The following is a 140,827-nucleotide window of genomic DNA, read 5'->3' as shown; positions in this document are numbered from 1 at the left end:
TCTAATAAGGTGTAAAATCCATACTGCAGGCTTCTTGCTACATGAATAAATAAATAACATGGAACCTCTATTTTCATGTAAGTAACAAATAATCCATCTCTAGTGTTTCCCATTCTGTTCTTTTCCTCTATTTCTTTGCATTGATCACTGAGGAAGGCTTTCTTATCTCTCCTTGCTATTCTTTGGAACTCTGCATTCAAATGGGAATATCTTTCCTTTTCTCCTTTGCTTTTCACTTCTCTTCTTTTCACAGCTATTTGTAAGGCCTCCTCAAACAACCATTTTGCCCTTTTGCATTTCTTTTCCATAGGGATGGTCTTGATCCCTGTCTCCTGTACAATGTCAAGAACCTCCGTCCATAGTTCATCAGGCACTCTGTCTATCAGATCTAGTCCCTTAAATCTATTTCTCACTTCCACTGTATAGTCATAAGGGATTTGATTTAGGTCATATCTGAATGGTCTAGTGGTTTTCCCTACTTTCTTCAATTTAAGTCTGAATTTGGCAATAAGGAGTTCATGATCTGAGCCACAGTCAGCTCCCAGTCTTGTTTTTGCTGACTGTATAGAGCTTCTTCATCTTTGGCTGCAAAGAATATAATTAATATGATTTTGGGGTTGACCATCTGGTGAGGTCCATGTGTAGAGTCTTCTCCTGTGTTGTTGGAAGAGGGTGTTTGCTATGACCAGTGCGTTCTCTTGGCAAAACTCTATTAACCTTTGCCCTGCTTCATTCCATACTCCAAGGTCAAATTTGCCTGTTACTCCAGGTGTTTCTTGACTTCCTACTTTTGCATTCCAGTTCCCTATAATGAAAAGGACATCTTTATTGAGTGTTAGTTCTAAAAGGTCTTGTAGGTTTTCATAGAACCATTCAACGTCAGCTTCTTCAGCGTTACTGGTTGGGGGGCATAGGTTTGGATTACCGTGATATTGAATGGCTTGCCTTGGAAACGAACAGAGATCATTCTGTCTTTTTTTTTTTTTCATTCTGTCATTTTTGAGATTGCATTCAAGTACTGCATTTCAGACTCTTTTGTTGACCATGATGCCAGCAAATTTGGAAAACTCAGCAGTGGTCACAGGACTGCAAAAGGTCAGTTTTCATTCCAATCCCAAAGAAAGGCAATGCCAAGGAATGCTCAAATTACCACACAATTGCACTCATCTCACACGCTAGTAACTTAATGCTCAAAATTCTCCAAGCCCAGACTTCAGCAATACGTGAACCGTGAACTTCCAGATGTTCAAGCTGGATTTAGAAAAGGCAGAGGAACCAGAGATCGAATTGCCAACATCCACTGGATCAAGGAAAAAGCAAGAGAGTTCCAGAAAAACATCTATTTCTGCTTTATTGACTATGCCAAAGCCTTTGACTGTGTGGATCACAATAGACTGTGGAAAATTTTGAAAGAGATCGGAATACCAGACCACCTGACCTGCCTCTTGAGAAACCTATATGCAGGTCAGGAAGCAACAGTTAGAACTGGACATGGAACAACAGACTGGTTTCAAATAGGAAAAGGAGTACATCAAGGCTGTATATTGTCACCCTGCTTGTTTAACTTATATGCAGAGTACATCATGAGAAACGCTGGGCTGAATGATAGAAGCACAAGCTGGAATCAAGGTTGCTGGGAGAAATATCAATAACCTCAGATATGCAGATGACACCACCCTTATGGAAGAAAGTGAAGAGGAACTATAAAGCCTCTTGATGAAAGTGAAAGAGGAGAGTGAAAAAGTTGGCTTAAAGCTCAACATTCAGAAAACTAAGATCATGGCATCTGGTCCCATCACTTCATGGGAAATAGATGGGGAAGCAGTAGAAACAGTGTCAGACTTTATTTGGGGGAGCTCCAAAATCACTGCAGATGGTGATTGCAGCCATGAAATTAAAAGATGCTTACTCCTTGGAAGGAAAGTTATGACCAACCTAGATAGCATATTTGAAAGCAGAGACATTACTTGGCCAACAAAGGTCCGTCTAGTCAAGGCTATTGTTTTTCCAATGGTCATGTATGGATGTGAGAGTTGGACTGTGAAGGAAGTTGAGCACCGAAAAATTGATGCTTTTTAACCGTGGTGTTGGAGAAGACTCTTGAGAGTCCCTTGGACTGCGAGGAGATCCAACCAGTCCATCCTAAAGGAGATCAGTCCTGGGTGTTCATTGGAAGGACTGATGCTGAAGCTGAAACTTCAATACTTTGGCCACCTCATGTGAAGAGTTGACTCATTGGAAAAGACCCTGATGCTGGGAGGGATTGGGGGCAAGAGGAGAAGGGGATGACAGAGGATGAGATGGCTGGATGGAATCAGCAACCCGATGGATGTGAGTTTGAGTGAACTCTGGGAGTTGCTGATGGACAGGGAGGCCTGGCGTGCTGTGATTCATGGGGTCGCAAAGAGCTGGACATGACTGAGCAACTGAACTGAACTGAACTGAACAAATAATCCATAGATTGGTTTACACATTGGTACATATGACTTGTACTTCATGTATAATGAATTGCTAGAAATAAATCTGTTGTGACTTCATTTGCAAAATATGAAACAAATAATGGGAATTTCATTATGATGAAATATTTGATGGGGATGGTAGATCAATAAATGCACTGTTGCCAATTATGATCAACATCTTTTTTTCTCAATTACGATCAGCATCTTGAATTTTCAAATGTTGGACATTACTGTTCTTACAGTCAAAACACAATGATGATCTTTCATTTCATTGCCATGTTTCCATTCCATGTATGAGTACTGATGGCATTCATTGTATTCTGTTGCTAGTTTTATAAGGTTTTTTCTTCAAAATCTTCATAAATTGTAGTGGGGTTGATTTATTAACATGGTAGAATTGGTTGTGTTATCCTAATGAATTTTTGATGAGTGATTTGGGGGATTAATTTTTTATTTTATTTTATTTTTTTTTAATTTTTTTTTTAATTTTTATTTTTCAGTGGGTTTTGTCATACATTGATATGAATCAGCCATAGAGTTACACGAATTCCCCATCCCAGTCTCCCATCCCACCTCCCTCTCCACCCGATTCCTCTGGATCTTCCCAGCCCAACAGGCCCGAGCACTTGACTCATGCCTCCCACCTGGGCTGGTGGTCTGTTTCACCACAGATAATATACATGCTGTTCTTTCAAAACATCCCACCCTCCCCTTCTCCCACAGAGTTCAAAAGTCTGTTCTGTACTTCTGCGTCTCTTCTTCTGCCCTGCATGTAGGGCCATCGTTACCATCTTTCTAAATTCCGTATATATGTGTTAGTATACTGTAATGTTCTTTATCTTTCTGGCTCACCTCACTCTGTATAATGGGCTCCAGTTTCATCCATCTCATTAGAACTGATTCAAATGAATTCTTTTTAACGGCTGAGTAATATTCCATGGTGTATATGTACCACAGCTTCCTTATCCATTCATCTGCTGATGGACATCTAGGTTGCTTCCATGTCCTGGCTATTATAAACAGTGCTGCGATGAACATTGGGGTGCACGTGTCTCTTTCAGATCTGGATTCCTCAGTGTGTATGCCCAGAAGTGGTATTGCTGGGTCATATGGCAGTTCTATTTCCAGTTTTTTAAGAAATCTCCACACTGTTTTCCATAATGGCTGTACTAGTTTGCATTCCCACCAACAGTGTAAGAGGGTTCCCTTTTCTCCACACCCTCTCCAGCATTTATTGCTTGTAGACTTTTGGATAGCAGCCATCCTGACTGGCGTGTAATGGTACCTCATTGTGGTTTTGATTTGCATTTCTCTGATAATGAGTGATGTGGAGCATCTTTTCATGTGTTTGTTAGCCATCTGTATGTCTTCTTTGGAGAAATGTCTGTTTAGTTCTTTGGCCCATTTTTTGATTGGGTCATTTATTTTTCTGGAGTTGAGCTGCAGAAGTTGCTTGTATATTTTTGAGATTAATCCTTTGTCTGTTTCTTCATTTGCTATTATTTTCTCCCAATCTGAGGGCTGTCTTTTCACCTTACTTATAGTTTCCTTTGTTGTGCAAAAGCTTTTAAGTTTCATTAGGTCCCATTTGTTTAGTTTTGCTTTTATTTCCAATATTCTGGGAGGTGGGTCATAGAAGATCTTGCTGTGATTTATGTCAGAGAGTGTGTTGCCTATGTTCTCCTCTAGGAGTTTTATAGTTTCTGGTCTTACATTTAGATCTTTAATCCATTTTGAGTTTATTTTTGTGTATGGTGTTAGAAAGTGTTCTAGTTTCATTCTTTTACAAGTGGTTGACCAGTTTTCCCAGCACCACTTGTTAAAGAGATTGTCTTTTTTCCATTGTATATCCTTGCCTCCTTTGTCAAAGATAAGGTGTCCATAGGTTCGTGGATTTATCTCTGGGCTTTCTACTCTGTTCCATTGATCTATATTTCTGTCTTTGTGCCAGTACCATACTGTCTTGATGACTATGGCTTTGTAGTAGAGTCTGAAGTCAGGCAGGTTGATTCCTCCAGTTCCATTCTTCTTTCTCAAGATTACTTTGGCTATTCGAGGTGTTTTGTATTTCCATACAAATTGTGAAATTATTTGTTCTAGTTCTGTGAAAAATACCGTTGGTAGCTTGATAGGGATTGCATTGAATCTATAGATTGCTTTGGGTAGAATAGCCATTTTGACAATATTGATTCTTCCAATCCATGAACACGGTATGTTTCTCCATCTGTTTGTGTCCTCTTTGATTTCTTTCATCAGTGTTTTATAGTTTTCTGTGTATAGGTCTTTTGTTTCTTTAGGTAGATATACTCCTAAGTATTTTATTCTTTTTGTTGCAATGGTGAATGGTATTGTTTCCTTAATTTCTCTTTCTGTTTTTTCATTGTTAGCATATAGGAATGCAAGGGATTTCTGTGTGTTAATTTTATATCCTGCAACTTTACTATATTCATTGATTAGCTCTAGTAATTTTCTGGAAGAGTCTTTAGGGTTTTCTATGTAGAGGATCATGTCATCTGCAAACAGCGAGAGTTTCACTTCTTTTCCTATCTGGATTCCTTTTACGTCTTTTTCTGCTCTGATTGCTGTGGCCAAAACTTCCAACACTATGTTGAATAGTAGTGGTGAGAGTGGGCATCCTTGTCTTGTTCCTGATTTCAGAGGAAATGCTTTCAATTTTTCACCATTGAGGGTGATGCTTGCTGTGGGTTTGTCATATATAGCTTTTATTATGTTGAGGTATGTTCCTTCTATTCCTGCTTTCTGGAGAGTTTTAATCATAAATGAGTGTTGAATTTTGTCAAAGGCTTTCTCTGCATCTATTGAGATAATCATATGGTTTTTATCTTCCAATTTGTTAATGTGGTGTATTACGTTGACCGATTTGCGGATATTAAAGAATCCTTGCATTCCTGGGATAAAGCCCACTTGGTCATGGTGTATGATTTTTTTAATATGTTGTTGGATTCTGTTTGCTAGAATTTTGTTAAGGATTTTTGCATCTATGTTCATCAGTGATATTGGCCTGTAGTTTTCTTTTTTTGTGGCATCTTTGTCTGGTTTTGGAATTAGGGTGATGGTGGCCTCATAGAATGAGCTTGGAAGTTTACCTTCATCTGCAATTTTCTGGAAGAGTTTGAGTAAGATGGATGTTAGCTCTTCTCTAAATTTTTGGTAGAATTCAGCTGTGAAGCCATCTGGTCCTGGGCTTTTGTTTGCTGGAAGATTTTTTATTACAGTTTCGATTTCCTTGCTTGTGATGGTTCTGTTAAGATCTTCTATTTCTTCCTGGTTCAGTTTTGGAAAGTTATACTTTTCTAAGAATTTGTCCATTTCATCCAAGTTGTCCATTTTATTGGCATAGAGCTGCTGGTAGTAGTCTCTTATGATCCTTTGGATTTCAGTGTTGTCTGTTGTGATCTCTCCATTTTCATTTCTAATTTTGTTAATTTGGTTCTTCTCTCTTTGTTTCTTAATGAGTCTTGCTAATGGTTTGTCAATTTTGTTTATTTTTTCAAAAAACCAGCTTTTAGCTTTGTTGATTTTTGCTATGGTCTCTTTAGTTTCTTTTGCATTTATTTCTGCCCTAATTTTTAAGATTTCTTTCCTTCTGCTAACCCTGGGGTTCTTCATTTCTTCCTTCTCTAATTGCTTTAGGTGTAGAGTTAGGTTATTTATTTGGCTTTTTTCTTGTTTCTTGATGTAAGCCTGTAATGCTATGAACCTGGGGGATTAATTTTTTAAATATATAGAGTAATTCTTAGTAGTTTTTGGTAATGCAACAGCTATGGCTACTAAACAGGATGCTATGGTTTGAGTTAAAAATTGTGTTAGGTATATTTCCTTTCTGTAATGATGGAAATACAGATTAAAATCACAATGCAATATTTGTTCATATTCACTAAATGATTATAATGAAGATCAAAATATTAACAGCAATGTACAAGATTGAAAACTTTACACTTTGCTTGTGGATATAGAAAATAATACAGACTATATATACAATAGTTTGGCATCTCCTCAGAAAGATAAAAATATACTTACTGTTTACTTCATCAACTCCACTCTTGGATATACATGTCAATGAACTGAAAACAGCTGTTCAAACAACAACTGGTACACAAACATTCATAGCAACATTATTCACAATAGCCCAAAGGTACAACTCATTCAACTGTCCATCGGTGGATGAATGAATATGGAAAATAGGGTATATGCAAAAGTTTCAACAATATTCTACCATACAAAAAATATAGTGAAAATGTACAGCCACTGTCCAAGGGTTTTTTTTGTTGTTGTTAAAATTCATAAACAAATTGACAATATGTCAATTCCAAATCAGGTTATGTATCCAAAAGGTTTGAAAAAACAGGCTGAAAAAATAAACATATTTCTACACTTATATTCACAACAGCATTAGTCACACTGGCCAACAAATGGAAGGAATTCCAGTGTCCATGAACAGACAATTTCATAAACAAACTGTAATATACATACAATGGAACATGATTCAGCCTTTAAAAGTAGGTAATTCTGACAATACTACAATATAGATGAACCTTACAGTCATTATGCTAAGTGAAACAGACCAGCCCAAAAAAGGACAAACATTCTGTGTGTGATTCTGCTAGTATGAGACAGTGGAATCATCTCAAAGCAAGTTAAATTCAAAGACAGAACAGGAGCTGAAAAGAGCTGATGTTTCATGGATGCAGTTTCACCTGGGGAAACTGACTTCCCAAGACATCTCCAAAACCTGTTGTATAAATAACTGGAATCCGTATGCAATCAAATGAAAGTAGAAAGAAATTTTATGATTTATACCAAATTCACTTAAACTTCTCAACAGACAAAATGCAAAGCTGTATCTACAGTACTTCAGTTTTGCTTATGAATTTTAACAACAACAAAAAAAAAACCTTAAGTCTATCCCAAAAAAGATACAAAATTTAAAACATGACCTTTATTTTTTTTTTAAAAACATGACCTTTAAAAAAGTGAAAATTTAAACTCATAAAAGACCTTATTCAGAAAACCTAAACACAAGCCACAAGCAGAGAAATACATCCACAAAATACATATCTGATAAAAGGTTGTATACTAAAATAATACCAAAAAATCTGGAACAAACAACCTCATTAAAATGTATAAATCTGAACACCTGGCCAAAGAAAACATACAGATAGTAAATAAACATATCAAAAATTCTCAAAAATCATATATCATTAGGAAATCACAAATTAAAACTACAGTGAAGTAGCACCGCACACCTATTAGAACCCGTAAACTCAAAAAAAAAAAAAAAAAACCCAGGGGCTTCCGTGGTGGCTCAGTGGTAAAGAGTCCACCTGACAACGCAAGAGACTCAAATATGATCCTTTATCTGGGAAGATCCCATGTGCCACAGAGCAACTTAGCTGTTTTTTTTTCCCAAAGCTAAACAAGGCTCACCTGAGGATCAAACATTGCACATCTAGTATTTAGAAAACAGCTTTGAAAAAGTGTCCAAATAAAAACTACCATGCAATAATGCATAGCAGCTCTACTTGTAATACCTACAAACTTTCAAATATCAGGATGTCTTCCATAGATGACTGTGTAAGCAAACTGGGATACATCCAAAGTGAGGGGGAGCAAACGCAACCCCAAAATACACCTCTTCAACATGAGAATTCAGTTCAGTTCAGTTGCTCAGTCGTGTCCAACTCTTTGTGGCCCTATGGACTGCAGCACGCCAGGCTTCCCTGTCCATCACCAACTCCCGGATCTTGCTCACACTTATATTCATCAAATCGGTGATGCCATCTCATCCTCTGTCGTCCCCTCCTCCTCCCACCTTCAGTCTTCCCCAGCATCAGGGTCTTTTCCAATGAGTCAGCTCTTCGCATCAGGTGGCCAAAGTATTGGAGTTTCAGCTTCAGCATCAGTCCTTCCAATGAATATTCAGGACTAATTTCCTTTAGGATGGACTGGTTTGATCTCCTTGCTGTCCAAGGGACTCTCAAGAGTCTTCTCCAACACCACAGTTCAAAAGCATCAGCTTTTTTGGCACTCAGCTTTCTTTATAGTCCAACTCTCACATCCATACATGACTATTGGAAAAACCATAGCTTTGATTAGACTGACCTTTGTCAGCAAAGTACTGTCTCCACTTTTTAATATGCTGTCTAGTTTAGTGATAGCTTTTCTTCCAAGGAGCAATCATCTTTTAATTTCATGGCTGCAGTCACCATCTGCAGTGATTTTTGGAGCCCAAGAAAATGAAGTCTGTCACTGTTTCCATTGTTTCTCCATCTACTTGACATGAAGTAATGGGACCAGATGTCATGATCTTATTTTTTTGAATGTTGAGTTTTAAGCTAGCTCTTTCACTCTCCTCTTTCACTTCCATCAAGAGACTCTTTAGTTCTTCTTTGCTTTCTGCCATAAGGGTGGTGTCATCAGGATATCTGAAATTATTGATATATCTCCCAGCAATCTTGATTCCAGCTTGTACTTCATCCAACCCAGCATTTTGCATGATGTACTCTGCATATAAGTTAAATAAGCAGGTGACAATATACGGCCTTGACGTACTCTTTTCCCAATTTGGAACCAGTCTTTTGTTTCATGTACAGGTCTAACTGGTACTTCCTGACCTGCATACAAATTTCTCAGGAGGCAGGTAAAGTGGTCTGGTATTCCCATCTCTTGAAGAATTTTCCACAGTTTGTTGTGATCCACACAGTCAAAGGCTTTGGCATAATCAATAAAGCAGAAGTAGATGTTTTTCTGAAATTCTCTTGCTTTTTCTATGATCCAATGGATGTTGGCAATTTGACCTCTGGTTCCTCTGCCTTTTCTAAATCCAGCTTGAACATCTGTAAGTTCACAGTTCACGTATTATTGAAGCCGGGGTTGGAGAACTTTGAGCATTACTTTGCTAGCCTGTGAAATGAGTGCAATTGTGCAATAGTTTGTGCATTCTTTGGCATTGCCTTTCTTTGGGATTGGAATGAAAACTGACCTTTTCCAGTCCTGTGGCCACTGCTGAGTTTTTCAAATTTGCTGGCATATTGACTGCAACTCTTTCTCAGCATCATCTTTTAAGATTTAAAATAGCTCAACTGGAATTGCATCACCTCCACTAGCTTTGTTTTTAATGATGTTTCCTAAGGCACACCTGACTTTGCATTCCAGGATGTCTGGCTCTAGGTGAGTGATCACACCATCATGATTATCTGGATCGGGAAGATCTTTTTTGTATAGTTCTTCTGTGTATTCTTGCCATCTCTTCTTAATATCTTCTGCTTCTGTTAGGTACATAGCATTTCTGTCCTTTATTGACCCATCTTTGCATGAAATGTTCCCTTGGTAGCTCTAATTTTCTTGAAGAGATCTCTAGTCTTTTCCATTCTATTGTTTTCCTCTGTTTCTTTGCACTGATCACTTCACTGATCACTTCACCTATATACTCCAATTCAAATTTTTTTAAAGTAGAAGAAGAAAAGACACAAGACATACTAACTCTATTCCTTTAGGCCATGGAGACCTGGGCTGGTATCACATCCCTGGAGACAGAGCAGGCTTCGGTACCAAGGCTGGAGTGTTGTGGAGCTGAGGGAGCTGGGAGGATGATGCAGGAAATGTGCCCCCACAATGGACCTGGAGTGCCTCTTGCTTTCAGATTGAGTCCCCAATCTCTGGATCCAGGAGGGCCCTCCAGCAGAGAAATCAAGCCTACTGCATCGAAAGAACGGTGGAACCTCTGGGCTGGAAGAGCTTTGAAAAGTTCCCTGGGCTCCAAGTGTCCTCTGGCCTGGGGTTCCCCTGCCCTCCTCCCCTCCCCCGCCGCCAGCCCCCTTCCTTATGGTCGTCCCACCTACGAGTGATAGCACCCTCCACAGAGTGGTGTTCCAGGAATTGGGATGTGCTTTGGGGGATAAAGGGGAAGGGAAAGAAGGAATGAGATGAGACACAAGCCTTGAGCGTTGCTTCTGGCGCACTGCACTCTTGACCATCTGCGAACAGGATCTTCCTTATGTCCCTGCCTGCGGAATGAGCCAGAGTTGGGCACGAAGAAATGCTGTCGCCTTGTGGTCACTTTTTGTAATAACTTTTAAATCTCTTGAAGGTGAAAGAGAAGAGTAAAAAAGCTGGCTTAAAACTCAACATTCAGAAAACTAAGATCATTACATCCAGTCCCATCACTTCATGGCAAATAGATGGGGAAACAATGGAAACAGTAACGGACTTTATTTTCTTATGCTCCATAATCACTGTGAACGGTGATTGTAGCCATGAAATTAAGAGACGTTTGCTCCTTGGGAGAAAAGCTATGACCAACCTCAACAGTATATTAAAAAGCAGAGACATTACTTTGTCGACAAATGTCTGTATAGTCAAAGCTATGGTTTTTTCCAGTAGTCATGTATGGATGTGAGAGTTGGACCATAAAGAAGGCTGAGCGCCGAAGAACTGATGCTTTTGAACTGTGGTGTTGGAGAAGACTCTTTAGAGTCCCTTGGACTCCAAGGAGATCAAACCAGTAAATGTTAAAAGAAATTAACCCTGAATATTCATTGGAAGGACTGATGCTGAAGCTGAAACTCCAATACTTTGGCCACCTGGTGCAAAGAACTGACTCATTGAAAAAGACCCTGATGCTGAGAAAGATTGAAGGCAGGAGGAGAAGGAGACGACAGAGGGTGAGATGGTGGGACGGCATCACCAACTCAATGGACATGAGTTTGAGCAAATTCAGGAGACAGTGAAGGACAGGGAAGCCTAGCATGCTGCAGTCCATGGGGTTGCAGAGAGTTGCACACAGCTGAGCAACTGAACAACAAGCCATGAAGTCAGTGGCATTTTGTCACAGCAGCCTCAACAGACTCTGATGCCCAAAAGAATTGAAAACTACTCATATAAGCACTGATGAGCATGTAAGCACATGTATAAGCATATTCACAGCAGCATTATACACAATAGCTGAAAGATGGACATCACAAATGTCCAACGGATGAATGGACAAACAACTTTTGTTATATAATACAGTGGAACATTATTCAACCATAAAAAGGAGTGAAAGAATAAGACAGATACAAAAGGTAACATCATGTTTTATTCCATTTATATAAAATATCCAGAATAGATAAAATCCATAGAGACAGAATGTAGATTATGTGCAAGGGCTGAAGGGAGGGAATATTGGAAAGAAACTACTTAATGAAGATGTTTTACTTCAGCGTGATGGAAATGTTTTAGATTCGAGAGAAGTGATAGTTGCACAACAATGTAACTTTAAATGGCACTGCTTTGTGTACTTTAACATGGATAACTTTGTTATGTAGTTTCACCTCAACAAGTATTAAGAGAGACTCCAAAGTGGTGTTCCTGTGTGTCATAATGAAATGACATTTAAGAAGCAGGTGGATCTGAGCAATGTAGGGCTATGTGGCCACAGATGTTGCTGGCATCCAACCTGAACACTTTTCCCCTACCTGCTTCGAGTGTTGAACTCATAGCTGCCTTTCCCCCAGAGACCTGCCCTTGCTAAAACAGGAGCCACTTTAACCTGGACACTACAAGTCATCCCTTGCACCTCTTCCTCTTCACACACTTCACTAACTGGCACAAAAATCCCCTGGTGGTGGGGAGTCAACCCTGCGGGACAGGCTGCCCTCCAGAGCTCCCTTAGGGAGAGGCAGGCGGAAGCTGAGACAGAGAACTGCCCCAATAATTCATCTGAGGAAGATTTGTGGTCTGAGGCTTTCTTTCTATGGGAACTGATGCAAAATGGTTATGTAAGCCCAATACTGATGGTGAATTTTATCGTATTTGAATCATATCTCAACGAAGCCATTATTTTTAAAAAATACATTATTCATTTATAATAAAGGTTTTTTGTTGCTGCTTTTCTTGTTTTTAAGAGCCCATCTCACCAGGGTAACACATTCCTGAATTCCCTAGTCAGATTGTTTCTTAAGTTGAAATTGTAAGCATCAAGAATTTAAAGGGTAAAAATGTTTGTTCTTGACTCCCAAACGCCCATTCTTTTAAAATCCTAAATTCCACTGAAATGATCTCTGCGACAATAAACGAAGTTAACCTCGTCACCCCTGCTTGACAAATACAGCTGTCTCCCCCCATTAACGCAGTTGCTGATATACTCGTTCTCTTGTGACTTCTTGCTTAAAAAAATCCATACCCACAAAGCAGGCACATCGATTCAATGTTTATGTAATTCAACCTTTATTAGAAATTTAAAAAAAATTTTTAATGGAAATGATGTACAAGATGGTCATAAAAGCATTCTAGTGAGCGACAAGTCCTGGAGATAAATGGAAAAGGCAGCGTGACAATTCTTAGCAGCCCTGCCACCCAAGGAGGTACAGTGTCCACACTAGTCCTCAGAAAAATGAAGAAAAGCCTCTTATGTTAAAATATGGGTTTTTAAAATAAGTTTTCCTAAAGTCAATTTCTTATCATGCAAATGCCTGTGATGTGCCTTTACTGACCCTTGATGTTCACAATGATGTTTGTATATTATTGTGTATGGCCAGACCAGAAACCTGCTTTCACTAGCAAACTTGGGCCTGTGATCTCGGCCTCGCTGTTCATCAATGTACTGGCCGTTTCCAGAAGAGTTCTACAAAAACTTATGGAACAAACAGCTCTCCGTTCAAAATCATTTTCTTTAAATGATTGGCTTAGTTGAGAGATTAAAAAGGAAAAAGTCAGGAATCAGAAACCAACCCCTTGGTGGAAATGCAATGAATAGGCCCTGACATCAGTTCTCAGAGGGGGAGAAATAAGACACCTAAATATCCTTTTAGGATATTCTCTGATTCTCTTTACTGTCCCACAGGCCTGGAGGGTCCATCCCTATCTTGGCTCCAGGGTCTGGTATGGGCCTTACATCTGTTAGTGGCATGTTCTGACCCCGACCCACAGGGGAGGGAACCATGTGGAAGGGTCAGGTTTCACGGGCCATGGAAGTGGGGGAGTGGGGGGAGGGCAGTGCAAATAGGACAGCTGGGTTTGTAGGAGGTATAGCAGGGGACAGCCTGGAGGTCTGTCTCAACTGAGAGCTGAAGGATTCTCAAGGGAGGGGTCTTCTGAACGGCCCCTCTCCACCAGGTGGGCCGTGGAGAGGCCTCCTGTGGCTCAGGAGGGAGAAGGGCTCTGGATGTGGCCATTCTGCTTTGTCTGGCACATTCTCCTCCTTCTGCTCCAAGTCAGTGTTCTGTGAACAAGGCAGCAGGTGAGGCCTGGCCTTGCATTTACCCAGTTGTAGCTCCGACACCTCTAGGGGCCATGCCCACAATGAGCATGTTCTGCCTGCAAAGTCAGTCTACTGGCTTCTGCACTGCACCCCTATGGAGAGAATCCATTTTCTCCATGCCACCTGACATTTGTGCTGGACCTACCTCAAGCTCCTGCAAAACCTTGTCCATGAGGTCCCGGGAGTTCTATTTGTAAGACATAGCTAGTCGAAGTGCATCATTGAAGAGCTGGGGTGATGGGGAGGAAAATAAGGCTATGGGCACCAGTGACTGGGACTCTGCCTGCCCTGTACCCACTGGCCCATCATCATCACTTATCCACACAATACTCCACCCTAAAATCATCACCTTTTCCCCATCCCCTGACTCCATGCTGGTTAATATGCGTTTTCTTCACCAGACCCAAACCATCACCTCCCCTACTGTCGACACTCACAAAGACCCCTTCCTGTCACCACGTGCTCACCAGGACCCCCCAACAATGCCTGTCCTCACCAACAGCCCTGCAGTCAGCCACTTCTCTACCACTTCCCCAGAAACGTCAGCACCAGGCCTTCCCCACCTTACTAGACCGTCTCTGCAGTCTCCTATTACCTTCACAACATTGGTATCATCAGCAGCTGAGACCAAGTACAGGAGCAGGGAGAACTTCCTGGCAAAACTGAAGTTTTGGGTCACCATGTCTGCTGTAGAGAGAAGGTAGGACATTGGCCTGTCTACCAAGGAAAAAGGAGAGTTTTGAAGGGTTGGTCACTGGAGGTCCCATTTGAGGAAGTGGGACAACCAGGGACAATTAGCAGACATGTCATAGAAGGAGCTCATTTAACTAGGATCTGTGTCTCAAGGAGGCAGGTTGCTCACGTGGATCTTACTGGATGGGAAGTTATGGCAAGCAACTAAGGGATCTATATTGGGAAGAACAGATCACTGATGGTTCGATGGCCCAGGAAAGGAGGAAGACATGTGTGATAGTGGGTTCCCCTATGAATTGCTGGCACCCAGATGTAAAAACCAAAGACACAGATGTAAAAGCAGACATTACTTTGCCAACAAAGGTCTGTCTAGCCAAAGCTATGGATTTTACAGTAGTCATGTATATGGATGTGAGTTGGGCAATAAAGAAAGCTGAGCGCCGAAGAAATGATGCTTTTGAACTGTGATGTTGGAAAAGACTCCTGAGTCCCTTGGACTCCAAGGAGATCAAACCAGTGTATCCTAAAGGAAATCAGTCTTGAATATTCATTGGAAGAACTGATGCTGAAGCTGAAGCTCCAATACTTTGGTCACCTGACATGAAGAAATGATTCATTGGAAAAGACCCTAATGCTGGGAAAGATTGTATGCAGAAGAGGACAGAGGATGAGATGGTTGGATGGCATCACCAACTCGATGGACGTGAGTTTGAGCAAGCTCCGGGAGTTGGCGATGGACAGGGAAGCCTGGCGAGCTGCAGTCCATGAGGTTCCAAAGAGTTGGACACGACTGAGAGACTGAACTGAACTGAGATGCAAGGGTAGCCTCACCGTTGATTTTACTGGCCACCACAACTCATGGAATCTCTGGCCTGTACCAGTGCTCAGGTTCTTTTGTGATTTCCCTCTACACATCAATACCTGCAATCAGCAGAGGAAAGAAGACAGCCCAAGTGCATCACTGTCTCTGCACACCACCCCCAGGTGACATACACACAAGGCTTGGGAAACACAGGCTTGGGAACTCGGACCACAGACCATTCTGGGCTGCAGCTCCTGTATCCACAAAGGCTATGCCATGCCCACCCTTCTCAGAGAATTACTCTAGAACTTTCATCTTGTCACCAAATTTACCAATTTTAACCAAACTGTATCATTTTACTTGTTGCACCATTTACTTACTGATAAGTCTAACAAACTGTAAGCTTTTCGGTTTTTTCTTAGTCCAATTATTGTCTAAACTTTGTTTAAAAGCTCCTTTATGATAATTTTAACTATTTCTAGAATTTCCTTTCAGTTATTTTGATTTACCTTTAATTATAGCTTTTTAAATTTATATTTTAAACTTTAAAAAGTAATTTTTGCCTTTTATTATTCTGCAGCTTATCATAATTTTATGAACTGTTTACAATTTATACTTTTTACCTGTTCTAAAAATATCAGCAAGAAGCATGAACACTGTGACTAACTAGCTCTAAGGGGCGCTTTCATCTTCACCAGTGACTGCTATGGACTTCAGGATCAACACTCTACTGCTTAATTTTTCCTGAGGTGATAATGCTCTCAACATCAAGGGGAAAAAAATTCTTAAAAACAATGAACAGGGGCTTTTGCTGGTCCAGTGGTTAAGACTCAGGGTTCCCAGTGCAAGGGACACAGCCTCGATCCATGGTCAAGGAACTAAGATCCCACATGCTGCATTGCTTGGCCAAAAAACAAAACTTATGAATGAACTAGATTTATCACAGTATATGACAACGGATACTAGACTCTTGGAACCAGAAGTAAAAAATGAAGAAAACCCTTCATCATAGGAATAGAAATATTAGAAATAGTAAACAAAAAGCTATTTGAGAATTTTGTTTTAGAAGTGTGTGCCAAAGACTTTTTAGTAACATTTCTGGGAAATACTATACTGTGTAAAAAAGAGGCACCCAGGTGGTACAGCAGCGGTGAGGTCTGGGCTGAGTACAAAGTCACCTCCTAAGCCCACATGGGCCCAGAAGCCTAAGACATCCTATGAATCTGCAAAGGTTTTGGGGAAAAGATCCATTTTTGAGTTGAATTTTCACTAATAAGTTAGGACATCCCTTCTGATCTTAAATAAAATTAAAGGACCAGATGAAGGGTTTTCTAAATTTATATCATTTCTCACTAATTAAGCTTTAGACCATTTTCATAGAAAAGAAGTAGTTCCACAGTTAGGATTTTCAGCCAATATTATATGATGACACTTGGTAACAATATTTTTTAATGTCATTTTATCTACACAGTACTTTAACAGAATACTGAAAATATAGTCCAATATCCCAGTTTTAAGTGCAATAATCAGAACCACCAATTGTATTTAGGAAGTGAGAGTGAAAGTGAAAAGTCACTCAGTCGCGTCTGACTCTTTGCAACCCCATGGACTGTAGCCCACCAGGCTCCTCCATCCATGGAATTTTCTAGGCAAGAGTACTGGAGTGGGTTGCCATTTCCTTCTCCAGGAAAGGCATATAATATTCTAAGAAAAAAAAACCTTTATTTGGAGTGTGAGGAAGTTTTGCTGGGACAGTGGTCCTTATGTTGAAACTTCCTTTAGTTTCTCATTTCTAACAAACTAACATTAATGAATCGTAGCTGTCTTTACCAAAACTCACTACCATTGTGAGAGTACTCTGCGACGTAACTTCAAGACGGTGAGAGAAGCAAATGAGGCGTCCTCTGAAGTTCTTCCAGAGACGCTTCAGTGCTGCCCGTGAGTTCCTGGGTGACACTGGGTGTCACTGGCAGGGGCTTCGCCCAGACTGGAGGCTTCCCAGGGCTGGCAGCCCGAGTTCCCAAGTGTGGCTTCACATGCAGGCAAGGTCACAGCTTCCTGTGCACCTTCTGGTGCTGGATGAGGTGGCCGTGCTGGTTGAAGGCGCGGCCGCACTCCCCACACTCGTAAGGCCTCTCGCCTGTGTGGATGCGCTGGTGCTGCACGAGCACCGAGTACTGGCTGAAGGCCTTGCCGCAACGGCTGCACTCGTAAGGCCTCTCGCCCGTGTGGGTCCTCAGGTGCACAATCAGCGTGGCCTTCAAGCTAAAGGCCTTGCCACACTGTGCACAGCGGAAGGGCCGCTCGCCAGTGTGGACCCGCTGGTGCTGGACCAGGGACCTGCGGGCACTGAAGGCGTGGCCGCACTCGCTGCACACGTAGGGCTTCTCCCCGGTGTGGACCCGCTGGTGCTGGGTCAGGTGGGAGTGCTGCACGAAGGCCTTGCCGCAGGCGTAGCAGCCGTAGGGCTTCTCCTCCGTGTGGATGCGCTCGTGGTTCAGGAGGGTGGAGCGGTGCCGGAAGGCTTTGCCGCACTCACCACACTCGTACGGCTTCTCGCCAGTGTGCACGCTGTGGTGCTGGATGAGGACGGAGCGGTCACTGAAGGCGCGGCCACACTCGCCGCAAGCATAGGGCTTCTCCCCGGTGTGCACCCGCTGGTGCTGGAGCAGGGTCCTCTTCACGCTGAAGGCGCGGCCACACTCTGCACACTCATGTGGCTTCTCCCCGGTGTGCACCCGCCGGTGGCTGCGCAGCACCGTGCTGTGGTTGAAGGCCTTGCCACACACACCGCACACGTAAGGCCGCTCGCCAGTGTGGATGCGCTGGTGCTGCAGGAGGTGCGAGAGCTGCGTGAAGGCCTTGCGGCACTCGAGACACTCGTGTGGTTTCTCCCCTGTGTGTATCTTGTGATGCTGAGCGAGATCCGAACTCACTCGAAAGGCCTTTCCACATTCATGGCACGCATAGGGCTTCTCGCCCGTGTGGATCCTCTTGTGCTTGCTGAGCACTGAGCTCTGGCTGAAGGCCTTGCCACACACACCGCACACATAGGGCCTCTCCCCAGTGTGTGTCCTCTGGTGCTGCAGCAGGTGGGAGCTCCGCCCAAAGCACTTCCCACACTCCACGCACCGGTAGGGCCTCTCCCCGCCAGGAACAGCCAGGCGCTGGGTGACCGGCACGCTGGGACTCACGGCCTGGCCTTCAGTGGGGCGGGCAGGGCTGGGATTCAGACAGAAACTCTGCTCAGGTTCGTAACTTCCTGGATCACTCCACTCGGCAGGCGTTTTCCTCAGAATCATTGATATCTCCTCTGAAGTGAGCGGCCTCAGGCTGGAGTCTGTGTTCTGGTCCTGATCCTTGTGCTCACATCCTGAAACAAAACCAAAACCAAAGGGAGTGTGTTCACCCACTCTGAGACAGAAGAGTACATTCCACCCTGCAGGTGCTTCACCGCTACAGGGCGGCCCTCAGTGCCCCAGGCCAGAAGTCACCAGCAGGCGACAAACAGGAAAGTGTCCACCTAACAGTGTGGCTGGAGAAGGGCCAGGTCCAATTCGAGAGCCTGTGAGGGGCACACGTGGTCACGGCCCCAACCCTGCCCTCCCTGGAGGGTCCAGAGGCCATGAGAGGTGGAACTGAGGCAGGACTACACCTATTACGGCGCGGGGCAGGGAGGGGGCTGCTGGAGCAAAGCGCGAGCTCCTGAGAGCCCGTCCTGCAGACTCCAACTGGGGAACAAGACGGGGCTTGCAGGTGGCAGTGAGGATGGCCAAGAAGGCGGGGGTGTTTCCACACTCAGGTCAGGGGCACTGCAGGTGGAGTGGGTGGAGCAGGGTATGCTGAGGATGACAGATTTTAAATCTTGAAGACAGAGCCACTAAATTGACAAGACGTCACCAGAAAACAGGACTGTCCCAGGACTGGCTACTCAGAACGATGCTCATCCAGGATACTCGACGGGCAGGCAGGGCCGTGACAGCAGGAGACGGGGACGGGACAGAGGCAGTCCTCCAGGCCCATCTCAGCAACGCCTCTGCTGCTTCCTCCAGTTCCCACAAGGCCTGGCTGGGGACAGTGTTAAAATGGTCCTTGAGGGATGTCCTAGAGCAAGAAGCCCAGCGGGGAGAGGAAGACCTGAGGGGGGCACACCTGGGGGGAGGCTTAGCCAGCGGGAGAGAGCTGGACCTTCTCAGTCCAGGGGACCCACGTTCTGCTTCATGGCCAAGACCCAGAAGCCCTCCCTACGTGATTCTGGGGGGTTAGGGTCTCTCTGGGGTTTCTTATTAGGAAGCATACTGAATGGCAACTGGCCACATTCACTGAATTTTGCTTTATCTGTAACACGGATATTTTCAAGCCCCACCAAATTTTCCCTTTTAATGGTGGTAACAGTATTACTGAGATGTAAGTTTCATTGTTGAATTTATTCAGAACTTAGGACAGGTGATGTGCAACAGACTTCCTCAAACCCCAATGAGAGCCCCTGAAAAATAGCAGGCTCCAAAACCAAGCAGTCCCTACACCAGGGAAGGCACTTCCAAGACAGACTCTGCCTGAAGCATCTGCAGGGGTCTGTGCCTAGGAGGTTAACATGTTCTTGTTTGCATTTTTTTTAATATAATTTTATTTATTTTATTTTTGGCTATGCTGGGTCTTCATTGCGGTGACAGCTTTTCTCTAGCTGCAGTGAGTTGTGATATGCAGGCTTCTTACTGTAGTGGCTTCCCTTGTTGCACAGCACGGGCTCTAGGCATGCAGGCTCTAGCACTTGTGGCTCGTGGGCTAAGTAGTTCTGGCTCCCGGGCTCTAAAGCGTAGACTTAGTGGCTGTGTCACATGGGCTTAGCTGTCCCACAGCACGTGGGGTCTTCTCGGACCAGGGATCAAACCTGTGACCCCTGCACTGGCAGGTGGATTCTCAGTCACTGGGCCACAAAGGAGGTCCTGATCAATCTTCTCACATATAGACAAACAATATCATCAACTACCAGCAAAGCTCTTCCTCTTTCTTTCCAATTCTTACAGCTTTACTTGTGCTATTGTGTCTGGTCTTGTCAAATTTCAGATGGAACCCCCAGGACAGCTGTGGACGGTGGGCTCCTTTGATTCACGGCAAACAGCTCTAGCCGCACTAAGAGTCAGTAGCCCATGTCCCTCAACCTCTGATGTCCATTCAGAGCAGGGACCTGTCAGGGGCCTGGAAGCCACATGTGCTCACCTTGCCTCAAGGCACCCAACCCACACCCGGCTGCACGTACCTCCTGGCCTATTCCCTGCCCTGGGCCTCTGCCTGCTGCCCACTCACCCGCAGGGGTCCCTGCCAGGTCAGACCCCAGGAGCACCTGCAGGCGCACCACCCTCAGTGCACAGAGGCCACCCCGAGCTCACCTGAGCGGCTGATGCCCCAGCCCCTGAGCTGCTCATTGCCCTGCTTGTCCAGGACCCACGGCTCCTCTCCTCGCTCCAGCTGGGAGATCACCTCGGGCTTGGATCCTGGAATTCCTGCTCATGGGGAGGGAAGTCCTTTCGTTTATACACTATCCACAAGCACCCTCACCTCGCCCCACCCAAGGCCTGCAGGGGGCCTTACCCACGGAGACCACATTCCCGTAGGTCTCCATCATCACGTGTCGGTAGAGGCCACGCTGGGCGGGGCCCAGGCGGTCCCACTCATCCTGGGAGAGGAACACGGCCACGTCCTCGAAGGTCACCTTGGCCTGGAACAACAGGGGGCGCTGCAGGTTGGACTCAGAGTCCATGTCCCAGACAAGGAAGGTGCAAGCAGTGTGGGGTGTGGGGACGTGCCCCTGGACAGGGGGCGACAGGAAGGGGCCACAGTGTTCAAAATGCAATGATGCTCAGGATGTCACCAGGCCCCTGGGAGTGGGAGAATGTGAGGATGGCAGGGGCGCTGCAAAGGCCTTGAGGCTACTCACCTGAGGCACCGCTGGTGGCGGCAGGAGGCGGGCCGCCGCCATCATCTGGTCCATGGAACGTCTGAGGGAGATGGTGTCGGAGGAGTGAGTGGGGCTGAGGAAGAGGAAGGAGCATATGAGGGGCCCAGGATGGTCCCACCCAAGATGCCTGGGGATGCCATCCGCCCCAAGGGCCGTTGGACTGCCCAGCTTACCAGGCATGGCCTGCAGTACACACACAGGGCTGGGCGAGTGCATCACAGGGAGTGGGGAACACCAGGCCTGACTGCCTCCAGAGACAACCCCCATGAGGAGAGGCTGCACTTGTGGTGTGGGGACCACAACCCTCCCCATGGGTCCACTGATGCCCTGGGCATGCCTGGTCCTGCCCAGCGGCTCAAGTGAGGGCCTGGTTCTGGTGGAGCATCCAGAGTGACCCAGAGACTCGGTCTGAGCACCTGGCAGGGGGCCTGGGGCTGGGCGGGCTCTGGGGACACTGGGACAAGCACTGCTAAGGCGTGTGCCACACCCACCCTGCCAGACAGCAGGACACAAGCCCAGCAGGCCCATCACCTGGGAAAAATGAAAGGAGTGAATAAAGTTAGCTCAGAATTCATCTCAAACACTGATGTTGGACAAACAGGCATGAGGGTGCCACCAGGCATGAAGAACTGGAAACAACAAGGCTGGTCCCACCTCGCCAGCTCTCAGAATCGACGGTGGGGAAGCCGCTGCCTCCTGTGGCTACTCCAGTGCCCACACCCACTAGAAGAGCAGTACCGCTCCCCCAACCCTTCATGGGCTGCCCATACTCACCATCTCTCATGGACGGTCATCCTCCCTATGGCCGTATCTGGCCACTCCCTCAGGTGGTCTCCGGCCCCTCCACCCCAAGTGGCCCCTGTCAGGGTCTCCTCTGACCTCCATATGACCAAATCCTTGTCTGCTGTCAGCGGTGCATAACCCCAGTCTCCATCAAGTCAGTCACCACGGGGCCCCTGTCCACCCTCACCAGCATGAGATACTGCCTCCCTGAACCATGCAGCTCTGGTCCTCTGGGAACCCAGAGGAGGTAGACAGTCATTTTCACGATGACCTGACCACACCTGGGCAGGATCTAACAATAAGCACCCATTTGCAGGCTCCCCGTGGGTGCTGGCAGCCAGCTCAGCTAATCTAGGAGCTGCTGGATCATTCAGCCTGAGACCTCCAGCCAGGCAGGCTCCTGCCTGAGCCCATGTCTGTGACCTGAGCTGCTTCGGCCCCACAGGCCTGAACGTCCAGTGAAGTGCAGGGCTCCTGTTGGTGCGCTAAGCTGGCAACCCCCATCCCCTCCAGCTGGCCATCTCCTCATGGGTGTCCTAGAGCACCTCAGACACTTAACATCCAGCCCCAACACCCACCCCCTACCCAGGCCTGGTCTGCCCCTGGTCTGGCACCTGCATTGATCCAGATCCGGAAGTCACCCTCCTGCTCACCCTCTCACGCCCACTGGACCCGCCCTCCAGTAGCAGCACAGTCCTGCCCCGCCCCCAAGGGACGCAGAGCCCCTCCTCGGCTCCAAGCCCCACCTCCACTCCTGAGGCTGCTGAGAGCCCTGCTCTGAGCGCCCCTCCCCGCAGCCGGGTGCCTCCTCCCCCTCAGCTGGCACTCAGCCGCCACCCTCTCACTGAGATCGGTCCCGACCCACCTTGGGGGCCTCTGCCTCATCGTTCTCACACCCCCTGCGAGTCCCAGCGGAACAGCCAGTGGCTCAAGGGTGGCTAAACAAGTGTATGAAGTCACAGGAGAAACGACTACACACTCCACCCTTCAGAACAGCAGCAAGTGCCGGAGAAGCACCTACTCCAGCAGCAGTGGGGAAGCAGAGTATCTGCTAGCTCTCTCTCAGGTGAGAAAGTCACCTGGCGTATTTAGGTGCAGTAGACATACCTCTGGGCAACGCACGCCTTCCTCCGGTGGACTTGAAACCAGAAGGGAAGGGGACTGAGCACAACCTTTAAAGATGAGACAAAAACTGGTTAGAACCAATTAGGCCGCTGAAGATGGCGGAAGGCTCGCCTTCCAGTGGAGGTTGAGCCTCATTATGTGCTCACTGCGATACACTGTTGCTAAATGATAACACACAAACAGACCCCACAGACCCCACAGCTCCCAGGCCAGACGACCAGAAAGGCTGAAAAGTGGGCAGTGGCCCAATTCCTGAATTCCTGGAAGCCCCTGGCCCTCCCTGAAATGGCTAGATTAATCCTTCTATTCAGCAGCCTATGAAACTACACAGTCCATAGAAACTAACCACCTTACATTTCAGGGCCTTTTGAGACAGACACCATTCTGTCTAAGGAATGTGTATCTCTCTAAATAAATCCACTTCTCACCTATCACTTTGTCACCTATCACTGTGAATTCCTTCTGCATTGAGACACACAGAACCTTCAGTAAGTCCTGAGCAAAGGTGTGTGGTTTCAGTTAAGAGACAGTGGGTTCGAGGCTCAGCTTGTGAGTTCGAACCCCACATGAATTGTGTGGTTTCGGAACAGCACCAGGATGGTGCCACCGCCAAATCCACCAGTCCTTCCACACACCAGTCCCACACCACGAAGACCAAGATTCAGGCTGCACCAGATGGCCAGACAGGTCAGCCAAAGCATAGGATATGCAGGAGGTGTTCATGATGCTCCTGTTGCACAAACAATGACCCCAGGACCACGAGGGGATGTGAGCCCCTGTCCACAGCAGTAGACACACCAGACTGAGATGACACAGTTCCTCTGAGGGCCTCAGGAGGACAGCGAGGTTAAAGAGAGCATCTGCTGAGATTAACTCAAACCCCCGGCCATGGAGAGGAACGGAGGGGCAGAGAAGGGGACAAGATTCCCACCCAGTGAATTCCAGAGAAGCACGAAAACAGAAAGCCTAAGAGCTCTGCCCAGGATGATCTCTAAGTACCAAAGGAAAACAGTATATCATAAAGTATGCCTGTTGCTCTGCTCTGAATGTCTATGCCTCCAAATGACCTAAGGCTCAATGTGGGGCAGGGGCGGGGAGGGGGTGCTCAGGTCCTGAGAGTGGAGTCCCCTTGATGAGAGACCCCTCCCTCCACGTGAGGACACAATGTCTGCAGGCAGGATGAGGGCTCCTGGATCCTGCTGATCCTAACCTCAGATGTCTGGCCTCCAACTGTGAGAAATGATGTTTGCTGTTTTACAGGCTGCCCAGTCTCTGGTGCTCTGTTATAGCAGCCCAAATGGAATAAGACTCTATATTCTGATAAAAGAGAAAGAAAACAAATGTAAAGGTGGAACTAACTAGTTTTTCATTTTTCTTTACTTGTACTTTGGTAGATAAGGTCTGGGTCTCCTAGAACAAGTGCGCGTGGAATGAAAAGACATGCAAAAAACACTGCGGGCTGCTAACTGACACCCCAGGGATGACAACAGAGCCACCCAGGCACTGAAGCAGGCTTTTACTCAGGGCCCATAGCTCAAGGCAACAGGAGTTCAGGGAGGAAGGGAGAACAGGTGAGCAGGTCAAGTCCTGTTTAGATGGTCCCTGAAGCCGGAATTAACACCATGGAGGGTCAAACTGGCTCTGAGGAGCTGCCCAGGGAAGCCATGCCACTCCCAACACAGAAACAAGTACAAAAAGCACCCGCCCAAGGCGTGCCCACAACAGCGGCCCATCCACCCACGCCCCAGAGAATAACCCAAACCAAAGCAGAGCAGGCCAACGCTCTCTGCAGCGGTGATTACACTGCAGTGAGACACTCTTCCAAGTGAGTTCTGGCTTGGGCGGTGACCAAGGGACAAGAACTGAAAACGGGGCTGCAGAGACAAGAGAGCTTAGGATTCAACGTTATTGTTATTTTGTTCTGTAAGCTAAGCTTTAGTAACTTCTAGCTCTTGCTGGAACTGCTGAAGATCTTCCTCCCAAAGACCCCGCCAACAGTGACAGGCATGACAGGCACCACCTCGCAGTCCCTGGTCTGGGCCGGACAGCTCCAGGGTCTCCCCCACTCTTCCTCACCATTTTCACCCCAAGGTTTTCCAGATGGAAGACCCACTTCTCTTTCTTCATCTGCTCGAAGCCTGGCCCTCCAGGCTGGAAGCACCTTCCAAAGAGGCAGTTCTGATCCACCTGTAAGCCCAAACCACAACCCTGCATGCTTCAGAGGAAAATGATCACAGACATGTATCCACACAGGTAGCTTTTCTACACAGCAGCAACACGGAGTCAGAAAATATTCAGGGAAAACAGTTCTAGTCACAAATAGCAAGAAACAAGGTTAAAGTAAACCTTAGAAATATGTTACTGTTGCCCCCTGTATCCACAAAGTTCTAATGTGGAGAGCCACGCAGGCCTGGACGAGAAAGGGCAGAGTAGGGCCATATCTATAAACAAACAAGACAGGCCAGGCATTTTTCCTGGGGAAGATGTTCCAGTAACCTCACCCAGACAACAGGTCTAAAACTAATCCTTTGCACAAAGCTCAACCAATCTCCCAGAAAGCTAACCAAAAGCAGAAATTAGCCTCTCCTCGGAGGAGGAGAAGCCTCCGTCATGCAGCCTGCCCTCAAGCCTCAAGGGTGTACTATCCTTTATTTGCTGAATAAAACTGAGCTGTAACTGAGCTTTAAAAAAAGCAGAAATTAAACGAGATCATTTCATATCATATACTGAAAGCACACAGCTAATGAATGAAAAAGAGCTAAATTTTAAAATTAATGATAAAAAGAACCTGAATAAACTCTGGGGAGCAGAGACCCACAGATCTGCATGAAAATCAAAACCTTCGCACATTAAAACAACACAAATGCCAGAAATGGGCCCAAGATTTGGGAGAATTTTAATACTGGACAAAGGTGGTTTTCCAAATCAACCGAGAAATGAGTTATTCAGTAGGTAGTGTCAGAAATACCAGGGTTTAGGGAAAACACTGAAGCTGGATTTCCAACTTTCGCCACACCAAAATGATTCCAGATGGAACCAACGTTTCACAAGTACCAGAGAAAACGAGTTTATTTCAGAACTAAACTTGGAGTAGGGAAAGCCCTTTAAGACACAGCACAAAGCCAAAAGCCTCTAGGGTAAATATTTAACCACTGAACACTCGAAATCTTCCATCTTAGAACAAAACATCACAACCGGAGTCAGATGATAGTCTGAGAAGAAAGTCTTCGATACACCCGTTTAAGAACCAATCTGATCAGAACGGAAACGCCAGGCAGCGCACACCGAGGGTCCGGCTTCCCAGTCCTGAAGCGTCGCGCTAGGCAGGCGCCCGCGGACCCCGGGAATGGCTGCTCGCGCTCACGAAAGGGGCTTTCACAAAAAACCGAGACGAGCCTTGATAAAAATGGAGGCGGAAGTGGACTCGGGACGAAGTACTCTCCCCGGAGAGATGCCTACGGCGATCCCAGTGGAATGAGTGTTCGCGCCCCCGGCCTGCACCCGGGCCCCGCGCGAGGCCGGAGCTCCGGGGGCCGCGAATACCGGCGACGTAGGGTTCGCCGTTCGCGGGAGCGGGGATGGGCCCGGGGGCGACGAGAGCGGGGTAGGCGCTCGGAGTGGGCAGGGAAAGGCAAGGGGCACTCGCAGGCAGCGCCCGATCGCGTGGAGGGTCCTGGCCCCCCACCCCAGCGCCCGGGTAGAGGGTGCGAGTGCCGCCCGCGCCCGGACTCACCGTCCCCGCAGCTGCCTCACCCGCAGGGGCGTCCGCCCGCACCTCACTCAGACAAAGAGGGCGCCCCGCCCCGTCTGCGTATCCGCCAATCGAAGGGCGCTACGCCCCCAAGGGTCACGCCCACGCCTCCCAGGCCGCCACTCCTAGGACGCGACACTTCCCAGTCCGCCTTGGGCCCCGCCCTCCCCGCCCTCCCCGCCCTCCCCGCCCTCCCCGCCCTGCGCCTTTCTCCTGACTGACGCACTCGCTAGAGCCACCGAGAGACACAGCCTCCACCGCGCCTAGATAGGCCACGCCGCGTCCGGGTCTCCTACAGGATGCACATCCGGCGGCCTCGCGGAAGCTTCTGCGGGTACCGCGTACCTCCGGCCCTGCGGGTACAGCCCGAGCCCTAGTCGGGCCGATCCTCGCCCGGTTGCCTCCAGATGTCACGCGTGCCGAGGCGAGGCCTGGCGCTGGCTGTTGGTGGTGGTCGTGTGTGGCGGCGACCTCCTCCCTGTCCCCCTACACGTGTTTGCGCACTTCGGCAGGGCTGGACCAGCGGGGGCAGGAGGAAGAGGTGGCTGTCTCTGCTGCTTGCCGCACCCGCTGACTACCCCAAGGAGTCCCTCCAGGTGGCTCGTTGGCTGGGAGGACCGGCCAGGCCGAGCTGGTGCCCCGACTTTTGGGCAGGAAAGGTGGTCTGGGGAGAGGCCCGAGGCTGGAAGTGGGGGGAGGATGTGGCAGTAATTCTGTGGATAGCGGGCCCCGACGTCAGGGGCAGGGTTTCCACTCGGGGAAGGTGAGGTCAGCTTCCCAAAGGAAACTCGTCTGCCACACACACCCCGGTGAGGCAGGGTCCTCTCTGCCAAGAGACTGACGCTCAGGACCCAGGTTGTCCGATTTGGCCCTACTTTTGGACCATCCTGGATGATTTGGGCCAGTTGCCGGTGTTAACATAATTAAACGAGGAGGCCATTAGGCTGGGGGTGGCTCTGCTGCCTTGGTAGCCCCCAGCTAGACTTTCCAGTTAAGTTGATGGCTTAAGTCGTGGCCTGTCGAAGCCCTTGCTTTGCTTTTCCGCCTATAAAAATTAATATAACTCCTGCTGGCAGAGCGCTCCTAACCACTATTCCATTCTCTGTCTGCTCACATAAGCTCTTCACAAATTCTGATATGCCTCAGTTTACCTTTTAACAATGAGGAGCTTGAGCCCAGCAACATTGGTCCCGGCAGAGAACTGATGCTTCTAGGATCTTTTCAGCACACCCTGCTTTCTTTTTCTCTTCCCAACTATTTCAAGGTTCATATAATCAAAGCTGTGGCTTTTCCACTGCTGAGTTATGTTAGCCTCCAAAATCACTGAACACCACAGCCATGAAATTAAAAGATGCTTGCTCCTTGGTGGGGGGGCGAGGGGAAGCTATGACAAACCTAGATCGTGTATTAAAAAGCAGGGACATCACTTTGCCGACAAAGGTTTGTATAGTCAAAGCTGTGACTTTTCCAGTAGTCGTGTACAGATGTGAGATTTGGACCATAAAGAAGGGCTGAGCGCTGGAAAATTGATCCTTTTGAGCTGTGGTACTGGGGACCTCTTGAGAGCCTCTTGGACAGCGAGGAAGTTAAACCTGTCATCCTACGGGAAATCAATCCTGAATATTCATTGGAAGGACGGATAAAGAAACGCCAGTACTTTGGCCACCTGATGCAAAGAGCCAACTCATTAGAAAAGACCCTGATGCTGGGAAAGACTGAGGGCAATGGGAGGAGGCAACAGGATGAGATGTTTCCATGACATCACTGAGTTGGTGGATATGACTTTGAGCAAACTCTGGGAGATAGTGAAGGACAGGGAAGCCTGGCTGCGGTCCATGGGGTTGCAAAGAGCTGGACACGACTTAGGGACTGAACAACAACTTATTTTAAAAACGTTCATTCATAAAGATTGAAAGTATATTACAATGAAATACCTGCATGTCTTTTGCTTAGTTTCAGCAACTCTTTGCTTTTTTTTTTTTTTTTTTAAGCAATTCAACAACTAGCTTTTGTGTGTGTGTCCAGCTCTGCCACTCTTCACAGGCATGGTATTTATTGAGTGCCTGTTACATGCTAGACAGTGTTCCAAGTGGTGGGGCTACATGAGTAGGTAAAATAAGCAACATTCCCCATAAGTCCCTTTCTCATAGGCTCTACATGTGAGCGGGGAAAGCAGGTGGTGCACAGAATCAATGTGTGAATCAGAGTGCCCAGAGGTGGTATGAGCCATTAAAGGTCCAGGTGGGCAACACTGCCACTTACAGTGTCCCCTGGCTCATCCCCAGGTCCAGATGGAGGCAGTTTTCTTCCTGTATTTAAAATCCTGGGTTGTAATTATATAAACACATTTATTAGTTATATGTAATGATGTCAGAATAACAATGTCAATATTATTAGCACTATGATTATTGAAAATAGTCTAGATTTGTTTTGCAGTTCTTGCTGTTAAGATATATCCCATATGGGATATGACCTTAACTCTACTATTTCACTTGTTTGCTTTTTAAAGTTACGTTTTTAACATTTTGATACAACTTTGTTTTATGATTATCTAAACTTAGGAGGAAAGTTAGGACCAACCTAGAGAGCATATTAAAAAGCAGAGGCATTACCTTGCCAACAAAGGTCCGTCTAGTCAAGGCTATGGTTTTTCCAGTGGTCATGTATGGACATGAGAGTCGGACTATAAAGAAAGCTGAACATGGAAGAATTGATGCTTTTGAACTGTGGTGTTGGAGAAGACTCTTGAGAGTCCCTTGGACTGCAAGGAGATCCAACCAGTCCATCCTAAAGATCAGTCCTGGGTGTTCATTGGTAGGACTGATGCTGAAGCTGAAACTCCAATACTTTGGCTACCTGATGCGAAGAGCTGACTCATTGGAAAAGACCCTGATGCTGGGAAAGATTGAGGGCAGGAGGAGAAGGGGACGACAGAGGATGAGATGGTTGGATGGCATCACTGACTCGATGAACATGGGTTTGGGGGAACTCCGGGAGTTGGTGATGGACAGGAAGGCCTGGTGTGCTGTGGTTCATGGGGTCGCAAAGAGTCGGATACGACTGAGCAACTGAACTGAACTGAAACCCTATATGGTTTCAAAGTCCAGTATACAAAAGAAAGTACATTCAGAAGGTTGCTTCCCTCCCTGTTCCCACCAGTCTCTTACCGTGCTACCCTGTCGGTAGCCATTTATCAACGCTATGGTTTCTGGCTTCATTTCAAAAAATCTGAGTGAACGTCAGAGAACAGTAGTTTTTTCCCACTGGCCCCACATTTTGGCATTTTCCTGTCAGTGTCCAGCCACCTCTCCTTGGCAGTGTCTGGGCACACCCCTTTTCTCCTTTATGCAGCTGCCTTCACCTCCCTTGCGAATGTGCTGTCAGTGTATTCAAGTCAGTCTGCTATTACTGGGCGTCTGTTGCCATTAAAATTAGCGCTGTAATAAGTAGTTTTAGATAGGTCTTTTCAGTTTTGCCAGTTTAATTTTAGGATAGATTCCTAGAAATGGGCATTTGTATTTTTTTTTCTGTGTGTTGCCCAGCTCCCTTCCACAGGGTTATAGGATCTTGCATTTCTGCTGGTGAGGTTTCCTTGTGAACAAACAATGTTGTCAAATATTTGGTGTTTTGGCAATCTGACAAGCAAGAAATAGCATCTTGGTGTAATTTCCTTTTGCATCTCCCTTGGGGGTGAGGTTGAACATCTCTTCATATGATTAAGAGCCACTTTCGCTGACTTTTCTGTGGACCTGGTTGTTGGTCTCTTCCCTCTCATTTTAGAAGCACTATAGAGTTAGACTGTAAAGAAAACTGAGCACCAAAGAATTGATGCTTTTGAATTGTGTTAGAGAAGACTCTTGAGAGTCCCTTGGACTGCACGGAGAACAAACCAGCCCATCCTAAAGGAAATCAGTCCTGAATATTCATTGGAAGGACTGATGCTGAAGCTGAAACTCCAATACTTTGGCCACCTGATGTGAAGAACTGACTCACTGGGAAAGACCCTGATGCTAGGAAAGATAGAAGGCAGGAGAAGGGGACAACAGAGGATGAGATGGTTGGATGGCATCACCGACTCAATGGACATGAGTTTGAGCAAGCCCTGGGAGTTGGTGATGGACAAGTATGCTGCAGTCCATGGGGTTGCAAAGAGTCAGACAGGACTGAGTGACTGAACTGAACTGAACTGATTATGTTAACCTTTGTGACATAAGTTGCAGATTTTTTAAAACTTTGTTCTTAATGCTAAGATTAAAAATTGCAAGTCTATGGGGTTGCACAGAGTCGGACATGACTGAAGTGACTTAGCAGCAGTACAGTCTTTTTTGATGCAACTGACAAGTTATATAAGCAGTCAATTTGATACCTGAGAGATGGTATGAAGAGTAGACTCCAAAATCACTTTTAATAGATTATTATTATTTTATTTTTGGCTGCACCGTGTCTTCATTGTAGTGCGGGCTTCTCTACAGCGTGTGGGCTCAGTAGCTTTGACTCACAGGCTTAGTTGCAGTTTGCAGTATCTTAGTTCCCCAACTTGGGGTCAAACCAGGGACCCCTGCATTGGGAACATGGAGTCTTAGCCACTGAACCACCAGGGAAGTCACCAGGACTTCTTTATAGCATGGAGTACAAGTCCTTTTTTGGATATGTATGTTTTGCAAATATTTTCTCCCAGTTTATGCTTTGCCTTTTCCTTAAATTTTGAGGAACAAATGTTCTAAATCTTGATGAGTTCCTATTCACTGAATTCCTTCCTCAAAAGTTCCTGCTCTTTGTGTCCTATTTAATAAATCTTCACCAAAGATTATTTATTTAATAAATCTTGACCAAAGTGAAGGTCAGTAGGTTTTCTGTTTTCTTTTAGAAGTTTCTGCTGTACATTTTGGTTGATGATACATTGTGAGTTAAGTTCTTTAGATGGTGTGGGGCAAGGATTGAGATTCACTTTGTTGGCATATGGTTATGCAATAATTCCAACACCATTTGTTGAAAATGAAACCCTAATTTTAAATAACCTTATGTACATTAATTTTATATGTGCTATATATAACATGTTGTAAACACTTCCTCCAGTTCACCATTTGTCTTTTTACTTTGAATACAAAGGTGTTGGTCCTGCAAAACTTTATTTCTGTGTAATGAAATTTATCATTTGTTTTCCCTTATTGTTGCTTGATTTCAAGCTACAATAAAATTTCCCTAACTTACCAGTTCTGGAGGAATCCACCCATGTTTTCACCCAGTACTCATTTGATTTTGTTTCTTTTCATTTAAATCTCTGTTCCATTTGGACTTTATTCTGCTAAGAGATGTTAAGAGTAAGTCTAGTTTCTAAGAGATGTAAAGAGTAAGTCTAGTTTTGTTTTTTTTCCAAAAGGCTATCTTGTGTTACCCTGCTCCCACATAGGATGAGATTGATCCTTTCCCCTAAATCTGAGGCCATCTTTCTATCACATTTCCAGTTGGCAGTGGTCACCCCAGTCAATGTTCTGATGTCTGGAAGAGTCACAGTCTGGCCCATGAGCACAGAAGAGCCTGTACACAGAATAAGCCTCACAGGGTACCTGCAGTCAGGCCACCTCTACCTCCCCCCATGCCTTTGTGTTACTTCCAGGGAAGCCCAGGGGCCAGTGTCTGCCAAGCCCCAGGGGAAAGGAACAACCTTATCCTACGTGGTTGGCTGCTCTGGCATGACCTGCACTGTCCTCAGCCATCAAGGCTCTGTTCTCCACTCAGACCTGAGTTGCCTCCAAAGCCATGGAAACTTCAGGATGGTCCTGGACCCTGGCCCTGCTCTCACACACCACTCCAGTCTCCCTGCTTCTCCTTGCAGAGAGGCCCCTGGGTGTCAAGGGACAGTTTTTCCCCTACATTCATCATTTGTGAGGCCTGGGCTGTGGGATCCATGAAGGAGTCTCCCAGAGCTCTGTCAGCACATGGATATCATGGCACGGTTGGTACCAGGGCAGCTTTGAGCTGTTAGGGCTGCTTTTCTGTTGTTCTCAATGGAGCTGGCATTATTGGCTGAAGGCAGATGTGTATGGAGGTGGAAATCAGGAGCCAGGAGATTGTCCTCCTGATCTCTAATTCTCAAGGTACATGGGAAAGGCTCCAGGGACCTTGTGCAGTCATGGCAGCCAGGCTTTTGTTAGAACAAGGAGTTGAGGGAGAAGTCACAGTAGAGAGGAACTTGATGTCCATAAACCAAAGACCAGAGTGGAAGAAGGTGTGGAGGGCAAGCAGGGCTTCTGGTTTTTTGAAGGTATGAAAAGCTTTATTATCTACATAAAGGAGGTCTCTCAGGAGGGTAGAGAAGGCCTCTGTAACAGATCTGAGATGGCTTGAGAGAGCAAGAAGTGTCACCAGCCTGGGCCTCTACTGAGGTCAGCAGGTATGGCTGGAGGGAAGGTCCCTGAGCATAGGTGAGGGCCTGGATGCTTTCAGTCTCTTACTGGCTTCAAAGGACAGAGCACTCGGCTGGCTCTTCTGCTTTTCCAGATGTGGGCACAAGATGAGGAGGACAAAGCCTCAAGGCGTCAGCCTGCTAGTCACCACTCACCCTGATGTTTGATGAGAGACACAACATGTTTCACTCAGCTAATTCAGAGCCTGTTTAAATGAGCTGTGTGGACTCTGCAGCCTGCAGCCTGAAGCAGGTAAAACTGACAAGAGTGCCTTGGCCACTCTCAGTAAAACCTGAGACTCCGGAGGGGATGAGGGCATGCAGGGGAGGCCTCATGTTCTGCTTAAGTATAGGGAAAGCCATCTAGAGACCTTGATTGGTATTTGGGGCATCTGTGAGGCAAGAGATTCCTGGAGCTTTTTACACCGAAGGGCACAATTCTTAGGTGACAGCACAAGTTTGTAAAAATGTGCAGATGGGGCTGTTTGTGAGTCAAGTCACTGGGTGCTAAGACAACTGCCTGGTGTTTGGCCAGTCATGCTGACCCTCCAGTCTGGCCCTGTATCAGGGTCATCCCGGTTAAAAATGAGGAGCAGCTCTCCTCTGAGCTCCATCTTCCATGAGGGTTGGCACTTCTCTGCCTATAGTCTTGGAACTCCCACTGCTGTTCCCCCGAGTTCATCCCACCTTGGAGCTCCCCATATGGACAGGGTCCAGCAGCCTGAAATCTGGAAAGGGGCTGAGGATAGGTGAGGCTATTCCTCTTGCAGGTGGAGCAGGCCAAAGGCCCAGGTTCAGCTCCATCCTGTACCAAGGCAGCTCCGCAGCCCCTAAGCATGTTGGGTACTGCTTCTGTGACCCAGAGCGTAATGAGCAGCTGGGTACAGAGGGTCATGGGCTCAGGAGGTCCAGTTCCAGTAACTGCAGCTCTAGTGGCATATTGTATGGGGGAAAGAGGGGAGTTTCTTGCATCAGAAACCCTTGGACAACTGAGTGCCATCATGAGTGGTCCAGAGACTCCAGGAGGCCTAGCAGGAGGTGGCTGAAGCCCCTTCCGTGGAGGAGTCTTGCACAAATTTGGCACTGCACCAGTTTTAGCCTCTTTTGTTGGAGGAGTCTCCGACTCCCTAGCAGAGGATGTGACAGCGCACCACAGGCAGCAGGGCTGAGTGACGCAGGCCAGCAGCAAGTGGGCCAATCAGCGACAGAGCAGGAGTAGAGGTGGACACAGCTACTTACTGAAAAAAGGAATCATAAATCAAAGCCAAACTGGCAGAGGAGGAGCGTGAAGCCAGAGGAGCTGCCTGACAGTAAGAACAGGAGCAGTCTCCTCAGGCTGAGGCCAAGTCTGGAAACTGTATCCCATTAGGTGCTGCCTGGGGCGAGGGGGTGGGATGGCGCCCGAAGTGTAAGGGTGGGTATGACAGGGCCTCTGCAGGGCAGCAGGGACAGCTGCTTCACAGGGCCTTGGAGGGGAGGCTGGGCAGTCTGTGCCACCCAAGCCCATGGACTCGCCTGCGCATCCGAATCACCCCTCCACCCTCTCTTCTCTCCAGCCTCAAACCATCTCTCCCTCCACATTTGCAACTGCTGGCCTTGCCTCTGCTTCCTTGAGAACTCAGAAGCCACACCTTCTCTTCCCTTCATGACTACAAGTCACTGCCTCCTTTCCTCCTCGAAGAGTGCAGGAAGGGTCCCCCACCCTTCCCAGGACATTCCCAGGTCAGGACCTCCCTGGTGGCAGAAGTGTGGCTTCCAGGCTAAGTTGCCCTATGCAGGGAGTCGGGAGCCAATGCCCACCTCTTAGGGGCACCTAGATGCCCTGTAAATGTCTGGAGATGGATCCAGGAGCCTGAGGAGAGGAAGGGAGGAGCATGTAGAGCGGCCCCTGTGGGTGAGGCCCAGGACCAGAGCTCAGGAACTGCCTCATGTACAATTGTGCTGCAGCCTGGGTGGGGCCACAGGCCTGAGTCACCATAGAGCAAGAACACACAACCACAGACTGCAGATGGACACCATGGAAAGGGGGGAGCAGGGTGGATCAAGTCCCATTACCAGGTAGGATGGGCGGGGGCAGGTGGTGGTGACAGCAACCAGACCTGAAAACTCTCAACCTGACATTATGAAAACAGATACCAGCCACAACCACTGACAAAGGACTCAGTTCCTTGACTAGTGAGCACATGGAGGTCTGTGGTTGTCTCAAACCAAATGTCATTTACTTTCTTGGTTATGTTCCTTTACAGTAATAAACTCTATGGATGAGTGCACAGCCTCTATAATCCTTTCCCTTCTAACAAGTACAGCTGTCTCATAACAAACTGGAAAAACAAACAACAAAGAGAAATGAGCTCACAGGAGACAAGGGTGATGGCAGGGGACTTGGGAGAAGGAGCACGACCCACAAGAGGGTCCCCAGTCTGTGGACGGTGGCCTCATGGGCGGTGACCATGAAGTGGACGAACTGAGTGAGTCCACCTCAAGTCTGGGGAGGGAAAGTGAGGCACAGCCAGGGGGTCAGGGTGAAGCTGCGAGGGCTTCACTCCCTGGTGTGGATCAACTGGTGCTTGGTCAACTTTGACCGCTGGCTGAAGGCTTTTCCACAAGCCGTGCAGTCGTAGGGCTTCACCCCAGTGTGGATCCGCTGGTGCTGGATGAGAACGGAGCGCTGGCTGAAGGACTTCCCACACTCACCGCACTGATAGGGCCTCTCGCCCGTGTGGATGATCTGGTGCTGAATGAGGTGTGAGCTCTGGCTGAAGCCCTTCCCACACGCGACGCAGGTGTAGGGCTTCTCTCCAGTGTGGACCTTCTGGTGGTGGATGAGGTTGGAGCTCCGGTTGAAGGCTTTGCCACACTGGTTACACTCGTGGGGTTTCAACCCGTTATGGATCCTCTGATGCTGAATGAGAGTTGAGCTCTGGCTGAAGGTTTTCCCACACTCAGTGCATTCATAGGGCTTCTCCCCCGTGTGGACCCGCTGGTGCAGGATGAGGTTGGAGCTGCGGCCAAAGGTCTTTCCACACTCGCGGCACTCGTAGGGCTTGTCACCCGTGTGCACACCCTGGTGCTGCACGAGTGCAGAGCTGTGGCTGAAGGCCTTCCCACAGACGCCGCACGCATACGGCTTCTCCCCTGTGTGGATGATCTGGTGCTTTCGGAGCACCGAGCTGTAGCTGAAGGCCTTGCCACACACAGCACACACATGAGGCTTCTCCCCGGTGTGGATCCTCCGGTGCTGGATGAGGCTCGAGCTCTGGCTGAAGGCCTTCCCACAGTCACTGCACTTGTAGGGCTTCTCCCCCGTGTGGACCCTGTGGTGTTTGATGAGGTTGGACACCCGGCTGAAGGGCTTGCCACACTCACTACATGAGTAAGGCCTCTCCCCAGTATGGACCCTCTGGTGCTTCCTCACGTGTGAGCTTTGGCTGAAGGCCCTCCCACACTCAGTACACTCAAAGGGCTTCTCCCCTGTGTGGACCCTCTGGTGCTTGACAAGGTTGGAGCTGCGCCTGAAGGCCTTTCCACAGGCATGACACACGTACGGCTTCTCGCCAGAGTGGATTCTCTGGTGCTGGGTGAGGTTGGAGCTGCGCCTGAAGGTCTTCCCGCACTCACTGCATTCATAGGGCTTCTCGCTCACATGGGACTTCTGGTGCTTTTTAAGGCTGGGGCTCTGGCAGAAGGCCTTCCCACACTCAGAAGACACATGCAGCTTCTCCCCATGGTGGGTGAGCTGGTGCTGGAGGAAGACTGTGTGTGTGCTAAAGAGTCTTCCACACTCGTTACAGATGAAGGACTTGTGTCCAGGGTGCACTGTCTGATGCTGAGTAAGATCGGAGTCTCCTTGAAAGGTTTTCCCACACTCGCTGCATATGAACGGGCTTTCGGCCATGTGAAGTCCTGTGCAGCTGGGCAGGTCCAGGCTGCAGGGCAGGCTCTGTATGCCACATGGATGGGGCCTCCCCTCTGCAGGAGACCCCTGACACTCCACTGGGCTTGGGCTCCGGCTGCAGCTGCTCTTGATTTCATCACAGTCCACCTCTCTCGCTCCCGAGGGGCTCCTGAGAAGCATCTGCACTAGAGTGAAGGCCCCCTCCTGGTGAGGGTGGTGCACCTGCCTCTCATCCTCAAGGACCCCCCAGTCTCTTTCTTCTACACCACCACAGAGTCCTCCAAGCTCAGGTGTCTGGGGAGCATCACTGCCAGAGCTGTCTGATATTTCTACCTGTGATTCCAAGTCCTCAGAAGTGTCTTCCTTCTGAACAAACTCCTGGCCCTTAGCCCTGGTGTCCCAGCCTGAAATGACAAACAGAAAGTCACTTGGCGCCCCCTCCCCAATGGTCTTCATGCTCTCTCCTTCCCTTTAGCCCATCTCAGCTGAAATACCTCACAGAAGAGGACTTCTCTGACCACTGTTCCCAACAGGGCTCCGTATCCCAAGGCTGGGGCCACCCAGGGGTGCTGAGTGGGTGGGTGAAGGGCACCCCACGGTAGTCTCAGCCTCCTTGGGCCTGTTGCCCTCTGACCTGCCCCTCAGTTCAGGAATGATTACCATTCCCCTACTGGAACTTCTGGAATCTCCCCCCACAACAGCATTTTGTCTCCCCATGTCACCTGGAGTCTTCTATTCTCCCCAACGCACACCCAACTGAATCGTACGCTCAGCCTGACTGCCCTGCCCATGTGTCTGGTGGTGACAATTTGGATTCTGGCCACCTGACTCATGGCCCAGCTAGAAGGCCCTGCACAGAGTCTGTGCCAAGACCCCCTCCATGGAGGTTGACCATGTGGCTACATACAATGAGGCAACCTGCTTCACCCTCCTGCTGACCCTCAGGCAGGCCTGTCATCACACCTGCAGGTGGGCTACCATCTTCTCCCAGGGCCCCAGCTGCGGGGCACCTGCGGGGCTCCCATGTGTGACAGGGGCACAGTGAGGGCTGCAGGGACAAATAGGGCGGTCACTGCAGGAAACAAGGGTCTGGACAGGGTGGCCCAGGGAGCCCTGCCCTCTCCTGGCTGCACAAGAAGGGACATAGCTTTTCCATGAAGGGTCAGAGAGGACCCATTCCGGGCTCTGTGGCTGCAGTCTCTGTCATAAGGTCTGCTCTGTTACAATCCTTAAAAAACTGTGAACTGTTCTTTGCTTGCAGGTCATAAACAACTGGTGAGCTGGATCTGGCCTGTGGGCCATGACTCACTGACCCCTGACTGAGACAAGGTCATTGGTATGGCTTCTGAGGGAGTGGAAATGGGAAATGCTTTTGGGGCCAGAGAGACTATTGGCCTGGAAGGATTTTACTGAGACGGGAAACAAGAGTGAGTCCTATTGGTGAGGGTGATGGCATTTTTTATTTGCTAGACTGGATACAATTCTCTGCAACATAAGAATTACTAGAAACAATAATGAAAGTTCTTTTTTTCAAAGGAAATACGCTTTAAGAAAAATTTTCATTAAAAACACTGGGTTTAATGGTGAAGGAAAAGATATGTAAACAAATGCACTTGTTTGCCACACTGCCTCTGCAAGTGTGGCACCGACTGGCCAGCCAGCACACAGCAAACCTGTTAGACTTCCCAAGAGGAAACAATGGAGGCCTGTATGATTGGCTGCTCCCAGGTTTGTGAAAAGTGCCCCATCGGAGCCATGCTCACGAGTCCTCGCGTGGCTGTGGCTGTCGAGGGGCCCAGCAGAGACTCAGCAGCACCTGCCCCACCACACAAGCCCCCAGCGGCACCACAGCCTCGGCCGGGGGCTCCACCCCTCTCCATCCCCACAGGGGCTCTGTTTTCATTTTACTGTTATGTATTGAGGTGAAGTTCACAAACAAAATAACTGTTTTAAATGAACACTTCAGTGGCGTTTAGTACATTTACAATGTTGTGCAATCAAAATCTGTATCTTGTTCCAAGACATTTCATTTCCATCACCTCAAGGCCCCAGTGCATTAGTCCATATCTCCTGGCCCCCAGTGCCTGCTGACCACCCACCTGCATTTTGTCTCCATGGATTTACCTCATTCCTGACCTCGCATGTGAATGAAATCATGATACACAACTTTTGATGTCTGGACTCTTCCTCTCAACCTAATGTATCTGCAGGTTCAGTCACTGCAGCATGTACCAGTGCTTCACTCCCTTATGGCCGAATAATATTCCACGGTACAGACACAACACATCTGGTTTCTGCATCCATTCACTGAGGGACATCTGGGCAGCTTACACCTCTTGACTACTGTGAACAGTGCTATGAACATGACGTACGTGTACTTGAGAAGTATTTGCCTTGAATTCTGCAGGGAATTACTGGGTCACATGGTAATGCCAGGGCTTCTCAGGTGGTGCTAGTGGTATAGAACCACTGCCTGCCAATGCAGGAGACATGTGTTCAATCTCTGGGTTGGGAAGATCCCCTGGAGGAGGGGATGGCAACCCACTTCAGTATTCCTGCCTGGATAATCCGACAGACAGAGGAGTCTGGCGGGCTACACTCCATAGGGTTGCAAAGAGTCAGACACAACTGAAGTGACTGAGCATGCATGCATGGTAATGCTATATTTAAACTCTGAGGAACTGCCAAACTGTACTCCACCATGGCTATACCATTCTACATTCCCACCATGGTTGGTGTATAGAAACACAACTGATTTTGTGTGCTGACCTGTACTCTGCAATTTTGCTGAATTCATTTAATATTAGTTCTAGCAGGTTTTTAATGGATTCTTTGAGATTTCCTATTATATATATAGGACTGTGCCTTATACAAGCAGAGGCAGTTTTATTTCTTCCTTCCCAATTTGAATGCCTTTTATTTATTTTTTTTCCTGACCTGATTGCTCTGGTTAGAACTTCCAATATAATACTGAAGAGCAGAGGTGAAAGCAGGCATATTTTCCTGATTTATGGGGAAAACCTTTTAATATTTCACTAATTGCCGGGAGCCGGCACACGAGATCCCACCCACGACAAGGTCATGAGGGAGAAAACCTGACGGGCAAGGCAGATCAGGTTTTCAGCGGTTTCGAAAAGGCCAGCTTATGAGATCCCACCAATGACAAGGTCATGAGGAGATAACCTGACAGGCAAGGCGGATTAGGTTTTCAGGGATTCTGAAAAGCTGCCCCTGGCACTCAACTTAAAGGTGATATCTGTCTTTCTGATGCCTGCCTCAATAGAATACTCCCTAATTTCTGTGACACAGGCAGAAGGCCTTCCCCGATCTCTTTCCAAATAAGAATCAATTTAGAACTTTAATCAATAAGTTTCCCGGGTGGTGGTATTTTATGAGATTATCCAGGGTGAAAGGAGTGTTTTAATTTAAACTCCTTTACTGGTATTTTAGTTTGTTTGGCAAATGCTTTTATGCCCTTGGTACTAATATGCATGATTGCTTATAATACCCTAATCATAAAATAACACAAAGAACCTGATCATATTAAGGCCCTAACAGACATAGAGCCCTTCAGGGGGTGAGGAAGTCCTATTAGAAAACACAAGAAAAATTTTTCTAAAAGTAGCTATTGGGTTAACATTTGCTTGCTGTGTTTTTGCTTTTAATGTGCTAAGGTTGTGTTATAGAAACTATTGTTAATATAGTTATAGATATAGAAAAATAAGAGCTTAGCCCTAGTGTGTTAACAATGAGATGGTTGTTAATTGTCAGCCAGGAGTGCTAGGCAGAGGCTGCCTCACTGAAGCCGAAGAGTCTGTGTGGGGTATACTTCTCAGATAAACACAACTGACAACTTTTGCAGAAGGATTAATTTTTGTGTTAACAAGGTTATACTTCTACTCTGTACTGTTGCCCTATGAGACTGCTACCTTTCAGTTAAGGTCACCATAGAAACAGAAAATAGGTTTACATTCACCGGACCTGCATAAAATGTTAATAGGCCCCAAGGCCAGAAGATAATGTACAAGACCCTCATAAACAAAGAAGTATGCAGAAAACACCCTGGTTTCGTGAAGGACAAGCTGATGTAATGTTAAACTATCTTCCCCTAGAAATGTACTAACTTAGGGTATAAAAGCTATGGTAAAAAATAAAGGATTGCCAGACTCTGCCAGACTCTGCTGCACCCCCAGTCTGGTCACTCTCTCTCTCTCTCTCTCTCTCTCTCTTTCTCTCTCTCCCTCGCATACTTGGCCCTATCAAGGCTGGTTTCACGTGTCTTCTCTCGCCGACACCTTTCATCCTAAGGGTACCCCCTGGATCCTGCTGAGGCTGGACCCTGGCAACTAATGTACATGATGTTAGCTGTGGGTTTTTCATGAGTGCCCTTTATAATGTTGAGGAAGTTGCCTTGAATGGAGTTCTCAGTGTTTTCATTGTGAAAATGAATTTGGTTTTGTCAAATACATTTTTTTTTTTGCATCAATTGAGATGATTATAGCTTTTCCCCTTCATTCAATTAATGTGGTAAATGACACTGATTGGTTCTTATGTTGAACCACTCTTGTGCTCCTAGGATACATCCCACTTGGTCATGGGATATAACACTTTTATTAACACTGCTGGATTCAGTTTGCTAGCATTTTCTTGAGGGTTTTGTATATACAGTCACAAAATGTCTTAATGTATAATTTTCTTCACCTGTGGTGTCTTTGATTATCCTTCCTCTTGTATAGTTTGCAAGCTTGAGAAAACTTAGCATAAATCCTTCTTTAAATGTCTTGTGATGCCATTTGGCCTTGGTTTGTTAGTTTTAAAAGTTATAGATTCAACCTTTAATTGTTATAAGTCTGTTCTTACTTTCTACCTATTCTTAAGTCACTCTTGGTAATTTGTCTCAAAAGAGAAATTTAGCTCTTTAATGCAAGTTATCTAATTTGTTGGTGTGCAACTGTTTTTTTACTCATTTTTACTTTTGTATAGTTGGTAATAATGTCCCCATCCCATTTTCACTTGATTTTCAGTGTATTGTTTTTGTCATTTGTTGATCATTTCAAAAAAACTTTTAAATTACATTGATTCTCTTATTGCTTTTCCAGTCTCTATTTCTGCTCCAATGTTATTTCCTTCCATCAGCTCTGGGTTTAGTTTACTCTTCTCACAGACCCCTAGGATGTGAAGTTATGTCCTGCTATAAGACCCATCTATCCTCCTCCTAATGTAGGCATTCACTGCTGTAAATTTCCTCTCTGGGCTTCGCTGCATCCTGTGAGTTCTGGGAGTTTGTGGCTTTGTTTTCATTTGTCTGTAGGTATGTTCTAATTTCCCTTGTGGTTTCTTCTTCTACCAACTGGTTAAGAGTGTGTGGTTTTACTTCAATATATTTGTTCATTTTCCAATTTTCCTGCAGTTACTGCTTGGAGATTATACTTTATATTATTTCAACACTGATTGAGACTGATTTTGTAGTCTAATATATGGTCTACATTGAAGAATGTTCCATATGCACTTAAGAAGACTGTGTATCTGCTCCCTTAAGCAGAGGGTATATCTGTCTCTTAGGTCTATTAATTATAGTACTGCTCAATTTCCCTGTTTCATTTCTAAACTTCCGTTTAGATGTTTTTCTTGACTTTTGGAAGTGAGGTATTAAAGTCTCCAACTGCTACTGTAGAAGCATCTCTTTCTTCCCTCAAATCTATGCCTGCTTCATATGTTTTGGGTTCTTTTTATTTTTTTTGGGGGGGGGGTTCTTTTTAGTGTTTATCACTGCTCTATCTTCTTGATTAACTGACTTGTTTATCAACATACATCAAACTGTGGTGGTGGAGAAGACTCTTCAGAGTCTCCTGGACAGCACGGAGAACAAACCAATCCATCCTAAGGGAAATCAACCCTGAATATTCACTGGAAGGACTGATGCTGAAGCTGAAGCTCCAATACCTTGGCCACGTGATGTGAAGAGTCGACTCACTGGAAAAGACCCTGATGCTGGGAAAGACTGAGGGCATGAGGAGAAGGGGACAAGAGATTAGATGGCTGGAAGGCATCAACTCAGTAGACAGCAGTTTGAGCAAACTCTGGGAGATAATGAAGGACAGGGAAACCTGGTAGGCTACAATACATGGGGTCACAAAAAGTCAGACATGACTAAGAGACTGAACAACAATCTTCCTGATTAATTAACTCCTTTATCAATATACAACATCCTTCTTTTCTCTTGTAACAATCATTTGACATAGTTTACTTTGTCTGATATTAGTATAGTAACCCCAGGTCTCTTTTCTTACTATTTGCATGGAATATATCTTTTTTACCTTTCACTTTAAGCTTATTTTTTCCTTTGAAAGCCTCCTGAAGTAAGCCTCCTGTAGACAGTACATAGTTGGGTCATACTTTTTTAAATCCATTCTGCCCGTATCTGCCTGTTGACATATCTGCCTGTTGACAAGAGTTTAAACCATTAACATTTAACTACTGACAAAGGACTGATTTCTACCGCTTTGTTTGTTGAATCTTTTCAGTGTCTTTGACCTTTGTGTTCCTCATTTGATCTATTACTATCTTCCTTTGTGTTCAGTTTATTTTTTGTAGCATATCATTTGATTTTCTTCTTTATTCCTTTTGTGTATATTTTAAAGATACTTTCTTAGTTGTACCATGGCGATTATAATTAATATTCTAACATCCTAAAACAATCTAATTTGGTCCTCCCCCTTCAGCTTTTTTGGTCCCTTGCCCCATCTTTATCGAAATAAATTGCCATATAACATCATGTAAGTTGTTATCTTTTTTTTTTTAATAAAGAAATTTATTTATTTCTGGCTGTGCTGGGTCTTCACTGTTTTGCATCATCTTTCTTTAGTTGCAGGGGTGGGGGGTGCACTACTCTCTAGTTGCAGTGCACAGGCTTCTCATTGCGGTGGGTTCTCTTATTGCAAAGTATGGGCTCTAGGGGCACATGGGCCTCAGTAGTTACAGCTCACGGGTTCTGGAGCACTGACACAGTAGCTGTGGTACATAGGCTTAGCTGCATTGCGGCATGTGGGATCCTCCTGGAGCAGGGATTGAACCTGTGTACCCTGAATTGGCAGGTAGATTCTTAACTTCTGGACCACCAGGAAAGTCCATCATATTAAGTTTAAAGTGCACAATGGGATGAGTTGATACACATATATATGCAAATGATGAACACCATAAGGTTAACTGACATATCCATCACCTTGCACAGTAACCACCGTGTGTGTGTGCGTGTGTGTGTGTGTGTGTGTGTGTGTGTGTGTTGTGAGAACTTTCAAGATTGACTCTCCCGGCAGTTGCCAAGTACACTATACATTATTAACTATAGTCACCATGCTGTATGTTGAATCCTCAGAATAAAGTCTCCAAGTTTGAACTGTTAACCAAAGTAGCCACAGTATCATACAGAAACTCCGTTCCTATACAGATATGTTGCTACCTTTATGTTGTTGCAGTCACAAATGTACCCTTATATGTTCTTTGTTTAGTAGTATAGGTTTATGATCATTTCACACATTTGTCTTTTAAATCATATAGGAGATAAAAAGTGAGGTTATAAACCAATACAACAATACTAGCTCTTATCCTTACCTATGTGATTAATTCTATCAGAAATCCTTGGTTCTCTGTATAGCTTTGAGCTCTTGCCTAATACCCTTTCCTCTTAGCCTGTAACACTTCCTCTGACACTTCTTACAGGGCACGTCTGTTGGTGATAAACACCCTAAGCTTTTGTTTATCCAAGAATACCTTAACTTTGCCTTTACTCTGAAAGATAATTTTGCCAGATGTAGAATTCTTAGATGGCAGTTTCATTCTCTAAGCAGTTTAAATATGTCATCCCACTGCCTTCCAACCTCCAAGGGCTGATGAGAAGCTAGCTGTTCATCTTATTGAGGATCCCTTATACAAGATGGTTTGCTTCTCTCTTGCTGATTTCAAGATTCAATCTTCCAACAATTTGATTATAATGAGTCCTAGTGTGGATCTCTTTGAATCTGTTCTACTGGGAGCTTACTGAGCTTTCTGGACATGTAGGTTCAAAGCTTTTTTGCATCTTTCATCAAATTTAACATGTTTTCCATCCCTTTCTGTCTCTCTCGCCTCTTTCTTGGACTCCCATGTGTGTGCTGGTTTCCTTGATGATATCCCACTGAGAGGGTAACAGGCAGGCAGGCTAGGGACCCCCAACAGAGGAAATAGGCTGCAAGTGTCTGACGTTGTTTCCCTCTCTCTTAAGCAGCAGGAGGAAACAAACTACAATTGTCAGATTTTTTTCCCTTCTCTATACAAAATTAAAAGGAAGTTTCTTATAAAATTCTGTGTTGCCGTGAGGACACCTGGTTCAACCTGAACTTAACTTTTCTCAAACCTTGAGCTAACCAATGAGTTTTTCTTATGGAAATGTTTTTCTTAAGCTATGTTAATGAACTATGTATTTACCCTAGACTCTACCTTTCTTCAAGTCGGTTCCACCTATCAGAACTGATAATGGCTCAATAAACCAGTATGTTTTACTCACAGAAATGTTCTCTTAAGCTATGTTAATGAGACTATGTATTTGCTTGGAAATCTGCCTTTCTTCAAGATTCATGTCAATTGTTTTATGGCCCAGGATGACTCACCTTGTCCCAATGTTATCTCAAAACGCATGATGTGGGTGAGGGGCCTGGTGCCACTCTCTGAGTTTTGAGACATTTTCTTTTAGCAACTTGCTAATAGGTATATAACTTCTTGCTGAAAACTAGCAAGGAAGCACTTTTTCTGGCCCCTTCTGATGTCTATGTTAGAAGCCTTCTCTATCTCTTTTATACTTTAATAAAACTTTATTACACAAAAGCTCTGAGCAGTCAAGCCTTGTCACTGACCGTGGATTGAATTCCTCTCCTCCAGAGGCCAAGAATCCCAGCGTCTTTCAGGGCTCAGCCACAGCCTTTCACCACGAGTCTGTTCGGCTCTGTTCACTTTTCTTCAACCTTTTTTCTTTCTGCTACTCAGACTGGATAACTTCAAGTTCAGCAGTTCTATAACCTGCTCAAACCTGCTATTGAAATCCTCCAGAAAACTCTTCATTTCAGTTACTTCAGTTCCCCCTCCACGACTTCTTTATTTTGACTGCACCATGAGGTATGTGAGATCTTAGTTCCCCGGCCAGGGATCGAACTTGTGCTCCATGCGGTGAGAAGCAGAGCCTTAACCACTGGACACCAGGAAGTCCCAGCTCTAGGACTTCCACTCTGTTTCTTTCTATAACAAATAAAATGTGAATTGTATATTTACAACTATCTCTACTGACTTTTTCAGTTCATTCATACATAGATTTTAGTCCATGGTTTCTTTCAGATCTTCGAGCACATTTAAGACAGCTTATTTATAAGCTGTTTAAGTATCTGTGCTTTTTCAGGGATACTTCTGTCAATTAATTTTTTTCCCTTGAGTGGGCCAGCTGTATTTTCGGTTTATTTGTATTCTTCATGATTTTTTTGTCAAAAACTGGACATTTGACAATATTTACTGTGCTCTGCTGGGACACTACTTCAGCACTAATTATTACTCTGCATGGCTCCTGCTTCCACAGATCACAGAGATCAGCTGGAGGTGACACTACAATCTTCATAAGTCTTTTCTGAGTATACCTTCTATCCTGGGTCTATACATGGCTTTCTAAACTCCCTGACATACAAGGGTGCTTTAGAATGCCCTCATTTCTCCGCCCTTCCCTTCTGGGCTTTAGGAGGTTGACTGTACTATTAAGTGACGTCCCAAGTGCCTGAGGGAGTTCAGTTCATGTTTCTATGTTTTGAGCCCAGCAATTTCCACCAAGTAATTCTGAGTTAGGCAACACAGAGACAAACACTTTGATTCAATTCTTTTTCCAACCCCACACAGGGAAGAACAAAGTGATTTCTGAATAAGTTCTGCTCTGCTCCCTCTGGAAGCAAGCACCAAGTCCCACACTGGGAACACAGGATGCTCACTTTCAATATGCTGCTGAACCAGGAAGTATCTGTGAAGCTTTCCTTTTTAAGTTGCCCTTTTCTTGATTCAGCATTTGTTTGGTTGCTGTAAACCTGTTTTCTAGACTTCTGACTATGTTGGTCCTGATAGCTTCTACTTGTTTTTTGTTTTAATAGTTTATGTGAAGAACTGGGTGTCTGGAGCTGCCTACTCCACCATTTTGCCCTATAGTGGTTTGTAAAACATGAGCTACCATCAACCTGTGTTTTCCCTGGAGCAAGGGTCTTGACCTAACTTGCCATTCTCTGCTTGGCACACCCTTGGTCATCTAGCAGCAAGTTTTTCCCTCAGGGCCACTTCTTGGCCCCATCATGCCTCACATCCTCTACCCATCTCATCCTTCCAACATATCTATGACCATCTCTGCACTTAGCCCAAACTTCTCTGGCCACAGAGTCTGCCCAGGATACTCTGCCCACATGTCCTCAGTATAACACTTCCCTGGTAGGTGTATTCTTGTAAAACAGCCATCATCCGATCCCAGCAAGGAAAGCTAACAGTGAGTAACCCCTGATCCCTGCTGAAAGGGCCACGGAAGAGGCAACTTGGTGAGATGTCTCCAGGAAGGACTGTCTGGTATCTAACAGGGATGGGAGCAGGTGGGCAGTATGAATGCAGCCAGGAGGGAACAGAGCCAAGGCCTGGATTAGGGCAGAGACCTGATGGCAGTCTGACTACCACCAGTCTGGCGAGGAAGTTAGGCAGGGCTCAGCTGGTGATCATGATGCCACACCCTCTATTTCAGGTGAAGAAACCAGAGTCCTGCTCAGGGTACCAGGGCAGCCGGTGCCAGACCAACTTTCTCTCCGACCTCCAGCCTTGGCCCCGCAAGTCCACAAGGCTCTCTGCCCCAAATGCTGACAGGACACCTCCAGAGGTAAGTGCAGGGGAATGTAGACCAAGTCTTCCCAGAACAAGTGCATCAGTGGGGAATGCACGCCCAGTACCTGGCTGCTGATGGTGAGGGGAGGTGGCTCCTAGCTCAGCGTCACCACAACAGAGGGAACCGTGAAGTGCAGATCCAGGGTGGGTCTTGGCAGGAGCATCACTCCACACAGGCCTGGGCTCTAGGGGTTCAAGGGGATGGTCCAGGAACTGAGAGCTCCACTGCTGCCTCTTCAGAGCATACTCTGAGGCTGGGCATGGCTGGGACCTGGAGACAAGCAAGGACACAGGTGAGTGTGCAGAGGGGGTAACTCCAGGGGTTCACTGGCACACCAGGCAGGGGTCACTCCCTCCACCCCTCACCCTGAGACCTCAGAAAGGCCTGATGATTGATACCACATTCCCTGATCCTGGAACCAATGGAGGCCAGCCAGCCAAGGAGACACAGACTCACAAGCCAGGGCCACAGGCGGGAAGGAATGAGATGCTGACCACAGAGCAAGGTGACCTACAGGGCCTATGAGCACACCTGTAAGGGCCCAAGAGTGCCATGGTAAGAGGCAGCAGCTCTCATGGCCCCTGCTGGGGGCCACCCTGGTCCTGACACAATGCCCTGAAAGTGGACCAACTGACCTTCACAGGGAGCAGCAGCTTCAGAGGCCAGGCTGCCAAGCGAGCCTCACTGCAGACATGCATGGAGTCATCACAGTGCCACTCTACTGGCCAGTCTGAGTTCTGTCGCCCAGTAGCATCTGCAGTGGTTGTCCCCATCCCACCCTCCTGGGCTGTCCTCCCACTGCACCAGTGACTGGCTCCCTCCCAGACTCCTCCTTAGCTCCCTCTTTATGCTGGTGTCCCAGGATTCACTTCTGCATCCACATCAAATTCCCTGGCTAATTTGTCCAGTCCTGAGGTACCAACATCCTTTACCCCACGAAGACTCTAAAGACTGGGGCTCATCTCCAGCTCTAACTGGTATCTACAAGTAGGGAGGCATGCCCAATCAGGCACAGGATGGGACCCTATATGGACAAGTTACTGATTTTCTCCCCCTCCCGACTGTCCTGTCTCTGAGCAAATGGACCATGCCCTGGCCAGCATCCCACCTAGGAGGGGGCAACATCCCTTGGCCCCTGGTTCACACTGCACCATAAGCAGGTACCACTGACCACTTTGTCCTTCAGTAATGAAGACAAGGCAGGAAATGTTGGCAGACACTGCCTCCCAACCCTTGGACTGACTTTCTCCTCTTGGACTCATGCTTTCAGTGTTTCCAAAACACCCACTATACGCCAAGGTATTCTGAGGACAGTGGTCAGTGTGACCATCACCCTCACGGATTTCAGTGGGGAGACAGATAACAGCAAACACATCAGTGAGATGGGCAGGTGCGCTGGGCACAGGTAGCAGAGAAGGGGCAGAGCCTGGGGCAGGTGGGCATTTAAACCAGGTCCTGGCTGGAAAGGCAGAAGAAGGCAGGAAACAGGACAGAGGTGCGAACCCAGCTCAGAGGCAGTTCCTGGGGAAGGAGGGGTGCACAGACTGGAAGAGGCTTTGACTGCCTGAGGAAAGTGAGGCACCAGCCGCATTTCTCCACAGGGAGGCAGAATTAATGAAACATCTCAGGAAGATTCACCTGGCGTGGCCACTTGGAGAGACGGTGCACAAGTAGGGAGAACACTGACTCAAGGCACTCACCCATGAAGCAACAGAACAGAGCAGGGGGAAGCTTCACTCTCTCTCTCTCCCAGGGGAAGAGTCCATCCTTTGTAGCATTTATTCAGTTCATTTTAAAACCTTGAAGTTATTATCACTGCCTCTGAACAGGGGCACAGGCACATGGCTCAAAATTCAAAAGGTTAAAGAGAACATAAGGTGAAACATCTCCCAGCCTGCCACAGTGCCCATCCCCAGTTTCCAACATGCCCATCCTGATTACTCTAAGCTTACACAAGCAAATATGAGTATTTTTTCTTTGTCTTTTTATTATAAATTACACCAAACTATGTCATTTTACATCTTGTTCTCCTCACTTTAGTATTTGTGGGATCCTGTCCAAGAGGTAACAGGATGCTCCTCCCCATTCATGTCCACATCCTAATCCCTAGGACCTACACTACCCAGCAAGAGAGATTTTGCAGAGAAAATTAAGGCTATAGGCCTGGATTACCTGGTGGACCCAATCTAATCACGCGAGCCATTGCTGACTCAGATGCACGGATCGTGTGCAAGGAGTGGGGTCTCCAGGAGATAAGGACAGTCAGCAAGGAAAAAGCAACCTCAGGAGTTGGATTCTACCAATGAGCTTTGAAGCTGATTCGTCTGGCGAAATGCTCAACCTGGTGCTACTAAGCAAATACACAACTGTGAGGATCACCAGCCACTACTCCACGGCAGACAGCCACAAGATGGGCCTGACCCATCCTCAGTCCCACTCCCCTGGGGGAGAATAAATCTGTCCCCGTTCCATGAGCCCCTTCTCCACCCGGAGGGCGAATGCACCACCGACTGGGCCTCCAGACAGGACCGGGCGCCAAGCGGCAACCCCATTCATTTCTCCCCCGGCTCCGGACAGCTCTAACATTCGCACCAATTCCTGAGGCCCTTCCTCCGCCCCAACCACACGCGTCAGACACTATTCGCGCACACCTGCCGGTCGCTCTGCGGCTGCCTTGTCGAGCGGTTCCGCCGCCCGGCTCCAGGGCAGGGAGTGCTCGGCTCTGTCACGTAGCGTCCACAGGGAGCCCTCACACGCCCTCCCGTCAGTGGCCCTCCGAGGCTGCAAACCGCCCACGCTTCCACGGCCCCACGCGCACCCGAAACAGGCCTCCCGGGGCCAGCACCCACCGCCGGTGCATCGGAGTCATCGGTAGCGCGATCAGCAACGCAAAGACGCCACCTCGCGAACACCCGCCACCCACAGCTGCTCCGGGAAGAGCGCAACGCAGAGATACCCAGGCGGCTCGGCCTCCAGGCTGTGCTCCGGAAGTCCCGCCTCGACTTCCGGTCTGCGGACCCGCCCAGCCCCGCCCAATGTGGCTGCTCTAGGCTGAGGGAGGAGAAGCGACTCGGCGGCTCCACTCCAGACCCGGGACCAGCCCTCCCCACGCCTCCGCGAGGTGCTGGAAACTCTGGGAGCCCCGCGGATCAGTGGGTTGGTGCAACAGGCGAGTATAAATGCAGGAAGGACTAGGGACTTAGATACACAGGTGCCTGCAATCAAAACAGGTTTTGGTTGATAAAAACATGATGCTGCTTGAGGAGGAACAATCCCTCCATCAGTAAATGATCGCCTAGGTGTCAAAACTCACATTAGTTACATAGATGTGGGACTGTCCATGGAACATCTACATAAATTGACCATACAGTTAGACCTTGCCGACAAAAGACATGCAGGTGAGAGTTGTGAATTAAGTTTTGTTTTGTTTTTTAATAATTATTTTTATTTGGCAGCTCTGGGTCTTAGTTGCAGTATGTGGGATCTAGTTGCCTGGCCAGGGGTGGAACCTGGGCCCCCATTGGGAGCGCAGAGACTTAGTCACTGGAGCACCAGAAAGGTCCCTGAGTTAAGTTTTGTTTAGAGGAGAAGGGAACGACAGAGGATGAGATGTTTGGATGGCATCACCGACTCCATGGACGTGAGTTTGAGTAAACTCCGGGAGGTGGTGTTGGACAGGGAGGCCTGGAGTGCTGCAGTCCATGAGGTCACAAAGAGTCAGACTCGACTGAGCGATTGAACTGAACTGAACTGAAGACCATAGCCTGGGAGACAGCACTTCAGATAGCTCTAAGAAACTGTTCCAAAGAGTTAGGGGGGAGGTCATTAGATGTGTGACTCTGGTGAAGAGGGAGTACATGTAGTCAAGCACATATCTTTTGCAGAAGGTTTCTGCTAGTCATGAGGAGCGTTGGTCACCATGAAGGATTTTACTGCTTTCCTAGCTATGAGGAGATATAAGAATTGGGCTCGAAAAATTGGCTCCTGAAAATATCTAACTATCTGAAGACTGTTCTGCCCTTTTTTTAACCAATTTTATTTGTTTATTTTTGTCTGTGCTGGGTCTTTGCGGCTATGCAGACTTTGTCTAGTTGTGGCAAGCAGGGACTGCTCTCTAGTTGCCATGCACAGGCTTCTCATTGCAGTGGCTTTTCTTGTGGAGCACAAGCTCTAGGGCACTCAGGCTTCAGTAGTTGTGGCACGTGAGTTCAATGGTTGCAGTTACCAGGCTGCAGGGCACAGGGTCAACAGCGGTGGTGCACAGGCTTGGTTGCTCTGTGGCATGTGGGCTCTTCCTGGATCTGGGATCAAAACTGTGTTTCCTGCATTGGCAGGCAAATTCTTTAGCACCGAGCCACCAAGAAAGCCCTTTCTGCCATTTTTTCCCAGACCATAGAGCACCTCTTTTCTGCTCTCCACCCTGATCTTATTTCAGGGGGTGCTGAAAGCCAGCAGCTGCAGCAACAAATGGTTTAATCCTTGTAGAGCTAGATGGCAAGTGCAGATTTGTAGATGACAACACAAAGAATACAAATATTTTAAAGTATGCCTTTTAAACTATCAAAATTAGACTAGAAATATGTAATAAAAAGTTGACTCCCAAAACTCTAACTGTTGGGGTTTATGAAACACTGTCTACAAAACCTTTGGATGAAAAGTGATACCAGCTGGAAAATTACAGACTATTTGTAAAGCAATGAAAGCAAAATACTTTATTCTCACACTTATGGAACTCAGTGTAAAGTATAAAATATAAAATATCCACTGAGTATTTTTCAGACAAAAATATATAAATATATCACCTTAAATACTTTTTCTCTATTAAAGAAGGCAAAAGCATTTATCTTAAAACTTAGAAAAAGGAACATTTCTCTTCTTTGGCAATAAGCAATCAGATAATGTAACAAAAAAATGAAATCTCTTCCACAGACAGCAAGACACTCTAAAATACTGGGAATTAACAAAGAGCACTCGAGACACTCAAAGAGCACTCAAAGAACTCAGGTCCGACATTGCTCAAATGGAACTTAATACATGGCAACAGTAGCTCCACCATAAATGGCAAGAGGGCGGGTTGTTCAGTGGGAGGTGTTGAGAAAACAGCCTCCCTCAATGGAGAAAAGCAAAAGCATATCCTAACCTAACAACACACACAGCGGTGGTCTCTAAATGAACTACAAACCTACCAGTGGAGAGCGGAATGAGTAAAACACAAAGAAAATATTTTTCAGACCCTAGGATGGAAGGGATGCTCTGACACCACTTCATATGACTGGGCTGGAAATGCTTGGAGCCCAGGTAATGCTGGTTAGCACGTGAAATTCAAATACTCTTCTCTCATGGAAAGTCACAAGTCTGTATGGCAGTTTCCCCTAGGCAGTAATCAGGGACCTGTGTTCCCCACCTGAGGGTTTTCCACTGGCTAATTCAGAGGGAAGAGAACGGGTAACAGGGATAAAGAGCTGCTTCTCCACTCTTCCCACGTGGTCTCCGCTGCAGCAGGATGCAGCTCCTGCCAAGAGAACAAACCAAGTCCCATCCAGTCCCTGAAGCAGCTCAGCTGAATCCCTCTGGACAAGGTGGAGCTTCTCCACCAGGTCCTTTAACTAAAAGTGACCTGGCCTGCGCCTTACACTCAACTTGCAGTGTGGAGAAGGAGGAGGATGGCAAACAGCAGCATCCAAGCTGCCTGCTGTGTCCAAGGGTTAGTCTGTTGTGGGGCTGCTGTGCATATGGTGTGGATACTTTAAATGCAGTGACTGCACACACATAAGTGAGCTGAGCCGTTGTCTCTGTGAAGAATGTGCTTCGTCCACTGTGGGCAACTCCACATGAGTGCTGGAGGCCCTCTCCTGGTGGGCAGGCTTCCCCGGGACGGCACCCAGTACCAATACTCAGCTCCAGGAGGAGAGCTATGGGTCCTGCGCCTCACCAGGTCTGACTTGGCTTTCTGGCGCCTTCACTGTCCATGACCTATCTGCATACCCACCTGAGGAGTGAGGCAAGAGGCTGCGCTGGCCAGGACTGCCCAGATGTAGAGGGGCCCCTGATTGACAGCTGGGAGCTGGGTTAGCTTCCATTTAGTTCCACATGCAAAGGCCCCAAGTAGTCATGGATTAAAGCCCAGGGTCCCCTGTCTTGCGTTCATTGCTTTCTACATGCCTGCTCTCCTCCTGTCTCTCTCCAGCTCACGGTACCATGAGACCACCTGCAGTGCTGGGCTTGCTGACCCAAGCACCCAAGCTGGGCTGTGCTGACACTCGGTCAGCACAAGTCACAGGCCACAGGCAGTGGGAAACTCCCTGCCAAGCTGTGCTCTCCTCCTCCTGTGCCCACATCTGTCTTCCTGCAGCCTAAGTCTCTCTAGGGGGGCTCTGCTGAAAGTGGCAAGAAGGAACCAATCCTTGCCAACAGTCCAAACAATTCTGAACCAACTTCTCTAGGGTGATAGTTACAGTTATAACTAGTCTACTCCTAATATATCTCAAGCAAGAATCATATCAACTGTTGTGCCATGCATAGCAAGGGTCACCAGCTTCCACCTGTAACACTTCTGCCCTCACTTCAGTTCAGTTCAGTTCAGTTCAGTCGCTCAGTCATGTCTGACTCTTTGCAACCCCACGGACTGCAGCACACTAGGCTTCTCTGTCCATCACCAACTCCCGGAGCTTACTCAGACTCGTGTCCGAGGAGTTGGTGATGCCATCTAACCATCTCATCCTCTGTCATCCCCTTCTCCTCCTGCCTTCAATCTTTTCCAGCATCAGGGTCTTTTCCAATGAGTCAATTCTTCGCATCATGTGGCCAAAGTACTGGAGCTTCAGCTTCAGCATCAGTCCTTCCAATGAATATTCAGGACTGATTTCCTTTACGATTGACTACCCTCACTGTCTGATCATTAAGCCAACTGCACATGGAGTAGATTCTGTTTCAGCACCAACCTACTCTCAGGTATCAAGTACTGGATTAGTTAGAATAAAGTTCAACTGATGTAAAGAGGCTTCAGTGGGGCAGAGGGCTGTTTGTGCCTTTTCAGGGCTGTATGCCTGAAGACGGAGGAGCATGGGCCCCACTATCTGAGGGCTCTGCCCTGCCCAGAGCTCAGTCACCATTTCAGCCAGTGGGAACAGGACAAGGTGAGACACTGAAGATGCACTGTGGACCACATGCCACATCTCACAGCATTACCCTTGGAAATATCACCTTTGCTTGGATGTGCAAGTGTCAGGTTAAAATTCCAGTCTGAAAAGGACAGGGAGAATGAAAACACAGTGAGGAAGATGAGCAGGCTCTCCACATCCACCACAGGGAAAATAACATGGTTCTCACAAAGCCAGGCAACAGAAACAGGAAAACAGAAGATGAAAAACAGATAGATGTCCAAGACAAAACCCACAAAAATGTGCCCAGCGAAAGGACATTTGAATAGAATGTGGCTGATGCTAAGGTAAAAGGTTGTCTGTTGACTGAATCAGCACTTTTGTTCAGCAATTGATAACCATCATTATCTCTGTGTTTTAATTACAGTTTTAAGAAATGTCAAAGCTATTTGTGGTAAAGTGTGCTTAGGAAGAGTATCACCAAGAGGTGGCCTTTCCTACCAGCTTTTCAAAATTCTCTGAGTAAAGATCAATACAACCTCCAGATATACAAGAGCCTGAGAGATAAGGCCTGAGTCATAGGTCAAGTCAATGTAAGGCGAGAAGGTCTGTTAACTTCTAAGAGAAGGTTTCTTTGAAAGCAGGGAAAAATGGAATAAGCTTATTACTGAAAAGTGCCTGAACAGCTCATACTGCTTATTCAACTGCATTCTCGCTCTGCCTCACTCACAATGCACTGCCCACTGTACCACCTGCAGGTCCCACTCATCTGTCCCCTCCAAAGGGTATGCACACATGGTGCCAGCTTCTCATCAGACTCCCAGAACCACTTTCAGTTGCCAGACTTGTTTCTAGAGCTCCCTGTCAAGGACTGTTTCTGCTGAATCTCTCATAGCCTATTCCAGCCAATTTGATGCTAATCTTTCCTCCACAAAAAAAACTAGAAGGCAGTACCATAGAAAGTTCCAGAGAAGGGTTCTGAGGACATGGGAGGGAACTCACGTGAGAAACCAGGGCAGCAACTCTGAAGACTGTGCCCAGGAAATTAGCTCCCAGGAAGCGAGCAGCACCTCAAGCACCGGGCGGCAACAACACAGGCACTGAGACACCTCTGGGCCACATACCCCGGGGGAGGAGGAAAGCATGCCTGCAGCTCACAGCCAGGATCCAAAGCCGACAAGCTCCCCACACAGTAACCGTAACCAACCCGTGGGAAGCCAGCCGGTGCCATGGCTTCACCAGGAGGACCTGCCTCCCCCACCAGTCTCTCAGTAAGAGGCCACCCAGTGATGGGGACAGCTCTGCCCACTCACCTCCTCTCCCCCCAGAAGTGGATGGAGAACACACCAACACAATTTGTCAGCTGTCTCCCAGCTGTTCAGTTCAGCCTGTAGTAAACCCCAGTTTACAGGAGTCACTTGACTTCTCAGCAAGATGTTAACAGTTTGAATCTACACAGAAGCTTCACCTTATTTCTTAACAAACTTTGCAGTGTGCCTAAGGCTTCTCAACCAAAAAGGGACAACCCCTTTGAAGTTAAAGTTATCACATCCCTCACAATAGAACAAAACATTTTGAAAAGGCCCTAAAAGCAAACAAATAAGAAAACCCCAGGACTTCCCTGGTGGTCCAATGGTTAAGAGTTTGCCTTTCAATGCAGGCAGGGTGGGTTGGATCTCTAGTCTGGGAGCTAAGATCCCACATACCTCCAGGCAAGAAAAAACAAAACAAAAACAGAAGCGATATTGTAACACCTTGAACAAAGACTTTAAAAATGGTCCACATCAAAAAAGAAAAAGAAGAAAACCCCAATCCAGTTCCATCATGCTTGAAAGTCCATGAATCCCAGTTTCTTTTCTTGAAGCTGAAATAGATGATGAAGTTGAAAGAAAAAGGCAGCGGATAATAAAACACCTTACTGTACATTAAGGCCTGCTGTTGTAAAAACGTGATCTAAGAAAGTATATTTGAGTTGAATTGCGTTCATTTAAAAACACTCAAACAGAGAGCTATCCTCTGGATCTGAAGGAAGGCAAGCTGCCTTGGAATGTTTACCATGTAATCTGGCAGCTTACCTTCAGTAAGCAGCACACTGACAGTTTAATTCCTTAAGGGTTGAATTTCCAAAATGTAAGTCATAAAGTGAGCTTTCTCATCAGTAGGGCTCTGCTGCTGTGAAATAAGGAAGAATTTATGACAGAATTACTCTCTGTCCACAGTGCAACTTCTGCTGCTGCAGAAATGCTGCCTGCACACCTAACAGTTTCCCACAGTCATCATACAGATGTCCTTGCTCTCCACTGTAGAGTCTGTGAGCTTCCCTATGATTAATAAGACCTCTTCTCAGACAGAAGGTTTCCCCACATCTGCTACACATGTAAGGTTCTCTGATGTTGAGTGAGGTGACAGCTTTGTTGGAAGGATCTCCCACATTCAGTGCATTTGTAGGGCTTCTCACCAGTGTGGATTCTCTGATGCTGAAGGAAGGATAGGTGTGCCCCGATCACTCTCCCATAGTTGGTGCACATATAGGGCTTCCCTCCATTGTGAACCATCTGCTGATGAGTAAACTGAGAATGCTGGCTGAAAGCCTTGCTGCACTTGCTGCATCAGTAAGGCTTCTCATCAGTGTGGACTTTGAGATGCTGAATGAGGGAGGAGAAGACATTGAAGGCTTTCCCACACTCACTGTATGCATAAGGGCTCTCCACAGCATGTATTCTCTGATGGTGGATGAGATGTGTGCTCTGGCTGAAGGCTTTTCCACCGTATTCATAGGGCTTTTCCCCTTTGTGTGTCCTCTCATGCTTAATGAGCATGATTATCTTTCCAAAGGTCTTCCCATACTTGTTACACTCGTGGGGCCTCTCTCCAGTGTGAACCCTCTGATGCTGCACCAGGGAGGAGAGCACACTGAAGTCTTTGTCACACTCACTGCACTTATAGGGCTTCTCGCCACTGTGTGTCCTCTGGTGGTGAATGAGACTACAACTCTGGTTGAAGGCTTTCCCACACTCGTCACACTCATAGGGCTTCTATCCAGGGAGAATTTGCTGATGCTGAATAAGATGTCCCTTGTGACTGAAGGTTTTCAAACACTCATCACACCTGTTAGGATTCTCCCTGATGTGGATTCTCTGATGTGGGATGAAGCAAAGGTGAGCCCTGAAGAGGTTCCTACACTCATTACAGACATAAGGCTTCTCTCCAGTGTGAACCTTCTTATGTTGAATAACCTGTAAGCGCTGACTGAAGGATTTTCCACATTCATTACAGTCATAGATTTTCTTCATATGTGAGTTCTCTGCTGTTGGGTAAGAGAAAATCATGTGCTAAAGGCTTAACCACACTCACCACAATCATGGGGCTTCTCTCCAGAATGGGTTCTCTGATGCGTCTCCAGAAGGCCTCCCCACACTCCATGCATGTGTGTGGCTTCTCTGCACTGCACACCCTCTGATGATGGATCAGGTTGGAAACATAACTAAAGGCTTTTCCACACTGACTGCACTCACAGGGCTTTACCCCAGAGTGAACTGTATGAGACTGAATGTAAGATAGATGGGTACTAAGAGTTTTCTCACATGTGTCACACTCATGGAGTCTTTCTCCAGTGTGAGTGTTACAGTGAATTCTCTGGTGCTCTGCTCAGAAGCTTTTCCATACACAGCATAGTTTTCAAAGAGTTTTCTTGACTGTTAATGCTCTGGTTCTCACTGAAAACTGAACTCTGCCTGGGCACTTTCACAAACACATCTGCATGACAGGCTCATTCTCATACACAGACACCCTGGAGGTTAAGGAGGTCCACACTTGCCTGCAAGTTTTCTCCGCATGACACACTCTGGGGGGGACTCTCCCTGAAGATGGCCTGCAGTTTTTGTCAGGATTCACATTCGCAGTGCAGTCTTCCTCAGCAGCACTGAGCTCTGGGCCTCTCTCCTCTCTGGAGGTCTTCACATCTGCCACTGTCACTGGCCTGAACTGGGTCTTCTGGGGGAATTCCTCCTTCAATCCCTCTAATGGAGGTTTCTCCCAGAAATTCTGTATCCCTCCCTCCATTTTAGACATCTCTTCAAAATCAGATCCCTTGGAAATACTCCTTACATGTCCTGATTTTGTTCTCTGGAAGTCCACTTTTTCAGAAATTTCCTGCTTTGGAGTCAATTCTGTATTTTCCATCCTATATTCATAGCATAAAAGAATGGAAGAGTTACTCATGTTTTATTGCAGGAAATACTTAAAAGCATAAAATGGGAACACTTATATGAACCAATTATCTCCTAGGGTGATTTGGATTCTCAGAAAACAAAACCAAAAAATGACCTCACTGGGAAGAGAAAAGAGAAGGCAAGGACAGAGAAGCAATTGCTCAGAGCCATGAAAGCTGGCATGGGAGGGAAGGAGAGAAGAAACCCAAGGTCAAAGACCTCCCTCTGAGATGGACTAACAGGCACAGATGGGGCAGGAGCTTCCAGGTGTGACCTGAGGGAGAGGTGCCCTCGGAAAGTGAGGAGGGAGACTAGCACACTTGGTTGTTCATGGCTGACACTCAGCAGACATTCAAACATTTATTGATGTTGGGACCTACCCAACATCAAACTGACCTGAGGGAGCAGTGCCATAGAAGAATAAAGAAAAAAGGACTCAGAAATAAAGTGGGGATCAGGGGTCTCACATGGCATCACGGGATGCCATTTGCAGGCAAAAACCCAGATCCTAATCCTTGCATGCTTTTTATTGCTAACATCTACTTCCTTGTACGTGCTCTAGAGATATCTGTTTTTTACAATTTCAGATCGGGGATAAAGATATACAATTCATAGTCCTCAGTGTCAAACCTTCAGGCCTTTCATGACTCTGTTTAGCCCTTCAGCTAGAGATGACCTTTCTCAGCAACCCCCTCAAGGCTCTCATTATGAGAACAGTCACTAGTGGTTTTCCATCAGTCACATCAGTACTTCAATATCTTATTTTCAAGATGTTTTTGCACGATGTACTTTTTACTGCTCCCAGCCCTTCACCTGTGGGTGATGAGAAAGTCATTCTTATTTTTCAAAGAAGCCCTGTTAATTATAGTACAGGCCTGTGCATAGCATATTCCCTACAGTTGAAAAATAAATGTATCAAAAATAACTTATAATGAATAAAGGGCATACAGAGTAATGAATAGTGGGAAAAATTATTTGATCTAGACAATTCGGTTACACAGAAGTAAATTATGGAAAACAGAAAAAAAAAAAAAAAAAACAGAAAGAAAGAAGCAATCTACCCGTCCAATAGCAAGTGTAGCACAAGCTGACAAAGCCAAACGTGTACACCAGTGCGCACCACGTGTCTCCAATGTGTAAAAGTACCTGAAAATTTGTAAAACTATGACACAACAGAATTCTGTGATTCAGTGAAAGGGAATTTACCAAAAACATTACCAAAAACAAAACTATCCGTCCAAAAGCACTAAATTATGTGACTGCAAAGCCTGTGGGAAGATAAGCCTTGTGAGAACTGTGAGAGGGAGGCCTGTTCTGAGAGACCATGAAAGCACAAGGGACTCTCTTTTGAAAACAGTGGTTATTATTAGAGCTGTGACTTTCAGACTGTTTAGTCAGAATGGAGAAACTGGGCTGAAAATATTAACAGGGTAGGCTCTAATATGGGCCAAGTCATCTTTGCAGAACTTCTTCCAGTGCTTCAAAGGCATTGATTCCACTATTCAAGTCTGGAAGGTAAAAAGCAAACAATAATTAATTCCAGAAACAAAGGAGCAGCCTAAAGGGGCAGGTCATAGATGGTAAAGGTCCTGAATTCTCGTGGCTTCTGTCAGGGGCATCTGAGGAGTTAAGAGTCCTCTACATTCTTGGACTAGAGTCTGAAAAGATAATCCTCAGATAATCCTCAGATTAGAGGTGTCATTTCACCAACTAGGAAGCAGAATGAAGGCTGTGACAAAACAAGAGACCACAGAACAGTTGAGAAGCAGTGTCTCACACCAGTTCATGCTGCCTCAGATGTCGGGAGTCCTTGGTTGCCTGTTTGTATTTTATGTATTTTAAATTTTACTATTTCTTTAGCTCTTTTCAAAACATTGAAGTATAATTGATGCCTGTTTATATTTTAAATTAAGGCAATAAAAAATACTTGGGAACTCTATGAATGAGTGTGTTTATGAACCAAAAATGCATTTGAGTGAGATGGTGGCTATAAGGCCAGGACACCCCTAAATATCAAAATTTGGAAGACTTTACCTAGAGTTATTTGGTTTTTGAAGCAATCCCCTTGTTTTTGCCCTGCATAGTAGATATTTTATTGCTGGGTGTTCTTTTTGCAGGACTAGAGGAAGGATATGGAAGGATCAGCTGTCTTCTTTTTTTTTTTTTTTTTTAAGCTGTCTTCTATATTTAGTTTTTTAGTTGGTATCTAAGGATTCAGGTTCGACTTTTTTTTTTAAATCCTTCATAAGTGATAGAATATTTTTCATCAGGAGGTGTAAAATGTCATTGTCTCTCTTTTTGTGATATTAGTAGCCAATAAAAGTTATAATTTATATTAATTTTAAAAGTTGAAAAAATAAAAATAAAAATTGACACGTGCCACAACTACTGAAGTCACATACAGCAACTACTGAAGCCCATGTGCCTAGAGTCTGTGCTCTGCAACAAGAAGCCACTGCCATGAGAAGCCTGAATACTGCAACTAGAGTAGCCCCTGCTTGCCACAACTAGAGAAAAGTTCACATACAGAAATGAAGACCCAGTGCAACCAAAATAAATAAAAAGATATAAAATGAAAATTTGGAACTGTAGGAATTTCCTGGCAGTCTAGCGGTTAGGACTCAGCCCTTCCACTACTGGGGCCTGGATTCAATCCTTGGTTGGGGAACTGAGATGTCACAATTCAAGCAGCACGGTCAAAAAATAAGCAAATTTTTTAAAATTGGAGTTGCAAAATACTAATTTCTAATTTGGGCCTCGCTGGTAGCTCAACTGGTAAAGAATCCACCTGCCATGCAGGACACCCCGGTTTGATTCCTGGGTCTGGATGATCCCCTGGAGAAGGGATAGGCTACCCACTCCAGTATTCTTGGACTTCCCTGGTGGCTCAGATGGTAAAGAATCCACCTACAATGCAGGTAGACCTGGGTTTAATCCCTGGGTTAGGAAGATCCCCGGAGAAGGGCATGGCAACCCACTCCAGTATTCTTGCCTAGAGAATCCCCATGGACAGAGGAGCCTGGCGGCCTACAGTCCTTTGGGGTCACAAAGAGTTGGACAAGACTGAGTGACTAAGCACATACACAATTTCTAATTTGGTCATTCACTCTTTTTTGGCTAGAACTTCTATGAACAACGCACCAATTGTCTACTTATCCTGAGGGATAACACACTTAGTAAAAGCAGAATCAATCCTTTATTCTTTTATTTGCCAGTTTTCAGAATAACAAATCAAGTCCCTAGCATTCTTCAAAGGGGACCAGTGAGTCAGGAATTCTCCCCTGAGTATTGGACCAGCCCTAAGACCAACCCCTAGATGTGACAAGGTGATCAAATGGTATTTTATCTGTCTACCAGAAGGAGACTTAATCCTCTTTCAAGAGTGTAACATCATATAAAGTCTCTATAGCTTTTAATCTATAATAATTAACAATTAAATGACAAGAAACCAGGAGAAAAAATACACAACTGAAACAACTTCATAGGTCATTCAGATATTATTAAGAAACAGTTTAAAACAAACAAAACAATGATTAGTATATGTAAGAAAACAGAGCTACAGAATGCACTAGAAGTCAAATGAAAATTAAAATTCAGAGTTCAACAGACAAGAGAATTCACTGGCAGATAGCAGGTAACAAAACAGAGGATTAGGTAACTGGAAAGTACATAAGTAAAAGTATTCAGGTTAAACACAGTGAGAAAAAAGCAGGACGGAGAATACAGAAAACAGCGTAAGGAGTAGGCACAACCAGGCAGGAAGCATATTGTGAGTATCTCACAGTCCTGGGAAGAAAGGAGAAAAGGAACAGGTAAAAGAAATAGTTTAAGAAATGTTGGCCTAGGTGATTCAGTGGCTAAGAATCTGCCTGCCAGCACTATTTACAATAGCTAGATCATGAAGACAACCTAGATGTCCATTGACAGATGAATGGATAAAGAAGTTGTGGTACATACACACAATGGAATATTACTCAGCCACAAAAAGGAACGCATTTGAGTCCATTCTAATGAGGTGAATGAACCTAGAACCTATTATACAGAGTTAAATGAGTCAGAAAGAGAAAGATAAATACTATATTCTAACACATATATACAGAATCTAGAAAAATGGTACTGAAGAATTTACTTACTGGGCAACAATGGAGAAACAGACAAAGAGAATAAATAGACTTACGGACATGGGGAGAGGGGAGGAGAGGGTGAGATGTATGGAAAGAGTCACATGGAGACTTACATCACCATATGTAAAATAGACAGCCAACGGGAACTTGCGGTATGCCTCAGGAAACATAAACAGGGGCTCTGTATCCAGCTAGAGGGGTGGGATGGGGAGGGAAATGGGAGGGGGCTTCAAAAGGGAGGGGTTATATGTATACCTTTCGATGATTCATGTTGAGGTTTGACAGAAAACAGCAAAATTCTGTAAAGCAATTATCCTCCAAGAAAAAATGAATTAATTTAAAAAAAGGATCTGTCTGCAGCCCAAAATAATAAATAAATAAGTCATAATAATAAATAAATTAAAGGTCTAGGGTATTATTTTTAAAAAAGAAATATTGGCCTACATTTTTCCACAACTGACTGGTGTCTATTAAGCCATAGATTCAAAAAGTTTGATGAACCCTAAGTAAGGTCAATGCAAAGAACACACTCATGGGTATAATATAGTCAAACTGTCAAAAACTGAAAGAAAAAAAAAATCAAAAGTAGCAAGAGGAAAAAGATGTATAATCTTCAAAGCGAAATAATACTGCAAACTGGCTTTTCAACCTCAGAAGTGGGAGATAGCAGACAAAAGGACAATTTTAATGTACTGAAGAAAATAAATGCCAACCTAGAATTTTAGGTTCAGCAAAACTATTCTTCAAAATTGAAAGCCAGGACACTGTGATAACAGTGGAATTAACTCTGTGAATCTATATCACAGCAGAACACAGCTGGCAACTGTCATTAAAACAAAACAGAAAATCCAGTCCAAACTAACAACCTTCTTAATGTCTCTGGAAATTGTATTAAGGGTGAATAGCAAATGAAGAAATGTTTATTCAACAAAATCTACTAAAACTTGGTCAGAAAAGCAAGAGTGTGTGGCATCTGAACCATGACTCATTGCACACCCACCCAGCTCAGCATGACGGATGCTCCGCTGAGATGTAACTGAAGGGGCTTCCTCTCTGCTCCTTCCAGGGAAAGTGCCCACATCTCACCAGGTTAGGCTGCCAGCATTTATCACCCCCTCCAAGTCCATCTGTTGATCTGTTGCTACTGGGGAAGAGCAGAAGGCAATTACTAACAGCTCCTAAAAGAATGAAGCAGCTGGGCCAAAGCAGAAACAACACTCAGTTTTGGATGTGTGTGGTGGTGAAAGTAGTCTGATGCTGTAAAGAACAATATTGCATAGGAACTTGAAATGTTAGGTCTGTGAATCAAAGTAAACTGGACATAGTTAAGCAGGAGATGGAAAGAGTGAACACCAACATCTTAGGAATCAGTGAACTAAAATGAATGGAAATCAGTCAGTTCAGTCACTCAGTCATATCTGACCCTTTGTGACCCCATAGACTGCAGCACACCAGGCCTCCCTGTCCATCACCAACTCCCAGAGTTTACTCAAACTCATGTCCATTGAGTTGGAGATGCCGTCCAACCATCTCATCCTCTGTTGTCCCCTTCTCCTCCTGCCTTCAATATTTCCCAGCATCAGGGTCTTTTCCAATGAGTCAGTTCTTCGCATCAGGTGGCCAAAATATTGGAGTTTCAGCTTCAGCATCAGTCCTTCCAATGAATATTCAGGAATGATTTCCTTTAGGATGAATTGGTTGGATCTCCTTGCAGTCCAAGAGACTCTCAAGAGTCTTCTCCAACTGCATAGTTCAAAAGCATCAATTCTTTGGTGCTCAGCCTTCTTTATGGTCCAACTCTCACATCCATACATGACTACCAGAAAAACCAGAGTTTTGATTAGGTGGACATTTGTTGGCAAAGTAATGCCTCTGCTTGTGAATATGCTGTCTAGGTTGGTCATAACTTTTCTTCCAAGGAGTAAACATCTTTTAATTTCATGGCTGCAGTCACCATCTGCAGTGATTTTGGAGCCTAAGAAAACAATATGTCACTGTTCCCATTGTTTCCCCATATATTTGCCTTGAAGTTATGGGACCAGATGCCATGATCTCAGTTTTCTGAATGCTGAGTTTTAAGCCAACTTTTTCACTCTCTTCTTTCACTTTCATCAAGAAGTTATTTAGTTCTTCTTCAATTTCTGCCATAAGGGTGGTGTCATCTAAATATCTGAGGTTATTGATATTTCTCCTGGCAATCTTGATTCCAGCTTGTGCTTCATCTAGCCCGGCATTTTGCATGATGTACTCTGCATATAAGTTAAATAAGCAGGGTGACAATATACAACCTTGACATACTCCTTTCCCAATTTGGAACCATTCTGTTGTTCCATGTCCAGTTCTAACTGTAGCTTCCCGATCTGCATACAGATTTCTCAGGAGGCAGGTCACGTGGTCTGGTATTCCCATCTCTTTCATAATTTCCCACAGTTTATTGTGATCCACACAGTCAAAGGCTTTGGCAAAGTCAATAAAGCGGAAGTAGATGTTTTTCTGGAATTCTCTTGCTTTTTCAATAATCCAATGGATGTTGGCAATTTGATCTCTGGTTCCTCTGCCTTTTCTAAATCCAGCTTGAACATCTGGAAGTTCACAGTTCATGTACTGTTGAAGCTTGGCTTGGAGAATTTTGAGCATTACTTTGCTAGCATGTGAGATGAGTGCAATTGTGCAGTATTTTGAGCAGTCTTTGGCATTGTCTTACTTGGGGATTGGAATGAAAACTGAAAAATGAATGGGAATGGGCTAATTTAATTCAGATGACATTCTATCTACTATTATGGACAAGAAAACTTTGGAAGAAATGTAGTAGCCCTCATAGTCAACAGAAGAGTCCAAAATGCAATACTTGGGTGCAATCTCAAAAATGACAGTGATCTTAGTTTGCTTCCAAGGTGACCCATTCAACATCACAGTAATCCAAGTCTATGACCCAGTCACTAATGTAATGACTACCCATGGACATCACAAGATAGTGAACACTGAAATCAGATTGATTGTGTTCTTTGCAGCTGAAGATGGAGAAACTGTATACAGTCAACAAAAATAAGACCTGGAGTTGACTGTTGCTCAGATCATGATCTCCTTATTGCAAAATTCAGGCTTAAATTGAAGAAAGTAGGGAAAACCGCTAGGCCATTTGGATATGACCTAAATTAAATCTCTTATGATTATACAGTGGAGGTGACAAATAGATTCATGGGATTATATCAGGTAGACAGAGTGCCTGAAGAGCTATAGATGGAGGTTCGTAAAATTGTACAGGAAGCAGTGACCAAATCCATTTCAAGGAAAAAGAAATATAAGAAGACAAGTGGTTATCTGAGGAGGCTTTATAATAGCTGAGGAAAGAAGAGAGCAAAAGGCAAAGGAGAAATGGAAAGATACACCCAACTGAATGCAGAGTTCCACAGAAGAGCAGTGAGAGATAAGAAAGCCTTCTTAAGTGAGCAATGCAAAGAAATAGAGGAAAACAATTGAATGGGAAACACTAGAGATCTCTTCAAGAAAATTGGAGATATCAACAGAACATTTCATGCAAGGATGGGCACAATAAATGACAGAAATCGTAAGGACCTAACAGAAGCAGAAGAGATTTAAAAGAGGTGGCAAGTACACACAGAAGAACTATACAAAAAAGATTATAAATACCTGGATAACCATGATGGTGTGGTCACTCACCTAGAGTCAGACATCCTGGAATACGAAGTCAAGTGGGCCTTAGGAAGTATTACTACAAATAAAGCTAGTGGAGAGGCTGGAATTCCACTTGAGCTATTTCAAATCCAAGTGCTGCACTCAGTATGTCAGCAAATTTGGAAAATTCAACCATGGTCACAGGACTGGAAAAGGTAAATTTTCCCAGTCCCGAAGAAAGGCAATGCCAAAGAATGCTCAAAGTACTGTACAGTTGCACTCGTTTCACATGCTAGGAAGGTTATGCTCAAAATTCTCAAGGTAGGCTTCAGCCATACATGAACTGAGAACTTCCAGATGTAAAAACTAGATTTCAAAGAGGCAGAGGAAGCAGAGCTCTATGTGCTGACACTCGCTGGGTCATGAGGAAGGCGAGAGACTCCCGGAAACTCCTGCTTCTGATCCATCCACTTCTACTCCTGCACCGAAGCCTCTGACTGTGTGGGTCACAATAAACTGTGGGGGTTCCTAAAGAGACGAGAGTGCCAGATCACCTTGCCTGTCTCTGGGGAAGCCTGTGTGCGCGTCAAGAAGCAACAATTAGAACTGGGCACGAAACAATGGGCTGGTTTAAAACTGGGAAAGGAGCACATCAAGGCTGTATATTGTCACCCTGCTTATTTAACTTATATGCAGAGCACATCATGTGAAATGCCAGATTGGATGAATCAAGCTGGAATCAAGATTGCCGGAAGAAACACCAACAACCTCATGCAGATGATACCATTTTAATGGCAGAAAGTGAAGAGGAACTAAAGAGTCTCTTGATAAGGGTAAAAAAGGAGAGTGCAAAAGCTGGCTTGCAACTCAACATCCAAAAGAACTAAGATCATGGCATCCAGTCCTATCACATCATGGCAAATAGGAGGGGGGAAAGGTGGGAGCAGTGACATATTTTATTTTCTTGGGCTCTAAAATCACTGTGAATGGTGACTGCAGCCACAAAATTAAAAGACACTTGCTCCTTGGAAGGAAAGCTATGATATATCTAGGCAGTATGTTAAAAAGCAAAAATATCACCTTGCCAACAAAGGTCCATATAGTCAAAGCTATGGTTTTTCCAGTAGTCATGTACAGATGTGAGAGTTGGACCATAAAGGAGGCCAAGCACTGAAGAACTGATGTTTTTTTATTGCGATGCTGGAGAAGACTCTAAAGAGTCTCTTAGACGGCAAGATCAAACCAGTCAATCCTAAAGGAAATCAGCCCTGAATATTCATTGGAAGGACTGATGCTGAAGCTCCGATACTTTGGCCACCTGATGCAAGGAGCCGACTCATTGGAAAAGATCCTAATGCTGGGAAGGATTGAAAGCAAAAGGAGACGCGGGGTGGCAGAGGATGAGATGGTTAGATAGCATCACCAACTCAATGGACATGAATTTGATCACACTCCAGGAGACAGACAAGAACAGGGGTGCTGCCATCCATGGGGTCACAAAGAGCCAGACATGACTTAACAACAGAAGAACAACAAGAGAGACCGCAAGTCATACAGGAAACCTGGATCTACCTACAGAAGGAAGAAGATCTGAGAAGAAACAAGTGAAGGTAAAAGAAAATCTTTTATTTGTCTTATTCCTAATTAAAATGAAAGGTCACTGGTTTTCAGAGTAATAGTCTTGACAGTGTATTGGGTAACTGTTGCCTGTGTAAGGTGGATGGTAGCAGTGTCCTGAGGACAGGAGGGAAGTCGGGACTGGGTTGTAAGTACCTGTGCTGCCTGTGAGGCAATGCAGTATTATTTGGAGGTAGACTTACATTAGTTCTAATACACACTGCACACTCTAAAACAAACCTTAAAATTCTTTAAAAGTATCATTGATATGCTAAGTAGTAGAAAAAATTGAATCCGATAAAATGCTCAGTTAAACCGGAGAAGACAGGAGAAGAGGGCAAGATTTCTAAAAAGAAATCAAGTGTAGTGAATAAAAAACAGTAACTACCATATTAATAATCACTTTAACAGTGAATGTCTAGCTGCACCAATTGAAAGACAGAGACTGCCAAAGCAGATAAAAAAGAAGACCTAATTACACATTGTCTGTAAGAAACCCACTTTAAATACAAAAATACAGATTAAAAATAAAGGGAGGAGAAAGGCATACCTTGCTAACACTAACAAAAAGAAAGTTGGAGTATCTATATTGATTTCTGACATTGGAGCAAATAAAGTTATCAGGGACAAAGAGGGGGTATTAAATATGACAAAGGGATCATGTCTACAAGAAAACACAAGGCATCTTGCCATGTGTTCACCTAACAACAGAACATCAAATACCTGAGACAGAAACTGATAGTACAGCACACTTACCAACAGCATTTGCTCGCGTCCTGTTTGACAGATTTTTGTATTTTGCAATATTTCAAACCTATCATTATTATATTTGTTATGGTAATGCACAGTCAATGATATTTGATGTTCTTAATACTACATGACTTGCTAAAGACTCAGATTATGGTTGGCATTTTTAGCACTATTTTTATTAATGTACATACATTGTTTTTTAGACATAATGCTATTGCACACTTAACAAACTAATAACTTTTATATTCACTGAAAACTAAAAAATACATGTGACTTTTATTGTGTCACTCATTTTATTGTGGTAGTCCGGAACTGAACGTGTCATATCTCCAAGATGAACCTGTATTTTAATTGCCATACTTTTTTTTTTATCTTTATGCTCTATGTTGGGGGTTTCACTGTTTAAAATTGCCTCAAGCATAGTGCTGAAGTGCTATCTAATGTCCCTAAGAGCAAGAGAACTGTGATGTGATGTCTTTCTGGAGAGAAAAATGTGCTACATGAACTTTACTCAGTACAAGTCATAGTGCTGTTGGCTGAGTTCAATGTTTAGGAATCAACAGTATATAGCAAATAAGCTGTCTTTAAAGAGAAATACGCATAAAAGAAGGTCATGTGTTGATTGGTTAATGAAGATGTTGTGACCAGAGGCTCCTAGAATCCTAACTGCATTTCTCCCAGGAGCAGTGGTTTGTTATTTCCTAATTCACTGTTCTCAGCTACTTTATAGAACTACCAGGAATGATGAGAATGGACTGTACATAAATATTTATATCTTAAACAGGCTAGGGGAATGTGCCAAGGAAAGACTGTGTTAGTGACACAAGTGTGTCTCAGGAGACAGTAAGAGCCCTGACGGTTGAGAGTGAAACGTTAGGAGTGGTTTCTGGAGTGGCTGAGGGGGTGCATACAGCCAGGCACAGCTAGATGAAGGCTTGCCGTCCATTTTCTGAGCCTTTATAACATACCAGGGTGGGAGGCAATGAAGAAGAGATTTGATGACATGGAAGACTAGACTTTCTACTTCTTCCTCGCTAAAGTTCTGCAAACACCTACTGCCTGATTCTGGGGTTTGAACAGGTGCTCATAGTGCCAGGGAAGAAAAATGAGGTGGCTGGTCAAGCAGAGGGCAGTGGGGGTTGCAGGGGCCTGTAAGGACAGGTGGGGGGTGAGGCTCAGAAGGCTGGCAGATCAGCAGGGCCAGAGCAGAGAGGTCTGGAAATAGTTGCCTCTGCATGATTTATGGGGCATGTGCTGGTTAGAAGTCAGGAACTTGGACTTTATGCTGGAAGAAATAGAAGATTTCTAGGCAGGAGAGCAACACAGTTTTGTTTTCTAAAGACTACTCCCACCACATGGTGGTTCAGAAAAGACAGGAGGGAAGCAAAATGCAGCCAGAGAGATGAACAAGAACTCAAATGCAGTTCAGGTCAGAGACACTGTGTGTTGCATGGTGGAGAGGGGTGGAGATTGGTTAGCAGATAAACTGATAAGTGGTTAAAGTAAAGTTCAGTTCAGTCCATCAGTTGCTCAGTCATATCCGAATCTTTGCAATGCCGTGGACTGCAGCACACCCGTCTTCCCTGTCCATCACCAACTCCTGAGGCTTGTTCAAACTCATATTCACCGAGTTAGTGATGCCATCCAACCGTCTCATCCTCTATCATCCCCTTCTCTTCCTGTAAAACAAAGTCTGATGCTGTAAAGAACAATATTGTGTAGGAACCTGGAATGTTAGGTCCATGAATCAAGGTAAATTGGAAGTGGTCAAACAGGAGATGGCAAGAGTGAACATCGACATTTAAGGAATCAGTGAACTAAAATGGACCAGAATGGGTGAATTTAATTCAGATGACCATTCTATCTACTACTGTGGGAAAGAATCCCTTAAAAGAAAGGGAGTAGCCCTCATAGTCAACAAAAAAGTCCAAAATGCAGTACCTAGGTCAAATCTCAAAAATGACAGAATGATCTCTCTTCGTTTCCAAGGCAAACCATTCAACATCACAGTAATCCAAGTCTGTGCCTCAACCACTAATGCCAAAGAAGCTGAAGTTGAACCATTCTATGAAGACCTACATGACCTTCTAGAACTAATACCAAAAAAAGATGTTCTTTTCATCATAGGGGACTGGAATGCAAAAGTAGGAAGTCAAGAGATACCTGGAATAGTAGGCAAATTTGACCTTGGAGTACAAAATTAAGCAGGGCAAAGGCTAATAGAGTTTTGCCCAGAGAATACATTGGCTATAGCAACCACCCTCTTCCAGCAACATAAGAGACGACTCTACACATGGACATGACCAGATGGTCAATAGTGAAATCATATTGATTATATTCTTTGCAGCTGAAGATGGAGAAGCTCTATACAGTCAGCAAAAACAAGACCAGGAGCTAACTGTGGCTCAAGTCATGAACTCCTTATTGCAAAATTCAGGCTTAAATTGAAGAAAGTAGGAAAAACCACTAGGCCATTCAGGTATGACTGAAATAAAATCCCTTACTATTATACAGTGGAAGGGACAAATAGATTCAAGGGATTAGATCTTATAGACAGAGTGCCTGAAGAACTATGGATGGAGGTTCACAACAATGTACAGGAGGGTGTTATCAAAACCATCCACGAGAAAAAGAAATGCAAAAAGGCAAAATGGTTGTCTGAGGAGAGCTTACAAATAGCTGAGAAAAGAAGAAAATCAAAAGGCAAAGGAGAAAAGGAAAGATATCCCCATTTGAATGCAGAGTTCCAAAGAATAGCAAGGAGAGATAAGAAAGCCTTCCTCAGTGATCAATGCAAAGAAATAGAGGAAAACAATAGAATGGGAAAGACTAGAGATCTCTTCAAGAAAATTAGAGATACCAAGGAAATATTTCATGCAAAGATGAACACAATAAAGGACAGAAATGATATGGACCTAACAGAAGCAGAAAATATTAAGAAAAGGTGGCTAGAATACACAGAAGAACTATACAAAAAGGATCTTCATGATCCAGATAACCATGATGGTGTGATCACTCACCTAGAGCCAAACATCCTGGAATGTGAAGTCAGGTGGGCCTTAGGAAGCATCACTATGAACAAAGCTAGTGGAGGTGATGGAATTCCAGTTGAGCTATTTCAAATCCTAAACGATAATGCTGTGAAAGTGCTGCACTCAATATGCCAGCAAATTTGGAAAACTCAGCAATGGCCACAGGACTGGAAAAGATCAGTTTTCACTCCAATCCTAAAGAAAGACAATGTTAAAGAATGATCAAACTACCACACAATTGCACTCATTTCACATGTCAACAAAGTAATGCTCAAAATTCTCGAAGTTAGGCTTCAACAGTACATGAACCGTGAACATCCAGATGTTCAAGCTGGATTTAGAAAAGGCAGAAGAACCTACCAACATTCGCTGGATCATAGAAAAAGCAAGAGAATCCCAGAAAAACATCTACTTCTGCTTTATTGACTACACCAAAGCCTTTGACTATGTGGATCACAACAAACTGAAAAATTCTTCAAGAGATGGGAATACCAGACCACGTGACCTGTCTCCTGAGAAACTTGGATGCAGGTCAAGAAGCAACAGTTAGAACTGGACATAGAACAATGGACTGGTTCCAAATTGGGAAAGGAGTACATCAAGGTTGTATATGGTCGCCCTGCTTATTGAACTTACATGAAGAGTATATCATGCAAAATGCTGGGCTGGATGAAGCACAAACTGGAATAAAGATTGCTGGGAGAAATATGGCAATTGCTGGGAGAAATATGCAAGAAAGTGAAGAGAAACTAAAGAGCCTCTCGATGAAGGTGAAAGAGGAGAGTGAAAATGTTGGTTTAAAGCTCAATATTCAAAAATCTAAGGTCATGACACCCGGTCCCATCATTTCATGACAAATAGATGGGGAAACAATGGTAATAGTGACAGACTGTTTTCTTAGACTCCAAAATCACTGCAGATGGTGACTGCAGCCATGAAATAAAAGATGATTGCTCCTTAGAAGAAAAGCTATGACCAACCTAGATAGCGTATTAAAAAGCAGAGACGGCCAACAAAGGTTTGTACCATCAAAACTCTGATTTTTCCAGTAGTCATGTATGGACATGAGAGTTGGACCATAAAGAAGGCTGAGCACTGAAAAATTGATGTTTTTGAACTGTTGTGTTGGAGAAGACTCTCGAGAGTCCCTTCAACTGCAAGGAGATCAAACCTGTCATCCTAAAGCTAATAAATCATGAATAGTCATTGGAAGGACTGATGCTGAAGCTGAAGCTCCAATACTTTGGTCACCTAAGGTGAAGTGCCAACTTGTTACAAAACACTCTGATGCTGGGAAAGATTGAAGGCAGGAGAAGGGGATGACAGAGGGTGAGATGCTTGAATGGCATCACTGACTCAATGGACATGAGTTTAAGCAAGCCCTGGAGATGGTGAAGGACAGGGAAGCCTGGTGTGCTGCAGTCCATGGGGTCACAAAGAGTCAGACATGACTTAGTGACTGACCAACAACAAACTAATAGGACTCAGTGACTGACTGGGAGTAATGGTTGTGGAAGAAGAAGCATCTGCAAACAGTGAGAGTTTCACTTCTTCTTTTCCTATCTGGATTCCTTTTACTTCTTTTTCTGCTCTGATTGCTGTGGCCAAAACTTCCAAAACTATGTTGAATAGTAGTGTTGAGAGTGGACACCCTTGTCTTGTTCCTGATTTTAAGGGAAATGCTTTCAATTTTTCACCATTGAGGATAATGTTTGCTGTGAGTTTGTCATATATAGCTTTTATTATGTTGAGGTATTTTCCTTCTATTCCTGCTATCTGGAGAGTTTTTGCAGATGACATGATCCTCTACATAGAAAACCCTAAAGACTCTACCAGAAAATTACTAGAGCTAATCAATGAATATAGAAAAGTTGCAGGATATAAAATTAACACACAGAAATCCCTTGCATTCCTATACACTAACAATGAGAAAATAGAAAGAGAAATTAAGGAAACAATACCATTCACCATTGCAACAACAAGAATAAAATATTTAGGAGTATATCTACCTAAAGAAACAAAATACCTATACATAGAAAACTATAAAACACTGATGAAAGAAATCAAAGAGGACACAAACAGATGGAGAAATATACCCTGTTCATGGATTGGAAGAATCAATATTGTCAAAATGACTATACTACCCAAAGCAATCTATAGATTCATTGCAATCCCTATCAAGCTACCAATGGTATTTTTCACAGAACTAGAACAAATAATTTCACAATTTGTATGGAAATACAAAAAACCTCGAATAGCCAAAGTAATCTTAAGAAAGAATAATGGAACTGGAGGAATCAACCTGACTTCAGACTCTACTACAAAGCCACAGTCATCAAAACAGTATGGTATTGGCACAAAGACAGAAATATAGATCAATGGAACAGAATAGAAAGCCCAGAGATAAATCCATGAACCTATGGACAACTTATCTTCAACAAAGGAGACAAGGATATACAATGGAAAAAAGACAACCTCTTTAACAAGTGGGGCTGGGAAAACTGGTCAACCACTTGTAAAAGAATGAAACTAGAACACTTTCTAACACCATACACAAAAATAAACTCAAAATGGATTAAAGATCTAAATGTAAGACCAGAAACTATAAAACCCCTAGAGGAGAACATAGGCAAAACACTCTCCTACATAAATCACAGCAGGATCCTCTATGACCCACCTCCCAGAATAGTGGAAATAAAATCTAAAATAAACAAATGGGGCCTAATTAAACTTAAAAGCTTTTGCACAACAAAGGAAACTATAAGCAAGGTGAAAAGACAGCCCTCAGAATGGGAGAAAATAATAGCAAACAAAGCAACAGACAAAGGATTAATCTCAAAAATATGCAAGCAACTCCTGCAGCTCAATTCCAGAAAAATAAATGACCCAATCAAAAAATGGGCCAAAGAACTAAACAGACATTTCTCCAAAGAAGACATACAGATGGCTAACAAACACATGAAAAGATGCTCAACATCACTCATTATCAGAGAAATGCAAATCAAAACCACAATGAGGTACCATTACACACCAGTCAGAATGGCTACAAAAGTCTACAAGCAATAATTGCTGGAGAGGGTGTGGAGAAAAGGGAACCCTCTTACACTGTTGGTGGGAATGCAAACTAGTACAGCCACTATGGAGAACAGTGTGGAGATTTCTTAAAATAACTGGAAATAGAACTGCCATATGACCCAGCAATCCCACTCCTGGGCATACACACCGAGGAAACCAGATCTGAAAGAGACATGTGCACCCCAATGTTCATCGCAGCACTGTTTATAATAGCCAGGACATGGAAGCAACCTAGATGCCCATCAGCAGACGAATGGATAAGGAAGCTGTGGTACATATACACCATGGAATATTACTCAGCCATTAAAAAGAATTCATTTGAATCAGTTCTAATGAGATGGATGAAACTGGAGCCCATTATACAGAGTGAAATAAGCCAGAAAGATAAAGACCAATACAGTATAATAACACATATATATGGAATTTAGAAAGATGGTAATAACCCTATATGCAAAACAGAAAAAGAGACACAAATGTACAGAACAGACTCTTGGACTCTGTGGGAGAAGGCGAGGGTGGGATGTTTTGAGAGAACAGCATCAAAACATGTATATTATCAAGGGTGAAACAGATCACCAGCCCAGGTTGGATGCATGAGACAAGTGCTTGGGGCTGGGGCACTGGGAAGACCCAGAGGGATGGGGAGGGAGGTGGGAGGTGGGGATCGGGATGGGGAATACATGTAAATTCATAGCTGATTCATGTCAATGTATGGCAAAAAACACTACAATCTTGTAAAGTATTTAGCCTCCAACTAATAAAAACAAATGAAAAAAAAAAAAAAAGCATCATCATCTGGAGTGAGGCACAAGTTCAGGCACACATGTCTGGGCTAAGAAGGCTTCTGCAGGAAGTAGTTCTGGGCCAAGTCATAAAGAGAGTTCACAGCCAAAGAAAGCAGGGAAAACCCCCTTAGGATCTGGAATTTACTCACCTCAAAAACTCTCGTTTCCCAGAACTTAAAGACATCCTAACTGTGGTTATTTTAAAATATGTCTACCAAAAAATAAATTAAAATAAAAAACACCTAAAATGTCTTTGGTTTTACTCCCTGAAGAGAAAGACTGAGCTAGAACCAACCATCTATGCTTTGCTAGATTCCTGATTCTCAGACACTATGAGTTAATGAGTGTTTGATATTTTCAATCTGCTACATTTCCTGGTAATTCGTTACCCCTCAATAAATACCTAATATGTTAGCTTTTTGAGTAGTCCAAAAAGTTCATTCAGTTTTTTCCATTAGATGGCTCTAGTAGTGCTTAGTTGTCTTTAACTTCATTGTAAGCAGTTTTGTTAGATTGCATTGTGACAGCTGTTGTATGGGTGTGCATTTAAAACAACTTACCAAAATTGGTAAATTTTTCTTTTTTCTATTCAACCACTGTGAGCGGAATGTAGGATCTTACTTCCTTGACCAGGGATCAAAACTGTGCTTCCTGCAGTGGAAACACGGTATCTTAACCACTGAACAACTAGGGAAGTCGGTAATTTTTTGTGTAACCATTTTAATATTAGAGATGTTAGGGGAAAAGCAACATTTTTGGCCTATTATGCTTTATAATTTCAAGAAAGGTAAAAACACAACTGAAATACAAAAAAAAAAAAAAGATTTGTTTGCAGTATATGAAGAAGGTACTGGGACTGATTGAGTGTGTCAAAAGTGGTTTGTGAAGTTTCATGCTGGAGATTTATTTCTAGATAATGCTCCACAGTAGGGTAAACAAGTTGAAGTTGACAGCAATCAAATTAAGAACATTAATTGAGAACAAGCAAATTACAGCATGGGGGAGACAGCCAACGTATTCAAAATATCCGAATCAAGCATTGAAAATCAGTTACACCAGCTTGGTTATGTTCATCATTTTGATGTTTGGGTTCCACATAAGTGAAAAAACCTTGACCATATTTCCACATGTGATTCTCTACTTAAACATAATGAAAACTTTCTATTTTTAAACAAATTGTGACAAGCAATTAAAAGTGGATACTATACTTTAATGTGGAATGGAAGAGATCTTGGGGCAAGAAAAATGAACCAACACCAACCACACCAAAGGCCAGTCTTCATCCAAAGAAGGTAATGTGGTGTATGTGATGGGAGTGGAAGGGAGTCATCTGTTATGAGATTTTTCCAGAAAACCAAACAATTAATTCCAACAAGTACTGCTTCCAATTAGATCAACTGAAGGCAGCACTTGACAGAAAGTGTCCAGAATTAGTCAACAGAAAATGCAAAATCTTCCATCAGGATAATTCAAAACTGCATGTTTCTTTGATGACCAGGAAAAAACTGTTAGAGCTTGGCTGGGACATTCTGATTCATCTGCCGTGTTCACCAGACATTGCACCTTCAGATTTGCATTTATTTTGGTCTTTACAAAATTATTTTTTTATTATTTTTAATTGGAAGATAATTGCTTTACAATGTTGTGTTGTTTTCTGCAATACATCAACATGAATCAGTCATAGGTATACAGATGTACAATATTCTCTCTCTCTTTTTTTTTTTTTTTAACAATATTCTCTTAATGGAAAAAAAATTCTATTCCTTGGAAGACTGTAAAAGTCACCTGGAAAAGAAAAAGTCACCTGGAACAATTCTTTGCTCCAAAACATAAAATGTTTAGGAAGATGAAATTATGAAGTTGCCTGAAAAATGGCAGACAGTAGTGGAACAAAACGTTGAATAAATTGTTCAATAAAGTTCTCAGTGAAAATGGAAAATGTGTCTTTTATTTTTACTTGAAAACTAAAGAAACGGGCTTCCCTGGTGACTCAGTGGTAAAGAATCTGCCTGCCAACACAGGAGACACAGGTTCAATCCCTGATCCACGAAGATCCCACCTGCGCTGGGGCAACTAATCCGGCGCACCACAGCTATTGAGCCTGTACTCTAGAGCCCAGGAGCCCGAACTATTAAAGCCCATGGTCCACAACAAGAGGAGCCACCACAATAAGAAGCCCATGAACCACAACTAGAGAGTAGTCCCCACTCAGCACCATTGGAGACAAGCCCCTGCAGCAATGAAGACCCAGCACAGCCAAAAATAAATAAATAAATGGTTAAAAAAAAAAAACAAACAAAACTGAAGGAACTATCGGGATGAGCAAACTCAACTTTCTGATACCGCCCATCCTCCTGCCTCAGGAAGCGACCCACATTTCACTGACAGGAATGACGAACTGTGCCGCGTACTCCCGTCCTCCTGACCCCTGTGAAAGGAAGGGAAAGTGAAGTCGCTCTGTCGTGTCCGCCCCTTGTGACCCCATGGAGTGTAGCCTACCAGGCTCCTCTGTCCATGGGATTTTCCAGGCAAGAAGAAGACTGGAGTGGGTTGCCATTTCCTTCTCCAGGGGATCTTCCCAACTCAGGGATCTAACCCGGGTCTCCAGCATTGTAGGCAGACGCTTTTACCGCCTGAGCCACAGGGAAGTCCGACTCCTGTCGTGCGGGGCCAACAGCGGCTGTGCAGTAGGGTGGCCCTGGGCCGGGAGCCTCGAAGCGCAGGGAGATGGTGCCGACCACACAGCAGCCTCCGGGGAAGGCCGCGACACTGCGACACTCCTCCGAGGGATGAGGGGGTTCCCTCAACCCCCGGACCCCCTCCCACCCCTCTTCCACTTCTCTTGAAACAGGAGCCGCCTGCGTTGCGGTCCGAGGCCCCGCGACCCGCCCACCTCGCCGTGCTGCTCGCCCCCGCCCTCCTTCCTGCTGCCAGACCAGCCCCGCCAGGGGTGGAGCTCCTCGGAGGGCTTTGCTGACCAATCCCCGCCGTGCTGGGGCCACTGTTACAACGTCGCTCTCAATGACAGTTATTCATGTCTGTTCACGGCCCTTCTTTATTTTATTATTTATGTACTTTTGCCCGCGCCGGGTCTTTGTTGCTGCACTCGGGCTTTCTCTACTTATGGCCAACAAGGACTACTCTCGAGTTGCAGCCGCAGGCCTCTCGCTGCGGAGGCTTCTTCTGTTGCAGATTCAGGGTCTAGGCTCCGCGCCTTCAGCAGTTGCCAACTGGGGGCTCAGCTGCCCAGGCACGCGGGCTCTTCCCAGACCAGGGATCCAACCCGTGTCCCCTGTGTTGGCAGGCAAGTTCTTAACCGCTGGGCCTCCAGGGAAGCCCCGTTTTCCCACTGTTCCCGCCCCACTAGCAGGTGAGCCTTAAAGGTACATTCCCTTGAGTAGCGTCCCTTCATCCAGAGCAGTACGTGCAACCTCTCCAGCATCTTGCCCGGGGAATCCCAGGGACAGAGGAGCTGGCGGGCTACAGTCCACGGGGTCGCAAGAGTCAGACACGACTGAGCGACTAACCCACGACGACCACCTGCAACCTAGGAGTCCTGAGTGGGTCTCGTCCAGGCGGTGGTCCGAGCGCCCGCGCCCCGCGGAACTCTGCGACGCAGACTCGTTTCCCTGGGAGCGCATTCGGCGTGAGACCGCAGCCCTCCTCGGTCCCGGCGGCAGCGCATGGCGGTGAGTGGTGTGCAGGCGGGGAGCGCGTGGTGGGGCTTTGGGCGGTCGGCGGCTCCTCATGACCCTCTTTCTTTCCCTCTTTCCCCAGGCTCCAGGACATCCTGCTCAGGAGACAGCGGCAGCCCCAGGCCCAGGTACTGCCCGTGCACCCTGCAGTCCCTGGTTCCCCAGGCTGCTTCCTAAAGCCCCGAGTCCTTCCACTGGAAGGCTTCATCCAATCCGTCTGCTTAGGGCGCCCTACGTGCCGTGACGCTAAGTGGAGGACCAAGAAGCAAAAGAAGAAAACCCGGGATGGAGCGTCTGTTGCCAATGGAGGCGGGAAGACCCCAGAAAAGCAGGCCCCCGAGGAACGCCCCCTAAGCGCAGAGGCCCAGGCAAGGGCGGGCCTCAGTCGGGAAGGGTGAAGTCCCGGGCGTGTGGTGTGGTCCGGGATTTACAGCCGGAAGTGGATGAGATGCGGTGTTTTGGGTTCCTGTGGGATGAGGCTGGAGGCCCCAGCGCCCCTATGCCCGCTCACAGTCACTATCCACAATCCATCACAGGCTGAGCAGCTGGCTCGGGAACTGGCCTGGTGCGTGGAAAAGCTGGAGCTGGGACTGAAGATGCAGAGACCCACCCCTAAGCAGAGTGAGGGCCCGTCTGTAGAGTTGGGAGAGGGAAACGGTGACAGTCCTATGGCCTCAGATGCTGCCAAGGGATGGAATTGTTGCCTTTGCGGTAGGACAGTTGGAAGTGAGGATAGAGGTTACTAGTCCTTTGTTTTCATCTGCAGAAGAACAAGCTCTTGGGGCAATCCGAACCCTGCGCAGCCAGAGAACACCCCTACCCCGGAAGAGGCAGCTGATGCGCTCTTTGTTTGGGGACTACAGGGCTCAGATAGAAGACGAGTGGCGCGAGGCCCTGCAGGCTCTCAGGACTGGTGAGAAGCTGAGAACTGGTTGATGAAGAACTGCCTAGTTCAAGGGGGCAGGAGGAAAAGCTTGGGCAGTGAAAGGGGGAAGCCTCGAGCAGCGGGGCTGCCACAGTAGGAGGGGGCTCAGGAAAGCCACGGGGAGAAAGGCTGGGGGGCGGATCACAGAACTCCGGCTTGGACTAGGGAGGCAAGGAGGGGCAGAGTTAGTGAATCTGTGATTCTTAAGGGTGTGTGATGATAGCACTTACCTTATAATTTTGAGAAGCCAGTAAGTTAATTTTTACAGTGAGGTTAGAGTTGCCAGGGCAGTTAATGTTTGCTATTATTATTCAATTCTGATACTGTCCTTCTCTTCCCTTACAGCTGCCCACTCAGCCCGGGTGCAGCCTGTAGGTGAGGCGGCCAGAAAGAAGAGCCGAAGGGTCTGCAGACTTCGTCCAGAAGGAAGGTCTAAGGGCACCTTGGATACTCGTGATGAAGAGTTTAGGTTTAATTTCTTTTAGCCTCTTCCCTGTTCTAGAGTGGCCACCTCTGCAGTGGCGCAGGGTTTCTCTGGAGCGCAGCACTTTCCCAGGAATGCTGTAGGGCGGATGGGAGACCTGCATGTTTGGTGCTGACAAGCCCAGGACCCCATTTGCAGGTTTTCAGCTGAGATGTCCCTCCTGCCAGAAGAGGGAGGTTCCTTTAGATGGTTCTACAGTAGACTGAAGTGAGCGTTCACAGTGTGTTGTAAAACAGCTGTCCCCAACCTTTTTGACACCAGGGACAGATTTCATGAAAAACAGTTTTTCCACAGAGAGGGTGGGAGGTGAAACTCAGGTCATAATGCAAGCAATGGGGAGTGGATATAAATACAGATGAATCTTCCCTTGTTCACTGTCTTTTCACCTCCTGCTGTATGGCCTGGTTCCTAACACGCCATAGACCAGTACTGGCCCAGGGGTTGGGGACCCCTGTTATAGAAGACGCTCAACAGTCTCAGGAGCAGACTTAGTAGGTGTTGTTAATAAGGATTAGTGGGGAAGCTGTACAGTTGTACACTGGTGCTCACTTATGGAAGGATGTCCTCAAGGGGTATGGTGCTCCATACCATTTAGTCCCATTGCTGTAATAAAACTGTTTCTTATAAACATGGATAAGCAAAAGCGTGTGCTAACTATGCTGTTACAGGAAATGTAGATGAGGTGGTGTCAGGCATTGCTGGGTCCAGGCTCTCACCCCAGGGCTTGGTCCTTTGTATTGCCTTCATTCCTGAGCAGGTGTCATCCTCAAGGAGCCAGTGTATCCCCCAGCAGCCCAGGCTTTGTTATGAGGAGCAGGTAGCTTCCTGCCCTAAGAATCCCAGCCAAACACCAGCATTGAATCTCTGGGCAAGCTCTGATGTCAGCTGCTCCAGGTGATAGTCCCAGGACTTCTGCATTAAGTTGGGTTTTCACGATGGCTTAATTCTCTTGTGACCGTGATGCCATCTTTGGTAGTGTCTCCCAAACTGACTAGACAGATACCCAGAGCCCACCTGCCTGCATCTCTGCTTTGGTGTTTCACAGATATTTCATACTTGACATGTGCACAACATCTGATTAGTCCCTAAATCTGTCTTCTACTTTGCAGTGAATGGCACTACTGCCCACTGAGTTGATTAGGCCCAAAATCTATGTCATCTCAGTAAAAGGAATTCAATCCAGTTCCAGAGAGTGAGTGAGTGTGTGTCTGTGTATGTGTGCGCACCTTGGCTTCCTCACACCAACAGCAATTCTTGGATGTTGTCAGCATGTCCAAAATTCAACCCAGTCATGATGCTATCTACCCAGACAGAGTCAGATTCCACAGGAAAGTGCTCAACCTCACAAGACCCAGCTCTGCTTCACGCACCAGTTGCAAGTCCAGGTTGTTACCTGTATTTCTGACCAACTGACTACAAATCAGCTTCCCATGACCCACTTCTTGGGTTCAGTTAACTTGCTACAGTGGGTCCCAGAACACAGGAAAACTTGTTTACTCACCAGATTATCAGTTTATCACTAGGATGTGAATAACAGGCAGATGAGATACAGAGTGCCAGGCATGAGGAAAGGCATGGAACTCCATGCTCACCACCCAGAAGCGCTGTTGGTTTCTATAGAGGCTGCCTTCACAGACACCATCAGCTCAACCTCCAGCCCGTCCCCGCTCCCTAGAGGTGGAAGTTTTTAACCCTCTAACCACAGGCTTCATTCTCCTGCCAGCAAAGTAACACCTGACAACTCTCTCCACCAAGTGAGGACACACTGAGGTGGCTGTACTTTAGACCTGGGAAAGAACCCTGACCAGGAGCTCAATCAGCCAGCACACTGGTTTTGGACTTCCCAGCCTCCAGAAATGTGAGAAATAAACTTCTGGATTTTAAACCACCTGGTCTGTGATATTTCATTATGGCAGCCTGAGCTAACACACCATTCAGTGGGTGGGGGGAAGAAAAAGCTTTTCAAGAAATGTTATAGGGAAAACTGTATATCCACCTGCAAAAGATTATGAAGTTGAACCCTTACCTGTTAAGATATATAAAAAATTAGCTCAAAACAGATCAAAGACCAAACCATAAGACCTAAAACTATAAATCTCTTTGAAGAAAAGAGGGGCCCATCTTCATAATATTGGATTTAATAAATGATTTCCTGAATATGACACCCTAAGCACAGGCAACAAGAGAAAAAACAGGTAAGATTTTGTTTTGGCTGTGCTGGCTCTTCACTGCTGTGTGGGCTTTTTCTCTAGTTGCAGCGAGCAGCTGTGTACAGGCATCTCTCATTGCTTCTCTTGTCGAAGAACAGGGGCTCTAGGGCTAGTGAGCTCCAGAGCACAAGCTCTGAGTTCGGCGCACAGGCTTGGGTGCTCCAGGGCATGTGGGCATGTTCCCGGATCAGGGATTGAACTCACGTCTCCTCCACTGACAGGCAGATTCTTTACTACTGAGCCACCAGAGATGCCCTAGATAAGCTGAACTTCATAAACATTAAAAACTTTTGTGAATGAAAGGACACTATCAAGAGACTAGACAGAAAACTCATAGAATGAGAAAATATTTGCAAGTACTATTAATCTGATAAAGATTACCCCTTTAATATGAATAGAATGCTAGATTTCTAATTAAAAAATACACATGCAACAAGCAACAAAGGTTTACTGCATAGGAAACTAGTCAACATCTTGTATAACCTCTGATGGTAAAGGAACCAAAATAATTTCAATAATAATATGTGTATCTGTATAACTGAATCACCATGCTGTACACCTGAAACACTAAGTCAACTATACTTCAATAAAATATTTTTTAAAGGGAAAATTTAAAAGATTACCCTTCAAAATACATAAAGAACTCCTACACCTCAACAACAAAAACAGCCCAATTCAAAAATGGGCACTTCTCCAAAGAAGACATAAAAATAAATGGTCAATAAGCACATGAAAAGATGCTCAATATCATTAGTCATCAGGGAAATGCAAACCAAAAGCAAATGAGATACCATTTCACACTCATCAGGATGACTAATATCAAAACAATGGAAAACAAGTACTGAGGAAGACACGGAGAAACTGGAATCTTCGAGGACTGACAGTGGGGACGTAAAATGACACTGCCATTGCGGGAAAGTTTGGTCATTCTTCAAAAACTTAAAAGAATTACCATATGATCCATCAACTTTATTCCTGGGATTATATCCCAAAGTATTGGAAGGATGCAAAGTACAAGCACAGATTTGTACACCAATGTTCACAGCAGCATTATGCACAAAGTCAACAAGCAGAAACACCCATAACCCATCAACAGATGACCACGGGTGAACAAAACATGGTGTCTGCAAACAATGGAGTACTACGCTTCAGCCATGAAGAGACCTTACGCTAAGTGAAATGAGCCAGGACACAAAGGCAAATGTGTGACTACAATTACACGAGGTACTTTAGAGTAAGCAAATTCTTAAGAGAGAATAAGGAAAAGGGGAAGAGTGCAGAGTTTCTGTCTGTATTAAAAAAGTTTTGGAAACGGATTTGCTGATGGTCATACAACACTGTGAATGTATCTAGTACCACTGAGTTGTACACTTAAAAATGGTTAAAATGGTAAATGTAATGTTTTCACTTGGGAAGGAAATGGCAACCCACTCCAGTATTCTTGCCTGGAGAATCCTATAGACAGAGGAGCCTGATGGGCTACAATCCATGGGGTCACAAAGAGTCAGACATGACTGAATGACTAACATACAATGTTATTACCACAATAAAAAAGGCAGTAACAAACAAACAAAAAAAAAAAGGCAGTATCAATTCTATTAAGTGACATAGGAAAGTATGAACAACATGCTGTTTTTAAATTTACAAGGTGTAAAACCACATAAACACGTAGAACTCTCCAGTGTGAGTTTTCCAGGACTGAGGAAACAGGAGCTGCACTCACAAGTTCCACAGTACTTCTCTTGTGGATGTTGTTTGAGTGTCTGGACACAACCTACACTGATCACAATAGTGGTGAGTTCTCTTTCTAAGGTTAGGCCACAGGGCTTCTCCCTTTTGCTTACCTTTTTCCACTCAACTTCTCTAAAATGAACATGTACTGCTTTTAAGAAAAGAGGCTTTTTAATATTAGAAGTGCCTGTTCACCTGTGACACCATGTGAACAGTAAGTAAAGAGAGGGTGGTCACACGAGGGAAGCACGTCACAGACAGTCACAGGGAGAAGTCTTCCCGGAGGTGAATCCTCTGGTGCTGGGACATGTTGGAGCTGTGCCGAAAGGCCTTGCCACACTCGCCACACGTGTAAGGCTTCTCCCCAGTGTGGATCCTCCGGTGCTGCAGGAGGTACGTGCCCTGGCTGAAGGCCTTCTTACAATCAGCACACTTATATGGCTTCTCTCCATGGTGTGACCTCTGATGGTGAATGAGTCTGGAACTGTTGTGGAAAGCCTTCCCACAGTCACTGCACTTATAGGGCTTCTCTCCTGTGTGGATCCGCTGGTGCTGGATGAGGTGGGTGCTCTGGCTGAAGACTTTGCCACAGTCATGACACTCGTAGGGCTTCTCTCCAGTGTGGCTCCTCTGATGCTCAACAAGCTTGGTTTTTTGGATGAAGGCTTTCTCACATTCATTACATTTATAGGGTTTTTCCCCAGTGTGAATTCTTTGATGCTGGATCAGATTGGAGCTCTGGGTAAAGCCTTTGCCACACTCTTTGCACTCATATGGCTTCTCTCCAGTGTGGGTCCGACGGTGCCTGATGAGGATTGAGCCATCGCTGAAGGCCTTCCCGCAGTCACTGCACTTGTAGGGCTTCTCCCCTGTGTGGATCCTCTGGTGGTAAATGAGGGAGGAATAGGCACTGAAGTGCTTCCCGCACTCGCCGCACTTGTAGGGCTTCTCCCCAGTGTGGATCCTCTGATGCTTCATGAGGTTGGGCCTCTGGTTGAATGTCTTCCCGCATTCATTGCAACGGTAGGGGATCTCTCCAGAGTGCATCCTCCGGTGACTGATGAGCTCACAGCTCTGGTGGAAGGCCTTCCCGCACTCTTCACACTTGTAGGGCTTCTCTTCACTGTGTAGTCGCTGGTGCTTGATAAGGTTAGCGCTGTACCTGAAGGCCTTCCCACAACAACCACAATAATGCAATCTTTTCCCAACAGGAATTTTCTGATCTTCTTTAACAACTAAATTCACAGGGAAAATTTCCCCTGAAACGTGAACTATATTTGTTTTTTTGTACCTGTGTACACGTTTATGGTTATTAAGGTATGATCTCTGTTCAAAACTCTGCTCACATATATCACATTTGTGAGGTCTTTGATCAGGGATAGGCCTTGACCCCGACCTGAGGTTTCCTCCAGACTCCAGGCCACATTCCTCATTGGCCAGTGTGACTAGCCTGGGGCCTCTCTGCTCCCCAGGCCTGTGCAGGCGCCCCTCTGGCTCCCCGACATGCTCATGGACTTCTCCTGGCTCAGGTCCCTGGAGAACACTCCCCCTGAGTGCGTCCAGTTCTCTCCCAAACAGCATTTCGCCTGAAGTCACCTCCTGGTTCTCAGTCCTGGTCCCATGAGCTGAAACAACAAACAGAACACCTTGGGGTCACCTGTTCTGACTCTGGAAGGAAGGTAAAAGATGCTGCCAACCACCTGTGGACTACCAGCTCCACCATCTCCAATGTCATGCAGACACGAGAGCCTGGCAGTCAGATGCTAAAAGCCTTGCCCAGGGCTGCAATCACAGGGCAGTGCAAGCATCCACCCAACTCTTAATACCCAACCTTTCCTGCACACAGAGCCCGCTGGGTGAGACTGCAGGATACCCATCCTCGTCCCAAAAGGAAGGAAGAGGGAAGCTTCACACCATCACCAAAACCAGAGCAAGGAGGGGCCCCAGAGGACACTAAGGATATCTGATGAAGAAGTGAAAGCTGAACAAGTCTACAGCTGCCTGACAGCAGCTGATCCACCCCAACATTCATGGGGGGAAACCGGCTGCCTCCCCAGGAGCACAGAGAGCACAGCTTGTGCTAACTGAGGATGAGGGGGACAAGCACACAGGCCACGTCCGTTCTCAGGGCTCCCCCCAGGGTCCTGAGAGACCACCCATGAGCCACCAGCACTTACACTCCAGACACCACAGAGGATGCCCTCATCTGAGGCCCTGTCTCCACCCTTACTTCCCCGACAAGACACACAGTGACTCCACATGTGGGAACATGCTCATCAGAAACTTGTTCTCTGTGAGCCAAGACACACACACACACACACACAACAGGCCCGAGATTTGGGGACAACCAAATACCCTGCGGTGTGTTCATGACAGAACAGCAAATGGTGATGAGACCAAACAAACTCCATACAACACAGCAGCCCTGCCCTGCAGGAGTCAGAGAGAAGGCCCAGAGGAGCTATGGGAGATGACAGAGGCCCTGTGGTCTCCCAGGGAACTAGGAATGTTCTCTAATTTGATCTGGTGAGTGAACTGTTTGTATAAATTCACTGAGCTGTAAATAGGATTTGTCTCACTTCTGTAAGTATTTAGATTTGAAGAAACAAATTTACAAAAGAGAAATTCAAGTCCTTTGAGCCAACAGTTCCTTCCAGGGACACTAGGAAGACACCTGCAGGACAACACTCTCAGGTCATCCACAGCAGTGAGTCTAGAGAACACCCTTCCCAAGTACCTCCAGTGAGCACAGGGACACAGAAACAGAAACGCGTTCAGTGAAAAATCAGCAGCCCAGCAACGCACACAGATCACTGCATTCCTGCTAGGAAGTGACGTCTGTGTGCTGGCGTGGACTAGACTCCACTGGGAAAGGGACAGCAGGCGCACACCAGCACATATCTGTATCTGGGTGCCAAAATCCAGGGTGATGTGTGCCCCCTCTCTTTCCTGTAAAAGTCTATAACCATCCAGTAGGTTAACTTAGAGGAGGGTGACGAAGTGATATTCTTCACTGTGGCCCCGCCTAACCACCTGATGTTCCTTGGAAGGCAGGACTCTGGAGGGCAGGGCTCCACGGGGTCCCTCAGGGCGTGCCCAAGTGTCCTCCCCTCTTCTCCTCCATCAACACAGCCCCCTCTCACCCTTCTACAAGATTCAGCTCAAGAATTACCCCATAACTAAACAACAAAGATACCGTGCCACATGGGGGAAACAGCCATTATTTTGTAATCATTTTAAAAGGCATATAATCTGAAAAAAAAAAAAAAAAAGGCATATAATCTGTAAAAATACTGAATCACTAAATTGTACACCTGAAACTAACACAATGCTGTAAATTAACTATATTTCAATTAAAAGAAAGAGCACCAGGTTTTGGCAGAGGCCACTCCCAGGGCCACTGCACTGACCATCTTCCTACAAACACATGAGTCAGTTTGGTACCACATTCTGTGGGCCCCCACACATGCTTATTCAGCAGGTGAGCTGGGGTGGCAGCCCCCCACGCACCTGAGCCATCCACGCTTGGTTGCTCTGCCCCATGCATGTCCAGCACCCACAGCTCATCCCCTCGCTCCAACTGTACAATCACCTCCGGCTTGGGATCTGCAAGTCCAGCTCCTGGGAAGGAGACGGGGCCTGGGGTGGGTGCCACGGACACAGTGCGGGCTCACCCAGAACTGCCAAGGGAGAGGACATACACGTGCAGGGGTGACAGGAAGTCTGGATACTCCCTGGAGGGGTGGGCGTGAGCATGCAGTTGAAGATCTGAGCACAAGGGCTCTCTCCACCAAGGGGCGCATCTGCCTTGGGCCTGGGGAAGGGAGGCAGTCTCATCTGGGGCCCTCTGTTGTGCAGACCAGGCCTGCCTGGGACGAGAGTCAGTGATATGTCTCTGAACTTAGGGGATGAGGCCCCCAGCCCAGCCCCTGCTCAGTCCTCAGCCCCCAGGATTGTTCCTTGAGTTGCATCCCAGCGAGGGGCCTCACCTAGCGATAGCAGGTTCCTGTAAGTCTCCAGCATCACTTCCCTGTAGAGGCCCTTCTGAGAAGGGCCCAGAAGGCCCCACTCCTCCTGCGAAAGAAGCACGGCCACGTCCTCGAAGGTCACTTCAGCCTGTAACAACAGGAGCTGCTGAAGCCCAGGCGTGGCTCAGGCTGGGCCCTGGGCTAGAGAAGTAGCACAGGGGTGACCACAGGCCTGACCCTGCATGTGTGGCCTGGAGTAGTGAGGGGAGGGGTGGGCCCTGACCCTTTGGCTTCTGAGTCAACCCATTCAGGGAGGCTAGGTAACCTCAAGGTCACCCTCCCTCTGCTCAGCACCCCTCAACATCCCACACCAGAGAAGCCTGACAGTTTGCTAAGGCCGCGCAGACAGGGAAGCCCTGGGAGAAGACCTCCCCACTCCCAGGGAAGACAGATGCTCACCTGAGGCAGGGCACACAGATGCAAAGCTGCCATCCCCTGGTACCCTGGGCTTCCTGGGATGGATGCAGGAGCCAGTCACTGCCTGGACCCTCCCGCAGTTGGCCTCAGCACTTGGCCTCCCAGGCAGACTCTGCTCCCTACAGACATGGGCAACATTTCAGATCATCTGCCCCTACCTCGTCCCAGGCACAGAGTTGTCTCACTCAGGTGGAGAATGGAGACTCATTCACTTTATATGAAAGAATAAAGATAACACATTAAGGGCTGAGAAGGAAAGGCAAGTTAAAAAAAATTCAACAGAAGGCAAAGAGCAAAGGCAAAGATTAGGAGCCAAAAGATACAAAATGAGCAGAAGTCAGTCCAATGGATGAGTAACTGAAGCAAAAGGACTAAACTCACCTACTGGATGCAGAAAACTCCCCAAGTGGATACACAAAGTGCACCTATATAACCTAAAATAAAATACACAGAAAGGCTAAACATAAGGCAGACCAAAGAAACAGTAATTCAAATAAAGCTACAATAGCTATATTTACCTTCTCTGTATTTTTAAAGCTCTTTGTTGGAGTAAAACATTTATATAGCAAGGTCAACAAATCCTGACCACACCGCTTCCTGGGAGCCAACACACGAGACCCCACCCATGACAAGGTCATGAGGAGAAAGCCTGACAGGCAAGGCGGATCAGGTTTTCAGGGATTTCGAAAAGCTGCCCTCTGCGCTCACCTTAAAGATGATATCTGTCTTTCTGATGCCTGCCTCAATAGACCATTCCCTAATTTCTGTGACACAGGCAGGCCTTCCCGATCTCTTCCCAAATAAGAATCAATTTAGAACTTTAACCAATAAGTTTCCCAGGTGGTGGTATTTTATGAGATTATCCAGGGTGAAAGGAGTGTTTAATTTAAACTCCTTTGCTGGTATTTTAGTTTGTTTGGCAAATGCATTTATGCCCTTGGTACTAATATGCATGATTGCTTGTAATACCCTAATCATAAAATAACATAAAAAACCTGATCATATAAAGGCCCTAACAGACATAGAGCTCTTCGGGGGGTGAGGAAGCCCTATTAGAAAACACAAGAGGGCTTTCCTTGTAGCTCAGCTGGTAAAGAATCTGCCTGCAATGCAGGAGACCTGGGTTCGATCCCTGGGTTGGGAAGACCCCCTGGAGAATGGAAAGGCTACCCACTGCAAAAAAAAAAAAAGAAAGGCTACCCACTGCAATATTCTAGCCTGGAGAATTTCATGGACTATACAGTCCAAGGGGTTGCAAAGAGTCGGACACAACTGAGTGACTTTTGTATAAGGCCCCGGGTTCATTCCCCTGCATCTCCACCAAAAAAAAAAAAAAAAAAAAAAAAAGAAAACAAGAAAAATTATTCTAAAAGTAGCTATTGGGTTAACATTTGCTTGCTGTGTTTTTGCTTTTAATGTGCTAAGGTTGTGTTATAGAAACCATTGTTAATATAGTTAAAGATCTAGAGAACTAAGAGCTTAGCCCGAGTGCGGTAACAATGAGATGGTTGCTAATTGTCAGCCAGGAGTGCTAGGCAGAGGCTGCCTCACCAAAGTCGCAGAGGCAGTCTGGGGTAAACTTCTTAGATAAATGAAACTGACAACTTCTGCAGAAGGATTAATTTTTGTATTAACAAGGTTATATTTCTACCCTGTACTGTTGCCCTATGAGACTGCTATCTTTCAGTTAAGGTCACCATAGAAACAGAAAATAGGTTTACATGCACCTGACTTGCATAAAATGTTAATAGGCCCCAAGGCCAGAAGATAATGTACAAGACCCTCAAAAACAAAGAAGTATGCAGAAAACACCCTGGTTTCGTGAAGAACAAGCTGATGTAATGTTAAACTATCTTTCCCTTAGAAATGTACTAATTTAGGGTATAAAAGCCACGGTAAAAAATAAAGCATTGCCAGACTCTGCCAGACTCTGCACCCCCCGTCTGGTCACTCTCACTCTCTCTCTCCCTCGCAGACTTGGCCCTATCAAGGCTGGTCTCACGTGTCTTCTCTCTCTCGCCGACGCCGTTCATCCTGAGGGTTCCCCCTGGATCCTGCCGAGGCTGGACCCCAGCTAGTGGCGCCAGGAACAGGGAACCCAAAGGTAATCCCCCCCATTGTTCAGTCTTCGGGATGGCTAGGACCCCACTAGGGGGGCTGCGGGACCCCCTGCATAAGAAAGGCAGGGTAAGGAAAGTGGGTAGGCTTCAGGGTTTAGAACCCCACTAGGGCGCTACATAAGAAAGGTAGAGTAAGAAAGTTGGGTACGTTTCAGGTTCTTTCTTTCTTCTCTAAAATTAAGCCTCTTCCTTTTTTTCCCTCTTTTTTTCTTCTTCTAATTAGTAACAAAAATGGGTAACAGTGAGTCAAAAGAAAGACAGCTTTTTATTGGAATCATAATGCAACTCCTTAACAGCAGAGGAATTAAAGTTAAAAAGATCAGTGTTCGGTCCCTTTCTACATTTGTCCAAGAGCAATGTCCTTGTTTTCCAGAAGAGAGCAGTTCTCCTGAGTTCCCTTACCTTCGTGCCCTCCACCCAGGGGCCTTTTCCGATGAGATCTCTTGCTTCGCAGCACATGTGTCTCCTCGGACAGTTCATTTATAAAAGCCCAGTTACAGGCCCTAGAAGGGGTCCCCCTTCCTGCAACTGGTGGGGACTCTTCTTCGCTGAGACTGACATCCTGACCACTCGGGGTACTCAGAGACCAGCTTGCCTGCCAATGGACCAGACCCAGCGGCCGCAACTGGGACCCTTTGGTCCCTGGTCTCCTCCTGACACAGACAACTGGCCAGAGTGCCCCGACTAGTAAGGAACAAGAGACTTTATTGACCTCTCTCCCCTTCCCTCTCTCTGTCCTCTCCTTAGCCCTTCCTATCCTTCCCGTTTTTCTAATCCCCCGGTCCTGGACACAGGAATTTGGTCGAAGGGCCTCAGCTTGAGCTGAGGATTGGAGACTGATCACCTCCTCTTGGCAGAGAACTCGAACTCCGGTAGGGTCGAATTCCAGTCCTCCCTTCTCTGGAAGCCCAGGGGAAAGTCCCGTAACGCCTGGGTATCTGCAGGTGGCAGGAGACGTCTGTAAGGCCACCCCTTGTGCCCCCCTTTCCCGCCTCCTCCTCCTTCCTCTTTTCCTTACCTCCTCTTAAAATCTTTGAAGACATCTGAAGTTTTGTGTCTCTATAGAAGGTTTTCTGAGAGACTGTGTTCTTGTATTTAAGGGAGTGTCTGATGAGGACTGCCAGGTTTATATGTGTGTGTTTTAACTCTGTGTTCTGTGTTGTGATTTTTGATGGCCATTTTGCTTTTTTTTAGAACTTGATTTTCTTTCCCTGTGCCTTGAGACCAGGGCTCTCAGGGACACTTATCTAGACCATCTCTAAATCCTCAGACTGAGGGAAAAAGGGGAAAAGCCTTTAAAATTTTTATTTATGTCAACTTTTTTATAAACTAGTAAATTTTATATTGTAATATCTAATTCATGACCAAACTTAAAAAATGAAGCTAGATCTTGCACTGTGTCTGTCTAAATATGTCTTGGAGTATGTCTTTGTCTCTGGGTGATATTTTTTAGGTTAACTGATAAATGAGCTCTATTTAATTGACTTTAAAAAAAGGTAAGCGCTTACAAATCAAATAATTCTAAATTAAACAATAAATTCCAGGTTCAGGTAAAATGGAAAATATTCAGTATTAAATCCCTGATATTAATGTTTGTTTGTTGACCTATCTAATATAGACATGTCTTAGAGTAATTAACATCAAGTAAAATATTTTCATTATGCTTAGGTTTATTATAAGTTAAATATTGTTATATTGTAATATCTGTTACAAGTTTGTCAACAAGGAAAGTACCTCAAGTAAAGAAACTACAAAAAAAAAAAAGTAAATGAGATATGAGCTTTTGAACTTTATTAAGATTAAAAATGTCTGTCTAAAACAGTTTCTTTAGATTTTGGTAACCTAAATTTCTAAGGGTTGTGCTAAACTACCTTTAAGTATTGGAAGTCTATTGAATAATTAGGTCATTTCCAAATAAAATAAGATTTTGAAACATTTACTACTAAACACTGATTTCCCTTTACAGAAAAATTAAAGAGATTTGGGACTACAAATAAATAATGTTTGATGCCATCCTGAGATGTTCGCTAATTTTTTTAGAAATTATCACTGGTATTTATGTTCACCAATCTATAGAATGTTAATATAAAAGTAAATTCTTGGTTGCTTAAAGAAAGTAGGATGTGTGTGTTCAGTAAAGAAGGTATGAAAAATGAAGTTACATTTTATTAAAAAAAAAAAAAAAGACGTAAGTCTGACTTACAGGTGGCTGTTTCAGGATGGGAAAACAAAGTAATGGGTACAGAAAGTGTTAAGAAGGCTTGATGGAAAGTACACTCCAAGGGAAGAGTTTTGTGCCTAAATACAAGTTTTCTTGAGACATTGAACTGCCTTTGATAATGGATTTTAAGTTTCTTTACCTCTGAAGTGATCTGTTCTATGTTTATCTTTAAAATCTTCTTTTTTACTTTGGCTAAGTAAATATATTATTTCACAGTGATCTATATGATTCTACCTGACAGAGTACTATAAACCCTTTTGATATTTATTGACAAAACTGCCTAAATAGCTTAACTTCTAGCTGACTTTGGGATGCTTCAGAGAGCCCCTGAGACATCCCAAAGAGCTATTAAACTACCCGAGTTCATTTGACATGTTAAATTGCATGGGAATTATTGTTGGAGGAGTGATAAATCTTCTCAGGTTATATTGTATGGTTGATGTTACTTATATAGATATCCTAGAAATTATGTAAAATTCATGAAAATCTGATATGTCCTGGTAAAATGTTATCAGCTATAATTTTAGTTATCATGTTAAAGTGTTACAAGTCACAGCAATGACCAGGCTACTTTGTCAATTACAATTTAATTAGATTTTAAACATGCCTTGTATGGTTTCACTCTCATGCCTTTAGAAAAATACTGCTAGTTTTTCAAGATTTACAAAAAAAGACTTCTAAGATTAACTGAAAAATTTTGTTTGTCTGCTATCTGGTAAATTGGTAACAGACTGAAATTTAGTCTACTCTCTATGTTAAGAGAACAAAGTTTTCTTAGAATGAATCTTTCAATAACAGATTATGAATTTCTTTGCCTTTAAGTGATTTATATTTGTTTTTAAAATCTTCTGTTACTTTAGTAAATACATGTAAAAGCTCATTCTGCTTCTACCAAAAATAATCCCTCACTGTTAGACTTGTGCTATCCTAATGTCTTAAAACTGACAACGCCCCTGCTTACACTTCTAAATCGTTTCAAGACTTTTGTACAAGGTTTCATAGAAAACATAGCACAGGTATCCCTTTTAACCCACAGGGACAAGCCATCGTAGAAAGAGCACATCAGACCCTAAAAACTCAAATTTTAAAACTACAGAAAGGTGGATTTAAGTATAGGTCCCCTCGCCAGATTCTACAACACGCTCTTTTGTGATAAATAATCTAAACACTGATTCATTTGGGGTTACTGCAATGCTCTGACATTGGAGTCCAGAGCAGCAGAGTACAAAACCTCTGGTTAAATAGAAAGACCTTTCAGGACAATGGAAGAGTCCTGACCCATTACTAACCAGCGGCTGAGGGTATGCTTGCATTTTTCCCCAGGGTGCTGAGTCGCCAATTTGGGTCCTGGATAGACTGATTCGCCATGTCGCAGTCCCCCAGACATCCGGTTCCCCCATTGCTTCGACCACAAAAGAAAAAGGACACTCCTCTGCCCCTGCCTCCGCCGTCCACCTGGAAGGTCCAGCAGACTCTGAAACAACCGGCAGCAGAGATCCTGGAAGAACAAACGGCAACAAGTCTCCATATCCACATGGTGGCAAATGAAGTCATTGTGCTGTCAAGCACAGGGAATAGCTTCTCTACAGGGATCTTCAGCCTCTCCTGAAAGGGTTTTTATTGCTCTGCTTGCTTTACTGTCTTGCCAGGCAAGTGCTACCCCTTCTACATCAGAAAAATATTGGGCATATTTCCCCGATCCCCTGACCTTCCAAGTAGTTACTTGGAACAATGACCCCATAGGGGTCAACACAGACCAGCCTCATCTCTTGGGAGGATCCTATACTTCTTATAACAAAGATCATTATCCCATCAATTTTAACTATACTTTTAGGGGATTAACAGATGAACTTCCCCTTTGCTTTAACTTCCCCCATAGTCATACAAGTGATCTTATCACTCCCTCTAAGGAGGGGTGTGTTGGAGCCTCCAAGAAAGCAATTCTGACAGATTCTCCACCATCAAAATTTTCAGAGGAAACAGGAAGTCGGCTGGTTTGGATATTACAGGCCCATATGCCCGGGGTCCTTGACCCCTATAAATACTTGTTCCTTAATGCTCCACCAAAATATCCAAATTGTGTTGATGTTGCTCCTTCAGATGTCATATGGAAAACTATAGACAACTGCTTTGGATACCTGGTATAAAAATCTTGTACTTATAATTCAAAAATAGATTATAGAATAACAGGAGGCGGAAACTATTCGGTACAAGACTGGAGTAATTCAAATCCAAGTCAGAATCTAGGATCTGTTTCTGACCATGTCAGTAGGTTTAGCAATTGGAAAGCTGATTCCCTCCCTTGGCCATTGGTGGCCAACAGATGGTATTATAATCAATTTGTTCCCCCCATGTTGTCCTATACAACTAAGGGTAAAACTTTTTGGCAACCAGAAATTTGGAGAGCCCTTGCTGCCACCTCCCTTGTTACTCTATCTCGTAGAGAATGATTCCACCTATTCTGTGCTGGCTTGTTTACCCTCCCCTTACTTTTTTTGTTTACTAATGGTTCAAAAAGGCTTCACATACAAATGAATTATTCAGGTGAACCAAATATAGTCTACTGTGAACAATGCATGCTTTCATCCTGCTTAACCCCTCAATATAATATTTGTTCTTCTGTGGTGCTGCAACGTCCACCTTATCTTATGGTGCCTGTCAGAGTGAATGCCTATTGATATGACAATTACGGTTTAGCCGTTCTGCAACAACTACAAGATTTAATGCGTTCCCAACACAACGGTTTGTAGGACTACTTATTCTAGGGATTTCAGCTTTGATAACAGCAATTACCTCTGTCACTGTGGCAGCGATATCCTTGATTCAACAAGTACATACTGCTCAATATGTCAATGATATGTCAAAAAATGTTTCTTTAGCTCTAGCTATGCAAGAGATTATAGATAGGAAATTAGAAGTAAAAATAGATGCCCTAGAAGAAGCAGTCATGCATATCGGAACTGAGTTGCAGGCTTTAAGGGTAAAGTTAGCGTTATCCTGTCACGCCTATCGGTGGATCTGTGTAAGCCCCTGAAAGTAAATGATACAGACTACAATTGGGAAAGGATTAAAAATCATATTTCAGGTGTATGGAATAGCTCCAGCATTAGTTTAGATCTTGGAAAGCTTCACGGTCAGATAAAAACCTTAGAACATTCCCACCTGGACTTTACTGCTGCAGGAGCTGCTCGTGATATTTTTCATACCTTTTCTAACTTTATTACTGGAAAAAACATCCTATCAACTATCTTCAGTTACGCTGCTGTAGCAGCCCTAGTTCTACTTCTCATTATAATCCTTCCTTGCATTGTCAGAACTCTCCAGCAGAGCATTCAGAAGCTCGCGACTGAGGTCCATCTGGCTGTCTTAAAAAGTTAAAAAAAAGGTGGAGAAGGAAATGGCAACCCACTCCAGTACTCTTGCCTGGAAAAATCCATGGACAGAGGAGTCTGGCGGGCTGAAGTTCATGGGATTACATGACTGAGCATGTGTGCACGAGGGTGGAGGGAGATCGGTTGGTAGCAATAAACTGGTAGAACTAAAAAAATAAATAAATAAACAAAATAAAAATTTTTTAAAAAGTAAAAAAAGGGAGAGATGCTGGGAGCCAACACAGGAGACCCCACCCATGACAAGGTCATGAGGGAGAAAGCCTGACAGGCAAGGCGGATCAGGTTTTCAGGGATTTCGAAAAGCTGCCCTCTGCGCTCACCTTAAAGATGATATCTGTCTTTCTGATGCCTGCCTCAATAGACCACTCCCTAATTTCTGTGACACAGGCAGAAGGCCTTCCCCGATCTCTTCCCAAATAAGAATCAATTTAGAACTTTAATCAATAAGTTTCCCAGGTGGTGGTATTTTATGAGATTATCCAGGGTGAAAGGAGTGTTTAATTTAAACTCCTTTGCTGGTATTTTAGTTTGTTTGGCAAATGCATTTATGCCCTTGGTACTAATATGCATGATTGCTTGTAATACCCTAATCATAAAATAACATAAAAAACCTGATCATATTAAGGCCCTAACAGACATAGAGCTCTTCGGGGGGTGAGGAAGCCCTATTAGAAAACACAAGAAAAATTATTCTAAAAGTAGCTATTGGGTTAACATTTGCTTGCTGTGTTTTTGCTTTTAATGTGCTAAGGTTGTGTTATAGAAACTATTGTTAATATAGTTAAAGATCTAGAGAAATAAGAGCTTAGCCCGAGTGTGGTAACAATGAAATAGTTGTTAATTGTCAGCCAGGAGTGCTAGGAAGAGGCTGCCTCACCAAAGTCGCAGAGTCAGTCTGGGGTAAACTTCTTAGATAAATGCAACTGACAACTTCTGCAGAAGGATTAATTTTTGTATTAACAAGGTTATACTTCTACTCTGTACTGTTGCCCTATGAGACTGCTATCTTTCAGTTAAGGTCACCATAGAAACAGAAAATAGGTTTACATGCACCTGACTTGCATAAAATGTTAACAGCCCCCAAGGCCAGAAGATAATGTACAAGACCCTCATAAACAAAGAAGTATGCAGAAAACACCCTGGTTTCGTGAAGAACAAGCTGATGTAATGTTAAACTATCTTCCTCTTAGAAATGTACTAATTTAGGGTATAAAAGCCACGGTAAAAAAAGAAAGTTTCAAAAAATTCCAAAGACTGATAGTATCTTTTGGCAAACATTCATATTGTGGTTTTACTATCTGATTAATTTTTTTAAAGTACCCCTTCAAGAAAAATGTAAGAACAGAGACTGAAGGGAAAATGGAAATAAAGCTTACTTGAGGAAAAATGTGCATCCTTAACATATTTATTTTAACGAAGGGACTGAAAGAATAATCTAAGCATTAAACAAGAAACCAGACACAGAATAAGAAAGCAACTCAAGGAAAGAAGATGAAGAAAATAAACATGATTTAAAGAAACAGAAAATAATCTCAACCTTGGTTCTTTGAAAATGCTAATAACATCTGGCAAGTCCAGTGTGGCGAAGGGGAAGAGATGGAAAAGGACACAGTATTTTAAAGAACAAAAAAGGGAACATATCTCTACATATCACACATACAGCAGTGGTTTTCAGAGTGTAAGCCTAGCAGTCCCAGCACTCGAGTCTGGTTGGTAGCAACCCTAAGGTAACACAAGAGAAGTGTCTACATTGGTCAGTGACAAGATGGGGATGCTTGCTTCCTCACTCCGCTGCTGTAACAATGCACCAAAGACCCCAGTCAATGCATTAAGTCACAGAAAAAGAAGCAGATGCCATAGTTCAGTGGTTAGGGAGCACAGGTCCGATCTTGGGTCAGGGAACTGAGATTCTGAATGCTATCGCTTAACCAGAAAAGAAAAGAAACACAAGCCATAAAGACTGGAAGAGAATAGACAAAATCATCATTATTTGAGAATGATAAGACCATCTACATAAAAAATGCAAGAGTATTAGCCAAGTGTTGGGATGATAAAGTTCAACAGGACTGCCACATAGAAGGTCAACAAACTAGTTAATATCACTCCTGTGTACTAGTAATCAGCAACCAAAAAACAGCTTTCACAAAACCTACGAAAACTACACAGCACCTAACAAAAAACATGTATGTTTATGAACAAAACTTTACTGAAGGACACTAAAAAAAAAAACCACCTATAGAAAAGTAGACAGTGTTCATAAACAGGACTCAACATAAAAATGTCAGTTCTCCCCAAATGAATCTATTAATTCTATACAATCAAAATTGCAATAGGACTTTCCTGGTGATCCAGTCATTAGGAATCCATCTGCAGGAGACATGGGTTCAATCCCTAGCCTGGGAAGATCCCAAGTGCCAAGGGGCAACTGAGCCCATGTGTCACAACTACTGAGCCTGCTCAGTCTAGACCCCAAGAGCTGCAATTACTGAGGCCACAAGACCTAGAACCCACGCTCCACAAGAGAAGCCACTGCAAGAAGACTATACACCACAACTAGAGAAAGTCCAAGCAGCAAGGAAGACCCAGTGCAGCCAAAATAAAAAACAACATATCATGATATCTGAGCACAATGACTAACTATCATGAGAGTCATGACCTAAGATTAACCAAGGAAATGCCAAAGAAGAACTCAGGCAGAGCCATGCCCTACCAGATATCAAGTCTTATCACAGGGCTGTGGTCATAAAAGTGAAATACAGTTGTCCCTAACTGTTCATAGAGAACTGATTCCAGGATCATGCTCAACTGGGTATCAAAATACAATATAATCTCCTACATAAGCTCCATGCATATACTACAACACACTTGCAATGTTAACAGCAGCGCACTATCCAATAAATGGGACTGGCACAACTGATTTTCCACAGGCAAGTAAAATTAGATCCTGCCTTCCACAGCACACAAAAATGTATTTCAGACAGGTTGAAGGCCTGTGTTCTTAAAAATGTTTGTAGCTATTATAAGAAAATAATATGGAAAACACACTATCCAAACAGAAAAAATTGCTTAATTTTACTCTATCAAAAAAAACTTCTGTATGAGACGCCACAAAATTAAAAGCAAATGGCATGATGAGAGAAGATATTTTCAAACATACTTAATAAAAGTTATGGGCTTCCCATGGTGGCTCTGCAGTAAAGAACCTGCCTGTCAGTGCAGGACATAGCAGGTTTGATCCGGGTCAGGAAGATCCCCTGGAGAAGGACATGGCTACCCACTCCAGTATTCTTGTCTGGGAAATCCCATGGACAGAGAAGCCTCATGGGCTACAGTCTGCTGCTGCTGCTGCTAAGTCGCTTCACTCGTGTCCGACTCTGTGCGACCCCACAAACGGCAGCCCACAAAGCTCCGCCGTCCCTGGGATTCTCCAGGTAAGAACACTGGAGTGGGTTGCCATTTCCTTCTCCAATGCATGAAAATGAAAAGTGAAAGTGCAGTCTCTCAGTCGTGTCCCACTCTTCGCCACCCCATGGACTGCAGCCCACCAGGTTCCTCTGCCATGGGATTTTCCAGGCTACAGTCTACCAGGTCACAAAGAGCCAGAAACAACTAAGCAACTAAACAGCAGCAATAATAAAAGATACACATAGGATATATTTAAAAATACAAAAAGAAACAAACAAACATCAATATTTAAGTCAGAATTGTCTGGTGATCCAGTGGTTTCACTATGCTTTCACCGTTCAATTCGGGCCCTGGTCAAGGGACTAAGAGCCCACATTCGCTGCCCAACTAAGGCCAAGCACCAAAACTACTGAGCACTCGCCTCAACTAAAAAGAAGCCGGCTGGTCCCTCGAGATCTGGTCCCATGATTTCCCTTGAGAGATCATGCATGCCACAACGAAAACCCGATGCTGCCAAAAATAATAATTATTTAAAAATAAAAAATAAGGCCATTCAACACACACAAAATAAGCCAGGATGAAACCTAGTAAATCAGATAAAGAAATCAAACTGTCTAATAAACATCTGAAGATTTTCAATGTAATTAAGAATTAGAAAAAAGCAAATTAGAACAAGACTTCTCATCATCACAAATAAGGGAAAATATATAAAATGCTTCACAATATCTACCGCTGGGCTTCCCCCCATGGCTCAGTGGTAAAGAATCTGCCTGCAATGAAGGAGACTCAGGAGACGCAGGTTTGATCCCTGGGTGGGGAAGATCCCCTGGAGAAGGAAATGACAACCCACTCTAGTATTCTTGCCTGGAAAATCCCATGGACAGAAGAGTCTGGTGGGCTACAGTCCATAGGGTCACAAAGAGTCAGGACACGACTGGGAGACTGATCACACGAAGGCCTGAGAAACAGGGACTCCCAGAGTCCCGCAGACAGTCTGCTAGTCACTCTGGAGACCCACCTGCCCTACCTGGCAGAGCTGAAACTCTTCGAAGCCCTGGGACAGGAAACCAAATTGAAGGTACGTGCCCTTTAGAAATTCTTGCTAATGCACCAAAGACGACCCACAAGGATGTTCCTGCATATCTGTGTACAAGCAAAAAGTATTTTTTTAAAGCGACATATTAAAAGCAGAAACCTATGGGGCAAATAAAAAGGTTTCAGACCTTGAATTAAAGCCTCTGAGAAGAGAAATAGAAATCTTGCTGCAGGCAAAAAGGTCTCAGAGCGTTGAAGCAGAAACGGGTGGGGAGGAGAAACGTGCGGGGGGCGGGGCCCGCAGGGGGGATGGGGAGGGGGCTGCTGCGGGAGGTGACAGGAGCTTGCGCGCGGGCGTGAACCACCCCAGGCCAGCTGGAGGCCCCCGAGTCAGGAGGCGGAGGTGGAGAAGGGCCACGGTGGGGTGAGGCCGACGCGCGCGGCGCTTGGTTACCGGCAGCATCTCACTCCGCGGAAGCAGCCCCTTGGGGCGACCCAGAAGGGAAGTCCGGTGGAGAAACCAAGATGGGCTTGGGGCCGGGGACGGAGGCTCCACCGCGGTAGAGGGGCCCGGCGAGAAACGACCCCAGCCGGGAGGGACCCGTGGGGTTCGAGGCCTTCGGGTGGGACCCTCGGCAGGAGATTTGGAGTCGAGGAGATCTGGAGTCCCCGCCCCGCGTCCCGGTCGCCCCGCGGCCGCCCCACTCCCAACCGCCCACCCTCACCTCAGCGCAGCCCAACAGCTGCTGACAGACCAGGCCCCGCCTGCTCCTTAGGCCCTAAAGACCTAAACCTGACCGGAAGTGACGATCCTTCCTCCGAGATCCAGGCAGGAGGCGCCTTCCGGTCGCTCTGGGAACAGGACTTCGCGTCTCGGTGGTCGGCCGTCTAGAGGAACCTAAAAGCTAAGTCTTAGGTCCAAAAGCTGCCGCCAGTTGGCAGTCTGGACTCACGACCCCGACTCTGCAAAGAAAGCTAGGCGGAGTGGGAGGGGGGGATCGGGATGGGGAATACATGTAAATCCATGGCTGATTCATGTCAATGTATGACAAAAACCACTACAATATTGCAAAGTAATTAGCCTCCAACTAATAAAAATAAAAATAAAAAAAAGAAAGCTAGGCGGAGGCTTTTGGTGCTCAAGATTCCAAAAATTCTTTTCAGTGACACTCTCCCTAGACAGACTCCTTAGACAACTAAGATCAGGAAGGCCGTGTTATTTACAGCTAAAGGCAGAATGTGAACTAAAGGGCCTCTTGATGAAAGTGAAAGAGGAGAGTGAAAAAGTTGGCTTAAAGCTCAACATTCAGAAAATTAAGATCATGGCATCCGGTCCCATTACTTCATGACAAATAGATGGGGAAACAGTGGCTCACTTTATTTTTCTGGGCTCCAAAATCACTGCAGATGGTGCTTGCGGCCATGAAATTAAAAGATGCTTACTCCTTGGAAGAAAGTTATGACTAACCTAGACAGCATATTAAAAAGTAGAGACATCACTTTGTCAACAAAGGTCTATCTAGTCAAGGCTATTGTTTTTCCAGTGGTCATGTATGGATGTGAGACTTGGACTATAAGGAAAGCTGAGTGTCGAAGAATTAATGTTTTTGAACTGTGGTGTTGGAGGAGACTCTTGTGTGTGTGTGTGTAATAAAGTTTTATTAAAGTATAAAGGAGATAGAGAAAGCTTCTGACATAGGCATCAGAAGGGGACAAAAGAGTACCCCCTTTGCTAGTGTTAGCAATGGAGTTAGATACTCTCCAATGAATCCAAAGAATGTCTGGAGGTTGCAACGACCTCTTGAGAGTCCCTTGGACTGCACGGAGATCCAACCAGTCCATCCTAAAGATCAATCCTGGGTGTTCATTGGAAGGGCTGAGGTTGAAGCTGAAACTCCCAATACTTTGGCCACCTGATTCGAAGAGCTGACTCATTTGAAAAGACCCTGCTGGTGGGAAAGATTGAGGGCAAGAGAAGGGGACGACAGAGGATGAGATGGTTGGATGGCATCACCGACTCAATGGACAGGGGTTTGGGTGTACTCCGGAGTTGGTGATGGACAGGGAGGCCTGGTGTGCTGCAGTTCATGGAGTTGCAAAGAGTCAGACATGACTGAATTGAAAGGCAGAAAAGTACACCCTTCTTCAGGGCCATGTGATAACTCAGAAAATGAAAATGCTTCCCTGGTGGCTCAAAGAGTAAAGAGTCTGCCTGTAAAGTGGTTTCATCCCTGGGTTGGGAAGACCCCCCTGGAGAAGGGAATGGCAACCCACTCCCATATTCTTGCCTGGAAAATCACATGGACAGATGAGCCTGGGGGGCTACAGTCCATGGTGTTGCAAAAATTCACAAATGAGCGACTAACACACATACTGGTCAGAGTAGCCCTTGTAAACCGCTACCCCCAGCACCAACGCCTTTAAATGGGGCCTTAATGCTCTTGAAGCAAACCCTCCCTATTGGCCAGCCCCCTGGACAAAGCCGCAGGCTTTACCCAGTAAAGCAAGTTATGTCCTGGCAAACATGTCCAGTACCCTTTTCTCCAGGAAGCTTACAGTCCTCTCATCACAGAGGTCTCAGCAACAATATCTAGGCGTGGATGGCTGAGGGCAGGTGGAGCCCCAGAAAGGCAAGACCAAAACTGAAGTTCACACTAGTAACAGGCATGGACCATGAGAACAGAGTCACCTGGAACCAGTGACACCCTCTCACCCAGGAGGGACCCTGCCACACAGCATCCCAACACAGCCAAGGTGACCAGCTACTGTGCACCACTTAGGAAGGTGGCTGCCAGTGCCTTCCACCCAGGCTATAGAGGAGCATCCTTCCTGAGCCAGCCATCCACCACCCACCCTTACTGTCCCCTTACCATTACCTTACCCCTTAGCCTGCTTTCCCTTCACTGCTGTGGTCAGTTACCCACAGTGGCTTGCAGCTCTTGCTTTGACATCAGCTCACAAGCAGATCCACCGGGGCAGGGCACTCTAGTTGGCCTGTGTAAGTACATGGTCTTGTCACTGATGGGCCCCCACTCCACATTGGTGCCCAAGCCAGCATGGCCTTATCAGCTTTGACCAGTCCATCATTTAAGTCCCAGACAAGGTGCAGGTGAGCTATCACCAAAAAGGAAGCCCGTCTGTGGAGAAGTTGGTCTGGTCCTTCCACTGCAGGACAGAACACCCTGGCCCTCAGCCTGTGGCACCAGCGGCACCACTCACACCCAATGGCACCCAGACGCTCAAGACAAGTTGAAGGTAATGAACAGGATTCACGGAGATTACATTCCTTGTGAGTGGGCTTCTCTGCTCTACATGTCAGGTTGGGGGAGGGGGGGGAGGCGGGCAGGTGGGATTTACAAGAGGCAAGGTGTGAAGCCACCCACCAACCTCACCATCCAGAGCCTCCACTGATCCCTGGTGCGGAGGGTACTCCTTGGAGAGGGGACCCTTCCCTCTGAAACCACAGAAACACACAGCTCGGTTGTGAAAAGAAACAAGCTTTATTGAGCCACAGCCCTAGTTCTCCTTCTCCTGCACAGTCTTGGTTCCCCGGAGACGCCCAGTCCGGCGGGCAGCAATGAGACCCACTTTCCGACCAGCAGGGGCGTCTCTGCGGATAGTAGAGGGTTTGCCGATGTGCTGGTGGTTGCCACCTCCGAAGGGATGCTCGACAGGCTGCAGGAAGAAGGAGGTGATGGTGAGGTGGGGCTGACCCTGATCTACCTCAGGAAGGCTTAGGAACCCGCAGAATCAACTGGCCTGCGCTTACAAACTATCAGCCACCTCACACCACAGACCTTCCACCATAAAGAGGAGACACTCCAGGCAGGAACTTGTCCACCTAGTCTCACAGCCCTCATACACCTAATACTGACCCCACTGTCCACTTCTGAGCTACTTACATTCATGGCCACACCCCGCACCCTCGGCCAGCAGTTCCTCTTTGCCTTGTACTTGTGGTAGGCACGGCCGGCCTTCAGAATGGGCTTGTCAATGCGGCCACCTCCTGCCACCACACCTGTTGGAGACCAGAAGACTCAGAGAGGTGTATCACCCACCCCACCCAGCACTGGGCACACTCCCATCAGGCAGGGCATTCCCTGCTGTGTCCTTGCCAGTGCCCCACCACCATGTGCCCTTCAGGATCACACGATCCCAGGAGCCTCAAAAATTCCTGGAAACCATCACCAAGCAGTAAATCCTGTTACAGCCTGTCAGCTAGGGCTTCCCTAGTGGCTCAGACAGTAAAGAATCTGTCTGCATTGCAGGATACCCAAGTTCAATCCCTGAGTTGGGAAGCCCTGGAAAACGGAATGGCAACCCACTCCAGTATTCTTGCCTGTAGAATTCCATGGACAGAGGAGCCTGGCAAGCTACAGTTCATGGTATTGCAAAGAGTCAGATGTGACTAAGCGACTAACACACACAGCCTGTTGGCTGACAAAGGTTCTTCCGCTGCAAGGACTTTACTCACATCACCTGGAATGCCCACCTTGAGCCATGGCTTTTCAGAAGTCCTCCCCTTTGCAGGGTCTGACACTAGGCTCCTCCCCACCCCAAACAGGACAGCTGACCTGGCCCACCACTTCTCTGCAATTGTTTTGCTTATTCTCTGAGCACACCCTCCAGAGCCTCCCCCAGGCAGGACTGGATTTGTCACACGGATTCAAAGATGTCAGCCAACAAACTTGAGTATATGCATTTCAACACACTGTGTGGCTTTAACCAGGTGGCCCACAAAAGCAAAAATCACCCAAATCTAGGTTATCCCAGAGTGCAGCTAAGCCTATCTTTACTTTACAGAGTCCAGCATGTTGAACCCACTCTCATTCAACACCCAACCAGGAGTTAAACAGGAACTACTTACACCCACTTAATAAGTATCCCGAATTAGACCACACATTGTGCTCAAACTTGAATGAAGCAGGCAGCTGGGTTCCTGGCTCATCTAGCTGCTGGCTATCCACAGGAGACCCACAGCATACAACCGCTGCCTTTCACTCACCGACCACAGCTCTGTTGGCAGAGGAGATGACCTTTTTGGAGCCCGAAGGCAGCTTCACTCGCGTCTTCTTTGTCTCAGGGTTGTGGGAGATGACTGTAGCATAGTTTCCGGAGGCTCTTGCCAGCTTGCCTCGGTCACCAGGCTTCTCCTCCAGACAACACACGATGGTGCCCTCAGGCATGGTGCCCACTGGGAGCACATTGCCGATGTTGAGCTGGGCTACAAGAGAAACGTCAAGCAATGTCTTCGCCACTTCCGACACTGCTTGCCAAAACCAAGGCCAGCCTCCTCCTACAGCTCTCCAGGCACTCGCCGGGATGCCTGGCCAAGCAGGTGTCCCCAAGTGAAGGCTACAGCCGCAACGTTCCTCCCTGGACCCAAGCTGTAAAACGCCAGGCACCTCAAGTCCCTCCCCATCAAGACCTTTCACCTCGGCGCGGAGCTCACCCTTTTTGCCGCAGTATACAAACTGGCCGGTGTGGATTCCCTCAGCAGCAATGAACAGCTCTGTCCTCTTCTTAAAACGGTACGGATCGCGGAAAACCACTTTTGCAAGGGGGGCTCCGCGGCCCGGATCGTGGATGATGTCCTGCGGATCGAGGCAGCGTGACGGGCTCAGGGGTCCCGCTGGGCGCCCCGCGCCCCCACCCGTCCCGGCCCACGCCCCGAACCTTCACGATGCCCTTGATATATCCATGTCGCTCGGCGAAATCCACGGCGCGCAGGCGCGCGGCGCCTTTTCTGTGCTTCACATGTGCGCGGAACACGGAGCCGGCGCCCTTCCTCTGCCCACGTATCACGCGGCCCATGGCGGCGGTCTGGAGGCAGCTCACGGTCAGCGGCCGTCCGGCCCTGGCATCCCCAACAGCGGGCTTCAGGGGCCCCGCTCCCTCGGCCCCTCCCTCCCGCCCTCAGGACCCTCCGCATCTCCACCCCCAGCCGTGCGCCCCGGCGCTTTTTCCAGAGTCAGCTAGGGTCCCTAGCGGAGCCTAGGACAACGGGGGGCGCCGGATGGCGCCGGATGACACCAACACGTCCTACCTGCTGCAGAGCGCGGCCGAAAGAGGAGACACAGGCCTTGAGAGCCGCCTTATCTTCCGGGGTGGGGCCGAGAGCCCCCAACCTTCCGGTCAAGGGCCGCCGCCGCAATGCACACCGGGACTTGTAGTTCTATGGCGGTCGCCCGTAGCCTCTCTCGCGCTCCCGGCCCTCTGCGCAGGCGCACTGAGTTAGACGGGCCTGCGCGGCACTTAAGACTCGCGGGTCTGGCGGCGAGGCTGGCCTTTAGCAGACGGGGCGGATTCGGGAGGCAAGGCTACCTGGCAGGGAATCTCCAGCAGGATACATCTTTCTTTCTTTCAGAGAGGGGTCTCCTGGAGAAGTGGGAGGAGTCCTTCCAGTGAAGATCCCTGGAGTTAGCAGAAGAGGAGGTGGAACCCCTGAATGATAACAGAGTAGGCACAGGCGGGGAGAGTTTACTGATCAGGACCCTGGGTGTGCAGATTAGGCCTGAGTGGGGAGAGCAGGCGAGGTAGGGAGAGAGGGAGGGCAGGGGTCTCACGGAGCAGAGGGGCTTGCTCTCGGGACTCCAGGGTGGAGTTTTTGCTCCAGTGTGGCCTCGCAGGGGTGGATGCCAGGGAGACATCGGAAGATGACAGGAGCGGGAAGGAAGTGGCCATGTGGCCACATTCTGAAGCCACGAGGGAGCAGAGGGGACTGTGCACGAGGCCCGGTAAGAGGCAGCCAGCTGGGCTTGTCAGGGAGAGCCCACTAGGGGGCAGCACTGCCCACAGCAGGGCCAGAGCTGAGGAACACCTGGATCTCCTTGGGGCAGGTTGAGGGGTTTTGGGGTCAGCTCCGCGAAGGCTTGGAGGACCAGAAGGCCAGAGGGGTGGAGGTGAGGACAGTGCTTGGACTTGTGTGCTGTGGGGTCCCTAGGGTGGAGTATGGGGGAGGGGCGGAGCAGGACACACGGCCCTCTACTCTCCCTTTGACCCTAAACTGGCTTCCCAAGCTGTGTTTGCAGCCAGAATGAGGCTGACCAAGCCCACTCCAGGCTTGTGTCCAGGCTGTCACCACAGTCTGGGTACGACAGAGGTAGCAGTGCAAGCCCAGGAGTCAGGGCGTGTCTGGTGGCTATGAGACCCCAGTGGGGGCCATGGGCCCAGGGAAGCCTGAGACGTGCTGTTTCAGGGGTCGTGCTCCTGTGGACTCCTCCCTAAGGCCTACCTTGAGGCACGTGTGTAGACTCAAGGGAGGGCAGCTGATGGTGGGGCTTGGAAGGTGCACACCCCTGCCTCATGCTTGGTGCATCTATGCAGAGATGATAGTACTGGCTGGCGAAGCTCCCACAGTCCCAAAATCTGTGCCTGAGCTCCCCTCACTGGTCTGAATGTCGGCTTCCATATAAGGCCACTGAGTCTGACATACAGCCGGGTCTCTGCAGATCCAGGTCATTCAAGGTGGTGAGGACAGTCTCCCTGGGCATGGGGTTCTCAGATCTTCAGGAGGGGCCCAACTGCCTCTGTCCCCAGATGAGGCACTCCCCACACAGTGCCTTTGCTCACACTGGTCAGCCAGGGTGCCATCTAATACCACCGAGGTCCATTTCCTTTAAAAGTTGTTCTTAAATATTTCTTCTCGCACCTACACACATGAGTAATTTGGAATAAACTCGAGTAACCATGCCCCGCTTCTGTCTTGTTCAGCTATGCTCCCCACGCTAGCATCTCTGGCAAATAACAGAACCCTATACTCCTGCTGTCTTTCATGGGAACAATAATACTACCTATCATAAGATCATTGTGAGGGTTAGATGAGTGAATATGCACGAAGAATATAAAGTAAGCCTACAAAAATCACCAGGGCTGTAGAAGTCAAAGGGGCCAAGCTCAGGCACAGACAGGAGAGGTGGCCTGAGAGAGTGAACACAGGGAGCCTTCAAGGTCCTGGGCAGGATCAGCTTGTTGACAAGAGTTGTGCTGCACGCTGAAGGTGTTTTTATCTCCTTTCTGTGTATTCTACTTCTAAAAATGGTGTTATTTTAAAAGTGTGCATGGGGGACTTCCCTGGTGGTCCAGTGGATAGGATTCCACACATCCACTGCAGGAGGCAGGGTTCAATCCCTGGTCTGGGAACGAGGAGTTCACATGGCACAACTAAAGAGCCCACACACCTCAAGGAAGATGGAAGATCCTGCATTTCACAACTAAGACCCAGTGCAGCCAAATAAATAAATAAATATTGGAAGAAAAGTTAAAAAACGTTCTCTGAAAGACCCACTTACAGTGATAAATGCTGGTCTGAGGTGCAGACAGGCCGTTGCCTCTGAGCTGTGTCAGGCAGTGGGCCCTCTGGCTTCAGGGCTCCTGCAACCCCACACCAGAGCCCCCTCCCCACACACACACAGACCACTCAGTGACCGTCTGGTCCCACACTGCAGGTCAGGCCGGCCGCTGTGATTTTATCTGTATTTGGGGGCCTCCTGGGGGCCTCTTGGATATTTAGGGGTTGTGTATGGGGCCTTCTTAACTTACTTGTCCCTTTCCGTGGACAAATAGCCCTTCTGTTTGCTCCACCCTTTCCCGTATTCTGCCCATGTGCTCTGTGTCGTTTATCTGGAAACTGTCTCATCCGCTCTCCTAATTTGTTGTTCTACAGAAAAACTGAATGTTCTGGAGTTGTCCAGCAAACACACACAATAGAGCCTTTATACTTTCACTTTGAGTTAATTGCTGCTCATTAACATAAGCATAATGGGAATTTTCTTCTGATTTTCAAAAAATATTAATGACTTTCCTGATGATCCAATGGCTAAGACTGTCTGCTCCCAATGCAGGGGCCTGCATTCAATCCCAGGTCAGGGAACTAGATCCCACATGCTGCAACTAACTCCTGACACAGCCAAATATATATATATAAATATATTAAAATATTAGCAAATCTCTGAAGTACTTGCAAAATGTGGTCTTCCCACTAATAAGCTAAGAACGTACTTAAAGAAATACCTTTTCCCAAACAAAGTGCATTTTTAGCCCTGACAATTTTTTTTTCCAACTTTTTAAAGCATGGTAAAATACACATAATATTCACCATCTTGGTCATTTATAAGTATGCAGTTTAGTGGTATTGGGCTTCCCTTGTGGCTCAGCTGGGAAAGAATCCACCTGTAATGCGGGAGACCTGGGTTCAATCCCTGGGATGGGAAGATCCCCTGGAGAAGGGAAAGGCTACCCATACCAGTATTCTGGCCTGGAGAACTCCATGGGCTTTGTAGTCCATGGGATTACAAAGAGTCTGACATGACTGAGTGACTTTCACATATTAGGGTTAGGGTTAGGAGAAGGGCCCCGGGGCTGGACACCTGGTGTTTGTCAACAGGAGTAAAAGTCAAGCTTTGTTCTCACCCTGACACTTCAAGGACAAAGCTAGTGGCAAAAACTGAGCTCTGTTAAAGAAATGAGATGACCACTCCTGAGGTTAAGGAAGACTTCTCTGTCTGCACTTGCACAGGAAGGCTTCATGGGGGTCAAAAAGCAAGGGAGCCCCACACCATTACAAGTGTGGACATGCACCCACAGGCCTCTGCCTTGGGGTCCATCTTAGAAAAAAGTTGTGCACACATATTGGAGAGGGTCCAAGGACCAGTCAGGTGTGAAGAAAGAAACAAAATAATTGGCCAAATGTAAACAAAGACCCCAAACACCAGGAGAGATAAGAAAACCTTCCTAAGTGATCAATGCAAAGAAACAGGAAAACAATAGAATCAGAAAGATTAGAGATCTCATGAAAAAAAAAAAAAAAAGATCTCATCAAGTAAATTAGAGATAAGAAGGGAGAATTTCATGCAAAGATGGACACAATTAAGGACAGAAATGTTATGGACCTAACAGAAGCAGAAAATATTAAGAAGAGGTGCAAGAACACACAGAACTGTTATGGGAAGCACACTGATTGAAACCGCCCACCCTGGCCAGGCACCATAGTAACCATTTGCATGAGTTGTTTTATGGCAGGAGATCCTGATAAGGAATACGGAACTAATAAGCCACCACCAGCTGGAAGAGTTCGGGAAAGATCGAAAGGAGACACTACCTGTCCGTCCACTTCCCAGAATCCCTCTTGCTAGCATCCACCTTGGCTGAGCGATGCGTGGGCCACCAGCAAATACTCTGAATTAGAATGATTGGCCAAAGACTACCCGGAAACGAATCCCATCACCATAAAATCCAAGACTGTGAGCCACGCGGCAGAGCAGTTCTCCTGGGTTCCCTTACCCTCCTGCTCTCCACCCGGGTGCCCTTTCCCAATAAAATCTCTTGCTTTGTCAGCATGTGTCTCCTCGGACAATTCATTTCCGAGTGTTAGACAAGAGCCCAGTTTCGGGTCCTGGAAGGGGTCCCCCTTCTTGCAACAGAACTATACAAAAAAGATCTTAATGACCCAGATAACCATGATGGAGTGATCACCCACCTAGAGCCAGACACCCTGGAGTGTGAAGTCAAGTGGGCCTTAGGAAGTGTCACTATGAACAAAGCTAGTGGAGGTGATGGAATTCCAGTTGAGCTATTTCAAATTCTAAAAGATGATGCTGCGAAAGTGCTGCACTCAATATGCCAGCAAATTTGGAAAACTCAGCAGTGGCCACAGGACTGGAAAAGGTCAATTTTCATTCCAATCCCAAAGAGAGACAAAGCCAAACAATGTTCAAACTACCACACAATTGCACTCATCTCACACCCTAGCAAAGTAATGCTCAAAATTCTCCAAACTAGGCTTCAACAGTATATGAACTGAGAACTTCCAGATGTTCAAGCTGGATTTAGAAAAGGCAGAGGAACCAGAGATCAAACTGCCAACATCCGTTGGATCACAGAAAAAGCAAGAGAATTACAGAAAAACATCTACTTCTGTTTCATTAACTACACTAAAGCCTTCGACTGTGTGGATCACAACAAACTGGAAAATTCTTCAAGACATAGGAATACCAGACCACCTTACCTGTCTCTGAGAAACTTGTATGCAGGTCAAGAAGCAACAGTTAGGATTGGACATGGAACAACAGACTGGTTCAAAGTTGGGAAAGGAGTACGTCAAGGCTGTATATTGTCACCTTACTTATTTAACTTATATGCAGGGTTCAGTTCAGTTCAGTCGCTCAGTCGTTTCCGACTCCTTGCGACCCCATGAACCGCAGCACGCCAGGCCTCCCTGTCCATCACCAACTCCCGGAGTCCACCCAAACTCATGTCCATTGAGTTGGTGATGCCATCCAACCATCTTATCCTCTGTCGTCTGCCGGGAACCACCACACGAGATCCCACCCATGACAAGGTCATGAGGAGAAGGCGGTATCCTATAAGATTATCCAGGATGAAAGGAGTGTTTCAATTTAGACTCCTTTGCTGGCATTCTAGCCTGCTTGGCAAATGCATATTAATGTAACACAAAAATATTATTTTAAAAGTGGTTAGAATTGTTCATTTTAACCAGGAATGCTAAACAGGGGCTGCCTCACCAGAGCTGCAGTCTTTGTGTTGTAAACCTTTTAGATAAATTCAACTAGTAACTTCTGCAAAAGGACTAGCTTTTGTGTTCATTAAAGAATAGATTACAGGAAAACAGCTTTGCATTCACCTAGGTCATAAAATGTCCATAGGCCCCGAGGCCAGAAGATAATGTAGAAGACATAAACAAAGAAGTATGCAGAAAACACCCTGGTTTCGTGAAGAACAAGCTGATGTAATGTTAAACTATCTTCCCCTTAGAAATGTACTAATTTAGGGTATAAAAGCCACGGTAAAAAATAAAGCATTGCCAGACTCTGCCAGACCCTGCAAACACCCCCGTCTGGTCATTCTCTCTCTCTCTCTCTCTCTCTCTCTCTCTCCCTCGCAGACTTGGCCCTATCAAGGCTGGTCTCACGTCTCTCTCTCGCCGACGCCGTTCATCCTGAGGGTACCCCTGGATCCTGCTGAGGCTGGTCCCCGGCATCAGGGTCTTCCCCAGCATCAGGGTCTTTTCAAATGAGTCAACTCTTCGCATCAGGTGACCAAAGTATTGGAGTTTCAGCTTCAACATCAGTCCTTCCAATGAACACCCAGGACTGATCTCCTTTAGAATGAACTGGTTGGATCTCCTTGCAGTCCAAGGGACTCTCAAGAGTCTTCTCCAACTGATGATGCAGGGTACATCATGCGAAATGCTGGGCTGGATGATGCACAAGCTGGAATCAAGATTGCAGGGAAAGAAATCCTGCCTGCACAGCATCACTGAATACCTCCAGCTGTATCAGTGCCATTGAAATAATAAACTCAACATAATGGTGGGGAAAAAAAGATTGCAGGGAGAAATATTAATAGCTTCAGATACGCAGATGACACCACCCTTACAGCAGAAAGCAAAGAACTAAAGAGTCTCTTGATGAAACTGAAAGAGGAGAGTGAAAAAGCTGGGTTAAAACTCAACATTCAAAAAACGAAGATCATGGCATCTGGTCCCATCACTTCATGGCAAATAGATGGGGAAATAATGGAAACAGTGACAGACTTTATTTCCCTGGGCTCCAAAATCACTGCAGATTATGAGTGCAGCCATGAAATTAAGAGACACTTGCTCCTTGGAAGAAAAGCTATGACCAACCTCAACAGCATATTAAAAAGCAGAGACATTACTTTACTGAAAAAGGTTCATATAGTCAAAGCTATGGTTTTTCCAGTAGTCATGTACTGATGTGAGAATTGGACCATAAAGAAGGCTGAGCACTGAAGAATTGATGCTTTTGAACTGTGGTGTTGGAGAAAACTCTTGAGAGTCCCTTGGACAGGAAGGAGATCCAACCAGTCAATCCTAAAGGAAATCAGTCCTGAATAATCATTAGAAGGACTGATGCTGAAGCTGAAACTCCAATACTTTGTCCACCTGATGTGAACAACTGACTCATTAGAAAAGCCCCTGATGCTGGGAAAGATTGAAAGAAGGAGGAGAAGGGGACGACAGAGGATGAGATGGTTAGATGCCATCACCGACTAGATGGACGTGAGTTTGAGCAAGCTCCGGGAGTTGATGATGGACAGGGAAGCCTGGCGTGCTGCAGACCATGGAGTCGCAAAGAGTCGGACACAACCAAGTGACTGAACTGAACTGAACAGAAACAAAGACCCAGAAGGACTGTCCTATATAAGGGAGTTACATCACTCCTTACTGTGCTCCTCCTCACTCAGGATGCCCACACTCCTCTCCAGGTGTGTGTCTCTGCCTAGTTTCTGACTTACTGCGCTCCTCCTCATTAGAGAGCATATTCATACCATTTCTCTCCAAGTGTGTATTTCTGCTCTGCTTCTGTCTTGAATAAACATTGTTTCTCTGTGTGCTTTCCCATACATTTTGCTGTGTCTCTAATAAACTTTGTACCTGTTTTTACAGTTTTCACCTCCTTGAAACATTCTTATTTTCAAAAGGAGGAAACAGCCAGGGTCTCTCTAGTTCTAGCCTCTAGCCCCTGGTGGTCTTGTGGCTAGGATTCCCGGTTTTCATCCAGGCTACCTAGATCCAATTCTGAGGCAAAGAACTAAGATCTCTCTTCAGAATGGCTCACTGCTGTTTCCAAGATCAGTATTAAGTATATGCATACTGTTGTGCAACCATCACCACCATCCATCTCCAGAACACTTCATGTTGCAAAACTTGGGTGGTCATATGGTAATTCTATGCCTAATCTTTTTACAAACCCCCATACTATTCTCCATAGTGGCTGCACCAATTTACATCCCCACCAGCAGCATAAAAGTGTTGCAGTTTGTCCACATCCTTGCTAGCACTTTTTCTTCTCTGTTTTTGTTTTTTTTTTCACAGTAGCTGTCCTAATGGGTATGAGCCCTGACTTTTTTAATTTGCAGGACACTGAAAGGAAGCAGCTTTCCTCTGGGAAAAGAACCCCAAAGCACTAGTGACAATCTGGTGAATAAATTTTTTGAAAAGTGCCTTTCTGAATCCCACTTCAGCCATATTTTTCCATTTATTGGCTCCATCTTGATTAAGCATTAATCCCTGTCCTGAGCAAAGGACGTGTTTCATTTCTGGAAATTCTGTTTCTCAGCTTTTATCTTCATTTAAAGAAAAGTAAGATTGCTGATCCACAGGTTAGTTGGTCTTTCAAACAAGTTTCTACTGAGCATGTGAGGTTGTTGTCGAGCCCAGGAGAGTGAGGCAGAACTGAAACCTCATGGGCCCTGCCTTCAGGGATTCAGTTCCAAGTGGGAAAAAAGGTTGAGTATAGGGGCTGGGCCAGACAGGAATGGGTGGTGAGAAGGCCTCTGCATGCCGGGCACACACCTGTCACCTGGGCCTGCGGCCCACCTCCTCAGGCCACCTCCAGCACCTCGTTCATTTTGCTCTTAGGACCCAGCCTCGGCAGGATCCAGGGGGTACTCTCAGGATGAAGGGCGTCGGCGAGAGAAGACACGTGAGACCAGCCTTGATGGAGCCAAGTCTCCGAGGGAGAGAGAGAGAGAGAGAGAGAGAGAGAGAGAGTGTAACCAGACAGGGGGTGCAGCAGAGTCTGGCAAATCTTTATTTTTTACTGTAGCTTTTATATTCTAAGTTAGTACATTTTTTAAGGGGAAGATAGTTTAATATTACATCAGCTTATCCTTCACGAAACCAGGGTGTTTTCTGCATACTTCTTTGTGAGAGTCTTGTAGGTTATCTTCTGGTCTTGGGGCCTATTGACATTTTATGACCTATGTGAATGCAAAGCTGTTTTCCTGTAATCTATTCTTTAATGAACACAAAGGTCAGTCCTTTTGCAGAAGTTATCAGTTAAATTTATCTAAAAGGTTTACAACACAAAGCCTCTGCAGCTCTGGTGAGGCAGCCCCTGTTTAGCATTCCTGGTTAAAATTAACAATTCTGAACCCTTATTTTTCTAAATCTTTTTAACTATAACCACTTTTAGAATAATATTTTTGTGTTCTCTAATAGGGCTTCTCCACCCCCCAAAGAGCTCTGTGCCTATTAGGGCCTTTTGTGTGATCAGGTTCTTTATGCTGTTTATGATTAAGGTGTTGTGAGCAGTCATGTGCATTAGTACGCATTTGCCAAGCAGGCTAGAATGCCAGCAAAGGGGTCTAAATTGAAACACTCCTTTCATCCTGGATAATCTTATAGGATACCGCCGTCCAGCGGACACATTAAAGTTCTCAGTTGATTCTCTTTGGAGAGAGATCGGGGAAGGCCTTCTACCCATGTCACAGAAATTAGGGAGTAGTCTAATATAGCAAGCATCAGAAAGACAGAGATCATCTTTAAGGTGAGCGCCGGGGCAGCTTTTCGAAATCCCTGAAGTCCTGATCTGCCTTGCTTGTCAGGCCTTCTCCTCATGACCTTGTCATGGGTGGGATCTCATGTGCTGGCTCCCAGCACCCTGACCTCAGATATACTCTCCTGGGAGACTTGGGGAAATTCTGCTTCTGTTTAGGGTTCTAGGGTCTCCTGGTTCCTCCTGCCAGCTTTCAAGCCAAGCAAGGCTAAGTCCGAAAGCCATTCCTAGAGATAGCAAAGGAACCCTTAGAGCTAGGCGTTGACACAAACCAACCAATCCAGAGCCCACACTCCCGACTATCTCCTTTACAAGACTCTCACATCACACCAGTGCTTCCCTGCCCTAAGTCACAGCGGGGGCAGGTATCAGACCACTGGAGATGACCCAGTAGCCTGCTGAAATTATTCAAGCACACGGCCCTAATCCTCCTCAGTGTCATTGCCCTGCCTTGCCCATTCCTTTCGCAGAAATCCCAGTAAAGGCTCTGGGCCAACCCTTCCCTCCTCTCTTTCTCTTCCTGACCAACCCAGTGCTTCCCTGTGTGGCCCCGCATGGTGTGCCCTGCCTCCTCCCATTTCTAGACACCTGTGAATATAAAAGTCCACCCACATTTCTGACGTCTTCAGTTCAGTTGCTCAGTCGTGTCCGACTCCTTGCGACCCCATGAACCACAGCACGCCAGGCCTCCCTATCCGTCGCCAACTCCCAGAGTTCACCCAAACCCATGTCCATTGAGTTGGTGATGCCATCCAACCATCTTCTCCTGTCGTCCCCTTCTCCTCCTGCCCTCAATCTTTCCCAGCATCAGGGTCTTTTCAAACGACTCAGCTCTTCGCATCAGTTGGCCAAAATATTGGAGTTTCAGCTTCAACATCAGTCCTTCCAATGAACACCCAGGATTGATCTTTAGGATGGACTGGTTGGATCTCCTTGCAGTCCAAGAGACTCTCAAGAGTTTTCTCCAACACTACAGTTCAAAACCGTCAATTCTTTGGCATTCAGCTTTCTTTATAGTCCAACTCTCACATCCATACATGACCACTGGAAAAACCATAGTCTTGACTAGACAGCCCTTTGTTGACAAAGCGATGTCTCTGCTTTTCAATATACTGTCTAGGTTGGTCATAACTTTCCTTCTAAGGAGTAAGCATCTTTTAATTTCATGGCTGCAAGCACCATCTGCAGTGATTTTGGAGCCCAGAAAAATAAAGTCAGCCACTGTTTCCACTGTTTCCCCATCTATTTCCCATGAAGTGATGGGACCAGATGCCATGATCTTAGTTTTCTGAATGTTGAGCTTTAAGCCAACTTTTTCACTCTCCGCTTTCATCAAGAGGCCTTTAGTTCTTCTTCACTTTCTGCCATAGGGTGGTATCATCTGCATATCTGAGGTAATTGATATTTCTCCCGGCAATCTTGATTCCAGCTTGTGCTTCCTCCAGCCCAATGTTTCTCATGATGTAATCTGCATATATGTTAAATAAGCAGGGTGACAATATACAGCCTTGACGTACTCCTTTTCCTATTTGGAACCAGTCTGTTGTTCCAAGTCCAGTTCTAATTGTTGCTTCCTGACCTGCATACAGGTTTCTCAAGAGGCAGGTCAGGTGGTCTGGTATTCCCATCTCTTTCAGATTTTTCCACAGTTTATTGAGATCCACACAGTCAAAACTTGTGGCATAGTCAATAAAGCAGAAATATATGTTTTTCTGGAACTCTTTTGCTTTTTCTGACGTCTTACCCATCCCTGATTAAAACAAAATCCACATACATTTTAACTCATCAGGAGATTCCTGAGTGTTCAGGGATAGTGACAGCCTTCAGCAGCTCTGTCCCACTTCACTGAAAATGTTATTTCCCTGTGCCATTTACTAAACTACAGAAAGTGGCCTTGGAAACACATCTCTTTAAAAATATATGTACATATTTTGGCCACACATCTTGTGGGATCTTAATTCCCCAACCAGCAAGTGAATCTGTGTGCTCGGCAGTGACAGTGTGGAGAACTAATGACTGGATTGCCAGGGAATTAATTATTGATTGATTGATTTTTGGCTGTGCTGGGTCTTTCTTGCTTTTGCGTGGGCTTTCTTTAGTTGCAGAAAGCACGTCTACTCTTCATGGGCAATGTGGGCTTCTCATTCTGGTGGCTTTTCTTGTTGTGGAGCACAATCTCTAGGCACATGGGCTTCAATAGTTCTTGTACCCCGGTTCAGTGATTGTGGCTTAGTTGTTCCGAGGCATGTGGAATCCTCCCAGACCAGGGATCAAACCTGTGTCCCCCGCGTGGCAGGTGAACTCCCATCCATTGCACCACCAGGGAAGTCCTCAAAAATAACTTTCAAGCTTGGCTTTTCCCCTGGGAACACTTACAGCTCAGAATCCTAATCCCAGTCTGGAAATAGCTGGAAAGTGATTTGGGTTTGCCCAGAGAAGAGGCACCGTGACCATTTAGGGGACCATGCAGTCTGTTTGCTCAGTGGGTCCAAGGCTCAGTGAGGATTATGGAACTCAGGTGTGGAGGCCCTGGAATGGCCTGCAGTGGACAGACACAGCCTCCTTCACCCCGCACCCAGGTAGCACCCTCAGCACCCTGGTCCCCACACCTCCCACACTGCCAGGTGTCTGCCGGGTGGACACTCTGGGCCAGACTCTTGTGGCAGCTGAGGTGGTTCTGTCATCAGTCTGAAGATCCCACTGTCAGCCCTGGCTCCCCCTCTTGCTCTCTGGATCAGCCTCACCTTGAGTAGGAGTTCTCCCCTCACCTTGAGGGGCTAGGCTGGGGCCCAGGTTTGCCAGGACCTCCTAGCTCAAGATGGTGCAGTGTGGTGACACTCCAGCAGAAGGGGGACCCAGTAGGTCAGGACACCAGTGAGCTCAGGGTGCCTGAGTACTTGGCTAGGGGTTAGGGTTAAGAAGCAGGTGTACACCCAGTCCTTTCCCATTCTCCATTTCTTCATCCATTCATCCTTTGCACAGATGCTCTCAGAGTTATCAGGGAGGATGTGGAGATGGGAGAGCTGAGAATTGTTCGACATCTGGAGGCATGGGGTGGGGGACCCAGACCACATCACGCAGGCGCCCACAGAAAAAGAGCTGGTTCCTCTGAGCATATTAAGTTTCCCCTTCCACCTCCCCTAGGAGTCTGTCCAGGAACTGACTCTGTCCACCTTCCTTGGGCTTGCACCCATTCACCATGGCTTTGCCAGGGACCCCAGGGTTTGGATCATCAATGAGGCTGGTGTCAGGGCCCTCCCCCGACCTTGCCGCTCCAGGGCTGTCCAGTGTGTAAAGTTCCAGGCGCCCAGACCTCACAGGAAGCTGTGGCCTCCGAAGACGCGCGCAGCGACCTCCCCAAAGCTGAGCTGGGCCGCCGAAGGGGAGGCTCTTGCCGAGTCCCAAAGAAGTTGGGGTTCCCTTCCCCTACACACAGGACCGTGTGGGTCTGGGAGAACACCCAGAACGGGCTGCCCCAGGAGCCAGACGAAGCTGGGGTGGGAGAGAGCACAGTGAGGAGCAGTCTTGACCTGACACCCGGGCGCGCCGCCCTTCGCCTGAGGACCCACCGCCTCAGGTCTCTCGGCGGGTCCTAGGTTGTCCTGCTGCCTCGAGCCCCACGACGCAGTCAAGGACCTCAGCCAGAAGTCCCGGTTGACGTCTGCCCTAGGCCTCTCCTCCTGGTGGTCCTCACCCTTTCTGCAGCCCTCCCAGTCTCATCTCTGGGCTGTCGGTGCCCCTCCACATTCTGCGGTGCCCGCGGCTCGAGACATCTCCACACCAAGGACATAACATCTACTCTCTCCACAGTGCTCCTCTGCGCCCCACCTGGCCGCTCGCCCCCGTACTACACTGGGCACAGCTGGGGCAGCGGCGTCTCTGTAGTCCTGGAGCCTGGAACAGGCCCAGCAGGCGCGTTCTGCCCGGCAGCAGCCCGCACACAGACCCAATGCGAGGACCAGCGGCCCGGAGAGTGACCAGAGGTGCGCGGGGACGGCCCGGGCGACCCTCAGGCCGCTCTCTTCCGGCTTCGTCCGGGTCTGCTCCCTGGTCCCAGGCCACACAGCAGCGGGCCCTGGCCCTCACTTTCCCTCGGCCCCAGCCCCGCCCTCCTTGATCTGTGACCCCTCCCTCCTTGACCTGTGGCCCCGCCCTCCTTGAACTGTGACCCCCGCCCGCTACGGGCGCTGTCGGTTCCCAAGCTATCTGGCCCCGCCCCTTCTCCGGCTCCCAGGGTTGGGGGGCCGGCTGGGAACCACAGAGTCGGCTGGGCCTCCGAACCGCCCAGAGCAACCGGAAGTCTGCGGGGCGAGCGGCCGCGAGCGGCCGAGGCCCGTTTCCGGCGTCGTCGCGCTGCTAGAGTCTCTCGCTGGCTCCGGGAGGGTGAGTCGGTGATGAGGGCGTCGGTTAAGGTTGGGGCTGCCCACGTGCTCCTCCCCCTTGGGCTTAGAGGTCTCCCACCGGCCCCCGCGTCCTCCCGCCTCCGATGCGGCGGGTCCCGCGCTCCCCCGGCCTCTCCGCGGGGAAGCGTTAGTGGAGCGGGCGGCTCTGCGAGCCCGTTGGCCCCGGGTAGGGCGGTGGTCGTGGTCGAGCCTTGGCCGTCTTGGCCGGGAAGAAGCGGGAGGGGTCATCCCGCAGATCCGGCCTCGCAGCAGCCTCGTAGCCTCCCCTCCGGTTCTAGGCATGCTCCAGCCTGCATACCCATCATCTCCCTCGGGGGCACTCTTTTACCCTCTCTCACTGCTCCTCCAAGACCTAGACTTCGTGAAGGTGGCCAAAAGGGCTATGTCTTGGGGTCGTAGGCTATGTATTTTCTCTTAATTCTGGCTGCCACTTAGGGTCTGTACTTCTCTACAGGGGATCCAGGATCCAGCACTGGGAGGCACATGCTTGCTTCTGGTCAGGCCGAGGTGGGGAACCGCCTGACAGTGATCACTGCTGTCTGAATCAGCTCATGGCCTAAAGCTTCTTCCCTCAAGCCGCTTTTGGAGTCAAAATCTCTCCTAGGAAGTCCATTTCCCTTTCTGACCTCCCAGGAGGATGCTAGGGGAGGGGTCAGGTTTTTGTCCGAGGGTTGGGGTGTGCTCAGGTGTCCCCTCCTCTTTTCCCTACAGTCCCTCCTGCTGGTTCCTGTCTACTCCAGCTGCCAGTCACATCATGACTCATCTTGCTGCCTGAGATCTTGCCCCACTGGCTCATTCAGCCCTAGTACTTCCTGCCTCTGAGGGTCCTTCCTGCCTCTGGCGCTTGCACACTCTGTTCCTGCTGCCAGGAGTTCCCTCCCCACCCCCATTGGCACCGAGTTAGCACCTAGGGGAAGTGACCCATCAGACTAAGTCAGGGTTTTCTAGTTTAAATGCTTTCTGAGTCCCTTGTACTTTTGCTGTCATCCCAGTTGTAATTTTGGCTTGTTTCCATGGTCAGTTAACTTTCCCCCACTAGGCTGCTCCAAGAAGGTAGAGTCCTTGTGCGTTGTTCAGTACTACATCCCTATTGCGTAGCCGAGTGCCTGGTACACGTGGCAACTATCCATTACATGTTTGTGGAGTAATTCTTGCATGTCACACTCTCTGAAAGATGAATGAAGCTTCGGAGGGCAGATACTGTAGTGCTACCACCATTTTGGCCCCACTGCAAGTCCCTGCCAGAGAACACTTGGAGTTGGAAGTAAAAGATTGGAGGATACGGTACCCCCTCGATTAGTCTGGAAGTGAGACATTGGGGCCTCCAGGATCGTGACCTCTGACTCTGGTAACTGCCAACAGGGCTCTCAGCCAGGATACGTGGATTCCCACCCACCAAGCCTCATGGTAGGAGTCTGACTTCCCCTGTTCCCTCCCTCGTCTTGTGAGGCCCCTACCTGCTCCTCTGGGTACCTACTGTGCCCAATGGGCCTGGACCTAGACCCTTGGCCTCTTGCCGACCCCTTGCCAGTCTCAGGTGTCTCCAAGGTAGTGAGCAAACCCTGCTCAGATTGGGCCTGCCTGAGGCTCTTAGGGGAGGGTTGTAGATCCCCATGGTCTGGGTCCCTCCCTGTCCTGCATACTGTCCCTCCCCTTGATTTTTTTTGTGTGTGTGTGTATGTGTGTGTAATTAAGTTTTATTAAAGTATAAAGAAGATAGAGAAAGCTTCTGACATAGGCATCAGAAGGGGGCAAAAGAGTACCCTGTCCCTCCCCTTGATTTTATTTTCTTTTTTGGTCACACTGCACAGCTTGCAGGATCTTATTTCCCTGACCAGGGATTGAGCCTGTGCCCCCTACAGTGGAAGCAGAGTCCTGACCACAAGACAGCCAGGGAATTCCTTCCTCCCCTCGATTTTAAAACCAAAGGGGCCTGATGACTGTCTCACTCAACTTTGTGGTCTGTGTGCTTGAGACAGCCAGGAGACTGGTGTGTGTCCTTTCAGGAGGCTGTGACATTTGGTGATGTGGCCGTGCACTTCTCGCGGGAGGAATGGCAGTGTCTGGACCCCGGCCAGAGGGCTCTCTACAAGGAGGTGATGCTTGAGAACCACAGCAGTGTGGCTGGACTAGGTGAGGCTTTATTTGGACACCCCTACCCCTTCTATCATCGGTCAGCACCCACCTATTTTGGTCTGTGTTAGAGGCTGCAGGTCTGGAGGCCATGTGGTCAAAGGCTAGGCAGGGGCTCAGGACTGTGAGTCCTTGTGGGCCAGAAGCTGACCCCAGAAGGAGTCTCGGTGAGCCAAGCAGGCTCCCAGGTTTACATACATCATGTGATTCAGTGCTCACAAGGTAGGTGGACTTTCTGCCTGAGTGAATAGAAATAGAATCCAAACTTGAAATAGCTTAAATAGCTACTCAGTCAGATTTCTTGTTGTTTTTTGAGTTTAGTATTTACCTGTTCTGTGTTTACCATTTTTGTATCTAGTTGGTGTATTTCAAAACGTGAAATTTTATGCATAAACATCACTTCAGCTGCATCCTACAGATTTTGACTCATAGTAAATACAGTTGCCACTTACTAATTCATCACATAGTTTCTGGATAATAATAGTTTTGAGCCACCCACTGTGATCGCTGTTGTGTCCAGCTTCACTTAGATCAGGTGCAGTCTGTGGTATTGTTTCATGGCCTTTGCCCGACCCCCTTGCTGGCTGCCCAGGGATGTTTCTCTGTGAGCAGCACACGTGTGCTTGGCAGGAACCTATTTCCTCTTGAGTGTGGGATCCTGCTGTCACCTGAGCCTTTGACCTTCTCTGCCTACTGCCTTCTCCACCCCATGGCTGAAAACCTGAGGAGTGCTCTAGCCTGAGGGCTTGACCAACCCTTGGGTGGGCTGGGAGCACTTCACACAGCTGCCCCACAGCATGGGGGCTACTGGCCCCAGAGGGCAGGTGCCAGGGGGTGCCTGCTGTGTCCAGCCCTCTGCTGAGGCCCTGGGCTCTGTGTGAGGACTTGAGGCTGGGGCTGCTGGCTGATGATTGGGCTTCACACCTTCTGATTTAAAATCCATTTTGTTGGTTGATTTGTTGTTGTATTGTTTCTTAAGCAACCGTACCTCTTGGAGCATCCCTGAGGGGACTGAGGGAAGTGCTGGCTGTGCCTGCGCCTCTCCCCATGGGGGAGAGCTGGCCTGTGTTCTGCAGACTTGGGTGACAGGACTCCCTGGAGATCCTGGCCCTGTCTCCATTTGCAGCAGGGCCAGACTGGGAGTCCAAGCATTCCTCTCTGTCCAGCCTCAGGAGGCAGCAGGTCTGGACAGGAGGCCCCTGTGCTCCAATAGCCCCAACCCCAACTCCTGGGGACCAGGGAGAACTGAGTCCCAAGCAGCACTCCCAGCCACAGTGATGCCGTGTCCTCCTCTGCTGCCCCCACAGCAGGATTCCTGGTCTTCAAGCCTGAGCTGATCTCCCGGCTAGAACAGGGGCAGGAGCCATGGGTCCTCGACCTGCAAGGAGCAGAGGGGAGAGAGGCAGCCAGGACCACCCGGACAGGTGAGGCTTCTGGGCACAGGAGGGATTCAGGATCTCCATGCCTGGCGAGGGCTCAGGTGGGAAGCTGCAGGGGGACCCCAGAGGCCATCCATGCAGCTTTGCTGAGCTGCCTGGGGATGCTGTGGGGTGCACCTAGGCGGCCAGTCACGGGGCGTAGGCCAGTCATGGGGCAGCCTCAGGAAAGACTAAACTACAGAAAAGCAAGGGCATAGCATTCCTGTGCATTATGGCAAGACAATTTGTTTTTGAACCACATTTTGTTCAGTTTGAGTTTTACTAACATTCTTATTAAGCAAAGGCACACGTGTGACTCTGAGCAGCTGTTCACCTGCCATTGCCACGCTCCCTCCAGAGTTTCATGGGGTCTGGGTGAGCCCAGCCTCTCGGATGAAGTTCCGGCGCTGTGTTGGTGTCCTGAAGCTGCTGTAACAAAGCACGCAGACTAGAGGCTTACCACAGCCGAGACTCATTGTTCCTTCATTGTGGGGACCACATGTCCAAGATCAAGTCACAGGCAGTGTCGTGTCCCCTCTGAAACCTAGAGGGGAGGATCTTACCTGCCTATTCCAGCTTCTGGTGGCCCCAGGTATTCCTTGGCTGGTGGCCACATCCCTCCATACCTCCATGTGGAGGGCAAGCAGGGAGGTGGGCCCTCTGGAAACCCCCAGGAAGGAGGCATCAGTGTAGTCTCTGTGGCCACCTGGAAGCTGAGGGGCAGGGCAGCAAGGGATGGACACAGCAGTGTGAGTCAGCGGGCATGACTGGCAGCCTGGAGGGTGTGGAGGTCAGGCTCTGGGCCCTGCTCAGAACCCCACCCAGTGGACAGCTGAGGCCCACCTCTCTTGGACTCACCCCTGTGTGCCCCTTATCAGCTCTGATGCCTCATTTTTCTCAGTACATAACACCCCTCTGTTCAATTTTCAGTCCCTCTTTCCTCCTCACTCTACTCTCACAGGCAGCCTAACCCTGCCTCTTATCCTCCACCCTTTTGGGCTCACTTTGCTCTTTTGTGGGTTTTCCTTGTACTCATTCCCTGTGAGATGACCTTTCCTCCACGTAGGAGAGTGGCTCTTTGCAGTCTTCCAGGTTTATAGTAACTGAATGAATGCATTAAGCATGAACAGAACCAGATTTTGACCACTGTCAAAAGGCATTGACTTCTCATCGCATCTTTCCAAATGCTCAGTACAGCCTGTTCTGGGAGGTGGCTCAGTCCCAAGGGTGGTATGCACCTCCACACCCCTGTCTCCTTTCTCTGACGGGGGATTAGCAGCAATTTGCTTCCTGTTCATTTCAGATTCTACAGTTGGGACTGATGGTGAGCAGGCCTGTGAGGACATGGACAGTCTTAAATCAGAATCCGGGGGGGTCATGGTCAAAACCTTGCCCCAGGACTTTCCCCAGAGTCCTGGCTTTGGAGACACCTCAGATCCTGAAGTCTGTTCACAGAGACAGCCAAGCTCTCTCTTCCATAAAAACTTCTTGAACATGGGGACCATGGCTCCCAGGAAGGCCTTCACCGAGGACGAGTTCCAGGGTCATGGTGAGCGGGGGAGCAGTGGCCGCCTGGGTTGTCAGCCTGATCAAAGTCAGAGGTCCTTCCGAAGGTGTGATGTATGTGGCAGGAGCTTGCGATCTCCTTCAGATGTTGCTCTGCACCAGGAAATGAATACCCAGCAGAAACCCAACAGATGCCAAGAGTGCCAAAAAAAGTTATCTGATTGCTTTCAGGGGAGACATCCGAGTACCTTGTCTGGAGAGAAACCGTATGAATGTAGGGAGTGTGGGAAGGTCTTCAGGTTGTGCTCACAGCTTACTCAGCATCAGAGGATCCACACTGGAGAGAAGCCGTTTAAGTGCACTGACTGTGGGAAGGCCTTTCGCCTGAGCTCAAAACTTATTCAGCATCAAAGGATTCACACTGGGGAGAAGCCCTACAGGTGCGAAGAATGTGGAAAAGCCTTTGGGCAGAGCTCCAGCCTCATCCATCATCAGAGGGTCCACACGGGAGAGAGGCCCTATGGTTGCCGGGAGTGCGGGAAGGCCTTCAGCCAGCAGTCTCAGCTGGCCAGGCACCAGAGGACCCACACGGGAGAGCGGCCCTACCCGTGCCCAGAGTGCGGCAAGGCCTTCAGCCAGAGCTCAACCCTAGCTCAGCACCAGCGGATGCACGCTGGGGAGAAGGTTGAGCTCCCGAGAACCCCGGAGAGTCCCAGCCTGGGTGCACGTCAGAGGATGCATGCTCCCGAGAAGCCTTTTAAGTGTGACGAGTGTGGGAAGGCTTTCCGGTGGGTCTCCCGCCTGAGTCAGCATCAACTGACACACACTGGAGAGAAACCTTATAAATGCAACAAGTGTTCGAAAGCCTTTGGTTGCAGCTCACGACTTATTCGCCACCAGAGAACTCACACTGGAGAAAAACCATTTAAGTGTGATGAGTGTGGGAAAGGCTTTGTCCAGGGCTCACACCTCATTCAGCATCAGAGAATTCATACCGGGGAGAAGCCATACGAGTGCAGTGACTGTGGGAAGGCCTTCAGCCAGAGCTCAAGCCTCATTTACCATCAGAGGATCCATAAGGGAGAGAAGCCCTATGAGTGCCTCGAATGTGGAAAAGCCTTCAGCATGAGCACACAGCTCACGATACACCAGAGAGTGCACACAGGTGAGAGGCCGTATAAGTGCAGCGAGTGTGGGAAGGCCTTCAGCCAGAATTCCACCCTTTTCCAGCACCAGATTATTCATGCTGGGGTGAAGCCCTATGGGTGCAGCGAGTGTGGGAAGGCCTTCAGCCGGAGTTCATACCTGATTGAGCACCAGAGGATCCACACTCGTGCCCAGTGGTACCGTGAGTACGGGGGCACCCTGGAGGCTTCCACCCACGCGAGTCGGAGGAGAGTTAATACTGTAAAGAAACTTCACAAATGTAATGAATGTGAGAAAATATTCAGATGGCGGTCGCATCTCATTATCCACCAGAGAATTCACACTGGAGAGAAACCTTACAAATGTAATGAATGTGGCAAAGCTTTTAATAGGAGCTCAAGGCTTACTCAGCATCAGAAAATTCACATGGGCTAGACCACTTGCCTTTACAAATGTGTATAAATGTGAATAAACCTACAGCCTTAACTTATTTGACATGGGATCTTTTACACTTAAGATTTAGAACACTGGGGAATATTCAGAATTGCTCTCTTAGGGAGTGTTGAGATTCATACGTGGTATATGTTTTTGCTGGCACATTTTACCTTATCCCCTTCAATAAATCTCGTGTCTCTCACATCAGGGTGACACGTGTAGCATTTGAGTTCTCAAAGGGATGACCCTGGGCCTTGCAGAAAAGGCATGAGAAGAGCCCCAGCAGCCCCACCAGAGGAGTGGGATGAAAGAAGTTTCCAGGAACGTCTTCCTTAGGCCACAGGTACTCAAGACTGGCTTCTGCAGCAGGGATGTGTTTGTGCAGGGCTGTTGGAGGGGTACCCGGGCTCCCCTTTTGCTCTCCCCACTGGATACGCCTCTCAGAGCAGCCCTTCTCTTCAGGGAGGCGCTGGGTCCATGCAGGCATGCCAGGAGCAGCACCCAGGCCTGGGGACAGTGTCCCTGGCCTGCTTTAAGTCCAGAACCCAGTGTCCTCCCTGAGCGTTGTCTCACAGTGGTTACAAGAATGAAAGAGCAGCGCTGAGGATGCCACCAGAGGCATATCCTCAAAACACCACCTACATGGACCACCAGAACTGGAAGGTCTGCAAGCAGATGCGTGAGCCGGTGCCTTTGCCCAGGCCGATGGGTGGTGGAGACGCCTGATCACCAGGATCAGCATTGGGATGTGGCCTCACGGGCCCCACAGGTCCCAGGGCAGAGGGCCTGTGGGTGCCGAGCACTGGGTGCCAGTGAGCAAGCCCGCTCTCCTGGCATCGCCTCCTGCTCAGGTTTTCTCTGCCAGCATGGCCTGGTTTGGGTCGAGTGGTCAGAGCACGTGGCCATCTTGTCACCGGCAGGAGGAACGTGCAGGGAACATCACTGCTCTGGTTTGACTGACAGGCTGGGCTGCAGAGCGACTCCTGGAACAGCTCCTCAAGGCCTGCAAGCCGCAGGATGAGGCTGACGTGCAGCAGTGGCGCCCACAGAGCCTAGGCCCCTGGGCTGTGCAGGGGGACTCAGGATGAGGAGTGTCACCAGGTGCTACCCAGGACCACCCCATGAGACCTGGCGATCTTTGGCACCATTGCTGATAATCACAGGGCAAACGGCTGTCTCCCATGGAGGGGCCACTTCTCCCGTGTCCGACAGGTGACCCTGAGGTCACTTGAGGACTTTTATTGCAACAGGACTTGGGTTACGTCACACAGGTTGGGTTAAGCCCAGGTTCGCCTTGTGTGACATAGCCCAGTAGCAGCCTGTGGGTTTCTCTCAACAAGTGTCAGCCGCTCCAGGTGCCTAGAGAGGTTGGGACAGCCGAGTCCAGGAAGTTCTCAGCAAGTAGATGGGACTCAACTCCCCAGCAGCTCAGCCTGATTGGCTGCTTCCCTGGCACAAGGTGTGGAGGTCGCAGCGCTGTCTTGGGACAAGGACTGCCCCCCCTGCAACTTCGGTATGCTTCTGCCCTGGGTGGGGTGCACCATGCAGACAGTGTGCTCTGCGGCAGCTGTAACCCCCCGCTACACCCGCAACTTGTGTCTGAAAGTCTGTGCAAGAGGGCAGGGACCTTTCCAGACGCCAGAGGTTACGTCTCCACCTCAGCTGCTATGCTCAGCCAGGTGGTCACTGCTTTCAGAGCCGGGCAAGGTGGCACCTCTAAGTGGGCCACATCTTGGGCCTTGTGAGCCACCTAACAGTGGGACAAGATCAAGGTCCTGGGTGGCCGTGCCACACCCCCACCCTCTGCTGGTGCTAGGAAAGTGTCCCATAAGGGAGGAGTCCATAAGGGAGTCCTGCTGGCCACTCCTGGTAATGACGCACAAAGGGGTGTAGGGCCTCTGGACTCCAGGGTCTGCACCACAGGATGCTTGTCTTTCCTGACAGCACTTGCAGGCCAGCCAAAAAGGGCCAGAGGGCGCAGCCTTAAATGCACTCTAGCACCTGGACTTGGAATCAACATGGTCCTGTTGGGGGCTGGCCCACTGTGTGCCCCGCAGGCCAAATGCTGGCCTGTGCCCACGTCTGTGAAGCCTGGTGATCAGCCTGAGGACAGTGGCCTGGGGCCTCCACAAAACCTGAGCTGGAGTCAGTCCTGTAAATGCACGCATGTCTGAGAAATTAATCACAGACAGCCAAGGAGGCTTCGCCAATACGGCAGTTGCTTCTGATCAGACAGCCTCCTGGTTTTCCTTCCAGGCTGATCGGCAGGGCTGCTGACCGCGTGGGCTTGGTGCTGCTCACAAGCCATGTGTGTTTGAATCACCTTCAGAGTGTTCATGTCCCCATTTACCTTGTGACAGGCGTAAGAACTAAGAAGGGTTTTTACATTTTTCAGTGGTTCAGTGGGGGTGGTGTGGGGAAAGACCGTTTTGTGACATTTGAAAATTATATTGAAATCAGATTTCAGTCTGACCAAATAAAGGTTCTTAGAACACAGCTGGCCCTTTGCTTGCAGGGTGCCTCTGACCGCCTGGCAGTCCTGCCTCCAGCCTTTGAGGGGTTATTTTCCGTCTGTTCTTAGTGTGTTTCGTTCACTTAAGTGTCCCAGGATAACCAAAAATTCAATAGAAGTAAATCTCAAGCCCTACATGCCAGCCGGTACTGGCTGCAGAAGTATTGGGTGAGGCCTCTCCTTAGCTGCATGAAAAAGGTTTGTGGTAGTGTGTCGCCTGACGATGTTGCGTTCAAACTGCTGCTGCGTGGGTTTCAGATCCCAGAACACTTGTGTGTGTGTGCTGGGAGGAGAGGAGAGGGCTGCCTGCCAGGTTTGGGAGTTCTGGACTATTCTACTTCCAAGCTGTATTTCCCAATTGGGGCTTCAGGAACAGTAAACTCATTTTAAGAATTTCTGGGAATTTCTTGGCACTCCAGTGGTCAGGACTCAGCTTTCCCCTAGATCCCACAAGACGCCCAGCATGGCCAAAGAAAATCTCCAGAACACTTACAGAATAGATTCTAAAATACTTTGGATTTCTCTTTTGGAGAATAAATTAAACTCATAATTTTAACCTGAAATTTGTCCTTAATTATCAGATAAGCTTTATGATACTTTGAGCATTCTGGAAGCTTCACTAATAAAGTGGGGTGTCTGTGCAGAGCCCAGTGGGTTTTCACATCCGTGTGTCCCCTGGTGGATGTGGCTTGCACTCAAAGCCCAGGAAAAGTTTGTTGAATGAATGCTGTGTTTGAGGTACATCCAGGGTTTGAGGTGAAGCTTTACAGGCCCACAGATGAGAGAAAATGCTCCAGCGCCAAGAGTTTCCACAGAGGTCTACATGAGGTCAAACATCTGTTCTCTGTCAGGTCTTGTTCTTATCTGGGGACAAGGGCAGGGCCAGCCCTGCCTCCAAGTGGATACTGAGCACAGGTGCGGCGGGCCAGCGCTCTGCAGCCTGGGGGAGCCCTGCGGGCGCGCAAGGAGACAGGCATTTAGAGCCACCCTCACCCCACCTGGTTTTCCATGGCCCTGGAGCTAAGAGTGGTTTTTCTGGGTTTGGCTGTGCTGGGTCACAGTTGGGGCACACAGGATCTTTTAGTTGTGGCATGCAGGATCTAGATCCCCCACCAGGAATTGAACCCGGGGCCCCTGCACTGGGAGAGTGGAGTCCTAGACACTGGACAACCAGGGAAGTCCTAAGAACGGGTTTTAAATGGTTGGAATAAATTTTGTGACGTGAAATCAAAATTTCAGTGTCCACAGGACATTTTATTGGGATACAATCATGCACATTGTTTTCTCTGGCTGATTTTGAGCTACAGTGGCAGAGCTGACAGAATCATGACCTGAAAGGCTAAAATATTCTCTAGCCATTTAGAGAACAGGTCACCACACCCCGTGCAGGTGAGGAGGGCCACCTCTGCTGGCCTGCAAGCCTGTGCCTCACAGCTGGAGGGAGCTTCTCCAGCTGGATCACATCCACCTCCCTGCACACAGTCAGGCCAGAGGCTGTGCACAGTCTCGAGGCTGGTGGCCCTCATTACCTGGCTCCGTTGAGTGCCAGGAGCCAGCAGTCCCGGGAACAGCCAGCTGCCCGTCCTCTGCTTCTCACGAAAACCTCTCTCTGTACAGTGATGCCTGTGTCACTGTTTGCCCGTGTGCGCCTCCTTGAGACAAGCACGAGGGCTCACAAATGGACAACCTGGGGTTGGCAGCATTAGAGCTGTCAAGAGCTCATTGGAGACCAAGGCAAGGGGTCGGCGTAGTCAGGGCCCACCACAACCAGCCTCCCGAGGATGGAGGTCAATGTTCTGGTCCAGGCATTCCTGACCAGTGACTTAAAAGGCACAGATGGTGCCTTTTGGGGATGGGGGAGAGAAGCAGGTGAGCAAGCAGAGCTCTGCACCCCCAGTTAGCGGCCTGGACCCCTCAAGGGTGGAGATGACAGCATGTATAGACACAGAGCCTCAGAGGGGCCCCATACCCACTGAGTCTGCTGATCCTCCAGGACCTGGGGAAGGGGACTAGCAAGGTGGATGGACACACCCACACGGCTGACTCGGGAGACAGCTGGACTTCCCTGGCCGGGAGCACAGGGACAAAGAGGTCTCTGTAGCCTGGCAGGCAAAAGGGTGTGCAAACCGTAGTCCTGATGCGGGGGGCTCCGAGCCTCAGTTAGAAAAGCACCCCTGCCTGCCAGATCAGCCGAGAGGATGAGGTGGGCTTCAGTTGAGAGCTCTTGTCCTCCTCCAGGGTTCCTCGGGAAGGGACCCTGTGTGTGTTCCTGCCAAGCACGTGCCTTAAAATCATGGAATCATAGCCACAGGGTCCTGTGGCAGTGGAGCTCAGAGCTGGGGCACCTGGGGCAGGCTTGGACTCCAGGCCTCGTTCCTGGTTGCACCAGTGAACTTTGCTATGCTAACCAGCAAAACAGACACTCCCCAGCCTGTGGACTTCTATCCTGAATGCATGTCCTCACTCGGGAGCCAGCATGGAGCGCCTCTCTCGCCACCAGGTTCACATGCCCAGAGAAGTCAGTGGATGGACAGGTAGGAAGGGAAGGTTGGCGGAGAACCGACCACCAGCTCCCCCATAAGCTGTGTGTCCTTCGGCAAGACTCAAACCTCTCTGCACTTTGTCACCATGTCGATGCCTTTGAGTTAACAGGGTTAACACGAGCCTGGCGGAGCCTGCACCTGGTGGTTCCTTCCATCTATACCTTCTCCCCACTCGGCTGCGTCGTCAGGGCCTGGCCTATAGGGGGCGCGCAAGGACGTACTTTGGGAAGTTACGGAGGTAATGTCCGAATTTGGGGGACTCAGGATTGCAGCCCGCCAGGTTCTTCTGTCTACTGTGGCATTTTTCCAGGCAAGAATACTGTAATGGGTAGCCATTCCCTTCTGCAGGGGATCTTCCCGACTCAGGGATCGAACCCCTGTCTTCTGCACTGCAGGCGAATTCTTTACTATCTGAGCCACCAGGGAAGCCGCTAGGGCTTTAAAATGGTCGCTTTTTTTTTTTTTTTTTAAACAACATTATGCTAAGTAAAACGCCAACACAAAAGGCTAAGTTCAAATCTGGTCAAGAGGGTTTCTCCATGGCTGTCTATGTGCAAAGGAGCTTTTTGATTCTTTTCAGTTTTGTTTGTTTTTATTTTTTAGGATTTTCCAAACATATCATAACAAGTACATATTTCTGACACATGCCTGACGGTTGAGGAAGAAGTCACGGCAAAGAGAGCCTCCATCACTGGTTGAGGGAGATGTGGTGCTCAGCTTACTGTGCAGGTCCTTGTGGGCAGGCCTAGGCAGCAGCGAGGATGGCCCAGCCCAGCTCCTATCCTCAGGGAAGAAGGGCCCAGGCTGCTGGCTGATGCTGGAGACACGGGGAGTCCGCAGCCCTCGGCTGAGCTAGGACTGAGTCCCATGTGGGGCCTGGCTAGGGAAACCCCAGCTCTGAGTGCAGCCCCCAGGGCACCTCCTCTTCTCTGTCCCTTTGGCCCAACTTGCTGGGACCCTCACTCAGGGAAAGGCCTAATTAATCAAGATCATGGGCACATTCTGGAAACAGCACAGAGGAAACACTGCTGCTTTTGATGGGTTCTGGCACAGAGTGGGGACAGAAAGAGGGTGCTGGGAAGGCCAGGGGCTTCCAACACAGACATGGCAGGATGCCAGGTGGGCACCCAAACCCAACTGCTATTTTTCAGAGGAAGCTCCTGCCTAATGCTTGGGCCTATTAATCCTACCAAGCTGTGACCTGGTTTCCTGGTAGAGCAAACCATAGAGGCAGGGACACTGCCAGGCCCCCTACCAGGGACGCAGTTATGCCGAGGGGACAGGGCTGGTCAAGGGCTCTGCACACTGCTGCCCGACAGGCACTCAGGAGAGGCCTGTGCACCCCCCTCCCCAGCACTCTTCAATTGCTGAAGCCCAAACCCCTGCTGAGCCTGTATTTAAAAATGCAGCCTCAAGAAAATAATAATAAATAAATAAATAAATTTTTTAAATGTGGCCTCCAGGGAGGTGATTAAGGTTGGGTGAAGTCATAAACATAGGGCCCTGATCCCACAGGACTGGTGCCCTCTTTTTTTTCTTTTTTCCCCATTTATTTTTATTAGTTGGAGGGGACTGGTGCCCTCTTAACAGGAGAAGAGCGCTCTCTCTCTCTCTCTCACACACACACTCATACACTCTGTCACATACTCACACACACATGCATACACATGCACAGAGGGAAGTCCAAAGGTCGGTGGAGAGGCTTCACCAGGACCTGACCGTGCTGGCACGCTAACCCCAGCCTCCAGAACTGGGAGCAAGTCATTTCTGTTGTTCAAGCCACTTGGTCTATGGTGGTCTGAGCTGCCTGAGCCACCCAGCCACAAGACACCTGGGCGAGGCCCCCACTCCCCTCTCTGCCGCCACCACCAACTCCAGACTCCTCACCCCCATTCTGCGGCCTGCCCTCTTCAGTCAACACAGTATCCGGTGTGATCCTCTAACACGACTATCCATCACACGCATTTCACTCAGAGTTGAGCTGAGTTCCCAGAGAGGCCCTGGGCCTGCCCCTGTGCCTCCACTCACTTCCTCCCACTTGGCCGCAGCCCCGCGCCCACAGGCTCTCCCTCCGCGCAGCATCCCTGCCTCCTCTTGGCTCTGGAACCACATCCTCAGGAGACCCGCCCCAAGACCCAATTTAAAGTGCAGCCCAGCTCTCCCACCGTCCTGCCTCCAATCTCCGGAGGCTGCTGCACCTCCTGCAGCACCCACCCTCTCCTGGGCTACACTGCTTGTTTTTATTATACCTTCCTCCCCGCACCCCCTCCACTAGAATGCACTTTAAGGTCAGGGATTTAAGATGGGGAATGAAATGTGCACCCTGAAACACAGGGTTCCCAAGAGCAAAGGAGCAACAGTTTGGATGCTGCACGGGGCAGGCTGAACAGCCTGTGTCCTCACAAAGGCCTTGGCCTGAACCCCAGACCACATGTGGGCCCACCAGCACAGTAGGTGCCCTTACCTGGCAGCAAGACTGACCGACCTCTGTGGAGAGGGTGCATGTGGTTTGATGCTTACCCAGAAGGATCTATTTTTTATTTACAGTTGCTTTAGTTTCAAAAAAAAGAGAAAGACACAGCTGTCTACTTCATTTAGAGAAAGACATGGTTACACTCCCTCACTGGAGTGCCTTGTCAGAAGGGCAGGCTTCGCTCTGGAAAGCCCATCTGAGACAGCTGCCTCAGCGACCAGAAGGCACTGGCGGGAGGCTCAGTCCTGCAGCTTGCGCTCGCACCTCTTCTCCAGCTCGGTCATCTCCTTCAGGACCAGGGCCACAGCAAACCGCAGCTCCTGGAATTTGGCCGTGGGAACCTCAAAGTGGAGGGCAGACCCATCTGAGAGCTTCAGGTGCATCAGGACACTCGGCTGCAGGGAGCGGGCCAGGGCGCTGGTGGAGATGGCCACGTCCACCCTCCACCGAAAGTCAGCGACGTGGGGCAGCCGGGCCCCCTGCTGCCTGGCCACAGAGTCAAGGAGAGGCCGCTGGCTACCAAATACCACACTGGCCAAGTCCACAACCAGGTCCTGGGGGATGCAAAGCTCCTGGAGCTGGTTCTTGAAGGTGTCGGGCTTCAGGCTGGCTGGGGGCAGCCGGAGGGCCTGCTGCAGCAAGGTGTGTGTGCCAGCTATCAGGGCACCCAGCTGCTCCTCAGGCAGGTCAGCGCCAGCCTTGAGGTGCCGCACAGCCTCCCGGCAGTCTTCTCCCTGCAGGCTGCTGACCACCAGCTTCAGCAATTTTCTGAATGTGGCCCTGTCCAAGTCCCCCAGGAGCCGGGGCATTGCTGCCACCTCTGGGGGCAGTTGAGCCCCCAGGAAACTCACGCAGTCACTGTGACTGTCACCAGGGCGATGCAGGTGTGCAGCGGCAGGACCCACAGCAGACATCGATGCTTCCTGCTCTTTGACAGGCAGCCTAGTAGGTCTCAGCCGAGCCGGCCTGGAAGGGGTGGGAGAGAAGCCCAGTGACCCCCACACCCTTTGGGCCAGTGAATGAGGACTGACAGGGTCTCCACCTCCCAGATGCTGATGGTATGAACCACTGATGACAGTCAGTGTGACCGGGGGTGCCCTGGAAACACGTGGCAGAAGGCCCTCTCTAGTCCCTGAAAGAGGGGAGGCAGAAAGCAGCTGAAAATGGAAATGAGGTGAGGATAAGAAAAGGAAGAGAACCAGGAAAAGGAGAGCACACATTAGTTCTTCAAATAAACATCGGATTAAAGAATGAAAGAGAAGCGAGGTCCAGAGAACGCAAGGACACAACAGCCACTGTCACTGCCGACTGAAGCCATTCATCCACTCTGCCTCCGCGCCTTGCGCGGCTCTGCCACCAACAAAGAAATTAGGCGCAATCACTCAGGTCGAGGATCAGAACTCAGGCTCGTTCACTCAGAAGTCCCTTCGGTTTTCGCACAGCACTGGGGGACCAGATGGCGCCTCTCAGGCAGAAGGGGCTAAGGAGCACGCGGCAGCAGAGGTGGGGGCAGTATCTGAGAGGTTACCTGAAGGCCGGCAAGACGCCCCACCCCTCGTCCTGCAGGAGCACCCCGCGCACCGCAGCCGCACCGAGTGCCGAGCAGAGCCGTCCTCAGTAAGGCGGCCCGGGGGAAAGGGGGGCTCTCCAGGCTTCCTCGCACCCCGCTCTCCCGGGAAGGCCGAGCGCCCCTCACCCTGGCCGTCAGCGACAAGCTACTGCCGGAACTCCGGGTTTTCCTTCAGGGCCTGGTCTGTGCCGGGACAACCTTCCACTGCCCCGCCGCCGGCCGCTCGGGCTCCAGTCCCGGGAGGCCAGTGCGCTGCCTCCAGGCTCGAAGGAAGGAGCCCCCGAGGCGGCCTCCAAGCTTCGCCGGAGCCACCGCCCCACCAGCGGTCAGCGACTTTCGGCCCCGCCCCGAACTGCCGTATCGGTTTCCAGCCTCCAGGGCGCTCGCCGTTCCGCGGGCAGAACAGCCCTCTCCCACCCCGCAGCCCGCTCTCCGCGCCGCCTCCGCACCTTACGCCCGATCCCGAGCCCGGTGCAGCACCGCGAATAGCCAGAAGCAGGGCCTGGTTCCCGGAACCGACTGGGAGGCGACGCTCGCCACGCCCTACCCCTCTCCACGGGCCGCTCTGGGGCTGCTGGAGGACTGTTCTTGGTGCTCCGCGGTCGGAGGGGCGAGGCCCAGGCGCCGCGTCTGCGGGAAGCTCTGCGGTTTCCGCGGCCAGCTCTGAGGTTTCCGCGGCCGGCTGTGGACCGAAGAGACGCTGTCGGCTCTGGGGTGTGGGGGCGCGGGAGGGGGTGAGTGTAGACTCTGGGTCGCGAGGCTCGCCTGCACAAAATGTGAGCGAGCTTCGTCTCTCAGTCGTTCTCTTTGAATGACGGAGTGTGCATTTATTTATCTCCATGGAGTGATATTTTTAGAAGTCAGTGAGGGACGTTCCTTGGCGTTCTGGTGGTTGGACCTCGGCGCTTTCACTGCCTTGGCTCAGGTTCAAGCCTCTGCAAGCCGCGGGGTGGGGCCCCCCAAAAGTCAGTGAAAACAAGGCAGACAAGTCCGCAAAATGAGCAAGGGAGTTGAATAGACATCTTAGAGAAGAACAATATAAAATGCTGATGAGCACCTGAAGAGATGTTGGGCTTTGCTGGCCATTAAGGAAATGCAAGTGGAAGCCACACAAGAGTTGCCATTTCATACCATCAGTGTGGATACAGTCAGACAAATCATGTGTTGCATGTGCCCCATCCCTCAACTCTTATGTAGAAACCCCGTGTGACCCTATTTGGAAATTGAACCTTTTGGGAAGTATTTAGGTTAGGATGGGATTAGTGTCCTGCAGACTTAAAAAAAAATTACACAATGTGAGAGTTGTGAGTTAAATTTTATTGGGGCAAAATGAGGAGTACAGCCTGGGAGACAGCATCTCAGATAGCTTTGAGAAATTGTTCCAAAGAGGAAGAGAGGAGGCCAATATATAAATGTGATTTTGGTGAAGGGGGAGTATATGTGACAAAGCACATATCTGTTGCAGAAGGTTTCTGCTAGTCACAAGGAGCAGTAGTTGACTTGTGAATCATGAAGGATTTTAATGCTTTTCTAGATATGAGGGATACAAGAATTGGGCTCATGAAATCATCTTCTGAAAATATCTACTTGAAGACATGTTCTGCCAGTTTTTCCCAGAGCACAGAGTGTCATTTCTGATCTCCACTCTCAGCTCTTTTCAGAGGGTGTTGAAAATCAGCAGCTCCAGCAGCACATGATTTAATCCTTGAAGAGGTAGATGACAAGTGCCAATTTGTAGTTGACAACCCTTTAAGAAGGGACAGAGTGGTGACTAGCCCTGTCGACTCTGAGGATACAACCAAAAACTGCCCTCTTCCAGAGGACCTTCCTGAGTCAGGGATCAAACCCACGTCTGCTGCATCTTCTGCATTGACAGGTGGCTCCTTTACCACTAGCGCCACCTGGGTAGTCCTAAATGGAGCATGTTCAAGCCTTATTCTCCACCATGGTCTGGCTCACCTTCCCTACCAAATCACAGGTAAAGAGTCTGCAGATGGGAGTTATGGTCTTGGTTGGAGCCCTAGTGTTTGCATTCGTCAAATGAAAGTTTATTTATTTATTTTTTTTAATCTCAAAGAGCTCTAGAGTTCAGCCAAGGAGGGTACCTCAGGAGCTAGCAAGGCAGGAGCTTTCAAGTGGTCCTAGTTTTGAAAATTGAAATTAATGATGTCAGGTTTACTGGGACAAGAATGTCAGTAGGAAAATTCACAGTTAAGCACCCCCAGGGCTAAAAAAGAGGAGAGAAATAGAAACCAAAGCTTCAAACTTGGAAATGATGCTGTGGCAACTCTGGGGCCTTGGCCAACATGGAAACGACAGATTAGGCCCAAGTGACTCCAGGATAGTGGTGGGAACTGAGGCTCTTCCAGCGCTGGAACTCCAGAGGGCCCTTATCCTCTGTGTAAAGATGAATGAGAAAACATTCCATTTCCTTGCACAGAGATGCTGGGCATCTCCATGAACAAAGGAGATGGAGCTGGGAGTGCAGGCAGGCCACAGGTTGAATCCCTAGTCAGAGAAGATACCACATGCCTTGGAGCAGCTAAACCAGTGTACCACAACTACGGAGCCTGTGCTCTGGAGCCCACACTTGGAAAAAAGAGAAGCCACTGCAACAAGAGGCTACCACTCATTGCAACTAAAGAAAGCCCACGTACAGCAATGAATACCCAGTGCAGCCAAAAACACAAAAAAAACACAACTAAATCTATGTGATCCAAAAGCAAGAAATATGGACTTGCAGAAGATAGCTATACAAATACCACAACACCTGCTGCTGTTCCCATACTTATGAAGCAAATTCCATGGAGTCAGGAGAAACAAACAAATAAATAAATAAATTGTATCTCAATAATGCTGTTAAAAAAATTTTTTTTAAGTCAGGCTGTCTTATTTTCCAGGCACAAAAATCAAAGGATGTCTGAAGGCTGTTTAACATCTCAGCAGCCAGCCTTCTGCAGGGGAGGAATAAGAGTAGGTGTGGGTGCCACCAGTCACCTCTAAACTTCCTAGGACCAATGGAGCTGAGCCCCTGGCCCTGTCAGAGGACTGCAGTGTGACTTGGGCCAAGCTTCTCAATTCTGTGCCCAGCTCCACCTGGAAGACAGAATGATGACAGTGCCTACAGAAAAGGAAAAATTAAGCCAAGCCTAGTATGCAGAGGCGCATTTTGTGTGATGGAATATTCAAGAAAATTAGAGATACCAAGGGAAACTTTCATGCAAAGGTGGGCACAATAAAGGACAGAAATGATATGCACCTAACAGAAGCAGAAGATATTAAGAAGAGGTGGCAAGAATACACAGAACTATACAAAAA

At 47.2% G+C, this 140,827-nt stretch overlaps 6 protein-coding genes, 1 long non-coding RNA gene and 1 pseudogene across 36 annotated transcripts; 3 read left to right on the top strand and 5 right to left on the bottom strand.

Annotated features, from left to right (window-relative positions):
• Positions 1-12,669: 12,669 nt before the first annotated feature.
• ZNF250 (zinc finger protein 250) lies at positions 12,670-51,028 on the bottom strand. 19 transcript variants are annotated; one of them, XM_065903071.1, is made up of 6 exons: positions 26,815-26,853; positions 23,064-23,128; positions 21,153-21,213; positions 20,807-20,933; positions 20,605-20,718; positions 12,670-18,587 (listed from the first exon to the last, which is right to left on the bottom strand). In XM_065903071.1, exons 3-6 carry the CDS (start codon positions 21,204-21,206, stop codon positions 17,263-17,265), a joined length of 1,620 nt encoding a protein of 539 aa, XP_065759143.1. In that variant the 5' UTR covers positions 21,207-21,213; positions 23,064-23,128; positions 26,815-26,853; the 3' UTR covers positions 12,670-17,262. The 19 variants fall into 19 exon arrangements, with proteins under 19 accessions (XP_065759143.1, XP_065759140.1, XP_065759139.1 ...); XM_065903068.1 differs by having other exon boundaries at positions 21,153-21,246; positions 26,815-26,850; XM_065903067.1 differs by having other exon boundaries at positions 21,153-21,704; positions 26,815-26,844.
• A 13,575-nt stretch (positions 51,029-64,603) lies between these two features.
• Positions 64,604-79,295, bottom strand: LOC136145262 (uncharacterized). The gene is made up of 3 exons (XR_010658723.1): positions 79,015-79,295; positions 78,760-78,812; positions 64,604-64,630 (listed from the first exon to the last, which is right to left on the bottom strand). It is a non-coding gene; the product is annotated as an uncharacterized lncRNA (long non-coding RNA).
• Positions 79,296-79,409: 114 nt separating this feature from the next.
• Positions 79,410-83,376, top strand: C12H8orf33 (chromosome 12 C8orf33 homolog). 2 transcript variants are annotated; one of them, XR_010658722.1, is made up of 7 exons: positions 79,410-80,073; positions 80,162-80,207; positions 80,305-80,447; positions 80,616-80,700; positions 80,846-80,992; positions 81,350-82,680; positions 83,212-83,376. XR_010658722.1 is itself a non-coding variant. In XM_065903617.1 (6 exons), exons 1-6 carry the CDS (start codon positions 80,068-80,070, stop codon positions 81,487-81,489), a joined length of 567 nt encoding a protein of 188 aa, XP_065759689.1. In that variant the 5' UTR covers positions 79,410-80,067; the 3' UTR covers positions 81,490-83,376. The 2 variants fall into 2 exon arrangements, 1 of the variants encoding a protein (XP_065759689.1); XM_065903617.1 differs by having other exon boundaries at positions 81,350-83,376.
• Positions 83,377-84,646: 1,270 nt separating this feature from the next.
• ZNF34 (zinc finger protein 34) lies at positions 84,647-95,640 on the bottom strand. Of its 3 annotated transcripts, none has more exons than XM_065903614.1 (6): positions 95,505-95,640; positions 90,256-90,308; positions 89,857-89,993; positions 89,419-89,545; positions 88,940-89,068; positions 84,647-87,054 (listed from the first exon to the last, which is right to left on the bottom strand). In XM_065903614.1, exons 3-6 carry the CDS (start codon positions 89,887-89,889, stop codon positions 85,691-85,693), a joined length of 1,653 nt encoding a protein of 550 aa, XP_065759686.1. In that variant the 5' UTR covers positions 89,890-89,993; positions 90,256-90,308; positions 95,505-95,640; the 3' UTR covers positions 84,647-85,690. The 3 variants fall into 3 exon arrangements, with proteins under 3 accessions (XP_065759686.1, XP_065759687.1, XP_065759688.1); XM_065903615.1 differs by having other exon boundaries at positions 88,940-89,050; XM_065903616.1 differs by lacking the exon at positions 88,940-89,068.
• Positions 95,582-101,307, top strand: LOC136145259 (endogenous retrovirus group K member 25 Env polyprotein-like; annotated as a pseudogene).
• A 4,221-nt stretch (positions 101,308-105,528) lies between these two features.
• On the bottom strand, positions 105,529-108,214 carry RPL8 (ribosomal protein L8). 2 transcript variants are annotated; one of them, XM_065902677.1, is made up of 6 exons: positions 108,094-108,214; positions 107,724-107,870; positions 107,500-107,641; positions 107,053-107,271; positions 105,950-106,065; positions 105,529-105,722 (listed from the first exon to the last, which is right to left on the bottom strand). In XM_065902677.1, exons 2-6 carry the CDS (start codon positions 107,859-107,861, stop codon positions 105,564-105,566), a joined length of 774 nt encoding a protein of 257 aa, XP_065758749.1. In that variant the 5' UTR covers positions 107,862-107,870; positions 108,094-108,214; the 3' UTR covers positions 105,529-105,563. The 2 variants fall into 2 exon arrangements, with proteins under 2 accessions (XP_065758749.1, XP_065758748.1); XM_065902676.1 differs by having other exon boundaries at positions 107,724-107,904; positions 108,094-108,168.
• A 13,408-nt stretch (positions 108,215-121,622) lies between these two features.
• On the top strand, positions 121,623-133,783 carry ZNF7 (zinc finger protein 7). Of its 6 annotated transcripts, none has more exons than XR_010658726.1 (6): positions 121,644-121,753; positions 122,228-123,180; positions 123,780-123,906; positions 125,214-125,330; positions 126,628-128,754; positions 128,874-133,782. XR_010658726.1 is itself a non-coding variant. In XM_065903623.1 (6 exons), the coding sequence occupies exons 3-6, from the start codon at positions 123,178-123,180 to the stop codon at positions 128,409-128,411; spliced, it is 2,031 nt and encodes a 676-aa protein (XP_065759695.1). In that variant the 5' UTR covers positions 121,645-121,753; positions 122,228-122,280; positions 122,948-123,177; the 3' UTR covers positions 128,412-133,782. The 6 variants fall into 6 exon arrangements, 5 of the variants coding, with proteins under 5 accessions (XP_065759697.1, XP_065759698.1, XP_065759694.1 ...); XM_065903623.1 differs by having other exon boundaries at positions 121,645-121,753; positions 122,228-122,280; positions 122,948-123,180; positions 126,628-133,782; XM_065903625.1 differs by having other exon boundaries at positions 121,623-121,753; positions 122,948-123,180; positions 126,628-133,782.
• Positions 133,784-134,994: 1,211 nt separating this feature from the next.
• Positions 134,995-138,232, bottom strand: COMMD5 (COMM domain containing 5). Of its 3 annotated transcripts, none has more exons than XM_065903627.1 (2): positions 137,959-138,232; positions 134,995-136,905 (listed from the first exon to the last, which is right to left on the bottom strand). In XM_065903627.1, exon 2 carries the CDS (start codon positions 136,851-136,853, stop codon positions 136,179-136,181), a length of 675 nt encoding a protein of 224 aa, XP_065759699.1. In that variant the 5' UTR covers positions 136,854-136,905; positions 137,959-138,232; the 3' UTR covers positions 134,995-136,178. The 3 variants fall into 3 exon arrangements, with proteins under 3 accessions (XP_065759699.1, XP_065759701.1, XP_065759700.1); XM_065903629.1 differs by lacking the exon at positions 137,959-138,232 and adding an exon at positions 137,636-137,939; XM_065903628.1 differs by lacking the exon at positions 137,959-138,232 and adding an exon at positions 137,468-137,611.
• Positions 138,233-140,827: the final 2,595 nt, after the last annotated feature.

Source organism: Muntiacus reevesi, chromosome 12 (assembly GCF_963930625.1).
Source record: "Muntiacus reevesi chromosome 12, mMunRee1.1, whole genome shotgun sequence".
Lineage (NCBI taxonomy): Eukaryota > Metazoa > Chordata > Mammalia > Artiodactyla > Cervidae > Muntiacus > Muntiacus reevesi.
The sequence above is the reverse complement of the archived record's forward strand: the minus strand, read 5'-3'. Positions and strand labels throughout refer to the sequence as shown.

Bases quoted from the DNA above. Each gene is read 5' to 3' on its own strand.
- ZNF250 (XM_065903086.1), bottom strand. From the start codon at position 50,923: ATGACTCCGATGCACCGGCG. The intron at 48,325-50,903 runs GTGGGTGCTGGC...GCTTGTCTCCAG, and splicing joins ATGACTCCGATGCACCGGCG to GTCCCAGCCATGCCCAGCCT. The intron at 37,538-48,118 runs GTACTGGGCGTG...TTGTCATTTCAG, and splicing joins CCCTCACCATCAGCAGCCAG to GCTGGGACACCAGGGCTAAG.
- C12H8orf33 (XM_065903617.1), top strand. The intron at 80,208-80,304 runs GTACTGCCCGTG...CCGTCTGCTTAG, and splicing joins AGCGGCAGCCCCAGGCCCAG to GGCGCCCTACGTGCCGTGAC. The intron at 80,448-80,615 runs GCAAGGGCGGGC...AATCCATCACAG, and splicing joins CCCTAAGCGCAGAGGCCCAG to GCTGAGCAGCTGGCTCGGGA.
- ZNF34 (XM_065903614.1), bottom strand. From the start codon at position 89,889: ATGGCAGCTTTGCATCTGTGTGCCCTGCCTCAG. The intron at 89,069-89,418 runs GTGAGGCCCCTC...CACCCACCCCAG, and splicing joins CAGGAACCTGCTATCGCTAG to GCCCCGTCTCCTTCCCAGGA. The intron at 87,055-88,939 runs GTGCGTGGGGGG...TTGTTGTTTCAG, and splicing joins ACCAAGCGTGGATGGCTCAG to CTCATGGGACCAGGACTGAG.
- RPL8 (XM_065902677.1), bottom strand. From the start codon at position 107,861: ATGGGCCGCGTGATACGTGGGCAGAGGAAGGGCGCCGGCTCCGTGTTC. The intron at 107,272-107,499 runs GTGAGCTCCGCG...TTTCTCTTGTAG, and splicing joins TGTATACTGCGGCAAAAAGG to CCCAGCTCAACATCGGCAAT. The intron at 105,723-105,949 runs GTAAGTAGCTCA...TTCTTCCTGCAG, and splicing joins TGCGGGGTGTGGCCATGAAT to CCTGTCGAGCATCCCTTCGG.
- ZNF7 (XM_065903625.1), top strand. The intron at 123,907-125,213 runs GTGAGGCTTTAT...CTGCCCCCACAG, and splicing joins CAGCAGTGTGGCTGGACTAG to CAGGATTCCTGGTCTTCAAG. The intron at 125,331-126,627 runs GTGAGGCTTCTG...TGTTCATTTCAG, and splicing joins AGCCAGGACCACCCGGACAG to ATTCTACAGTTGGGACTGAT.
- COMMD5 (XM_065903627.1), bottom strand. From the start codon at position 136,853: ATGTCTGCTGTGGGTCCTGCCGCTGCACACCTGCATCGCCCTGGTGAC.